The 144,179-nt window shown below is 46.9% G+C and overlaps 2 protein-coding genes across 8 annotated transcripts in view; one reads left to right on the top strand and one right to left on the bottom strand.

Moving 5' to 3' along the window:
* Window positions 1-13,475, top strand: part of LOC119951341 (cation channel sperm-associated protein subunit beta-like) — a 200,709-nt gene extending 187,234 nt beyond the window's left edge. Inside the window, exons 13-15 of the mRNA XM_038774468.1 lie at window positions 3,412-3,506; window positions 5,409-5,483; window positions 12,800-13,475. Of these exons, the coding sequence (XP_038630396.1) occupies window positions 3,412-3,506; window positions 5,409-5,483; window positions 12,800-12,997 (368 nt within the window). The 3' untranslated portion in view covers window positions 12,998-13,475. The remainder of the gene's footprint in view (window positions 1-3,411; window positions 3,507-5,408; window positions 5,484-12,799) is intronic.
* Window positions 13,476-43,502: 30,027 nt separating this feature from the next.
* Window positions 43,503-104,722, bottom strand: LOC119951352 (tandem C2 domains nuclear protein). 7 transcript variants are annotated; one of them, XM_038774519.1, is made up of 15 exons: window positions 104,269-104,722; window positions 101,917-102,059; window positions 94,930-94,985; window positions 84,540-84,650; window positions 79,381-79,518; window positions 77,684-77,875; window positions 76,828-77,001; window positions 71,406-71,479; window positions 67,758-67,833; window positions 66,145-66,230; window positions 61,445-61,561; window positions 57,131-57,322; window positions 53,140-53,254; window positions 50,864-51,072; window positions 45,132-45,339 (listed from the first exon to the last, which is right to left on the bottom strand). In XM_038774519.1, the coding sequence occupies exons 4-15, from the start codon at window positions 84,571-84,573 to the stop codon at window positions 45,232-45,234; spliced, it is 1,515 nt and encodes a 504-aa protein (XP_038630447.1). In that variant the 5' UTR covers window positions 84,574-84,650; window positions 94,930-94,985; window positions 101,917-102,059; window positions 104,269-104,722; the 3' UTR covers window positions 45,132-45,231. The 7 variants fall into 7 exon arrangements, with proteins under 7 accessions (XP_038630457.1, XP_038630447.1, XP_038630428.1 ...); XM_038774500.1 differs by having other exon boundaries at window positions 94,913-94,985; XM_038774529.1 differs by lacking the exon at window positions 101,917-102,059 and having other exon boundaries at window positions 43,503-45,339; window positions 94,913-94,985.
* Between the last annotated feature and the right edge of the window lie 39,457 nt (window positions 104,723-144,179).

Here is a 144,179-nt window from a genome sequence, read left to right on the forward strand (position 1 = left end):
TGCTACTATGCTGGCTTTGTCCAACATTAGATTCACTCTGAGTGTGGGTTAGGTACACTCTTGCATCACTGTGTGGACAGTACTATACTCAGTCCCACATTAATCCTATATGTGCCAAATCTTTATACTGCAGTGAGCATATGGTTCTACAGGCACAATCTGTTCTGTGCCTTTCTCTCTTGGAGCCTCTTGGACATTTGACCCCAAATGTCATGCTAACATCAATAAAAATCAATGAAAAAGAATGCAACAAACTGACATTGTCTCCAATTTTCTTCTGTTTTGCACACTGGGGAAAGGTGAAAGCACCAGCATGAGAAAATGAAGCAAATAAACACAGAAAATAGGAGCAGGAGAAGGTCATTTAGCCCTTTGAGCCTGCTCCATCCTTCATTATGACCATGGGTGATCATCCAACTCAGTAACCTGTTCCCACTTTCCTCAATATCCTTTGGTCCCTTTAATCCCAAGAGCTAAAGCTAACCCCTTTTTGAAAACAACAATGTTTTGGCCTCAACTACGCTCTGTGGCTCATCACTCTCTGGGTGAAGACATTTTTTCTAATCTCAATCCTAAATGGTTTAACCCGTAATCTTAGACTCTGACCCCTAGTTCTGGACTCTTCCACCATCAGGAAGATCCTTTCTGCATCTACCCTCTCTCATCTTGTTTGAATTTTATAGGTTTCTATGAGACCCCCTCATTCTTCTAAACTCCAGCAAATAACTAACTCAATATCTCCTTATACGTCAGTCCCATCATCCCAGGAATCAGTCTGGTAAACCTTTGCTGCACCCCCTCTATAGCAAGAACATCCTTCCTCAGATAAGGCGACCAAAACTGCTCAAAATATTTCAGATGTGGCCTCACCAAGTCCCTGTATAATTGCAGCAAGACATCCCTGCTCTTGTACTTGAATCCTCTCGCTCTGACAGCCAACACACCATTTGCTTTCTTTATCGCCTGCTGCACCTGCATGCTTACTTTCAGTGACTAGGGTGCAAGGACAACCAGGTCTCATTGCACATTCCCCTCTCTCAATCTATAGCCATTCAGATAATAATATGCCTTCCTGCTTTTGATATCAAAGTGGATAACCTCACACTTATCCACATTATACTGCATCTGCCATACATTTGTTCACTCACTAAATTTGTCCAAATCACAGTGAAGCATCTCTGCTTCCACCTCACAGCTCACCCTCCCAGCTAGCTTTGTGTCATTTGCAAATTTGGGGATATTACAATTAGTTCCCTCATCTAAATTATTAATATATATTGTGAATAGCTGGGACCCAGCATGGATCCCTGCAATACCCTACTAGTCATTGCCTGTCATTTGGTCAAAAAAGATCCATTTATTCCTATTTTTTGTTTCCTGTCTGCCAACAAGTTTTTTTTAATCCAACTCAATACTCTCTCCCTAATCCCATGTGCTTTAATTTTACAGTCTAATCTCTTCTGTGGGACTTTGTCAAAACCTTCTGAAAGTCGAAAGAAACCACATCCACTGGCTCTACTTGTCAACGCTACTAATTACATCCTCGAAGGATTCCAGTAAATTTGTCAGACATGATTTCACTTTCGGAAATCCACATTGACTCTGCCCAATCCTACCACTGTTTTCCAAGTGCTCTTGTTTTAAAACTTTTATAATGAACTCTGGCATTCTCCTCACTGTCGACATCAGGCTGATTGGTCTATAGTTCCCGTTTTCTCTCTACCTCTATGTTTAAATAGTGGGGTTAACACTAACTACCCTCCAACAAGTGAGAACTGTTCCAGAATCTTGGATGGTGACCACTATTGCATCCAATATTTCTTGGACCACTTCCTGAAGTACTGTGGGATGTAGATTATCAGGTCCTGGGGATTTATTGACCTTCAATCCCATCAATTTCCCCAACACAATTTCCTTACTAATACTTATTTCCTTCAGTTTCCCTCTCACTAAATCCTGTGTTCCCCAACATTTCTGGCACGTTATTTGTGTCCTTCTTTGTGAAGACAGACCCAAAGTATATAATTGGTTGCTCAGCCATTTCTTTGTTCTCCAACCGGTTTCTGATTGTAAGGGACATTTGTCAATCTTTTTCTCTTCCTATGTATGCTTTTACAGTTTTTTTTACATTTCCGCAAGCTTACTCTCGTACTCTATTTTCACCTTCTTAATCAATCCCCTTGTCCTCCTTTGCTGAATTATAAACTGCTCCCAATCCTCAGGTCTGCTGTTTTTTGTGGCCAATTTGTATGTCTCTTCCTTGAATCTAATGGCACTTTCACCTTCTATGAAGAACTTCATAGCTGTATCATTCACTGCTGCTCTGGTGACAAGAGAAGTATTCAATACTTGAAACATGAATGAATCAGGTAATAGAAATGTAGAACAATTAGGATTGCACCATCGTCAACAATGGAATAAACCTGTGGACCTGGTTCTAAATCAAGTTCCTGTTTAATACTATAGAAACTAGAAGTTATGAAGTTTGGGCCTCTGCTTTTTTGCTTCAAGAAGATTTGAGTGCACCCATGACTTCCCGATAAGGTCCAAGTATGAGCTGCAGCTTATATTCATACAAGTTAAAAAACGTTGAACTTCCTCCAGGTCAAACATCATGGGCCAATAGCTTTTCAACAGTCAAGGCAGGATCTGAGCACAAGGACTTGGTGATCATCATAATAGGTCATCACTGCTTTATTCCTCAGCTTTGTGTCCAGAAAATAGGTGCAGACAGGAAGCAGAGATCACACAGATCTTGTGCGATCTAACCATTTTTAGTTGAACCAGTAGATAGATATCTGCCTCAAAATGGGTGCATGGTTTCTGCTGTGGAAGGAAAACAACACGTTTGAAAATATCTGAAGAAGCTACCAACTTTGTTGTAGGAAAGCGAACATTTCCAAATGAATCAATCTTGAGCAAGTGGGAGGTCCAGAAAGTTCAGAAAGTCCAACATTATGGAACTCACTAAAACTAGAAGGGTTATTTCCAGAGTGTCCCACAGCAGAAAGTAAACATGGAACACTGAAAGTGTAATATCTCTCTTGACAGACCCTGCTGACTGCATCCAAACAGGATGAGCCTCAACCAAAGAGAAGATCAGGAACTTGACTTCCCACCTCTATTAAAAGGAGCAAATGTGAAATTTAAGGAGAAGATAAGATTATTGGTTATATCCATTTATGCATGTGTTGATTCTAGAATCCTAATCTCAGAACTAGCACAGTCCTGCAGCCGATAAATAATGCAGGCAGTTGAAGAGAGTTACTGCATCCTGAATGATTATTTTTCAATTTTATAAACATTGAGAAAATGATTGTAATGGCTAAGTAAAAGAGTGTAGTTGATGTTTAAAAGTCTGATATTGTGAATTAAATCAGATTTTGATGATGCCATTTGTATTTTGTCTAGGTACAAAAATTAACCCAAGTTTTGACAAACTAAGAAAATATTTTGTAATGTCTACAGATATGCACAATCCAGATGGACTATCCATCAGCCTATTTGTAAGTAATAATTTTGGCTTGAAACCTTAATCAAACATTGAATTAAAGAAAGAGTGAGTTTATTAGTTATCAAACACAAGGAATACAATAAAAAAAATACGTGCACAAACATTCACACTGATTAGAAATGAGGGACAGGATTCTCTGGCCTCCCCTTGACGTGTTTCTCGGAGGCAGGAGGTAAACCGCCATTGACCAGTGGCGGGATATTCTAGTCCCGCTGCTATCAGTGGAATCTCTCATTGATTCCACCTCACAGCTGCGGGAAGCCCGCTGCGGAGTGCGCCATGAGCGGGACCATAAAATCCCGCCAGCGTGAAGAGCCGGAAGATCTCACCCAAGAAGTCCAAAAATAAGTGTTTTTTAAAAATATACGAATCAGTCATTAACTTGTCCGTGAGGAGTAGGTGGTGAAACATTGCAGTAGTTTGAAATTCGTGATTTTAGTAAATCTGACTTCAACAGTTGAATAGTGAATTTTGAGATTCCAGGGTCCTCAGTTTAACTGAGAGGGGCTGGCCTACTTCCTTTTCAGTAGTGGCTTTGCTGATTTGGCTGCTTCCAGGAATCAGAGGGGGAGGTTGTTATCTGATACTCTTGCTTCTGTGTCACACATTCTGACATACCCAGCTCTATTCCTTCTTGACCTGGTTTGTAGCTGGCTTTTTATCCCAGTGTCTTGTGTACTCCTGGGAAGGTGAAAACCCATAAACTGGGACATCGCTTACACAATATGATTCCTGCTGAGAAGATAATCAGCTTCCATTATCTCCACAGGAGATTACATTCAAATGCTTTGTGCTTTTAATATGTCCCTGTCTAGAAAAATGGGGTGATATTCCATTGTCACTCAGGACTCAGTATCACCCACACTGGAAATTTTCAGTCGCTGAATTTACATTCTCAGAATTTATATCCTCAGCCATCTTTGCCTTAAATGTCCATTTAAAAAAATATACATGGCGGGATTCTCCATCCTGCCAGTTTTCTGGCGCAGCGTGTCCCCACCGACAATGGGATTCTCCATTCCCACAGCCAACAATGGGGCTTCCCATTGTGACAACCCCACGCCATCGGGAAACCCGCAGGCATGGGTGCACTGCCAGCGAGTCGGAGGATGCCGCCGAATCCCACCTCACATGTCTTGTTTAAAAGTTCAATATGTCCATATGTAATTGGGGCGTTTTCTCCATCATCATGACAGTAGGTTCGGGGGAGAGGAGAAATTTATATAGAAAATGTTTATTTTCACCATCTGCGTCGTGTTATTCTGAAAAGATTGAGCAATGAGGGAGAAGTGTGATTAGAGAAGGAACATTCAGAATGTGGAGGCCCTCAACTCTAAATGCATCAGCTCCGCCAGTGACCATGGCTTCAACCGTGGGACCTCCCATTATGGCAAGAACTGTCTTTTCTACCAGTATTAAAATATATAGGCATGACTCTTCCTCCCTCTGTGGTTAATTCCTGCTGTCTCCTTTTATGCCCAACTTTCTCCTGCAAGAGAAATGTGTCAGTGACAGTGTGCACTTTAGGTCAAGCAATGTTGTTCAACAATCCTCCCACTGATGACTTAAAAACTCACTCCTGAATGCACCAGCCCTAACTTTTGCAGCAATCATTAGATGGTAACTGGTGGGAAAATATCTCAAATTCATGCCATTGCATTGATTTTGGTGCAGAATCCCTTGGTGTGGGCTGTTACAGAGCATCATATAGATGAATGGAGTATCTCTGACTGAGAGTAGCTTCTGGACTTCTGTGTTTAACTTTGTAGACACCAGGGAAGTTTCCATCTAATTTGCTCTGTTTTAATATAAGCATTATCACCCTCATCATTGTTCTTGTCACAAAATCATATTCAATCTGTTTTACCTCACAGTTGATTTTTCTGAAATGCAGGGTTCAGAACTGTATCATTTCCGAATAACAGTAATTTCCGGAGTATCCTTCTGTAACTTGGTTGAGGAATTTCAGGTAATGCCAGTTCTGTTTAGATATTTTAAAGTGAGTTTGCCAAAGAAAAAGGAAGAATGAGAGGGAAGGACTTTCAATTCCAAGTAGTTACTCATTTTATAGAAGCATTAAAGTAAGAAGAATTTTGACTGATGTTAACTTAAGAACATTAACCTTTCATTAAATGTGATATGATGTCATTAGAAAAGCAGGATTTTATCTAAATGGAGAGAGATTGCAGAACTCTGAGGAATAGAGTGAAATGGGTTAATAAGCAGGTCCAGCAATTGGACAGGAAGGTGAGTGGGATGTTGTTGTTTATTGCGAGGGGAATGAAATATAAAAGTAATGTTCTATAGGGCATTGATTTTTTTTAAAATAATTTTTATTCAAATTTTTCAACTACAAATTTTCTCCCAACAATAAAATAAACAGAGTATAAAAATAAACAGAAAGAACCCCCCCCCCATACAAAGCAATAAATTAATAACAATACAAAAAAACAAGAAAGTAGCAAAGTCGCAAAAACAAACCCCCTTAACAGATCCCTAACTCACCCCCCCGCCCCCCTTACCCGCCACCTGCCGCTTAACAAACGCCCTAATCTGCATATATCTAAAATTGTTCCCAGGAGGGAGACCCCACTTCCCCTCCAACTCCTCTAAAGTCACAAACTTCCCATCGAGGAAAAGTTCCCCCATCCGCCTAATGCCTGCCCTATGCCAACTCAAAAACCCACCATCAATTCTCTCTGGTGCAAACCGGTGATTGCCCCATATCAGGGCCCACACTGAGGCCTTCACTTCCTCCCTGTGCCGCCTCCGCTGTCCCCAAATTTTGAGGGAAGCCACCACAACTGGACTTGTAGAATACCTTGCTGGGGGGAGTGGGAGCGGGGCCGTCTCCAGCGCCTCCAAAGTCGTGCCCACACAGGACGCCGCCTCCATCCTCTTCCATGCAGCACCCTCCCCCTCCATCACCCACCTACGGCTCATTGCCACATTTGCAGCCCAGTAGTATCCACACAAGTTGTTGAACGCCAACCCACCTACCTCCCTGCCTCGTTCCAGGAATACTCTCCTCACCTTCGGGGTCTTGCGCGCATACACAAACCCCAGAATACTCCTGTTAACCCTCCTAAAAAAAGCCTTCGGGATCAATAAGGGGAGGCACTGGAAGAGAAACAAGAACCTCGGGAGCACCGTCATCTTAACTGACTGGACTCTACCCGCCAAAGAGAGTGGCAAAGCGTCCCACCTCCTGAGCTCCTCCTCCATCTGTTCCACCAACCTCGAAACATTTAGCCTATGCAGGGCCCCCGCAGCTCCTAGCTATCTGGACCCCAAGATATCTAAAGCTCCTCACCGCCCTCTTCAACGGGGGCCCTCCTATCTCCCTCTCCTGGTCCCCCGGGTGCAGCACAAACAGCTCACTCTTCCCCACGTTGAGCTTATAGCCCGAAAAATCCCCAAACTCCCCAAGTATCTTCAGCACCTCTGGAATCCCCCCCTCCAGATCCACAATGTACAGCAGTAAATCATCCGCGTACTGCGACAATTGGTGCTCCTCCCCCACCCCGCACAATCCCCCTCCAGTTCTTCGAGTCCCTCAGTGCCATGGCCAAGGGCTCAATCGCTAACGTGAAGAGCAGGGGAGACAATGGGCACCCCTGCCTTGTCCCCCGGGACAGCCGAAAGTCTTCCGACCTCCTCCCATTCGTCACCACGCTCGCTACCGGGGCACTATACAGCAGCCTCACCCAGCTAATAAATCCCTCACCAAACCCAAATCTTCTCAACACTTCCCACAGGTAGCTTCACTCCACTCTATCGAAAGCTTTCTCCGCATCCATCGATGCTACTATTTCCGCCTCCCCATCCGCCAACGCCATCATCATAACATTGAGCAGCCCCCGCACATTGACATTCAGCTGTCTCCCCTTCACAAATCCCGTTTGATCCTCATGTATAACCATCGGGACCACATCTTCCACCCTCCTGGACAATATCTTGGCCAACAACTTTGCATCCACGTTGAGGAGTGAGATCGGCCTATAAGACCCACATTGGAGGGGGTCCTTATCCCACTTCAGGATTAGTGAGATTATTGCTCTAGACATCGTCGGGGGCAAAGACCCCCCTCCCTCACCTCATTCAGGGTCCTCACAAGCAGCGGGCCCAAGAAATCTGAGAATTTCTTGTAAAACTCCACCGGGAACCCATCAGGCCCCAGTGCTTTCCCGGTCTGCATGCTCCCCAGCGCCTCTATCAGCTCCTCCAACTCGATTGGGGCCCCCAGACCCTCCACCCGCTCATCCTCCACTCTTGGGAACTCCAGCTTATCCAGAAAGCGGTCCATCCCGCCCACCTCCCTAGGGGGCACCGACCGGTACAGCCCCTATAAAAGGATCTGAACACCCCATTAATGTCCCTACCACTCCGCACCAGGTTCCCTCCTGCATCTGTGGCTCCCTCTATCTCTCTCGCTGCCTCCCGCTTCCGGAGCTGGTGGGTCAGCATCCGGCTTGCCTTCTCCCCGTACTCATATACCGCCCCCTGCGCCCTCCTCCATTGCTCCTCCGCCTTCCGGGTGGTCAGTATATCGAACTCTGCTTGGAGACTGCGACGCTTCCTGAAAAGCCCCTCTTCCGGTACATCCGCATACCTCCTGTCCACCCTTACCATTTCTTCCACCAACCTCTCCCTCTCAACCCTCTCCGCCCTCTCCCTGTGCGCCCGAATAGATATCAGCTCCCCTCTAACCACCGCCTTCAGCGCTTCCCAGACCACCCTATCTTGCACCTCCCCGTTGTCATTGGCTTCCAAATACCCATCTATGCTCATACAGACCCACCCACATACTTCCTCCTCTGCCAGCAGCCCCACACCTAACCTCCACAGCAGGCGCTGATCCTTCCCCTCCCCCATCTCCAGGTCCACCGAGTGCGGGGCATGGTCAGATATAGCTATCGCCGAATACTCCACCCCCCCACTCTCGGTATTAGCGCCCTGCTGAGGACAAAAAAGTCAATCCGCGAATAGGCCTTGTGGACATGGGAGAAAAAGGAAAACTCCCTACCTCCCAGCCTCAAAAACCTCCAAGGATCTACCCCTCACATCTGATCCATGAACCCCCTCAGCACAGAGGCCGCCGCCGGCCTCTTACCCGTCCTTCACCTCGAACGATCCAGGGCTGGGTCTAACACAGTGTTAAAATCTCCTCCCAAAATCAAGCCCCCCATCTCCAGGTCCGAGAACGGCTCAACATTCGCCGCATGAAGCCCGCATCGTCCCAGTTGGGGGCGTACACATTAACCAGAACCACCCGTTCCCCTTGAAGCCTACCACTCACCATTACGTATCTACCTGCGCTGTCCACCACCACACTCGACGCCACAAACGAAAAGATCTTGCCAACTAAAATCGCCACCCCTTGATTCTTCGCATCTAGCCCCGAGTGAAATACCTGTCCAACCCAGCCTCGTCTGAGCCTCACCTGATCCACCACCTTCAGGTGCATTTCCTGGAGCATAGCCACGTCCGCACCCAGCCTCTTCAGATGCGCCAAGACCCGGGACCGCTTCACCGGTCCATTCAGCCCCCTCACATTCCATGTGACCAGCCAAATCTGGAGGGTCTTCCCCCTCCCTCTGTGCCGGTCAGCCATAGCTCTCCCTCGGCTCACCACGTGCCCGCAGAACCCCCCAGGCCCATTCCCCACGGTGGCAGACCCCCCCTCCCAACCCCCCCATCACTAGCAGTTCCCCTTCGGCCCCTGCAGCAGCAACCCGGTACCCCCCCTATTCCCCCCCCCCCCAAGCTAGGGTCCCCCTAGCTGCATAACCCCTTCCATTGTACTTCCGTAAGTCAGCCGACTCCTGCTGACCCCAGCTGCTCCCGCCATCCCAACGATCCCCCCCCCCCCCCCCCCCGATACAACACAACCACCATTCTCCCCCACCCAGTGCCTGCCCCGCCCACTGCTCCTCCAGCACGGGAGGAAAGCCCGCGCTTCCATCCCAAACCCCGCCCCCGACCCAACATGCGGGAAAAGACAGGCACATGACCCAACAGGACCATGAACCGCTCCCCAACCCTCCACCAGTGAAAAAAAAACGAAAAAGCACCCAAGTAAACAAATAACAGTCCCAAAAAGCAGAACAGCAAAAAGGCATCATCAAATACAACCAATAAAAGCGAAAGGATACCAAGGAGGACAAAGCCTCTGGACTGTGTACATCATTCCCCAGCCCCCAGTCTCAGTTCGAGTCCAGCTTCTCTGCCTGGACAAAAGCCTAGGCCTCCTCTAGAGAGTCGAAGTAGAGATGGCGGTCTTTATACGTGACCCAGAGGCGTGCCGGCTGTAACAGGCCAAACTTCACACCCTTCTTGTGAAGCACTGCCTTCGTTTGTGTGGTGATAACCACTGTAGATATGCATACTTGCAGTAGGGGGATGTATGGCTGTACCTGTAATACAGGTTCCTCCGGTAAGCCCCTGCCGGCTAGCTCCGCCCACAGGGAGCTCGTGTATAAATATGCGTGTGAGTCACTCAGACTCTAGTCTTCAGTTGCAGCCGGAGGAATAGCATCACACAGCAATAAAGCCTCGATTGAACTTGTCTCTCGTCTTTGACTGTAATTGTTAGCGCCACAGTCCAATTAAAACCAGCCCTTCTCTTTGCCACCTCCGCACTCCAGTCCTGATAGATCCTGATCTCCGCATGCTCCCACTTACTACTCCTCTCCTTCTTCGCCCATCTCAGCACACACTCACGGTCGACAAAGCGGTGGAAACGGACCAGCACCGCCCGAGGCGGCTCGTTTGGCGTGGGTTTCCTCAACAGCACTCGATGGGCACCCTCCAGCTCCAAGGGTCCCTGGAACGTCCCCACGCCCATTAGCGAGTTCAGCATCATAGCAACATAGGCCCCCAAATCCGAACCTTGCAGCCCCTCCGGGAGGCCCAGATTCCGCAGGTTTTTCCGACGGGAGCGGTTCTCCATCTCTTCCATCCTCGCTAACCACTTCTTGTGGAGCGCCTCGTCTGACTCCACCTTCACTGCCAGGCCCAGGAGTTCGTCCTCGCTCTCCGAGGCCTTTTGCCGAAGCTCTCGGATCTCCGCACCCTGAGCCGTCTGAGTCGCCGTGAGCTTGTCCAAAGAGGCCTTAAACGGTTCCAGGATCTCGGCCTTCAGCTCTCTGAAACAGCGCTGAAGCAGCTCCTGCTGCTCCCGCGCCCACTGCTGCCACGCTGCTGGTTCCCCGCCCGCCGCCATCTTGCTTTTCCTGCCTCGCACCTTTCTCTGCTCCAAAGCCGATTTTTTTGACCGCTCCGCTCCAGGTCCAGTCCATCCACCAGCAGATAATCTTAGTGGAAGTGTTCCTACACGGGGAAAAGTCCAATCAGCACCGCTACGGACCCTTAAAAGAGCCCAAAAGACCAAAAATAGCGGGAGCTACCGAACGTGCGCTTAGCTCCGCATCACCGCAACCGGAAATCCCTACAGGGCATTAATGAAAGTACATCTGGCGTGTGGTGTACAAATTTGGTCTCCTTATTTAAGAAAGGACACAATTGCATTTGAATCAGTTCAAAGAACTTGACCTTTTTCTGGGATGAGTGAGTTATCATGAGAAAAGGTTGGACAGGTTCTAGGGGCAGAGGTTCAAATCCCACCATAGCAGCTGCTGGAAATTGAATTCAGTTAATAAATCTGGATTATAAATTTGTACCCATTGGAGTTTAGAAGAATGAGAGGTGATCTGATGGACGGCACGGTAGCAAAGTGGTGTTAGCACTGTTGCTTCACAGCGCCAGGGTCCCAGGTTCGATTCCCGGCTTGGGTCACTGTCTGTGCAGAGTCTGCACATTCTCACCTTGTCTGCGTGTGTTTCCTCCGGGTGCTCTTGTTTCCTCCCTCAAGTCCCGAAAGACGAGCTGTTAGGTAATTTGGACATTCTGAATTCTCCCTCAGCGTACCCAAAAAGGTGCCGGAGTGTGGCGACTGGAGGAATTCCGCAGTAAATCCATTGCAGTGTTAATATAAGCCGACTTGTGACAATAATAAAAGATTACTGGAACATAGGATCCTTATGGGGCTTAACAGGATGGATCCTGAAAGGATTGTTCCCCTTGTGGAACTAGGAGACACAGTTTAAGAATAAACTATCTCACATTTAAGATGGAGCTGAGCAGATTTTATTTTTCTCTCAGACAGCTGTGAGTCTTTAGTACTCTCTTCCTCAGAGAGTGGTAAAGGCAGGGGGCGCGATTCTCCGCACTCCCGACGGTGCGGAGAATAGCGTGGCTCGTAAAATTTTACGGCCACGCTGTTCCGACGCCCTCCCGCTATTCTCCCCCCCCCACGCCCGACTCCCGATACGAATCGCTGCCGCTGTTTTTTTACGGCCGGCAGCGATTCTCAGCTGTTCGATGGGCCGAGTTCCCAGCCCTTTACGGCTGTTTTTACGAACGGCAAACACACCTGGTCTGGCCGTTCGTAAAAACGGCCGTAAACTCTCGATCTTTAAAACCATGGCACCGATTGGCACGGCCGTACCACGGCCGTGCCAAGGGTGCCATGGGCCCGCGATCGGTGGGCACCGATCGCGGGCAGCGGGCCCGATGCCCGCGCACTCTTTGTCCCTCCGTCGCCCCGCAGTATCACTTCGCGGGGCGGCTGAGGGGCATCCCGATCCGCGCATGCGCGGGTTTCGCGCAAATGCGCGATGACGTCATCCGCGTATGCGCGGGTTGGAGTCTTCCAATCCGCGCATGCGCGGCTGACGTCATATGACGCGTCAGCCGGCGCTAATTCTGGCAAGCGGGCTTAACGAAATTCGTTAAGCCCGCGATGCCGGAGTTTACGGCGTCGGCATGCTAGCCCCGACCGGGGACCAGAATCGGTTCCCGGTCGGGAAGGGGGGGGCTGGCGTCAAACCCGCCCGGATTTGACGCCAGCCTTACGATTTCTCCCCATATGGGAGAATTGCGCCCAGGGTATTTTAATGTAGAGATAGATAGATTTTTGACTAAAAATGGAGTCAAGGGGTGTGTGTGTATGTGGGGGTGGAGGGGACAGTAATGTTAAAGCCATAATCATATAAAGCACAATCTTATGGAAAGTCACCCCAGATGCTGTTGAAGCTTTCTTCTTGCATCATCAAATAAAAAAATAAAAGTAGATTGTCTCCTTTATCTGTTTAGAAAGTTTGTAATTACAGTTCAGGGAGATATTATTCCAAACGGATGGTGCAAACTGTGTCAATAATGGTTGTAGTTTAACATAATGCTGTGTTTGATTTTTCACTCGTGAGGGTTTCATTTTTCTTCCAGATTTATGTTGATGACCCACCAATGGCATATCCATTCCACTATTTGGTCAGCATGATAACTGCCATCGGTCTAGGAGCATTTATTATGTTTTATTTCATTTTGCAACATTATTGGAGTAAATTCAACATTAAAAGCCCATGTTGGAAGTTGAAAATACATCCATTACCAGGGAGCAAGCTGATTAAATTCAATAAATAAATCTAAAATAAAGACTATGCAAATTTCTGCATTTTATTTTCCAGTATTAACTGGTCTAGCATAAATTGAGCTAATTGATATGAATATTTGGAAGAAAACAGTGTCAACGGGTTTGAGCACCACCCTCATCTTGAAGATGAGATTTAAATCAAGCTCAGATAAAAAGGGGCTAAATTGGACCATACCCTATGCACTAATGCTCAATTAATCCACACCCATTGAATTGCAATGCTGGAAGCATACCAATTTCATGTTGCCTGCTCTTTTCCATGATCTCTGCATTTAGCCAATGCCAACACTAGGATTCAGTAGGGGGGGTCAACATTGTGAGTGGCTTGAACTAGAAGGATACTGACTAAATTTTAAAGAGGTCTTCATTTAAGTCAGATTTGTATAGCATATGCATGTAGTATGCTTCAGTCAATGTTTTGGAATGTTTTTGACAGCTGTAAGTGCTACTCAGTTGCATTAAATTGCATACACAACAAACATGTTCACTTTAAAAATAAAATTTGATTGTCTCGTTTTCTGTTTAAATGGTTTGTATTTACTGTTTCAGTGGATTTTATTTCAGATTGACAATGCAAACTGTCAGTAATTCAACATGCTCGGGGCTTGAAAATGTTGCAAATACCTGCGACCATAAAATAGAAACTTTACATAGTGCCTTTCATCATTTCCATAAGACATCACAAAGCATTTCACAATTAACAAGGTACTTTTGAAGTGTTCAATTCAGGACTTGGGTGACTGTTTCTGTGGAGTTTGCACTTTCTCTCTGTGTCTTTGTCCCGCAGTCCAAGGATGTGCAGGCTAGGTGGATTGACCACACTAAATCACCCCTTTGTGTCCAAAGACAGGTGGGGTCACGGGGATAGGGTGGAGGAGTGGGCCTAGGTAGGGTGCTCTTTCAGAGGTTCAGTCCAGACTCAGTGGGCAGAATGGCCTCCTTCTGCACTTTAGGAATTCTATGGTTCTAATTTGTGCACAGCAAGTTCCCACAAACAGCATGGCAATTGTGACCTGTTTCCCTGCTTTTATGATGTTGATAGAAAGATCAATATTAATATGGTCACTGAGGATAACTCCCATTCTTTCCATGGGAATTATAAGATCCACCTAGGAAGGTAAACAGGGAACCTATTTAACATGTAATCTGAAAAACAGCCCCTCAGTACTGCACCAGAGTATCAACCAAGAGTGTTGTGTTCAAGCCCTTGTGTGGATCTTTAACCCATTGGAAAATGGGTTAAACCGTTGGGTTAAATCGGCGGGTGCCGATTTGACACCAAATCGCAATTGTCTGTCAGCTCAACAGTGATGTCATTGCGTTCCGGAACCCATGTTCAGTAAACATCGTTTGCATATCATTAGCGGGTCCAACCCAGTATTCTCTAGGGCCTTTGCTATTCTCCTCCGATGGGCCGAGTTCCCAATGGCATGGGTCACTTGTGCTTTTAAAAAATCTTGAAACCGGTAACCTGGAAGATGAAGGAGAGAGAGAGGAGGTAGGACGCAGAGAGGAGCGACTGCAGGCTGCCAGGCAGGACACTGGCGGGGCCCTGACAGGGCCGGGGTGAGGGGGAGGTGGTGACGGGAGGAACAGGACGAGTCGCTGACTGACCCCCTATGGGACTGGACGGTGTTCAGGCACGAATCTCCATTACCGTGGCCTGCAAGGTATCCATCCTGCTGCGCACCCCACTAACCACCTACCAGTCCCTGGTTCTGCAGAGTGACATCAACCATATGGACCCCCCCCCCCCCCCCCCCCCCCACACCTGCACCCCATCCCCTGCCACATTCCACCCCACCCCGGCCGCCACCCGTCGACGACCCACCCAGGGCAACACCCACAATAGCCCCGATGGGGGCCACGGTGCCTACCTCTGGCTGGGGCAGTGCCAGCCAATGGTAGCCCTGGCATCAGGGATTGCCGCCAGGGCCAGAGGCCCCCACAGTGCCGGCCACCAACAGGGCCAGGGCTGCGGGAATGGGGGTGGGGGAGGGATATTTGAGGGCAGAGCCTTGGTTGGGCACAAGGGGTACACACCATGTTAACATGTTGGCCTTTGGCCCCCTGTAGGCAATGGATATTGGAATTCAACCAGCAACGGTGTCCTTCCTGCTAGTCGCCTCAGCCGTGCGACTGTACGAGCTGGCACTGCTCGAGGAGCAGGAGGAAGCTGCAGCAGCAGAGTGGGCAGCAGCGGAGCAGGTGGCATCTGCCCAGGTTGGAGAGCTGGCTGCCCAACAGGCCGAGGAGGAGGAGGTGCCAAGGAGGTGTCGCATAGGGAGGCCTCATGTGCACCAGCACCGCCTGTCATTTGAGGACCTGCCGGATTTGGCATGCCGTCAAAGGCTGAGCAGGGAGACAGTGCGACATATCTGTCAGATGATGGCACTCCTGTCACCGCGGGGGTATGGGGGAGGACACCCGCTCATGATGGCCGCCAATGTAACGGTTGCCTTGAACTTTTACATAACGGGGTCCTTCCAGGCGCCAGTGGGGACCTGTCCGGGATCTCACAGACCTCGTTGCACAGATGCATCCACGCCATCACAGAGGCCCTTTATGCCCAGGCAGAGTAATACATACATTTCAATGTGAACCAAGCCCACCAGGATGTCCGGGCAGCAGGGTTCACCTGTCAATCCCTGACAACTTAGAGATGTCTCCCCAGCTGAGGGGTTGGCTCCTGGGTGACAGGTTATCCACTGCAGCCATGGCTGATGACACTTATCCGGAGGCCACTGATCGATGCGAAGATTCGCTATGACGTCCATACAGCTACCAGGAGTGTGATCGAGGGGTGCTTCGCCTCAACACCAGCCTCCCAGACGGTCTCGATCCATTGCAGTTCACCTATCACCGTAGCCGGTCGACAGTAGATGCTATCTTCCTGGCTCTACAATGAACACTCGAACACCTCGACAACAAGGACACCTATGTGAGACTGCTGTTCATTGACTACAGCTCCGCCTTCAACACCATTATCCTGACAAGACTTATAACCAAACTTTGCAATCTTGGACTTGACCCCACCCTGTGCGGCTAGATCCTTGACTTCCTCACTAACAGACCCCAATATGTCAGGATAGGCAACAGTACCTCCTCCACAATAGTCCTCAACACCGGGTCCCTGCAAGGATATGTGCTCAGACCTCTACTGCACTCCCTATACACATACGACTGTGTGGCAAGATTTAACTCCAACTCAATCTATATGTTTGCGGATGGTTATGACTGTGATGGGTTGTATCTCAAACAACGATGAATCAGACTACAGAAGGGAGATAATTCATTTAGTTGCCTGGTTTACTGAAAACAACCTCTCTCTGAATGTTGCAAAGAGCAAGAAACTGATCATCGACTTCAGGACGCATAGCACGACACACCACCATTTGCATCAATGGCTCCGAAGTGGAGTTGGTTGACAGCTTTATGTTCCTGGGAGTCACCATCACCAACAGTCTTTCCTGGTCAACTCAGGTTGACCAACAGTCAAAAAAGCCCAATAACATCTCTACTTCCTACGGAAGCTGAAGAAATTCGGCATGTCAGCATCGACTCACAAACGTCTCCAGATGTGACGTGGAGAGCATCGTATCCAGCTGCATCACAGCTTGGTATGGCAACTGCTCGGGCCAAGGTCGCAAGAAACTGCAGTGTGGTGAATTCAGCCCAATGCATCACATAAGCTTGCCACCCGCACATTGATTCTGTCTACACCTTGTAGGAGCATTTTCAAGGCCCGAGTATTAGACCAGTCTTAATGAGGGGCAGCACAGTGGCGCAGTTGGTTAGCCCTGCAGCCTCACGGCGCCGAGGCCCCAGGTTCGATCCCGGCTCTGGGTCACTGTCCGTGTGGAGTTTGCACACTCTCCCCGTGTTTGCGTGGGTTTTGCCCCCACAACCCAAAGATGTGCAGGCTAGGTGGATTGGCCACATTAAATTGCCCCTTAATTGGAAAAAAAATGAATTGGGTACTCTAAATTTAGAAAATACAACAGCCTTAATGTGGCGTTCATCCCTTATTGTTAGGCCTTAGCTTAATAAACAGAGCAGACACAACAATCTTGGATAAGGCAGCTATTTATTATCTCAAGCTTGGTTTTGTGTACATGGAGATCGACCTGGATAATGCCAAGATCGATCTACTAAACACTCATAAAAACACATCAATTATACAATTTCCAAATTCAATAGCACACCCCAGTTGGACTCGATCCAATCCCTGAAGCTGTCATGTCCAAACCTACCCAATAAAATTGCGATTAACCATGATTGAGCCTCGTCCTGTCACCTGTTGTTTACCAAAAGCTTTATGTCATTCTTAAGTTGTTTTCCCCATCCCAGCATCCTGCCATGGATTGTTTCTGGGAGCCAGGATATCAGGGGTGACATTCTCCGACCCCACGCAGGGTCGGAGAATCGCCCGGGGCCGCCGAAAGTCCCGCCCCCGCCGTGGCAGAAATTCTCCGCCACCTGGGAATTGGCGGGGGCGGGAATTGCGGCGCACCGAGCGGCGAGCCCCCTGCTGCGATTCTCCGGCCCGCGATGGGCCGAAGTCCTGCCACTGGGAGGCCTCTCCCGCCGCTGAGGTTTGAACCGAGGGATCGGCGGCGAGAGCGGGTCCCCGGGGTCCTGGGGGGGGGCGCGGGGCGATCGGACCCCGGGGGGTTCACCCACGTTGGCCAGGCCCGCAATCGGGGCCCACCGATCGGCGGGCGGGCCTGTGCCGTGGGGGCACTCTTTTTCTTCCACCGCCACCACTGCCTCCACCATGGCGGAGGCGGAAGAGAATCCCCCAGCGCGCATGCGCCGGTGGTGACAGGTGTCAAAGGCCGCTGGTGCCGGTTTTGGCACCAGTCGGCGTGGTGCCAACTGCTCCGGCGCAGGCCTAGCCTCCAAAGGTGCGGAGAATTCAGCACCTTTGGGGAGGCCTGACGCCGGTGTGGTTGGCGCCACTCCCCTACGCCGGGACCCCCCGCCCCGCCGGGTAGGGGAGAATCCTGCCCCCTAAGTGGCTTCCTTTTCACTTCATAGATTGTTCCAGAGGATACTGGAGGCCACTGATAAAACGTGCTTAATATTTAATCTGCTAACCACACATCTCGTGTGTCTCAAAAATATGGATAAGTTAGCTATCCTAAATCCATCATGCATTGTGGTCACTGCTTGTAGCCAGAGTTTACATGATTATCACTGCTCTGTCCCAAAATACAGGTTTAATGGTTAATAATGATTACCCAGTACACTTTCTATAATTAATCTCAATCCTTAATAAACTAACTTCTGTAAAACTACGCTAGTGGCACCCTAGCTATTCAGTTTTAAGAGATCTCATCGCTGGACACCCCCTTCACACCTCCCACTGCCTCAGGAAGGCAGACAGCATTATCAGAGACCCCTCCCATCCAGGCTTTGCCTTCTTCCAGACCCTTCCATCAGGCAGAAGATACAGAAGTCTGAAGAACCGCACATCCTGACATAGGAACAGCTTATTCCCCACAGCTACTGGACTCCTCAATGACTCTCCCTCGGACTGATCTGTTCCCTCTAAGGACACTATTTACAATGTCCTATGCTGCTCTTGCTCATGTATTTCCTTTGTTTGGCCCCTTGTTCCGCACTGTAACCAATTACTGTTTGTCGCTGTACCATTTGTCTGTGTACTCTGTTGATTATTTTTTTTGTCGACTATGTACGTACTGTGTATGTTCCCTTGGCCACAGAAAAATATTTTTCACTGTACTTCAGTACATGTGACAAAAAGTCAAATCAAATGAAAGCTCCATCTGGTGGTAGAAGAGCAGAATTGTACTGACCTGAGCATCCTGTGTACAGCATCATCTGGTGGTTGATGATTGGAATTGCAATGACCTGAACATCTTGTCCCTAGCTCCATCCGGTGGTAGAAAGATGGAACTGTGCTGACCTGAATTCCCTGAGAAAATCTATTCCCAGAGACCACAACCACAGCAGTGAAGTTTCACCTCAAAATGTTCCATTTATTCCCCATTTTCTTTTAATCCTTTCCTACCCTTACCATGTATCTCTCTTGTATGAGTCTAGATGAAGGATGGGACAAGATGGGGGGATTAGGTCGAACAGTTGTCTGAGGAGTTGTGAATTTAATTAACACGGTGCAGTCATCAGTGAGCATCTCCACTCTGGCCTGATGATCAAGGAAAGTTATATTTGGAGAAGTTGAAGATGTTTGGGCCCAGGACAGTATCCTGAGTAACTCCTACTGAAATGATTGGCCTCCTACACAACCATGGGGCCATAAATGGCCGAATTGGATTTGTCTTGCTTTTTGTGGACAGGATGTGTCATAATTGGGGGATGGATTCTCCATTTGGGAGACTAAGTCCCCATACCGGTGTGCAAACGGCCACCAATTCCCTGCTCTGGGGTGGGAGGGGGGGGTGGGGGGGGGGGGGGGGGTGGGCTAGTAGCCAGGCAGCGTAGAGCTCCGAAACGGCCTGGAGCATTGCTGGGTCCGTGGCTGCACATTTGCATGACGGCTGCCTGCAGCAGTGGCCGCGCCATGCTTCATGACGCAGCCCGCAGACCCGGCCCGCAAAAATAGTCCCCCCTTCGGCTGGCACGCGCATCCCGGATCGCCGCCCGCCCACCCCCCCCCCCCCCCCCCCCCCCCCCCCACAGTGCCCCCAGCCCCAAATAATGCCACCATGAATCGGCCCTCCCCCGACTGTGGCGCCGCTGGACTGAGTCCGCAGCCTCCACGCTGAGTTCCCGATGGATGAGACCACACGTGTCCCACGCCGTAATGAACTCAGCCGGTCAGGGACGGAGCAGCGCGGGGCCGGCCTGAGGCCTTGAAAACGCTGCTTTTCAGGGGCGGAGCATTGCGAAAGCACTACCCCCCCCCCCCCCCCCCCCCCCCAATTTCTTGTTCATCGGGGATTCTCCACCCCGTCGCTGAACACGATTTTGGCATCGGGGATCCGGGAATCCAGCCCCAGGACTCTTTAGGCTGCTGTGGTGGTGGTTCATTAATGAAATCATGAGGCTTGTGTGCTTAAACACAAACACCATTGTTAGTAGGCTTCAACTAATAGCAGTTCCAAGTACGGTCATGCATGACGCTTCTCCCAGCATGCAAGGGAGTGTTCTTCTAGACTGTTCTCTAACCATGTGACTGCAGACATCACACTGAGGGCAGTAACACTCTCCATTCCCATGTTAACACTTACTCGGCCGAGCATCTTTACATTATAATGCATGCAGGACACACCCAGGCAAGTTTCCACACTGTCAGGTAAATGTCAGTGTTGTAGCTGTAGTGGGATGGCTTGGCTAGGGGAATGGCTAGTTCTCAAGCACAAATCTTTAGGCCCATAGCCTTTGCTGTATCCAACGCATTCAGATGTTTCTTGACATCATATAGAGTGAGCCGAATTGGGTGAAGATTAGCACCTATGATGGTGAGGGCCTCAGGAGGATCGATCATCCCATCAGCATTCGTGGCTGAAGAGTTGTAGTAGTTTGCAAATGCTCCAGCTTGTGCAATTCATTATCCTCTAGTAGTGCACAGGTATGCATTTTCTTTGCAGGATATTTAACTGTTGCCATCCTTCTGTTCATATGAAACTGAAAGCTCCAACATAAAATTGTGCATTAGTGTCATGTTCTGGCCAGTGCACTAGCTGAGAAAAGTTAACTTTTTTAGCATCAGTAATGTGGAACAGGAATGCACAATTGTTTTTTTTTTGTCTCATATCCATCTCAAACTCACTGAGACCAACCACAGCACACTCTATTACCACAGCACCACAACCCTTACTCAAATCAAGGTGAGCTAACTGGAGATCTGACACCTTGCTGTCTGCAGGGCTCAGTACCAGAAGATGGCACATTTGTCTGTTGTTTAGCGAGGGGCTGTTGTTGGGGGTGCTGTGATAAATATGTTCCCACATTTAGTACACTGCTCATTCTTTTTGGTGTGGGGAGACAATCACAAGATGCCTGATTTTGTTTACAGATTAATACATTCCGGAGCAGTGTAAGGTCAATAGCAGGCAATGGTGACACAATTTAAATCGATATTGATACTAGAAAGTTAAATACCATCAGAAAAACCGATTTAGCAACCTATTGATGTAAAAGAGGCAATAACTTTGCACAAAGTTGTTTCTCAATTATATTGAAAGCAACAGTGAATCCAGCTTTAATAGGAATGGAACAGATGATGTCAGGAGTGAACTTTCATACCTCACGGTTGCAACACAAAGTGCAGTTCCCTCCCTGTGAAAACAATCCAGTGTACCCTAGGAAAGATCTTTATTCGAGTGTTGCACAACATGTTAAATGCATAGAGCACCGAGTCAACTGGAGGCCACAATTCTGACTAGATTGGCTCTCCATTAAATAAAAGTCAGTTTAAGTAATGTGAACAAGAGTTCTGATCTTTTGTAAGACTCCACATAAAGCACTGTGTAATCCCGCAGACTGAATGTTCTCCAGCGTTTCTGGGAGTGAATAAAGTTATCCATTAATGTGAACAGCCCAATTTGACCCTTTGGCTCAGACTTCCCTCCTCGGTGCTCCCTCTCCCCTCCCCCCCCCCCCCCCCCCCCCATCATCACTGACAGAGGTTCCTCCTTCACAACCCTCTCTCTGAGATGTCCCTCATCTTCATTTTCAATTAGATGCCAGTGATTTGAACTTTAACCCTACGTCCCCTCTCCCCACACTCCAGCCCAGCCAATCTCACTTTCAGTTCCAACCCCCCCAGCTCTTGTTTTTTTTTTAAATTCCAATTAAGGGGCAGTTTTAGCATAGCCAATCCACCTACCCTGCACATCTTTTGGGTTGTGGGGGTGAGATTCCACACAGATAGTGACCCGGGACCGGGATTGAACCTGGATCCTTGGTGCGGTGAGGCAGCACTGCTAACCATTCCACCACCGTGCTGCCCCCTCCCAGCTATTCCACATCCATTTAACTCCATAGAATCGTAGAAAAGTTACAGCACAGAAGGAGGCCATTTGACCCATCTCATGCCAGCCCGAGGGCACTCTTTTCCCATTTCAATGACCACCCTCCCCCTCCCAACATTTGCTTCAAATCCACTTACATCGGCGTATAATTAATTTGCCACTAATGTTGACCACTTTGTTGAACAAAGTTTGGCTGGTTTAGCTCAGCGGGCTAGACATCTGGTTTGTGATCCAGAACAAGACCAGCATTGCGGGTTCAATTCTCGTACCAGCTTACCCGAACAAGTACTGGAATGTGGCGACTATGAGCTTTTCAGTCACTTCATACTTGTGACAACAAAAGTTTATTACTATTATTAATAGAGAAGTGGATTCTCTGTTTCTTATTCTGGCTTTAGAACCTTGATTCCTCTGACTGCGTAAAACCTCTACTGAAACAGTCATCACAGAGAATATAAATATTGATCTGATCAATATAGATTTTCACTTTCTATTTATTTTTCCGTTGTTAACGAGTTGCTGTAGCTTCAATGGTCAGAACCAATCACAAAGATTCCAAAGTTGCAGTTCCAGTCCCGTTGGTCAACAACAGATTGAAGGTTAATTAGGGCTTTTAAAAAAAAGCTGGTGCACAGCACAAAAAGTCACCTGATCTTGTTCACTTTAAAGAGGGAGAAAAGGCCTGACCTGCTGTTTGCTTTGGTTAATGACATCCTGGAAACCACAGCAGGGGTGGAATTAATTCACACACACAGTAAAAGTGTAGAAACTTTCAACAGCTGCTACACATGAAAGATACTGGGCCTTGGTGTAAAGCTGAGAGACACTGATGCTGCTTTTAAAAGATGGACAGCTGTCGCCAATAGCAACCGGACATCTCAGGAGCACAACATTCTTTCTCACAAAACCCCTAAACCGGTTACGGTTGGGGAGAGTTCCTCTGTTCCGCATTTGTGGGAAAATCATAAATCCGAGTACAAAGAAATCTGTATGCTTCATGACCTCTGGAAGTCCCAGTGAAGTACACTTAAAGAGTAGCCATTACTTGAATGTGGGAAAGCATCTGGCTAATTTGCAATGTGATAATGATCAAATCATCTGTTTGTTTTTGGGGTAATGTTGATTGGCCAGGACATGAGGAGAAGTCCCCTGCCCTTTTTCCAATAATGACCTGGAACCTGACATCCAGCCGAGTGTGCTGTCAGCTTCTGGCTTTGAAGTTTCATCTTATAAATGAGAGTATACTTCTCTATTTCTCTGGACAAAGGCAGGTTGACCCATGACTCCTCCGCAATCTTCACCATGGGTGCAACAAGGTGGCATGTCCCAAATCCAGCCAGAATGGGGAAGCAAACCTCCCCAAAGAATCCAGGTTGCCGCAGTTTTACATACACGTCGTAGCCTGCAGCTCTGGACAGTGATGGCTTCTTTCCATCACGTGGCTGACCTTCCCGACTCAGGCTGGGGGAGACTGAAACAGTGAAGCAGCTCAGGGGTCTCCAGCAGCCAAGTGCAAAACGAGCGGAGCAAAGGAAGACAGGAGTGTGTGTGTCTGTGTCGGGGTGGGGGTGGGGGGGGTGGTGTTAGTCAGGGACATGTCGGGTCGACGGGTGGGTGTTGGGTCAGGTCCGGACATAGGGGTGGAGTGGTGGTTGTTGGGGGCTGGTGTCGAGTTCATTGTGGACATGGATACTGGGGGTTGGGTTATCAGAAGTGTGCCAGTGGGGGGGGGGGGGGGGGGGGGGGGGGGTGTCGGGCTGGGTTGACAGGGGATCAGGTCAGATCCAGTCATTAGGTGGTGGTGGGGAGGGTTCAGGTCTGGACGTGGGGGTGGGGTAGCGGGTGTCAGGTAATGGGGACGGAACAGACGGGTGTGTTGGGCTGGTCCGCACATTAGGGGTGGGATGTGTAGGTTGAGGTGGGTTGCTTCCTTGAGAGGGAGTGGGGTGGTCCCCTGGGGTCTAGGATGGGGGCGGTGGGGGGTGTCCTTGGGGGGCGGGGAGGGTCGGGGATGTGGGGAGTGTCCTGTGCAAGACTGGGTCTTTTTTTAAAAATAGTTAGTGTAGAGTTAGAGGTGCTTTTTTCTCTTCTAATTCTTTCAGAGTGGCAGAACCATCTGAAGTTAGCGATTTAACTTGCTTTGTCAGATCATTCCCAGCTCAGCGCAATCGTCCAAGGGAAATTGGCTCTTCTGGGCAATTTCTAGATAAATTCCTACATGGGACCTTCCAAGAGGGATTCCCCAGTACATCATTTAAGTACCCCCCCCCCCCCCCCCCCCCCCCAATGTGACACTGGAGAGCAAGGAAGTTATGGCCCAGAATTTTAAATAAGTATTGCAGCATGTGCTAGCATTTTCAACACACTTAATGTCCATGAAGCCATCTCTGTCCATTAACATCCTCATTGTTTTCCTTCGTTTCCATTTTGTGTTTTCTCTTCATTGTTCAGTGCTGTGCTCTTGGTGGAAGCGTCTTGTGCAACAGCCATTAAACCAAGGCCGCATATGCCCTCTTAGTGGCTGAGAACGATCCTATAGCACTGCTTTGACGAAGAACAAGTGAGTTTTCTTCATTTGTCCCAGTCAATATTTATCTCTCAACAAAACCCTAAGAGTGGATCGTTGTTGTTTATGGGGGTCTCGCTGAGTTCAAATTGTATTTAACAGTTACGTCATTGTTTTTGGACATCCTGAAGTCATGGAAGATGCTATAAAAATGCAATTTCTCCTTTCCTTCCTTCATTATAAGTGGTGTAAAAATGATTCCAGTGCTGAATATACAATTCAGTTAGACTGTGAGTGGTATGCCCCCACTAGAGGGAGTCATTGTAATAATCTTTCTGTCCACTACTGTACAGCCACCTGTTGCTCTTTTATCTTTATTAATAATAACCACAAGACGCGAGTACGTTCCGTGTACTGGACAAATGACCACACAACCAGTATATTAGTCCAATTATTGCTAATTATTAAACATAGTGGGGGAGAGAGGGGGAGACAGCTAAACTTGAGAAAAGAAAGGCGAACCGTGAGGGGGGGTGGGGGTGGGGGGGGGGGGGGACAAGAGAGGAGAATCAGCGGGATGGGGCGGGGGGCAGGGAAACGGGAGCCGGAAGGAAGGCACGGGATGCCAAAACGTGCATGACATCTCCAGGAGCGGGGAACGAGGAAATTAAAGATGGAGGACGGGAGGGAGCAGCAGAAGCGGAGGCGAGCGGGGGACGGCAGCGAGAACCGTCCGGGAGAAGCAGGCGACAACAGCACACAACACAGCCAAGTATCGCACACTGTAATTATCTCCCCGGCACCCAAATGTATATTTCCCCCCCCCCCCCCCCCAATCCCCGCCACCCCTATCCCACCAACCCCCCCCCCCCCTCCCCCGCAAACAGTCGCATACTTACGTGGTGTAAATAATTCTGCCAGATGCACAGAGCTGCTGCTGTCGAGCTGGTGCACAATACCCCACCAGTTAGTCTATTTCATATTTTATTGTATTTTATGTTGGGGCGTGCCCTTCTCTTCTAAATATGTGTATATATATATATATATGTTTCTTATTCTGTGTACATAACGGTAATTATACCTTGTTCAAAAACCCAATAAAAACATTTATTAAAAAAAAGACAAGGCCTTTGTCTGAATCCCCACGTGTGGCGGCTGGAAATTGTCAGGTTCGTCTAGACGGTGGCTCGTCCTTCAGGTAGCGATCACGCGTGCTTGAACTTGGCTGGTCGATGTGCTGCAATTGGTGGGCCAGAGGCCGGTCCCAAAAGAGACAGAACGTTGGTCATGCAGTTCTTCTTATCCTCCGATCTTTTGCTGTCTTTTGGGGGGTCCCAACCCGGGATCCAATGGATCGATAGGATTTCGATCCCCCTAATCGATTCTGGCCAATTAGGGACGGGTACCTTGATAGCTGGGCGGGTCCTAGTTGTTGTTGTCCAAGGCACGTAGGCACTCCCAAATAAGGTAAATAGGCGCCCCTGAGTATGTTACTGCTGCTATGTTTCAGTCTGTGTCCTATTGTCCTGGAAAAATCGGTGATTGACCTTCAGCAGGTGCAAGTTTCTGTGTAGGTCTGGTTTCCTCTGCACAATACACAGGGGCTGTGTATCGTCTGCGTCCCAGCCTGACCACAATTCCCATTATCCTTTGCAGGTGGTTATTTTAGAAGGCCACATACCAAATTTTTAAAAAGCGCAGTCCATACAAAACTCAAAAAAAGAAATCAACATTACCTCACCTCACCCCTTATATTCGGTAGTTTCAGCATGGCGTCACACCGCCATGACAGAATTGTAGTCCTGTGGTGATTTACAGCCCTGTTTTGTGAGGCTCCAGACCAGGATCACAGGGTTACTGAATTTGCCTTTCTGCTTCCTCTGTCAGGAAGAGTACAGATAACAAATGCTGGGCCCTGGAGAAACCAGTGAGAAAAATGTAGGACGTCTAAAAGGCTAAATCTCTCACACTTCTCAATTAACATACATTTTTCATGGTGGGTAAGACAAGGAGATGTCGAGGACAGGTTTATAATGACAGAAGGTTAAAGTTCAAATCCCATCTTAAGCTGAAATCCACGGCAGATATTTTTCAGCCAGTGCTGTTGGATTGTCGCTAAAGGCCTTGATCAGTAATTAAGGGTTGAGGAGGGGGGGAAAAAAGCCAGAATTTTTGTGCATTGTGCTCAGAAAAGCACAGCAGTACAATTTCTCGTGACAATGTTAGAAAGCAAGTTTTTCCTGAAGGTCTTGCGTATGAAAGCGCTACGGAGTGTAGCACTGAGCCTCACAGGCAAGAAAATTTTAATTTGCCTCCCGTTTATTCTGCGACCCCCCTGCACTTCCTGTTTAAGTTTGTGTCAACCACCCTTGGGTTCAGTGCTATCTGCTACAGATGCTGAGTGTGTGATACAGCTGGGATATAAACTCAGCTGTTTCTCTGTGGATCGTTCTGCTTGCTCTTTTATCAGTTTATTGGCTTGAGCGTCACTTGGTATCACCAACTTCCTGGTTAAGGAGGGGAAATCCAGTGAACGGTCTTTGTCACACTTCACAGGGCAAGATTTGAGTGGAGAGTTCAAAGGCTGTGGTTGATTTCCAGTCACAGGAAAGTCCTGCTATTCCAGAACCAACTCCAGAATAGCCCATGAGAATTTCACAGAATCACAGAAAAATGCAGTGCAGAAAAGGCCATTCGGTCCATTGAATCTGCACCGCCACATAAAAGACACCGATCTTCCAATCCTAATCCCATTTGCCAGCGCTTGGCCCATAGCCTCGAATGTTAAGACGTGCCAAGTGGTACTTTTTAAAGGATGTGAGGCAACCCGCCTCTACCCCCCCGAGGGAGTGCATTCCAGACCGTCACCACCCACTAGGTAAAAAGGTCTTTCCTCAAATCCTTCCTGAACTTTCCACCTCTCACCTTGAACTTGTGTCCCCTTGTAACCGACCCTTCAACTAAGGGGAACAGCTGTTCCCTATCCGCCCTGTCCAGGCCCCTCATAATCTTGTATGCCTCAATCAGTCTTCTCTGCTCCAGCAAAAACAACCCAAGACTATCCAACTTCTTCATAATTTAAATGTTCCATCCCAGGCAACATCCTGGTGAAACGCCTCTGCACCCGATCCAGTACAATCACATCCTTCCTATAATGTGGTGACCATCTGGAGGGCTGGTTTAGCTTAGTGGGCTAGACAGCTGGGTTCAATTCCCGTATCAGTTTACCCAAACAAGTGCCGGAATGTGGTGACTAAGGGCTTTTCACAGTAACTTCATACTTGTGAGAATAAAACATTATTATCTTATTATTATTAGAACTGCACACAGTAATCTCTGGCTTTGTTTGGGCGGGCAAGACCCTGCGGGTAAGGAAGGTAATGCTTGAGCGGAGTCGGGGAGAGGGGAGAGGGCGGGCCGGAGCTGCCAAATTTTAGTAACTATTACTGGGCGGCGAATCTAGCCATGATCAGGAAGTGGGTGGTGGGGGAGGGGTCGGCATGGGAGTGTCTGGAGGCGGCTTCATGCAAGGGCACCAGTTTGGGGGCATTGGTAACTGCGCCTCTGCCCTTTCCGCCAGCACAGTACTCCACCAGCCCCGTGGTGGTGGCGGTCCTGAGAATCTGGGGACAGTGGAGGAGACATTTGGGAGCAGAGGGAGTATCCGTCTGGTCCCCAATCTGTAATAGTCATGGTTTGCCCCGGGAAGTATGGATGGGGGGTTCCGGATATGGCGGACAGCAGGGATTGAGAGGATGGGGGATATGTTTATAGAGGGGAGCTTTCCAAGTATGAGGCCGCTGGGGGAGAAGTTTGGGTTGGCGAGGGGAAACGGATTCAGGTATCTGCAGGTGCGGGACTTCCTACGTAAACAGGTGTCAACCTTCCCGCTCCTACCGCTAAGGGTGATTCAGGACAGGGTAGTTTCCAGAGAGTGGGTAGGAGAAGGGAGCGTCTCGGACATTTACAAGGAACTTATGGGGTCAGAGGAGACGCAGACGAAGGAGCTGAAGCGTAAGTGGGAGGAGGAGCAGGGAGGAGAGATAGAGGATGGTCTATGGGCGGACACGTTGAGTAGAGTCAAAGGGTCCGCAACATGTGCCAAGCTCAGCCTGATACAATTTAAGGTCATTCACCGGGCTCACATGACAGTGGACCGGATGAGCAGATTGTTTGGGGTGGAAGACAGGTGTGCAAAATGTACGGTAGGACCAGCGAACCATGTCCACATGTTCTGGGCATGTCTGAAGCTGAGGGGATTTTAGCAGGGGTTTGCGGATGTCATGTCCAGGGTGTTAAAAACAAGGGTGGTGCTGAGTCCAGAGGTGGCGATTTTCAGGGTGTCGGAAGACCCGTGAATCCAGGAGGAAACGGATACTATTAGCTTGGAGGGACTCAAAGCCCCCGAAGTCAGAGACCTGGCTATAGGATATGGCTAGCTTTCTCTGGAGAAAATGAAGTTCACCGTTAGGTTCGCCCGGAGGTGGCAACTGTTCGTCGACTTCTTTGCGGAAAATTAATCATCAGCAGAAGGTGGGGGTGTTAGTTTGCCTTAGAGTAGGGGGTTAATAAAGGTGGGACCGGACCTGTAAGGCAGGGAGAAGGCTTTTGCACTATGTTTATAGTTTCATGTACATTGTTTATTGTGTTGTATAAAACCAAAAAAAAACCTCAATAAAATGTTTATTAAAAAAAAAGAACTGCACACAGTACTCCAGCTGTGATCTCACCAAAGTTCTATATAATTCCAACATGGCTTCCTTGCTTTTGTAATCTATACCACGATAGATAAAGGCAAGTGCCTTTTTAACCACCCTATTAACCTGCCCTACTGCCTTCAGAGATCTATTTACAAACATGCGAAGATCTCTTTCTTCCTCAGAACTTCCCAGTGTTGTGCCAGTCATTGAACATTTCCTTGTCAAATTGCTCCTTCCAAAGTGCAACACGTTTCAGGATTAAATTCCATTTGCCACTTTTCTGCCAATTTATACATCCCGTCTATATCTTCCTGGAACCCAAGACTCTCAGTCTCACTGTCAATCACTCGGACTATCTTGTGACATCTGCAAACTTACTGACCCTACGCCCCACATCGTCATATTCCAGTATAGGTACAACATTGACATCTATCCGGCAATGTGGAAAATTTCCCAGGTGTGCCCTGTACAGGAAACAGGACAAATCTTACCCAGCCAATTACCGCCCTATCAGTCTACTCTCCATCATCAGCAAAGTGATGGAAGGAGACATCAACAGTGCTATCAAGGAGCACTTACTCGGCAATAACCCGCTCACCTGGTCACCCTTCCCCATTACCAAACCACTCATTCACCAATTCACTCACCCATTCATTCAGTTATTCACTCACCCATCATCCATCTATTCACTCATACATTCACTCATTTATTAATTCACTAACATTCAGGCTGGGCATTTAAACTTACCTTACAGCAGCTAGAGCTGTAAAAAGGGGACGTGTCTCGTCTTACCCTGATTCTATCATAATCCAATGAAGTTTTCTGAGGGATGCTGTGCTCTGCATTTCAGGAAGAAGTCTTACAACACCAGGTTAAAGTCCAACAGGTTTGTTTCGAATCACTAGCTTTCAGAGCACTGCTCCTTCCTCAGGTGAAGGAGCTATGCTCTGAAAGCTAGTGATTTGAAACAATGGACTTTAACCTGGTGTGCTCACCCCAGTCCAACGCTGGCACCTCCACATCATGACTGCATTTCAGGGATGGCATTCCCGTTAGAAATGTGGAGCATCAGGTCGGCCAAATACCTGGATTCAGCGGCACTCTGATGATGATTGCTGTTCCTCAGAAGATCTGAGCCCATACAAAAGAAAATAGAACCAACCCTTTGGTCTCTACACCCAAAAGGCATTAAACATTTCTCTTAATTGGGCATCTACATGATTTATTTGCAAATATATTTGTGAGTGAAGTCATCCAGGATCCCTCAAAAACATTATTTTTCAAAACTTTTTTCATGGGACCCACTTTTACCAACAGGCCGACCTCCATGACACACAATTTTTGCTTACCTTTAATTTGGGTGAGCCTGCTTGGTCCCACGGTCTCACTTGCTTTGTCATTCAATGTTACATTTATGCTAAGGACTTCAGTTAATGATATAAGTCAGGGGTGGGCAAACTACGGCCCACGGGCCGCATGCGGCCCGCCAAAAGTCTTTATGCGGCCCACAAAGTCATTAAAAAAAAAAAAAAAATTTAAATTTTTTTTTAAAAAAATTTTAATTATTTTTTTTTAAGGTTAATGGGGGGGGCTGTTGGGTTACTTACTGGTATAGGGTGGATACGTTGACTTGAGTAGGGTGATCATTGCTCGGCACAACGTCGAGGGCCGAAGGGCCTGTTCTGTGCTGTACTGTTCTATGTTCTATATGAGGCGCCCAGAATCATAACCGGGTGAAGTAATTATTTTACTTAATATACTATGTGGCCCTTTAAAATTGTGAATTTCTGAATGTGGCCCTTGCATGGAAAAGTTTGCCCACCCCTGATATAAGTTCTCGCTCCATTCTTCAAAAGTAATCAAGAGGTTTGTCCTCGAACCCGCCGTGCTTCAAATACTTTTGAAGTTTTGACGGCTTTAAGCTTTCATTTGCTAGTACTTCCCTATATATAACACACATGGGTTTTGCATCCTGATTTGCATGAGCACAACTATCAAAACCATACCTCCAGAAATCATCTTTAGATTTCCCGATTTCAGTATTTTGCCCTTCTGACTTCTATTTACAATCCCCTCTCTATGGCCATTCACATACATATTTCTGGCTGCTACTCAAGACCTGAGCCCATCAAATTCCATCACTCTTTATTTTCTTGGGTCATGTTGGGTCCTTTTCTTTCCCCCGATCTCAGGCTCTTTGCCCGCTCAATCTTTGATCCCAGTCCATCAATATTCTCTCCTTCCCCCACCCACCCACCCCACTAGGGCCATCTGTTTCCTGTTCCTAGTTGTCCTTTGACTCAGTGCTTACCCCTGTCCTGCCATTAACACATTCTGCTCTCTTAATGTGCCACTATCAGCACACTCCTTAGTCATTATCACCACCATTTACAATCCCTTTGTCTTTTACTCCACAGCATCTTTGTCAATCTGCACCTAACGCTGGCCCTCAATCCAGCCCCACTGCTCCACGTCCAGCCCACACACAACAGTAGAAATCCCATCCTATTTCCAATTCTCTCCATAATTGACAAAGAGTCAGCCGGACTCGAAACATTAGCTCCCTTCTCTCTCTGCAGATGCTGTCGGACCTGCTGAGATTGTCCAGTATTTTCTGTTTTTGCATCAATATTCCTTGATCTCTTAAACCAGCTGTCCGAGGCTCGAACTCCAGTTGAAGAAGCACGCCGGTCCTTCCTTCATAACCCCCCCCCCCAAATTAAGATTTATTGGTTTTGTTTTGGTTTTAACAAAGAACAAAGAAAAGTCCAGCACAGGAACAGGCCCTTCGGCCCTCCAAGCCTGCGCCGACCATGCTGCCCGTCTAAACTAAAATCTTCTACACTTCAAAGAACAAAGAAAAGTACAGCACAGGAACAGGAGTACAGCACAGGAACAGGAGTACTGCACAGGAACAGGAGTACTGCACAGGAACAGGTTTTGTTCCAACTCATTCATCAGCACTGAGAAGATGAAACAATTTTAAGTGACTGTATCTTGGCTCCTGTACATGTAAACATTTATTGCATCCACAACAATCCACAGTCAACGCTTTAACTTGATGCGTTTAATGATTTCTGTTGTATAAACACGGATAAGCATGGACTTTTCTTAGCCAGGAATCATGCAATTGCATAACAAGGATGTTAAACTAAAGCTCTCCTTTATCTTAGTAAATGCAGCAAAGAGTGACAGTTTGTAAAAAAATATCAGGGTCAATTGCAGGTGGGGTGGGGTGCAGTGGTTGGGAATAGGAATTTGGGCAAATTAGACAATGCTGCCAGGGACCCCAGTGTTAGTGCCTTGCATTAGGCTAATGCAGGGCTCAAGTACGGGAGTGAAGGCAGTAAATTTAGTCTCTAAGTCGGTTCCAGTGGTGGGGGGCAGGAGAAAACCAAGGACTCCTGCTTGCAGGAGTTCCCAATTCCCTAGGAATCTAAAAGCCTCCCTCCTGCACCATCTTTCCACATTCATCTGCACCATCCTCTTCTTCCTGTACTCTGCAGAAAGAACACCTTTAAGTGCTTACCTTAGCTTCTACTCCCATGAGTTTTGTCAAGTGTCCATAGCCTGAAACAATGCTGAAGATGAGGTCTGAGGGCAGATTTAGGAATAACCTTTGTGCCTTTCCACTCTAGAATATCTTGGCTGCACAGCATTAGATCATGCTTGATTTCAGGGACCAATTCATTTGCCCCCAATACCAAAGCACTCTACTGTTTAAGCAAAACCTCCTTCAATTTGCACCTCTGTTTTTCCAATAGTAGGGAGAATGTTACAATCCATCCTAAAGGATGTGATAACAGGGCAAATAATGGTGATATCAGACAGTGTCAACATGGATTTATGAAAGGGAAATTGCATTTTTGAGGATGTAACAAGCAGAATAGATGAGGGAGAAGTGAATGTAGAACATTTGGATTTTCAGGAGACTTTCAATAAGGTCCCACACAGGAGGTTAGTTAGCAGAATTAGAGCTCCTGGGAGTGAGTGAAATGTACTGCCACGGATTGAGGATTGGTTAAAACAAAGAGTGGGGATAAATGGATCATTCACAGGATGGCAAGCTATGGCTAGCGGGATACCACGAGGATCTTGAGCCCCAGGTATTCACAATCTACATCAATAAATCTAATAGGGGGAGCAAATGTAATGGTCTGAATTCTCCAATTTGAAGACTAAGTGCTGTCACTGGCGTGGGAACAATAGCGTTTTACACCAGAAAAAACGGCACAAAAGCTGCAGCAATCCTCTGTCTGATGGGGGGCTACCAGCCATGCAGCATAAAGCCCCCGGCTTTACCTGTGGATACGGCCAGAGAATTGCCGGGTCTGTGGCCACGCACGCACACAATGGCGGCCTGCAGCAGCTGCGGGATATGGGGATAGTGTGGGAAGATCAGGTTGATGTTTAAGGTCAATCATGATATAAGATTAGAGAAGGATCAAGTGATGAAATGGCCCACTTCTGCTCTTATGGTCCTCTGTTCCTAAGTACAGTTAAGTATTTTGCCTGCTTTACAGGTTTGGCCTTTGTTGGGCAGAATGTTTCCGTGGGCTTTGAGACCCTGCATTGCAGCCAAATGAAGATCCCAAGTCTGCTCTTGGCAGCAAATGATTTTTGTCCTAAATATATCCTGTTTAATTTAAGTGCAGAATCTTGATTGAGAGTTCAATAAATCTTTAAACTGAACTTGTAAATTTCCAGCAACACCCTGCACTTCACAGGAACATTATAAAGTAACATTTGACACCGAGTCACAGAAGGAGATAATAGGTCAACGTGATAGGGATTGTGGGCGTCACTGGTTGGGCCAGTATTTAGTGTCCATCCCTAATTGACCTTGAACTGAGTGGCTTGCTAGGCCATTTTAAGAGTCAACCATTGCTGTGGATCTGGAGTCACATGCAGGCCAGACCAGGTAAGGATGGCAGATTTCCTTCCCAAGAGGACAACAGTGACGGGTTTTTATGACAACGGTTTCATGTTCATCATTAGACTTTTCGTTCCAGAATTTTATTAAATTCAAATTTCACCATCTGCAGTGGTGGGGTTTGCACTCGAGTCCCGGGAACATCGCCCTGGTCCAGTGACAATACAACTACACCATTGCCTTCCACTTATCTGAAAGGAAGAACGAGAGGCAGATGTATGCCAAAGATTGAGCCGCAACAGCTGAAGGCACAGTTGTCAATGGCGGGCGCATTAAAATCTGAGATCATCACGGGATATTAGAATTGGAGGAGGCAGATATCCCGTAGGGTTGTAGGGCTTAAGGAGATTATAGAGAGGGGTGAGGGATGATACTGCACAGGGATCTGAAAGCAAGGATGAGAATTTTAAAATCAGGAACTCGTGTAGTCTGGGTTGTGTTGAATGGCACCTGACAATAGGGCTCTCAGATTTCTGAAGAGTACAATGTCTAACTTGGGCCAGGTATTCAAGTCTAGAGGTAACAAAGACATGGATAAGAGTTCCAAAAGGAAATGAGCTAAGGGGCGAAGTCGAGTGATGTTAGAGGTGGAAATAGCTGGTCTTAGTGATGGTGCAGACATATGGTTGGAGGTTTATCTTGATGTCAAGTGTGATTGGAAGGTTAATTTAGTCTGTTGGCCCTGATACAGTTGCCAGGGAGATTGATAAAGTCGGTGGCTCGGTAACAAGGTTTGTAATATGGGCTTGAAACAGATCTTCCCGACATTGAATCGGAAGAAACCTCTACACTACAGGGTGCCGACAAGCAGTCCGACTATTTTAAATGAAGTGAAGGTAGAGCTGGGTGTTGTTGGTGTACATGTGAAAACTGATGCTGTGTTTCCAAATGAGGTCGTCCAAGGGGCAGAAGGGAACCAAGACTAGATCCAGCCCGATAACATCAAATTCCCCAAATCATGAGATACAACCTGCGTATCATTTGGCAGACTGGAATCGCTTCTTGGGCCAAGCGTGTTTCAACATCAAATTTAATTAAATGTGTTTTAATACTTGGTGCAATAAAGTGCTGTGGATTCAGTTTCAGACCTTTCAACTTGGCATAGAGGTGGGTCTCTGTTGCATAATACAGGTTGGATTTCAGAGGGTCACTCGCCAGAGCCAAATGTAATGTGAGATTCCCGATACACAGTTTACACTCGTGGTATTGCAAGTTTCATTAGCCCTTTGAAAAGTGAGCAGTACATTGCCAGAAGTGACCGACAGTGACAGATGAATCAAGAGAAGCCCTCAGAGAAGCAAAGCCTGCCTCCACTCATCATAGGAGCTTGGTGCAGTCTTGTGCTTCCCGTCAGATGAAGTGTTGCTTTACTTTTTTTTTGATACTTATGCTCAAAGGAATAAGTCAATTCAAGGAAGCTGAAATTCCCTCTCCACCCCCCCCCCCCCAACTCAATTGCAGACTCTGTCATTACTTTTTATAGTGATCTAATAGAATGGTGTAGCTTAGGGATTAAATGGCCTTGTCCTGTTCCTGTGGATGAGAGCTGAGTTGGACATGCATCGCAGGAGTTTAGTTACCGGTGGATTAAGGAATTCAAGACACACCTGCCTGGTATTGCAAAGTGATTCATTTAGCTAATAATGACCAGCAGATATGTGTGTTCAGAAAAACTGTAAGGAACAGAGAGTCCTTACAAGGTTTTACATCTCTGGAACGGAGACGAGCTATTATGTGAAGATCAGATATGAAAAGAATGATATTGTTTAATAATTATGGTGAGAGAGACACAAACAATTGAATGAATTCCTTTGAATGTTACAAAAATGTCAAAAAAAGGTGACGCAATTGTCAGTAAACATTTTAAAAGAATTCATGTTCGACCCTTATCAACATTATAAATTTTGAACGGGGGTTTAGTGCAGTAAGTACATATTCTTAAATGTTATCTTAATAATCATATTTATAAAATGAGTTTTTTTCAGTTCAGACCTAAATGTGGAACAGAGTTTCCTGCTTTAAATCTGTCCCTTATTAACAAAGTCCGGGAGGCACTTGTGTTTCGCCCATATTTGGCACACAGAATGAGGCAGCCACAGATTATCGTTGCTTCTCCAGCTGCATGAACAGGGACTCAGATCATGAATGAACACAGTTATAGATTTATTTGCCTTTAAATACAAAGTGGTACATGATGCAATATTACAATTCGCAGTCACCGAGTTTTAATCATTGGTGACCTTAATCAAGTTCAACTGAAATCCAACAGCCTCCCTCTTTGGATATTTCAAACCAAAAGCGCCAAGTATTTAATCCTAAATAATTACCTAATCTATTGATACAGCTTCCACCGAATGTCCTTCCACATTGCCCAAATACAATAGGCCACTCCCTAATTTGTGCTAGGAGTGCATTCGGAAAACAAACATTCTAAGTCATTATTATACAGTTGTTTATGGGATCTTGCTTTGCGTAAATTGATTGTTGTGCATCCCATGTAACAGCATTAACGACAGTTACAGAGTTAACGTTTCAAGTTCATGTGACCTCCTCAGAGCCAGATAGGGGGAGAAATGCAATTTCCCCCCTCGCTTTAGCTCTGACGAGTCATGTGGAGGGGGGGGGTGGAGGGAGGATTGAATTTTACGTCCATCCTCACCAGCAGGATTGTCCAATCCTGTCAACTACGAACCCCAGCCGCAGGTTTACTTAATCTGAAACATGAATTTGAAATATTAACTCTGTTTCTCTCTCCACAGATGCTGCCGGACCTGCCGAGTTCTTTTGCGGATTTTGTTTTTATTTCAGATTTCCAGCATCTGCAGTATTTTGTTTATTTTAGTGACTATATTTATTTTCCTCATCTGCCCAGGAAGTGGTGAAAGCGGGATCACTGAACGTTTTCAAGGCAAAGGTAGATAGAATCTTGTTAGGCAAGGGAATCAAAGGTCTTGGGGTAGATGGGAATGTGAAACTCGAAAGACAAACAGATTGGCCATGATCCTTATTGAATGGCAGAACAGGCAAGAGGGGCTGAATGGCCTACTCTGATCTTATTTTGCATCTATTCTCGTAAATCGCTTTGGGAAAGACGTTATAGAAATCGGAGTCCGTTCTATAAACCCGAGGTAGCAATGGCGAAGTACCACCAGGGGGCAGTACACACTGCGGAATTCAGGATCCGGTGGAGAATCGAGTGGCGGGCTAAAACTACTTCGGCCCCCCCATTGGTGGCGGCAGTGAGCTACATGCCCTGCTCCAACAGGACGATGCAAATGGGTCATTTGCATCCACCTGTATACGATTAACAGGCTCAAAGCTCAATTTTCCAGGCCTCTGTCATCCTTCAGGCCTCTCAGCCAGGGTTCACGTGGGTGTGGATTGGTGCAGGCATTTTTAAGCGTGGCCTTGACACAGTAGGTCAAGGGGCTAAATATGTACGGTAGCAGTCACCAAAGTCCATCGGTGGGCCCCACCCCCCACAGCTCAAATTCTGTCTCCGCGACCGACTGATCGCCCATGAGAAGCTCCCAACCCAACATCAGAGACCACCCAACCCCACAAACAGACCCCCATCAGACCCCTCATCCCCCCCCAATTAGACCCCCCTGTCAACCATCGGAAACCACCCCCTTGTCAGAGAGCCTTGCCTGAAATTGCAGACAGTGGGCTGAAAAGAAACATTTCATTTTCACTTACACTTCCCAAACACCTGCTGCCTCTGACAAAAGCGTTCAATGCAGCAGCTGTTACAAGTGTCAGAGGCTTCCTTGAAAGCCCAGTCCATTTAAAAAGGCCTAACATCACTTGCTAGCCATTGAAATGCAGTTCTTCCATTCAATTTCGCATAGTAATACATTGCATTAGCCAGTGATAGACTGTTTTATTACTCCAACTGCTTGGTGATTCTTATTCCTTCACGTTTGAATGCATCTCCGTTGCTTTGAGGCTAACTACAATGTTTATGAACACTCTTGCTATGATTGGCAGATCCTCACCTCATCAAAAACAGCTAAGTGCTTTCTGCTGTGAAAAATAGGAAGTCAAAGCACTCATCTGCTTTTGATGTGGTGAGGACCTGTGAATCATAGCAAGAGTGTCTGATGGCAGCCAGCCAGGGGTGCCAGGTGGAAGAGGGTCAGATGGGAGGGCGGGAGGGTCACCGTTTGAGGGGTCTCTTGGGGGTGGCAGGATTTACATTGTAGGGGGATGGAGGGGGCCAGCTGCCGGATCTCAGTTTCGGGCCACCCACTCAAAATGGCCATCATTTTGAGCTGGATGCCTGATACTGGGATTCCGTGCTCCCATCCATGCATAAATGTGCACAGAAGAGAGAATCACTGCTGGGTGATGCTCCTAGCACAGCGGAGGCCAGGAGTGATTCTACTCCAGAGGGAGCACTTAGTCTCCAGAATGGAGAATCCAGCCCCGCATGTCAGAACATCATTGGGGTTTTTCAGTCATTAGCATTGACAGGATGGAAATAGTGAAGTTGTTTTTTTTGATGGGTTAAACCTAGATAGTGGAATTGGGGCCGTGGAGTCTTCTACCAATTTTATATATAAATAATTCTTTACTAATGTGGACCTTATATTACATGAATGAATCTCACAGGTAGAACAGAGAAGACATGCAAACAAATCACCCTCACACATCTCCCAGAACCTGACTTATGTAAATTCTTGACAAGATTCTGGGAGTGGTTCATAAGTTGCTCACCCGATTGGTAATAATGATTGAGAATCGGCGGGGAGGGGGCGGTGAGGTGGCGCGGAATGGCTCAGCTAATTAGCAGAACAGCACAGGATTGTCAGCCATTTCACACTTAGAGCATATCCAGCCTAAAAGCCAGGGTAGGCCCATTCTACAGCCAAAGTATATTCACCCCAGAGCCAGAGTACACCTATCCTTTTTTTAAATAAATTTAGAGCTCCCAATTCATTTTTTACAATTAAGGGGCAATTTAGCATGGCCAATCCACCTACCCTGCACATCTTTGGGTTGTGGGGGCGAAACCCACGCAAACATGAGGAGAATGTGCAAACTCCACATGGACAGTGACCCAGAGCCGGGATCGAACCTGGGACCTCGGCGCCGTGAGGCAGCAATGCTAACCACTGCGCCTCCGTGCTGCCCAAGAGTACACCTATCCTGAATCAGGGGAGCACTCAGTGTACTGGACTGCAAATTAAAAAATCAGATACTGCATGTGCAGACAAGATATTAGATTGATAAGGACAAATAAATCAAGCATTTCTCCCCTTAGGTTTGATGGGATAGACATGGTTTGTAGGCAGCAAATGGAAAGAGAAATCAATTCACATTGGTTGATTCCAACCAGCAATGCCTGGAAATTCAAAAACACAACAATGTATAACACACAGATCGCACTGGCAAGTCTCCATCAATATTCAGTCCAAAATTAGTCAACAATTCAGACTCATGAAATAGTCCCAATATGTGTTGATCTCGAAGAGCGATGGCACATTATATGGAACAATTCCCTACCATTTTCCATTGGATGGGCACAAGTGGGGTTTAATAAGGACAGGATATACTTAGAGAAGCAGCAACTAAAGTGAGCACAATAAACAGACCCAATTTGGATTTTCTTTTTGATCCATTAATAATAATAATCTTTATTGTCACAAGTAGGCTTACTTTAACACTGCAATGAAGTTACTGTGAAATGCCCCTAGTCGCCATACTCTGGCGCTGTTCGGGTACATAGAGGGAGAATTCAGAATGTCCAAATTACATAACAGCACGTCTTTCGGGACTTGTGGGAGGAAACCGGAGCTCCCAAAGGAAACACGCAGACACGGGGAGAACGTGCAGACTCTGCACAGACAGTGACCCGAGCCGGGAGTCGAGCCTGGGACCCTGGAGCTGTGAAGCAACTGTGCTAACCACTGTGCTACCCTGCTGGAAAAGGAAGGAGAGCAGAGTGTGATTATTGAAAAACTCCAGGTGACGTGAAGCTGGAACCTCATTCTGGCGTCGCTTTAGCCTGCAGACTATGCAGTAAATATGTTTTGCGAGTCCAAAACTACAACCTACAGAGGATAATGACAAATAGAGACTCCCTCGAGGTGCCAAGGTAATGAATGAGTTTTTACAGAAAGGAAAGAAAAAAATTTAAGGAACGGACATGATCCAAGTCCTTAAGAGTGACAAACGTTTGAAAAACAGGTACCGGTTCTGTCAGGGGCTGCGTGTGTTTGCAGCTGCGTGTGTTTGCAGAATAAAAAGCGGGTATGTAACATTAACCGTTCTGAATAGCCACCCCTCAAAGGCCATTAACACTTTAATCAATTAAGTCCTTTAAAACAGAGGTAACTAAGCATTTATGAGAAAAGGACTCAAGACAGAATTGGGATGAAAATAAAAGCTTTGAAAACATAACTTAAGAGTACATGTGTGAAATGGAGGAGGTCATTGCTGAGCAATGTAGAGGCTGCAATAGTAAATCAGCATCCTAGAGATGTGCATGATTAGATTGATTAGTTACAGAAAACTTTTACCCTGGTGTTTGTTTTATTCGTAATTAGTCGCTACTCTCAGAAGAGGTCCCTACCTGCCAAACGGGACCTGCTTGGTGGGAGGAGCAACTCATGTGTCTCATGCTGTAAAAAGCCATCGAGTACTTGGAGCATCTTTTACACAACACATTTCGGTGCATTTTTATTGTAAACAAATTACATTTGCTAACAAAATGAATTTACGGGCGCGATTCTCCAGAAAGATTTCTAAGTGTGGTAGCGAGCGGAAACTGCCGCGAGCTTCCCGGCGCTCAGCCCAGCAAGGCCAGCGACACTATTCAATGTTAATTGGCCCGGTTAACGAGGCCTCACGGGCTTCACCCGCAAATGAAGGCTCGCCAGCCAATTCGCTGTGACAGTGCTTGCTTGCCCCCTGCACTAACAAGGCCGAGCAGCACTTAAAAAGCCCTTGCACATCGCAACACTGGACGAACTGACAGAGAAATTTCAGCTAGCTGGGGGGAATGAGCTACGGTACCTGCAGCTCAAAAACTTCCTACGAAAGGAGACAAGGACGTACCCACAACCGCCACGACAGACACTACTGGAAGACCTACTGGACGCAAGTATCCTAGAGAAAGGGAACTGTAGTGACATGTATGACCGACTGGTAGATAGGGACGACACCGTACTGGACGCAACAAGGAGGAAATGGGAGGACGACCTGGGGATGGAGATCGGGTGGGGACTCTGGAGCGAAGCACTGCATAGGGTCAACTCCACCTCCACGTGCGCAAGGCTCAGCCTGACGCAACTAAAAGTGGTACATAGAGCCCACTTAACAAGAACCCGTATGAGTAGGTTCTTCCCGGAGGTGGAAGACAGATGTGAACGGTGCCAAAGAGGCCCGGCCAACCACGCCCACATGTTCTGGTCCTGCCCCAGACTCGTGGAGTACTGGACAGCCTTCTTCGAGGTAATGTCCAAAGTGGTGGGAGTGAGGGTGGAGCCATGCCCGATAGTGGCGGTCTTCGGGGTTTCAGAACAGCCAGATCTATTCCTGGGGAGGAGGGCGGATGCCCTTGCCTTTGCCTCCCTGATCGCCCGCCGTAGAATCCTGTTTGGCTGGCGGTCAGCAGCACCGCCCAGAGCTGCGGACTGGCTGTCCGACCTCTCGGAATCTCTCCAAATGGAGAAAATCAAATTTGCCATCCGAGGGTCGGACGACGGCTTCCACAGAACGTGGGAGCCATTCATGCAACTGTTCCGGGACCTATTTGTGGCCAATGTACAAGAGGAAGAATAGTCGGGGGAAGGTAGCGGGAGGGGGGGGGGGCTACAGGTTCGTTACGGGGGTTCGATGGCTAGCTAAGGCCCAAAACCAAGCTAAATAAACATGTTGAGGGGGGGAGGGGGGGGGGGGGGGGGGCGCAGTTACTACTACGAAGATGCTTACCTGTAAATATGTATGTTAATTTTTGCGTGTTTGTTTTTGTTTGTTTTTTTTTTTTCTCTCTCCTAACAATTTGTAATTTGTTCAATATAAAATACGAAAACTGAATAAAAACATTTATAAAAAAAAAAAAAAAAGCCCTTGCACAACCAACTCCACTCAGTTCGCAGCTGAGTGTGCATTGGGGGGTGGGGGGTGGGGGGGGGGGGGGGAGAAGAGGGGGCATTGTCGGAATACTGAGGCAGTGGTGTCCATTTACACGAGTAACATTAAAAGACCCTCTGGCTCTTTGTTCTGCAAGCGGGCCAACCACTAATCCAATGCCCCATCCCCCCCAGACATGCCCCTTCCCCGCCCACCACACTACACACCCTGCCACAGCTATGTGCCCGGGGCTCGGGCCCATTCCTTGGTGATCGAAGGTTGGCCGCTGCGTCTGTGGTGTTGCCTCCCGCGATATTCAAGCACAGTGTCCATGTATCAACATGTGATTGAGGTGCTAGGCAATAAGCCCCACATGCTACATGGCCCGCCCACTCACGGGGATTCACTTGGGACGTGTGAAGTGCTTACTTAACCACAATTGTCAATTCCCTATTAGCAATAGCCTTCAGCCACAAGGCCAGAGGCCTCCGTGGTCAGTGGGAGTCATGGGTGATTGGTGCAGCAGACAGGCAGAGGTTAGGGTTGCCCCTGGTACGGGAGCACACGGTACAGGGGTTGGCATGGCGGACCCGTGCACGTCTCTCTCTCCACCCCCCCCCCCCCCCAACCGAGTGCAGGGACCCCTCCCCAGCCCCGATTCCTCTGGTCCCCCATGGCGGCCCACCCCCATCTGGGGTTGCACCCCCCCCCCTCCGATTGCCTCCCCAGTCCCCAAGCACAGGGGCAGCAAGCCCAGTGCCCCCATGTTCATGCCTGTGTGCGAAGATGGCCGCTCACCTCCTCGGCTCCCTGCAGCAATCCATCCGGCAGGTTCATATTTTTAAAAGGAGTACTAATCAGCGCCAGCGTGACCACTTGCTAGGGAGGCTGTTGGATATGGGGTGGCTCCTGTTAATTGCATGGAAATAGGGCTCAAGTGGTGACAATTGGTTTCTCACCACGCAATGGAGAGATCCCGATTTCGCCTACAGGAACGTCCAGTTGCATTGCAAACTGTTTGGCGCCTGGCATGGTTCTCCTTTTCCGGCTCTTCCGCTATTGACCGGCCTCGTTTCACCCGAGCAAGAGCACAAGGAGGCCGGGGAATCACGCTCTACGTTTCTTCATGTCGTAGTCACGCCGATTGGAAAAATGCAAATCGCACGTGGCTAGTCAGCAACCTTTGGTGAGTTATGAGAGGAATTCATATAAAACATAATTCACATATTTACCACATTCCACACACCACCCGATTTCCAGGAAGGAGAGAAGGACGGAGTTCCACCTCAATAACAGAATAAAACCACTTCAAACTTCTTGAAAACACACCCCAAACGTTTAATTGGCTTTAAATGTTCATTTTGAACTGGGTAGGTCTCAGAAATGGAATCTGCTGCATGGAGATGAACAACAACAATAACTTGTATTTACTTTGAGCACTTTTAATGTAACCAAACTTCCCAAGACTCTTCACAGGAGCATTATCAAATCTGACACTGGAGCATTGAGGAAATACTGGGAGGGGTGGAAAAGTTTGGTCAAAGAGGTAGGTTTTAGGCAGTGTCTTACGAGAAGTGAGGAGGTTTAGGGACAGAGTTCCAAAGCTAAGAACCCTAGGCAGCTGAATGAAAGCAGGGCCATCAGTGGTGGAGTGATTAACATTGTGATTACACAAGACGCCAGATTTGGAGGAGCACAGGTATGAGGGCTGGAGTAAGCTACAGAAATAGTGAGTGGGCAAAGCTGGGGAGAGATTTGAAAACAAGAAGGACAATTTTAAAACTGAGACTTTGGTAGACGGGGAGCCAGTGTCGGTCAGAGGGCACAGTGGTGACGGGTGAACAGGACATTGTGCGCGTTAGGAGATGGGCAGCATTGCCCCTCTCCCAGCATATCTGAAAACCATCGAGAACGCATATCATGCAGGGGTTATATTGGCATACATCAGGGGGAAAACACCTGGATGGAAAATAGTGTGTATTTATGTGCCCAAGGTACCATTCTGTCCATTTACCTTGTCCAAAAGATAGGGAAGTAAAGTATCAAATTGAGTGCGGAACTTAAAACATACAGATACAAAGCAGATACAGTTAAAAACCCAGAAACAAAGATCATACATTTTCACATTGGCTTCAAAAATCACCAATTGCTTCAGGTAGACACATTCCAACGTCCGGAGGGTATTTAACAGGCAAAAACAGCTTGCACAAAACATGCTACATCCCTAGCAAGGCTACCCCCTGTGTTTTTCAGAGAAATTGCCCAACTTTGTCTTACTGGCTGAATAATGATTAATATACACGAGTTCAAACGTAGAATGGGGAGCACGGAGTGTTGCTGAGATTAAATACTTCATTTTCTACTTTGTCTAGATATCCTACCACATAAGCTAAGATCACAGAGTAAAACTAGCTGACCCCAACACGGGAATCTTTTTATTCTTCATGACAAAAAAAAAACCACTTCAAGGTTTTGGCCTCCAAAATACCTGGATCTTGCAATTGATGTTCAAGTGGTGCTTGAAGTTAAAAGACAAAAATTGAGGGCCTCCATTTAACTTACTTGAAAGTGCAGTTTTTCAAAACTATTATTTATAATATATGATAGACAAAATCATAAGAGGCTCTGAAAAGTTCCTGTTATATACACTGAGGTGAATCCAAATATTAAGGTTGTCTGCGGCTATTGGCTCAATGAATGGAAAACTTACGACTGGTCATTGCCTAAGCTACAAAAAGTGAAGACAATAGTATTAGGTCTTGTATGTCATACAGTCTGCGGCACAAGTTAAGACAATAAGGCACTTCCACAGGCTGAGGAAATCACTCGGCTATTTAGAATCCTGTGATGCCTTCCAACAAGTTTTTTTTTTGTCTTTTGTATTCCATAGTCCACAAGGTCCAAGGCTTGATAATCAAGAATGCCACATTATACTAATATTCCCTGAAAATCTATTTATAAGTCACATGATACTAAGGCACGGTTCATCTTTTAGTCCCAGTTCTTTGCGATTCGAGTCTGATTGGGACGAAATACCGTGACCTCAGGTGAGATTCAGGTTGTGCCACTTGATGACAACTTTCTCTGGATTTGCACTCATATCTTGCCACTGTTCGAAAGCCTCTCCACTGCTGTCCCATCCAATCACCATCTAAAAATAAAAAGCACTTGGGTCACAGTCAAACATGGGCAACACACATGGTTAAACTGGTCCTTCTGCCTCTGCTAAACTGGAATGCCATCACCAAAATGCATCCGTTCTTATTACACTATTCCTGGATTTGCCGGCTGTAGTTCCCCCGCACATGTTTTTATTTTGAGAAAAGAAAAAGCATTTGAAATTTTTTTTTTTGAATGGATCAGATGGACTCAGTGTTAAGGATTGACTGAAGTCAATGTGGGGAGATGGGGTATTGCTTTTGGTAATCCAGACATTCAAAATAATTCTCTTGGGACACGTGTTCAACTCACAACATGGCAGTTGGTGGAATTCAGATGCAATTAATTAATAATTTAACTCATTGATTATAAAAAATATCAGGCAGTATTTGGCCAATTGTCACTTTTGGCACAAAAACAGTTGCGAATCCCGCTTGGCCTGGCGGTGCGATACAGACCGCAATTTTTAGGTTTTTTTGAAAGGCGCAAAGAATGTGATTCACCTGCCCCGAGGGTGAGTTCAGGAAAGGGGGCTGCATTTAAACAGCCAGGAGGACGGCAGCGAAGAAGCCTGCTCCTCACTTCACAGAGGGGCCCTCACCCATTTTATTGATGCTGTAGAGGAGAGAAAGGGAACAGGCTACCTTCAGGCTGGCAGGAGATCCTCCAGCAAGAGCTGCCTGCTGGACGGTGGCAGCGCTAGTCAGTGCCCGCACCCTCCACAAGAGGACAGGGGTGCAATGCTCCAAAATAATGAATGACCTACCCCGTTCTGCCAAGGTAAATGCTACCTGCATCTTCTCTGCACTGCACCTTGTCGTCACCCTTCAGAATGTAACCTCAACCCCACATGTTCGTGCACTTCAATGAGATGAACCGTGTTGCGTTATTAGTGAGGGCCTGGGAAGTTCGTAATTTAAAGTTCGAACTCACCTCCTAGGGAGTGAGAGAATCATCCACCCATCTTCCCACCTGTTACATAGATGGGCTTTGAGGCATATCTGTGATGTTTCAGATAATACCTCCCCCCCCCCCCCCCCCCCCCCCCCCCCCCCCACATCCCACACCAACCGCCCCACTATAACCTGTTTTTTGTGGTTAAAATTCCCTCCCACATTTTAATTGTCTCTCCAGGTCTGATCTGAAGGCAGATCCAAGTCCCTCATTCTTTCCACCCCCATTGTATAAGTCCCTCTCCTGTACGTGCAGATCTGTTCCAAAGGCGACAATGTGATTGATGCACACATGGCTTAGCCGTTTCCCTCCAGAGCTGGCTAGAGGGCCTAAAGTAATATTCTCCCACCCCCCTCGTCTCCAAATCTTCCGAGTCCTCCAAAATTATGCAAGAGTGAGGGGAGAAGATTGACAACTCCAGACACCTCCTCCAGATGATAACCACCACCCACCCCGCCCACACACCTCCCAGCCTCACATCCCCTATCTCCCCAAATGTCCCTTTTCATGGACTTTCCAATTGCCATTCCAACACCAAAGTGAGAGGCTAACACATCAGGACCATCTTGCTCACTCCAGTCCTTACAAACATCAATAGATCCCCCTCCACACGTTGCATCCCTCACATCCAAACCTGTTAATAATAAACTGCTCTTAAATCAGCCCTTCCCAGCCCTGACATCTTGGGCTGGATTCTCCGTTTGGGAAACTAAGTGCCGGTGCCAGCGGAGCATGTGTGGTCTTTCACCGCCGAAAAATTGGCGTGAAACCCTCACCGATTCCAGCACCGGTTAGGTGCCAGCACCCACACCGACTGAAACCCCTGCCTCCCACGCCGAAAACGGCTGGAGAATGGCCGGGTCCCAGGCCGCGTATGCGCAAGGCTGACGACCTGCACCGGTCATGCCATACAACGTGGCGCCGGCGATGCATCACCCCCAACCTGCCAGCCGCGAGCCCACACCCTGCCCCCCCCCCAGATCCAGGCCGAGTATGGCGCTGCTGGATACAGTTTGCAGCCATCACGCCGGGTTCCCGCAGGGTTGGGACCACACGTGGCCCATACTGTCGGAAACTTGGCCCACCGGGCGGTGCATCATGGGTGGGCTGGCCGATGACGCGCCGCCGTTAAAACAACGCGCGCTGCGCGTCACGGTGACCACTGTTTGGAGGGGACGCCGCCGGCCCCGATTTCGGCACAGAAATCCATTCTCCACCCTATCGGCGAACACAATTTTGGCAGCGGCTACAGAGAATCCCGCCCCTCACCTCTCAATTCTTTGAGCAAAGCAAACAAGCAGGAGAGTTTTCAAGATTTCTTACAATTGCTGGTTTAATTTACTTCTGCCTGCAGCACTCTTTTTTTTTAATCAGTTACCTGTCAGTATTCTGATGGCTGCCAAAAGGACACATTCCTTGAGTAACAAAGGCTTTACTGGTAATCATTCTATAATCAAGTGCCTGAAATGTACCATGAAGTGAGCACTCCCCAGACAGAAAAATAATCAAACAAGCCTGACCAAGGAGCATGCAAACTTCAGAAATGTTCAATCTTACCAGTGACAACTGGTAAATTAGTCAGTTAGCAATCAGTACTGAGAGGAGAATGGGGAACTCTCAGAGGGTATTGAGCTTTTGGAGCTGAAAAGACGGTCGAAGCAAAAGTCTTTGAATATTTTTAAGGTAGAGGCGGATAAATTGTTGGTAAAAAAATGGGTGATGGGTTATCGGGGTTAGGAGGGATGCAGATTAGAGGCTACTGTCAGAGCACGCTTGATCTTATTAAACAGCGGTGCAGGCTTGAGGGGCTGAATGGCCTACTCCCGCTCCTTCTTTGTATGTTCATATCTTCAATACAATACACTTGACCACGGACACTCCACTCACTGAAAGTTGCAGTAATTAGGAATCTGAAAACTCGACAGACAATCTGGGACCTGGGTAAACAGGACAGGCAACAGTACATTCCTTTACCAGAGTGAAGAATCCTTATGGCAGAATGTGAACCAGGAAGTTAGAAAATTTAATTCAATGCCAAATCTTGTAGCAAACACAAAAGAGGGATTTTTTTTTAATGGGATTAACAGGAAGAGATATAAAAGAGAGAGAAAGAAAGAAGTTAAGCAAATTACTTCATAAATTAAAAAAAAGTCTCCCAACAATAATTGAAATCTGCCAGAAAGAGTTGTAACAGTTAATTTCTGGTGCCAGAGAGGTAGTTTGGCAGTAATTAAGGCTTTGCACGCTGATAAAATGCACTGAGGCTAGAATGGACAAGCTCTGATCTTTCCTGGTGTGTTTAGTGGGAATCTACCAGGCCAAGTATCATTTACACTATTCTGTGGATCTCAATGTAGAGTCTCTCAGTGAGGTACTGGTGTAGTGAAGATTTTGGAGAAGCAGGTCCCCTGGTTTCTGCATTTGACTTGTTTGTGCGTGTTCATCCATTTATAAGGCACTGACAACCTCAATGTTATTTCTGTTGCAAAATCCTTGTCCCATCTCCTTGTATGGTGGCTGTGAAGGATCTTGGGACATTTTACCATGCTTATTTATTTTTGCATTCATTTCTTCATGGATGTGGGTGTCATTGGCTGAGCCAGCATGTTTTGTCCATCCCTAATTGACCTTGAACTGAGTGACTTGCTAGGCCATATTAGGGGACAGTTAAGAGTCAGCCACATTGCTGTGGGTCTGAAGTCACATGTAGGCCAGACCAGGTAAGGACGGCAGATTCCTTCCCTTAAGGGTGAATCAGACAGGTCTTTATGACAATCGACAACAGTTGTCATGGTCACCACTACTGAGACTAGCCCTATCTCCCAGATTTTGTGAACTGAATTCAAATTCCACCAACTGCCGTGGAAAGGGAAGGAAAAATATCTTAAATTCAGCCAGCAAAAATGATATGGTTGACATTTGGAATCTTCCACTGAATCAGAAGTTTACCTAGAGGGCAGTAATGGATAGTCAGCTATATAGTCAAGAACTACCTAGTTAACTGAAGCTGCAATAAAAGGCAGCTTTGTTGTTAAATAAATAACCAGAGAGAAACCTAAAACATCAAGCATCAAGATGTCATCAGTGCCTAAAGGGTATAAATCTTGGGCAGTGCAATATAAAGCAAACATTTAGGACACTTGTCGAATTTGAACTGATTCCAAAGAGGTCAAGGTGACTCACCAATAGTGATTTCCCCATTCTTTACAATTAATTCTGACAGCCTAACCTGTCTTCAATGGAAGATGTAATTAAAGATTTAAATCAGATACTACCAGCCAAAGATCGTAAGATCCAAATTAAAGGAGTTCCTTTCTCGTTGTCTATTGAGGGATTGATCTGTTTGTGTGCAGGAAACAAGGGTGGGGTTCTGCGTTTTGCCAACATGCTAACCTTAATTCAAACCCTGCAGGGGAAAAATAATAGCAACGAATGACGACAGTTTGGAACAAATCTTTAGGTTCTACATATAGTAGGAGAGTCATTGAGATGTTTTCTTCTGGAAAGAACTCTTTGGTTTGGAGAACGTCTGCAAAAATACTCACCTGAGTTTAGTTGTACATGATGGACTGACATGGGGCAGGTTGATAAGACAATGGAGCGTTGTTCAGACATTTTAAAATAGAAAATGGCTTCCGCGGCCCGCCCAGCATCGTTGGTGAGGATGGAACCCCTCCAGCGAGAAGATTGCGACTATAGCTGTAACCAGCTAGGGCCTCAGAGACTGCCTGGAATGCTGGGCCCAAGGTCTGTCACTGGGATACTGCTGCTTCCAGGCGGGAAAATTCCAGTTGACCTCAACCAAAAATAAACCCTTAATTAATTGAACGATAGCTGAAAAGAACTGAAAACGTTACCCTTTACTTCCAGAAGGCCCCAGCTCTTGGCATTCTGATGAAACTAACTGTACCCATAGGTTGCAAATCTAGCATATCGCAACGGTACACCAACTGCAGCTGGACTCTGAGGAACTGATTCAGTTCAGTATTTCTGGGCAATGTCTGACAAAAATGGATGCCAGCCAGCTCATATCATACACATCACGGCAGCACGGTGGCGCAGTGGGTAGCACAGCAGCCTCACGGCACCGAGGTCCCAGGTTCCATCCTGGCTCTGGGTCACTGTGTGGAGTTTGCATATTCTCCCCGTGTTTGTGTGGGTTCCGCCCCCATAATCCAAAAGATAGATGCAGGGTAGATGGATTGGCCACACTAAATTGCCCCTTAATTGGAAAAATGAATTGGATACTCTAAATTTATTTTCAAAAAATACTACACATTACAACATTCATAGCAATTGACCGTCCGTTCTTACCCATTCCTTACATTCATATTATCCTCATTTTAGTTGGAAATGTGGGTTGACAGGAATATCTATCTCCTCCTTCAGGACCCCAAACAATAAACAAAGGCGTGGTTTGGTTAAAATGTCAGTAAGGCCCCAGTTAAAGCGTGTGTTGCTGACTCGCTATCCGAAAACAAGTTTGTAACAGAGGCTGAAAATGTTTATCACATTTTCCACTTCATAAATATCCCCAAATGTACTGAATGAGCCAACGTTACCTGCCCCAGGAGGTGTTTCCGTCTTACTGAGCTCCTGCTGTAGAGTTTCACGTTGAAGCTGATTCTCTGGAGATGGAGACGATTTTGAACAACCGGGAACAGAAACGTCTCTCCCCATTTCACCTGACCATTCACAGCTTTCAGAAGACGAGTCTTCTTCTTGTCAAACAGCCCATCGGTACTTTCCATCATTATCTTCACATAGAAATCTAAATAGTGGTGGTGGTGGAAAAACGCACACTTTAGACGTGCAACAGAAAGAATTTAGCCAGTCCGAGCTCCTTGTATTTGTCACAATTCCCAGGAAACATTTTGAGTGTACTCCCAGAACATCCCAAATGCAGGAAGAACTCAATTGCACATGAAAATAGACTCTTGTGGAAAAATTGCTGTCTCCCTAGTCCAGAGGTAAATCCCGCCCAATAATTTGGTTCCACACGTCCCTTGAATTCCATCCTGTAAATCTACGTGTTTCATCAATACTCTTGCCTATTGAAGATCAGTGTTGGGAATCCGAAGATCAAATTACCTGCAAACATCAAAATGGGGCAGATTCCTGGGACACCCTTGGGTGAGTTATGAACAAATCTGTTTGAAACAGTTACTAGGCCCCAACAAAGCATTTCATTCCTAGTCATATGATGGCTGCCAACTTGGTTAGTCCACACTCATGTGTCATGTGTCATGTGCTGTTCTTGTCAGTATATCACAAAAAAGGTATTGATGCATTGGAGAGGTTGCAGAGAAGATTTACGTGGATGATATTAGAAATCCAGGGGTTTTTTTTTTAAAGAAAGGATTGACATGTTGGGCCGACCCCTCCCATCTGGGACCACGTCCTGTGGTGTGAGCGTAGAGGCTGGCAGCAAACTACGCTGTATCTTCCGGCCCCGACCTCATTAATGATGCCCCCGGGGCTGAGCACCGTATTCCGTGGGGGGTGAGCATGGGTCCTGCCAGCATATCAGGGTGCCAAATTGATGCCCAACATCATTGACCCACCGTTGAGGAAAGAAGAGGGACCTCCTGAAAAAGAAGATGGATCCCCAGGAACACTCTGAGGCTGGAAGATGGATCTCTTTGATGACATAGAATCTGGAAGATCCACCTGTAGCTGCTCCCCCCCACCCACTGCATGTAGTGGTCCAGGGTCCAGATTGTCTGGCGGCCTCCATCCCGAACTCCGGAGGCAGACCCGGGCATTGCTCAGGTGAGTTCCGACTCCCGCACACCACGTTGTCCCAGATGTTTTCTGGACTGTGTGTGTCTTTCTGCTGGCATCGCAGAGAATCGGGCGTGGGTGGAAGATTCTTGTTGGGCATTCATCTGCATCCCATTAGTGGGACGCAAACTAGTTTCCTGCCCACCGCCAGCGGGTTTCCTGATCCGCCATAGCAGGCATCAGCGGAAGATCCCGCAGGAAATGCAGGCCGGCGTAAAACTGATTGTTGGACCCCCATCGAATTCTCCCCATCCTGACCACCATTGAACCTGTTTGTGGGGCCATGGGAGAATTCCGCCATTGTCTCGACTGAGGGGCGACCTAACAGAGCTTTTTTTAAATTATGACAGGTTTTAACAGTGGATACGGAGGTAATGGGCCGGAATTTCTTGGACGAGTGGCAAGTTCGAGTCAGGAAACATTCACTATTGGCAGGCTTCAGGGGCCGTGTTTTTAAAATGGAGATTGGGGGGGGGGGGGGGGGGGGGGGAGAAAAACTTCTAACAAATGACTTGAGCTCTTACTCAAAACTCACTTGATACAGAAAAAAAAACCTCCCACTTACCTGAGGGCCACTACAACCTTAGTGGCAGCCCACTCTTCGTTAAGTCTTATGTGTCATGCTGCCATAATGTAAATGTAGGCCCAATAGAATAGAATAGAATAGAATAATCGCTTATTTTCACAAGTAGGCTTCAATGAAGTTACTGTGAAAAGCCCCTAGTCGCCACATTCTGGCGCCTGTTCGGGGGAGGCTGGTACGGGAATTGAACCGCGCTGCTGGCATTGTTCTGCATTACAAGTCAGCTATTTAGCCCACTGTGCTAAACCATCCCTTAATATCAGGTTTCACTTGGGCCTCAGCGAGTCACAGGGATTGTGACCTGTCCTCCATCACAGGATCAAAGACGTCCAAATTTCCACACCATCTCCCTCATCCCACCAAACCCCCCCCCCCCCGGTGCATTTTAACCTTAATTGCTCGGAAAGTTTACAATATCAGCATTGAACAGTTTCATGACTTGAGCAAACAAATGTCGACATTAACACCTACTTAATGCCAGAGGTGTGAAGGAATTTGGCACGTTCTGTACTTCCAGGATTTGTAGCTGGATCCGATTGCTGACAGCTTGAAAACACGTTCCTAATCGTAGAATCGCATGACAGCTCTGGGTGAAAGAAAATATTACACTTCGGCAGTCAATCCGGGAAGATTGTGAAAACAAATAAAGGAAACAAAAACCAACGTTACAATTCAGTTCCCGCTCTCTATTTTACACAAGGGTCTTGAAAAGATTCACAAAGTGGGTTTTGAAAAATCAGAAACTTAAAAGATTAAACCGACTTTTCCAACATGCTTCTATGACCCACAACAAAGTCAAGATTGAACTGATGCCGTCAGATAATTGTTTTAAAACATTATCAATCTGGACAGCACGGTAGCACAATGGTTAGCACAATTGCTTCACAGCTCCAGTGTCCCAGGTTCAATTCCCGGCTTGGGTCACTGTGTGGAGTCTGCATGTTCTCCCCGTGTCTGCGTGGGTTTCCTCCGGGTGCTCCGGTTTCCTCCCACAGTCCAAAGATGTGTAGGTTAGGTGGATTGGCCATGAAAAATTGCCTTTAGTGTCCAAAAAAAGTTTAGGTGGGGTTACTGGGTTACGGGTGTGGGCTTAAGTGAGGTGGTAATTCCAAGTGCCGGTGCAGACTTGATGGGCCGAATGGCCTCCTTCTGCACTGTAAATTCTATGATTGATTGGAGCACCTCCATTGTGCTTCAAGTGTGAATTTTAAGTGACTCGTTCAGGCTTTGTATTGGGACAGAGAAATAGTGACTGTGTTGCGCCCAGTGGGACTCCGGGCACAACTGGTGGATCACGTGACAGCATCAAATCAGACTCCCTGCTGGGTGCAAAACCTCGCATGAGTCACCCAACTCACTCCACCCAGCCCTTGCTGAGCATGATCCAGATCAACAGATTTAAATGAGCCATTAAGGCTCTTTTAAATACCTGGATGCCACATTCACCAGGCGCCTGGGAGTCAACGGCCCCGCCTGCGAGATCTCGCCAGGACGCCATTTAATACTGGTTTCACAAATATGGACCAGGCCGAACGACACCTCGGCAAGCTGCAATGGATTAAAGTGTGGGCTCGGCGGGGAGGAAAACCCCGAGGTCCAAAAAAATCGGTAAGGTGCCAGCGAATATGCGGGGTGAATCTCGGTGCTACGGCCACCGAGAGACAACCCGCCAAATACGCCCAAAAGCGGACTTTAATCTTTTCCCGCTGAATCTGCGCCCACAGTGTTTTGACCTCAGCTGCTTCCTGTGGTGGCAAATTCCACAGGCCGCCCACTCCTGGCGGCTTGTACAAATGAAAATAGCAGCACAACTTTAATTTACTCGCCGGAAACCAAGCCCTGCATGCTCCAAGGCAAAGTGCATTAATTGTTCATCTGCTTTTTTAAAATGAGCTTCCTGGGAGCACTTGAGAATTGGGTTGACACGTCAGCAGCAGAAAATGAAACGCTTCTAAACAGCAGTAAGTTCAAGAGCAGGCTCACAAATGCCAGTTTAAAAGGCAAATATAAAAATACCTTCTCACTGGGCCAACCGGTTTTTTAGGTATGAAGCCCAAATGCTAGAACACTAAAAATACCAAAGTAAAGGAGCTCACCTACTGCAATACTGGGAACATGATTGCGGAAGCAAATATTACAATATTACACACAAAAAATGAATTCAGACACTTGACTGGTTTTCGCTGTTCCTCTATCTTCTCCTTTCCATAGGATCACTACAGGGCAGAAGGAGGCCATTCGGCCTATCGGGTCTGCACCGACCCTCTGAAAGAGCTCTCATGGAATCATAGAATTTACAGCGCAGAAGGAGGCCATTCGGCCCATCGAGTCTGCACCGACCCTCCGAAAGAGCACCCCACTTAAGCTCACACTTCCAACCTATCCTCGTAACCCAGTAACCTGGACACTAAGGGCAATTTATCATGGCCAATCCACCTAAATCTTTGGACTAGATATGTAATATCCTATATTACATCTTCCCTAAACTATGCTCCCGATTTATCGTAATCTCATTCTCTGTCCTTTGTGGTAACATTAAGCCCCCCCCCCCCCCCCCCTCCCGCCAAAGAGCGGGGCCACTGTTGCGAGATTCAACAGGCCAGCAACAAATCCACTGACCGGGCAATCCTGATGGAGGGTGGGACAAATCCCGCCCACAGTGGGGTTTTCCACCTGTCTAATCAAGTGACAAATACTTGAAGAAGAGCAAAAACTTTATAATGTGCTTTAAAGAGCTCCCAATGGGAAAATAAACCGATTCAGAAGGAAGAATGTGTGGTGCACACTGGAGTAAGAACTCGGAGACTTGGCTGAAACAGGACGGAGACGGTTTGGAATAAAAACAGGAAATGCTGGAATTACTCGGCAGCTCTGGCAGCATCTGTGATATGAGAAATAGGGTTAATGTTCGGATGGAAGGTTGTTAACTCTGCCAGACCTGCTGATATTTCTGGCATTTTCCCTTTTTATTTTAGTATTTCTCTTTCAGAGACTATTTGGTCCTGGCTTTGAACACCATGGGTGCGATTCTCCGGCCTCGTTGCACTCTCGCTCAAGCCTCAAGCCATGAACCTGACAGAAGGGCATCTGCGGGAGCTGAGGAGGTGAGTAGCCATCCTTGCTCACAGGCAGTGAGCCTGGGGGCACTGGGGTGGCCATCCCAGTGGTCGGTGAGGGGTGAGGAACCCCAGCTGGGGTTGTGGGACCGTCCACTGGGGTGGGCCGCCATGGGAGGCTGCGGGGAAAGTGCTAGGGGGAAGGTGTTTGAGGGCAACCGGGGGGAATCCGCTCACGGCACCACTGCACCAACCCCTGGATCGTGTGTACCCTACACGTCTGCCCCACTGACTACCCGTAATCCCCAATGACTGCCGAGGCCTCTGGCTGCGCAGCTGTAGGCTATTCTTAATAGGGAATTGGCAATTGTGGCTAGGTGAGCACTTCACACAACCCAAGTGGATTCCCATGGGTGGGCGGACCATGTGGCATGTGGGGGTCATTGCCTAGCATCCCAGTGACACCCTGATGGCTGGACACTGTGCCTGAACACTGTGCGAGGCAACACCAGGTACAGAACATCCAAACACCCAGGACATGGGACACAGCTCCGGGGACATGTCCACGACGGAGGACGGGGGAGCCTCACTGGTGGGGGGGGGGGGGGGGGGGGGGGGGGGGGGGTGACTGGAGAGATGAACAAAGGGTCCAGGGTCCGGAGGTCAGCCGCATTGTGGAAGAAAGTGACAGAGGCGTCATAATAATAGTGCAAAAAAGTGTTTGATGTGTTGTACAATACCCCACTCCCGATGGTGCTGCACCCCCCTCACTCCCACTCCCCACCCTATACCTACCCCCACCCCTCCCCCAGTGCCCTCAGTGATCCTCAACGTGATTGGCCCTCCTAACTCTACATCTTGGTGTTTCCCCAGGATGCACAGCTCCCTACCTCGTCCCACGTCCTTCGATGTCCCTGACGGGCATCCTCTGGGGACTCTGGAACTGGAAGGCGCCGGCTCCTTTGTCGGCGGCACATGTACAGCCGTACCGCACTGTGCCGTGACACGGCCTCATCAGAGGGGTGGAACTCGGGGGAGGTGGTGCCCACCATTGCCACTCATTGGGACGAGTCTGGGTTGGCAGTCTGCACCCCCTCCTCCTGGACGGTGCCCATAGGACCCTGGGTTCACCTTGGGATAGAGGGGCAGCTGGGCGAGGATGATAGTTGTGTCGCGACTATAATGGTGGCAGCCACGGAGCTCTCCTCCAAGGTGTTCTCCTCGGAGGCAGGGGATGGGGGGGCCGCCCAGGATGGGCCGGCACCTTCAGCTGGAGGACCTGCGGGAAAATGGACACATCCCAACGTTCATAAGATCACCATTACGGGAGACACACCAGGTAAAACCCCGATACATGATCAGCACAAAGCCAGCAGATCCAGAAGTAGCAGCAACAATGTCCTCACCTGGGACTTTGAGGGTGAAGTAATATCAAGCCAGACGTTGGATTCCACATCGCTTAACTCTCTAAGTGACATTGAACATTCACCAATAACTCTCTTCCGTGGACTCTGAGTCACAATGTTGATAACAAGGCCATGCGTTTGGAGAATAGGCAGTTTGATGTTAAACACATAAGTCTCCAAGAACACCAAATTCTAGGGAAAAAAAGAGAGAAAACAGGGAGTCAATCTTCTGGCCAACAGACTGTGAAAGCTGCTAATCAAGTATTGTGGGATTGGTAACATTGCCATACACAGACAAGGGGCGGGATTCTCCCCTACCCGGCTGGGCGGGGGGTCCCGGCGTAGTGGAGTGGCACCAACCACTCCGGCGTCAGGCCTCCCCAAAGGTGCGGAATTCTCCGCATCTTCAGGGGCCAAGCCCTCACATTGAGGGGCTAGGCCTGCGCCGGAGCGGTTGGCACCACGCCGACTGGCGCCCAAACCGGCTCCAGCGGCCTTTGCCACCCGCCGCCCAGCGTTGGGGCTGGCCGAAAGGCCTTCGCTGGTTCGCGCATGCGCCGGTGCGGCAGCTGCCGCTGATGTCACCACCGGCGTATGCGCGCTGGGGGATTCTCTTCCGCCTCCGCCATGGTGGAGGCCGTGGAAGAAAAAGAGTGCCCCCACGGCACTGGCCCGCCCGCCGATGGGTGGGCACCGATCGTGGGCCTGGCCACCGTGGGGGCACCCCCCAGGGTCCGATCGCCCCGCGCGCTCCCCCCAGGACCCCGGGGGCCCGCTCGCGCCGCCGATCCCACCGCCACCAGAGGTGGTTCAAACCACGGCAGCGGGAGAGGCCTCCCAGCGGCGGGACTTCGGCCCATCGCGGGCCGGAGAATCGCCGCAGGGGGCACGCCGATCGGCGCGGCGTGATTCCCGCCGCCACTTCCCGGATGGCAGAGAATTTCTGCCACGGTGGGGACGGGATTATTGGAGGCCCCGGGTGATTCTCCGACCCTGCGGGGGTCGGAGAATTTCGCCCCTGGTCAGTCCTTGATATTAACTACACCGCTCTAGCTACTGTACTGAATTCTTTCCCAACCATGATGGCTTCTCCTCCCTTCTCTGCCATGATGGCTTATCTCACAACCACTCCCCTCCACCCCCGCACACCATGCCTTTATCTCTTGCTGCCTCCCACCCTCTTTGCATCTTATTCCCCTCTTAAACTCGATCTCTCAGGTCTTCCCTTTCGTTCTGGCCTCCGCCCCCCAGTTGTTGATATTTTGCTCCCTCTCTATTCTCGGAATGTCGGTGGGCTGTCCGCAGGTATCCCTGGCCAAGGCCCCCTGCCTCTGATTTTCCTTCCTGGATGCCTGTCCTCGATTTGGCCAGGTTGCCAGGTGGGAAACAGCAGGAAGAAAATTATAATCAGTTGTTAAGTTCCTCTGCGTCCCTAACCCCACCCCACAAATCTTGGGGCTCACAAGAGTCTTATAAGGGGATGTGATTTTGAGAGTTAAATATTCAGAATGGGGCAGATTTTGAATTTCCCGAACAACTCAATGCTTTACCTGAGTGCTCAAATCTAAGTGACTATTATGGCCATCCCAGAAGGTGCATTATATTAATGATAAAAACACAAACAGAGCAACACTCGCGTTATAATCAGCACACTTGGTAGGGCCATGACTGGAACCTTGAGTCAAGTGAATCTTACTTCCTACAGAAGAACACATCCACATAATACAATGCATGGGACCTTACGGCCGTTCCCATGGCAGGTTCTTCCGATCCCGCTGATGGTAACCCCTCCCCCCCAGCCTCCTCCCCTGCCACAGGTTCGCTGGTGGCAGAGGGCGTGAACAATGGGAAACACTATTGACAGTGAAGGGACAGGAAGATCCCACCGTTGCAAACACACCGCAGGTATAGGTTGTGGAATATTTTTGGGTGTTCTGAGGGAATGATGAGAAACTATGAAAGTGAATGTTACAATTCAGCAAAAACTGTGCAGTAGTTCTTTATCAGGAATCCGAGTAAGGTCAACCGCTCTGGCAAGCTATTAGGGAGTAGGTCACGAAAACCCATGTAATTAAGGCACAAGTCATTTACTTTGAACAAATACCACTTGTTGAGATAATTGTCTGTACCAGCTTAACGATGGCTCAGTGCAGATTAATATTTTACTCTACATAAAGTACCCAGAATGTTGCCGCACAGACAGGGTGTAGATTGATCCCTCAATACCAACCATACAACAGCACTCTACCAAGCTCAAAACTCTACAAGCAAAGAGTGTTCATAATTGCACTAAGTTCAGTAAATCCCTCATGCGGCCTACCTAATTTCAGAATGCCCAGAGCAATCGAGGCAACTCAAAAGTTGGACTAAATTCAAGGCCGCAAATTGTAAGATGGACAGGTTCAGGTGTAGCCCTATTCCTTACATAGTTCGGGTCCTTAGTGAAGTACGTAACCGATGCTTAGATATATTGGATTATAAACAATTTGGCAATTTAAGAGTTAGAGTGTGTTTGACTGCAGCAGTCATGTTATTGAAATAATCTGGTTTTGCAAGACCAGAAAGCTTTTAACAGCCAGAAGTGAAATTGTCCAGAGTAAAAGGCCTCGGCTAGTGCACTGTTCTTTGACTAAGGGGGAGTCCCTGGGGAGTTAATGTGTTTTCAGCCGGGGGGTGTTCATTTGTTTTCAGCTTGGGGTGATGATGTCATTGCTGGGTGGAGCTAATGTATTCAGGCATTTTGAGAACGCTTTTGAGTTGAGTTCTGATCTTGCTCCCCTTTAGACCTCAAGTAAAGTCTTCATTGTTTAATTGGGAATAGAAATGGTAATTAAGAGTATTATATTTATTGTATCGTCCAAGGGGTAATTGTGAGCTTTTTTTGGGTGTGATGTTAAAGAGTTTAAGATTGTTTTAATAACGGAGTTCTGTGTTAAAATGCCAAATCTGTATTTCTTCATGTATCACTCCTGGAGTGAAGTATCCGTTTCTCACAGTCTGCCAAAATAAACTAAAATGATGGGTTTCAGTCTAGTAGCACAGCAACTGTTGGTGTCTGGTCTGGGATCGCAATAAAATGTTTGTAATTTTAGGGTAATTTATGTTGCAAATATTTTAAAATCCTGCTCTATTTGTTATCTATTTCTGTTGCTCTGTGATGGTTACATGTTTTCACCTTTCTGGTCTGATTACATACATCATATCTGAATCTTTTATGTTCCATTATAATTTGAACCATTTAATCTGCATTGGTCTCTTTTTCTATGAAAGGCCAACTGTTCTAATCCAATCCCCTCCGCATGCCCTCAATATTCCACTTTTTTAAACAGCCATCTAATTGGCTTTTAACGTAATCAATACTTGTCACAGGCAACTATTTCCTGTGAAAAGAAATGGTTGCACTCAGCAATCCGGATAGATTAGCGTTCGCTGATTCACACAGATTCCCGGTTAATCAGTGCCTCAAATTTTAAGTCCTCATCTTTTTCTCCCCCCCATGACCTCCTCCATCCCCAGCTCGAAAACCTCCTTCCGACCCTCAATCCTCTCAGATCTCGGTGTCCTCACCTCCTGAGCCTCCCTAATTTTAAATCGTTTTAACGTTGATGGCCTTGCCTTTCAGAAACCTGGGGCCTGCACTCTGGAATTTGTTCACTAAATCTCTTTGCCTCTCTTCCTCACTTCCTCCTTAAATACACTCCCTCAAACCCTCTTTGACAAATCAGTTGGGCACCTGAGCTAATATCTTCACACATAGTTCAGAGTGATATTTTGCTTTACAATGCTCCCGTGAATCACCTGGGTATAATATAAAAGGCACCCTATAAGTATGGAGGTCTTGTGATGTGGTGGGTGGCGTCCCTGCTTCTGAAGCAGAGGCTCTGGGTTTGAGTCTTACCCCAGGTCTTGATGGCCAAGGAAGGTGCGTTCATAACGCGGTCAAACAGTTTGAATGTCAACCTGCAAATCCTTCCAAGATGCAAATAGCTGGCGGTAAGAGCCGGGGAGACTCCCGGTCACACCTGCTTGATGTGGTGTGGCGCTACCTCAAGCTATAAGCCCCTGGTGACAGACTAATGACCTGCTCTGGGAATTACTAGCTGTGTTCACTAGAGGCTCCCTTAGTGAACCACTTGGTGTGGGAAGGGAATTGTAATATCAACAAAAGTTGTAGATTTATGGTCAGTTTAGGTGCTGATGTAACTGAGGTTCTAATCCGGGAACAGGATGGGAAAGGGTAAGAAAAACAGTTATTCGGAGTTAGTTATATAATTGACGTCATTAACAGGCATGGCCTTTCTAAAGAATACTTACATTGGCATCTTCCTTCACAGCAGATTTGAAGTGCACGGGCTTTGGTAATGTTATTGTTCCTTTAAGATAAACACGGATTTTCTCTGTAGATTTGTGCCGCAAATATAAATCTTTAATCTGTAAAAGGATGAGAATATAATTATTAACGAATTGTTCATTAACCTAATGGCAACATAATCATACACACATTATGGGTGGTCTCGGACGCCAGTCACTGCTAGCAGAGTTCCCGATGCGGTGGAGAATCCCAAGTTGAACAGACAACGGAGGGCGGGATTCTCTGATCCTGAGGCTAAGTGTTGACGCCGTTTTAAATGCCGTCGCGTTTTACGACGGCGTCAATAGGCCCCTAGGAGCATGCGCGCTACGACCACCGCAAACTCGCGCATGCGCGCTAGTTTCCTTCTCCACGGCGGCCCCGAGGCAACATGGCAAAGAGCAAATTGGCCCAGCGTGGAGGAACATAGGCCCCCACCAGGAGAAGCAGGCCTGCCGATTGGTAGGCCCCAATCGCGGGCCAAGCCACGGTGGAGACCCCCCCCCCCCCGGGGTTTGGATCCCCCCTCCCGCCCACCAGGCCGCCCCCCGCAGGATGAACACTGAGGTCCCGCCAGGTAGGACCACACGTGAACAGTGCCAACGGGACTCAGCCTATCTCGGTGGCCACTCGGCCCATCGTGCGCGGAGAATCGGCGGGGGGGGGCGCGTAGAGCGGCCTCCGACCAGCACCAACCATGCTGGCACCGATTATCCGGTCACCGGTCACCCTGGCCCGGTGTCGGAGAATCCTGCCCGGGATTTCTGCTCCGGTTATCCAGGGAGGTACACACCCCACGCTGGTGGGAGGATGCAAATGGGTCATTTGAATTAAGGACACCGGATTCTCCACACCTCGGGGATGCTGTGGCCCTCTGGGCCAGGATTAACATGGACCTGGATTGGTGCAAGCATTTCCCAGCATAACCCTAATGCGGTGGACATCGCAGAGGGCCAAGGGGGTAAGTATTTATCATTGGTGCACCAAAGTCCAAAGCCCTGCTCTACCCCACAGTCCTTCCCACCTGACCCCCCATCAGACCCTTCCATCAGATACCTCCCCATATCAGTTACCCCCATATCAGAGACTCCCCCATATCAGTTACCCCCATATCAGAGACTCCCCCATATCAGAAACCCCCATATCAGAGATTCCCGAAAGTCAGAGCCCCCCCCCATATCAGAAAACGACACCCCCCGGCAAATATCAGAGACGCTCTCCATCCGTCAGCTCTGCTTGGAAGTTAAAGAGCAGTCCAGGCAGAAACAGTGAAAAATCACTGTTTTCTCACTTACCTGTCCCTTACACCTGCTGCCTCAGATGCTAGTGTAGAAAGCAGTAGCTGTTATTTCATAGATAGCCAAAACACATCACAAGGCTTTAGAAATCCTAAGATCATTTTATCTGTAAAGCTTCTATTCACTTCAAGGAGAAATAGCTTTCAGGAGGCTGTAATTGACAGGGCAACAGCTTCCAGGCAGCCAAAGTCTGGATTGTTTTTTTCATCTTCCTTCACACTTGAATGCATCTCAAGTACCCTGCTAACCAAAATGTTTATAAACATTTAGGGAATAAGTGCTTTCACTTCTTTTTTTCTAAGCAGAAAGCACTAAACTGCTTTTGATGTGGTGACAACCTGTCAATCATAGCTAGCTTCCAGGCAGGAGTGAGTGATGGGATTGGGGGGAGGGGGGGTGGTCTCTGATATGGTGGGGTCTCTGAAATGGGGGAGTCTTTGATTTTATGGGGCCTCTGATGAGGATTTCTTATAGGGAATGGTGGGGGGTTGTGGGGGTGGGGCAGGTCACCCTCACGCCTGTGTGCTGTGTGGGGCTGACCTAGCAATTCCCATGGGTGGAGGAGGGAGGGGAGGATATTCTTTGTGCCGGGGGTGCGGAGGGGGGGGGGGGGGGGGGTGGAGGGGGGGGGTGCAGGATTTGCACTGTGGAGGGGAGGGGGGCTGGCCGTCAGACCTCAGTATTGGGCCACCAGCTTAAAATGCCGAACTGATTGTGGATTCGGAACAGAATCCCAGGAACTCCACACCATGCACAAATTGCATGGCCAGGGAGAGTGAATCACTCCCGGGCACTGCTCCTAGTTCCTGTGCAGATCAGGACCAATTCTACTTCGGCTAGAGAACATAGAGCCAGATTCCCCGATTCTGAGACTAAGTGCGAAGGCTCTGTGGGAAAAAAAAGTGGTGCCGCCCTTTCACCGATGCTGCGATCGATGAGGGGCTAGCTGCCACACCACGTAAAACCCCCGGCCTCACGAGGTAAATGGCTGGAGAACGGCCGGGCCATGGCCGCGCATGCGCACGGCGACAATCTGCAGTGGTCGTGCCGTAAAACATGGCACGACCGTGCGCGAGCCGACCTGCAGATAGTGCCCCACTGGACACCCCCTCACCACCCTCACCAGTCCCCCCCAGCATGCCCCCCCCCCCCCCCCCGGCCAACAGCATGCAGCATGACTCCTGCCCGACAGTCCGCAGCCGCCACGCCCGGTTCCCGCACGGCTGAGACCAGACGTGAACTGTGCCGTCGTGAACTCGGCCCATCTGGGACAGAGCATCGGGGGAGGACTTTCAGGTGACGTGCTGCGGCCGTCCCAACGCCGTGCAGCGCACACTGTGATTACGCCATTTTGTAGGGGGCGGATCATGCGGACATGCATCAAACAGGCCTGTTTCAGCGCCAAAATGGATTCTCCGCCTGATCGTTGATTACGAAATCGGCATCGGGGAACGGAGATTCTCGCCCACAGTCTACCAAACGGAGAATCCTGCCCTGTAACTCATTTTAATTCAAATTATGTAATCTTCTCCTTCTTTCATATGGCTCGGTATAGAACAAGAACTTTAATACTATGTCAAGGAGAATCTAATAAAGATGTTTTTAGCACTTTGCAGTTATAATAATATTGCTCAATTCAAAATGTTGCAGGATTTTTGTGAAAAATAAATTGAGTTATTAAGGAGGGAGTTTATTTTTGTTGCATAATTAGAAAATTGTGCAGCTAATACTTTTCAGAAACAGAAGCATTTAGATCCCCATCGCCTCTTCAGGAATTGCCTTCAGAACAAGGTGTAGGAAAGCTTCATTTGAACATGATCTCGGCTAATCGGTCACTGTTATTACTTAGCTGCTGGTATGGTCTATTTCTATATCAAATATCTATTTCAAATCCTCATTAGTATCCATATATTTAGTCATGTAATAGCCTGACATACTAGGCTTACACTTGAGGTACACAGCACCAGCCCATGTTCCAACTCTAGTCCACAAAGTTACCTGACAAGCAGTTTTCTACATTGCAATGCCCATAAGTTGCCCAAATGTATGGTCGTTAAAATTGCTGATGAAAAATAGAGAGGGCGTCATGATAACACAGTGGTTAGCACTGCTGCTTCACAGCACCAAGGTCCAGGGTCCAATTCCAGCCTTGGGACTCTGTCTGTGTGGAGTTTGTAGATTCTCCCCATGTCTGTGTGGGTTTCCTCCAGGTGCTCCGGTTTCCTTCCACAGTCCAAAGATGTACAGGTCAGGTGATTGACCCTGATAAATTGCCCCTTAACGTCAAAAAGGTTAGGTGGGATTACTGGGTTATGAGGATAGTTATGAGGGTATGGGCGTGCGTCGAGATAGGGTGCTCTTTCAGTGGTCGTGCAGACTGGATGGATCAAATATCCTCCTTCTGCACTCTAGGAATTCTTTGACTTTATGAAGTTAAGTTTTGAAGAGGACATAGGTGTCTGCAAAGGGACATAGACAGGTTAAGTGAATGGGCAGAAATTTGGCCAATGGAGTATATTGTGGGAAAAGGTGAACTTGTTCACTTTGGCAGGAAGACATTTTTTTAAAGTATATTATTTGAATGGAGAGAGATTGCAGAGCTCTTGAGGCACAGGAGGATCTGGGTGTACTGGTACAGGAATCACAAGGAAAGGTATTCAGTAAGTGATTAGGAAGGCCAAAGGGGAATGGAATATAGAAGTAGGGATGGGTTGTGACAGATATTTAGGGCATTGGTGAGGCCACATCTGGAGTAGTGTGTGCAGTTTTGGGAAGAAAGGATAAATGTGCCTTATAAGCAGTTCAGAGAAGGTTAATTCAACTGATACCTGGGAAGGGTTATTTTATGAGGAAAGGTTGGTCAGGTTGGTCCTTTGTTCGTTGGAGTTTTGAAGAATGCAAGGTGATCTTACTGAAGGGTATAAAATCCTGAGGGGACTTAACACTGTAGATGCTGGAAGGATGTTTCTCCTTGTGGGAGAAACTCAAACTAGGGGACACAGTTTAACAACAAGTTGTCTCCCATTTAAGAATTTTAATCTCTCAAAGTCAGTTGTCTGTGAAACTCCCTTCCCCAGGGAATAATGGAGGTAGGGTCATTGAATATTTTTAAGGCAGAGTTAGATAAGATTCTCGACTAACAAGGGAGTCAAAGGTTATCAGGGATATTCATGAGGTACCAAGGTAATGGAACACCAGATTGGTCTCCCTTTGTGACACTTGCAAAGTAATTTTACAAGAGCAATAGAAACATCAGCAGACCAGCTTCCATCAAGAAGATGGGTTCAAAAGCAATGGGGAAATAAAACAATAGCAATACTGCAAATAATTTCCAGTTTTTTTCCAGGCACATAGTTAGGCCTCACCTGTACCACAGTGATCCAGATTTGTTCGACATCTGGTCTGTAACTCAGTTTCAGATTGAGTTTTCCTAAGTCATCGAAGACTGTATCTGGGGGAGATCATACACTTCTAAATATCGATATCTATAAATCAGTGTACGTTGTAACCAAACAGTTTTCACAGACAAGAAGCTGGTGCATTCATTTTTCCCTCTGTGTGGTCTGGTTTCAATGTGCAATAATGGTATTGACCACCCAAAAATAACCACAGGCCCCACATTCTGCCAGATTCATTATGGCAGCAGCTGAACACCTATTCTTAAATTTGAGGATGGCAGTGAGATGATTGGTCATTTCTTCAGCTTGGTTGGCCAAGCATTTGTCCTGCTGAAATGATGTGGGAATCGCTGGCAAGGGCAGCACTGGTTGCCCATCCCAATTGCCCTTAAAACTGATGGCTCGCCTAGCCATTTCATAGGGCAGTTGAGAGTCATTACTGTGGATCTGGAGTCACTTGTGGACCAGGGGCGGGTTTGTCCATTTTGCCAGCACCCGGGGGTTTCCTGACGGCATGGGGCTGCCCCACAATGGGAAACTCCATTGACCGGCTGGCGTAACGGAGAATCCCGCCCCAGATTATCCTTCCCTAAAGGACATGAGTTTCATGGCCACCATCACCGAGGTGAGCTTTCAATTTCAGATTTATTTTATTAATTGAATTAATTAAAGTTCCATCAATTGCCGTGGGATTTGAACCCATGTCCCCAGAGCATTGGTCTTGGTCTCTAACGACAACACCACTAAGCCATCCTCTCCCCATCTCCCAATTGGCGTCAATGGAGCTCCTAAATCAAACGTCCAAGTGAAACAGTCACAATTGTATAAAAACTGTGCCACGATTATCATCCTAGATTTCTTAATCATGGGTCGCAATATGTAGCAGACCACAAGATAAGTCTTCATGAATTATTTTAATGATCAAGAGGGAACAGTATTTACGATGCTTGGATCAGTTCCATTATGGAGATCCAAGCGGAGATATTTTAATTTGTAATAATAATGCTTTGAGCAGACATGACACACACAGTCACAACCACATGGTTCAAACAAACATGTTTTGGGCCCAAAAACAGAAAATACTGGACAATCTCAGTAGGTCTGACAGCATCTGTGGAGAGGTAAGGGAGTTAACGTTTAGAATCTGGGTGACTCTTTGCCCATCCAGCTTAGGAAAATTAAGAGCATGTTTCAGTTACTCAGAGTACAGCCAATGGGCACAAGGGCACAAAACAGCTACCAGCGGAGCTCTAGCTGGAAAAATAAGTGCTGTGGCTGGAGCTCGGCATTTGTTTGCACAGATAAGGGGTGGTATGTGCGCGTGTGTGTCTGTGTGCACACAGGGAACCACGAGGGAAACTGGTGTCTGAAGTGCAATGGAAAATGTTGGAGAAGGAGGGAGAGAGACAGAGAGAGATGCTAACTAATTCAATGCAAGCCCCCACTAGGCACCCCAGCAAATCCCAAAGCAGAAAGTGAAAGGGTCGCATTCCTCAAAACCCGGAGTTAGGCTAAACAGCCGTCGACGTTTATTAGAAATACTCTCTGAAATAGAGAGCGTTTTCAAGGTCGGTACTCACCTATACTGCGTGAGCTTCCGAAGGAATCCATCAAAGAGGATACTGTACTGTTTATACTCGATGCTGAACTAAACCTCTGTGTGCAGGGACAGAAAAAAGACAGGCACAGTTTTAAACCGGGAACAGGAAAAAGGCTTCAGCTTCTCGATCCTGGAGTACACAACAATGATTACAGCCTTGCCTTCATCGTATGAACTAATGCTTCATGTTTTAATAAACCTTTAGTCAATTACTTTCAACATTATTGCTGAAAAAAAAAACAGATGCTCCTGTGTAAATATTGGACAGCAGGAGGCATTGAAGATCAGAGAAGCAAGATGGGTAGGGGTGACGAAGGGACGTACAATGCATCAAGCGACCCATGTCAGGGCATTAAACCCTGGACTGCAGTCACCAGAGCCTCTCGACTAATCCAACTGAACCTCTTAACTAATTCATCTGATGCCCCTCATAATTTCCTCTCCTCGAGTTGCTCGTAGTATTGCCCAGGAGATTAATGCTCTATTTTCAAGAAACATCAGGGTGACTCAGGAATGTTGGCAAGCCTAAATGAGGGGGGTCACTAATTTGACTAAATTTCTCTTGGTTTCAAACTAAAAGGAGAAACCCGGTCATTGTTATTCTGGACAGTCTCTGCTCTTTTTGTGGTGATGTAACTCCTGAATGACATGAGGCAGATTGCTGAATCATCGTACAGATTGCTGAATCATTATACAGAAACAAGGAAAGGACTCCTCCCTTCCCTTAGATCTTTCCACAAGGCACTGCTGTCTGTCGAAACCTCCTCAAATCATTGCATTTGAAAACATGTTGACAAACATTGGGAACAAATTAACTAAAGCCTCAGCGAAGGAAGAGTGATAGGGGACCACTGTCACATACGGAGGGGAGTGACCTTCTCCTGTTCCGAAAAGTCTTCTATTAGCTTCGGAAAAGTTCACCAAATATTGAAGAGGCTGAAATTCCTGCTGTGTGTTGTGGTTACTGTCCTTTGACTTAACAACGCCGAGGTCAATTCTCTGTGGCAAGTTGTGAAACTCAAATAAATGTGGTAATTGAGGGCCAGAAAAATAACCAATGGGGTTTTCCAAATTGTTCCAAAACCGAGAGGAGGAAGCTGCCACCTTTCCCTATGTTACATCACTCCGGTGCCATAATGTCTATCTGTGGTTAACTCTTCACCCGCACTGTAGCAAGCCATTCCGTTGCAAGTGTAATAACCACTCTACCTAACATCATTGTGGCAGCACCCAAACCGAAACCATAGTGCTTCAAACAGAAGGACAGCACCTCTAACAGAACTAGTCCCACTACACAAACCACCACCTCTCCGCACCCCGCCCCCCACCCCCTGCTCCAGTAGCCCTGCTAGACTCGAACTGGGAACATAAATATGCCTGTGCAGCTCCAAGAGTGCAGATTTCCCAACAGATTGCTGCGGTTTGAAAGTTAAAGACATTCATTAACTACAGGAGTGCAGCCAACTGCATGCCCAAGCACATAATGATTAGCCCCACTGTGTTCAATCCAGTGGTGTAGGTCAGTCAGAGTACAGCGAAGACAATAGCATCAGACCCACACAGTGGTGGATCACAGAACATGCTGTCCTGTCAGGTTAATGAAAGTTAATGCAGAAAGTCTGATCCTCTGGGCTGGATTCTCCAAAAATGGGGCTACGTCCCCATGCTGGCATAAAAACGTTGGCGTTTCACTCTAGAGTTTCCTATAAAAAAGAACAGCCGATTCATTCACCTGCAGGGGGCTGGCAGGGACCCAGAGTGATTCATGCAGCTTTAGCTGCAGATACGGGCCCCCGCACTTTCAATTTTGAGTCCAACATGTGCAGGGCGGCGACCTCCAGCGGTCGCGCCAAGCACCATGGCGGACTCGAACCACGGAGGCAGATGAAGAATGTAGGCCTCCACCCCCACCGATCGGCCGCGCATCTGAAGATCTGACCACCCTGATCTATCCCCCGGCCGCCCATAAGACGCCGCCCAGTGTCCGATCCCCTCCGACCCCACCGGGGAGTCCACAGCCACCACGTGAGCTTCCCGAACGGCAATAGGTGGTTAGAACCACGCTGTTGAGAACTCGGCCGGTTGGGAGCGGAGGATCGCTGGGCTGGCCTTTGGCAGTGGCCCCCCAGCCGCGCGGAGTACTCCTCAAACACGCCGACTCTTGGGTCCTGGAGAATTGCCGGACCGGCGCCGGGCCGATTTCGGTGTGAAATTGGATTCTCCACCCCCCGCACCAAACGCGATTTTGGCGCGGGGCTGCGGAGAATCCAGCCCTCTGTGGGAGCAGCCACTTTTGGATGGTTGATCATAGAATTTACAGTGCAGAAAGAGGTCATTCAGGCCATCGAGTCTGCACCGGTCCTCGGAAAGGGCACCCTACCCAAGCCCATACCTCCACCCTATACTCATACCATCACCCTATCCCTGTAACCCCACTTAACTTTTGTTTTGGACACTACGGGCAATTTAGCATGTCCAATCCACCTAACCTGCACATCTTTGGACTGTGGGAGGAAACCGGAGTACCCAGAGGAAACCCACGCACACACGGGGAGAACGTGAGGACTCCCTCCGCACAGACAGTGACCCAAGCCGGAATCGAAACTTGGACCCTGAAGCTGTGAAGCAACTGTGCTAACCACTGTGCTGCGCAGATCATTTTCTGGATGACATTAGCTGGTGGGTTTTCAATGAACTAGGTCACAGGCAGAGTCCAGATGGAGTTTGTACCTGCAGTCAAATGCTGCCATGAGGACATGGCGAGAGCCAGGGATGCTGAAGTCCACCCAACTGTGTGACTCTGATGTTGTCCCACATTGTCCGACCTGCCATGTTCCACGAGATGGAAAAGATCGTGAACAGCACAGATCTTCCTGTACACAAGGGCTTGAAAACCTCACAAGGAAAGCATTTCAAATTGTATCAGCCATTCTGTGACACAGCAGCTGATATACATGCAGCTGTTATCAAACCACACAATACATACAGACTGAATCATGGGGCATAACAGAGAAAACCTCCTCACTGATCAGCGGCAGAGAGATCGCTGTCTTAGACTTCCCACGAAGACAATGGGCAGAGCTCAACTAAATCTGCACAGATAACAAATTATGTCACCTCCTCCTCCATAAGTGGAAGGTGAGGGACCACCCAAAGTGCGTTTGTGGGCACAAGTATCAAACCATGGAAAACATTGTCTCAAAGCTCCCTGGTAAGCGCCCGATTCTATCACTCAGCATTTCAGGAAGCCATCAAGTGGATTGCCATGCAAGATGTTCCATTTTAATCTTTTCCCACCATCCGGAACGTATAGTAGCTTTCCCTGACGTGGAGTTGTATAGGGTTGGGGGCAAGAACAGGATCAAAAAGTGTGCCAAATTTAAGACGATCTTATGAGCTATTCAAAATGACAAAATGATTTGCTAATTCCTAGAGGTGCGACTATTGTGTAGTAAGAGAAGATAGGTAACTGTTTTAAATTTACAAGATACTGTCTTTACACAAAATAAGTCTCTTATAATAAGACTGCAACTTGAGAAGATGCACGTTTATTCCAAAATTATCAACCTCAAGACTCCAATACGGTTGTCCGGGCTGGATACAGAACCCAAATTGATTAGAGACTTACATGTTGACTTGTCAGATCGAGCATGGAGCTGCTTAAGCCTGGACTACTCAATTTTGGGCTCCTCAAATCCCACACTGAAACACAAAGAACACAAAATAAAATAATTATTCCAAAACAAATGTAGACTTTGAAAGCCATGACCCTCGCCATGGGGCTGAAGTTTTACTTGCCTGTAATGCCAGAAAGAGCTGGATCAGAAAGTCACAGGGGCCCCAGAAGCCAGCACTACCCTGCATGCTGCAGATGTTTAACTCTGCAACATGTGCATAGTAGCACCCATTGGTTCTCTGCCCACTGACAGGATGGGGAAACAGGACAATAATGTCCATCAGGTTATCTACGCCTGTGCCACAGTTGCAGGAGGTGAGATTGTCATTCTGGGCAGCCCGGTGACGCAAGTGGTTAGCACAGTTGCCTCATGGTGCTGAGGTCCCAGGTTCGATCCCGGCTCTGGGTCACTGTCCGTGTGGAGTTTGCACATTCTCCCCGTGTTTGTGTGGGTTTCGCCCCCACAACCCAAAGATGTGCAGGGTAGGTGGATTGGCCACGCTAAATTGCCCCTTAATTGGAAAAAATGAATTGGATACACTGAATTTTAAAAAAAGATTGTCATTCTTGGGGTGGGGGCAGGGGGTGCGATATCGGGTGGACTGCTGATTAGCGGTCACATCGGAAAGGAGGAATCAGTGATTGTGGACGAGGATGTAGGACTACCCTGCCTGATTGCAGGGTTTTACAGGCAGGGATGTTGTATCCAGGAGATAGGTGTAAAGGTTGCTAACCTGGCTATTACTGCCAACATCAAAAATCAAAAAGTTGAATCAGAATGATGCTCGCAGACTAATTGTGATAATTAAATGTCCAACCCGCTTCTCGCAAGCAGACTGGTCACCTGTCCCTCATCCCGTTTCTTTCAAAAGTGGAAAGAGGCAAGTTCAAGGTGGTTAATTTCTTACGTTTTAAGCCCTGACCCGCCCACTTTGGGAGCTAAAATTCAGCCTGTTAGGTTTCCTGAAGCTGCACCATGATTTCCGAATGATCAAAACAAAGTGAAACTCTGTGCTACCTGACTAGCTTTACACCTGGTCATTCAACTGTTAATTCGCACAGATTACGTTTTTATGGCCCAGCAACATTGAATGATAAAGTAGTTGGATTATTCTATGAGCAGATTTAGGCCCCATCCTCGGTGCTATCTGCTCAAAGGTCCAAGTATTGGCCCAACAGACCGTTGTGTGATTGGTAATGAAATTGTTTCTCTACCTCCCTCCTCTCTTCCATTCGAAATAGACATTTACCCTCGGTAAATAGTATAAGGAAGTTGTCTGTGCTGCTGCCAACTTGTGACAACAATTATCAGCAAAATTAGTTATGGTTACACCCTCGCAAATGCAAGATTAAAAATAAAACTGCTGGTGAAGAAGTAGGTTGATCTCACAAACATTGGAATAATAATAATAATCTTTTATTGTCACAAGTAGGCTTACATTAACACTGCCATGATGTTACTGTGAAACGTTCCTAGTCGCCACATGAAATGAAATCGCTTATTGTCACGAGTAGGCTTCAATGAAGTTACTGTGAAAAGCCCCTAGTCACCACATTCCGGCGCCTGTCCGGGGAGGCTGCTATGGGAATCAAACCGTGCTGCTGGCCTGCTTGGTCTGCTTTAAAAGCCAGCGATTTAGCTGAGTGAGCTAAACCAGCCCCTATTCGGGCGCCTGTTCGGGTAAATGGAGGGAGAATTCAGAATGTCCAATTCACCTAACAAGCACGTCTTTCGGGACTTGTGGGAGGAATGCGGAGCACCCGGAGGAAACCCACGCAGACACGGGGAGAACGTGCAGACACCGCACAGACAGTGACCCAAGCTGGGAATTGAACCCGGGACCCTGGAGCTGTGAAGCAATAGTGCTAACCACTGTGCCCCATTCTGTGCTCCAACCTATTCCTCTTCTCTAATTGCTGTGTGCACTCGATGTTGTGTTCTGTGTTGATGGGATGGACCCTCTTTCGGTTCAGAATTTATTTCTAATAACTCAGAAGCTTAGCGACTTGTTAAGGCCACGGACGGGGGCGCAAAATACTACCAGGGCTGAGAAATAAAAGAGCAGAAATATGAAGTGGCCTTATAAGGTAAAGTTACCATAATCCCAGGTGGCAATAGGCTGTTTTCCCCTTTGAGGTGTCTGGTGGTGATTCAACCTGTGGATCACCACACCTCAGATGAGGAAGAACCTCAGCTGGTACGGGAATTGAGCCTACGCTGCTGGCCTTGCTCTACATCGCAAACCTGATGTCCAACCAAGTGAGCTAAACCAGCCTCCAAATATATGGCCTTATATTTGAGTTTGGGAAGGATGCAGGTAGAAGGAAAAATAAGTGAGGAAAACAAAGAGTTTTTTCAGGATATTAGCAAAAGACGAATTTGAGCACAAAATTATTTCCACTCAAAACACAAAAGAAACTAATGAGAAATAACACAACAGCAGGATAGGGGGGTGAGAATTTAGAAGAAAGAAGAAAGCAAAAAGGAGAAAATATAAAAAGAGAAAAGAAAGAAAAGGGTCGGGATTCTCCCCTATCCGGCAGGGGGGTCCCGGCGGGATGGAGTGGCGTGAACCACTCCGGCGTCGGGCCGCCCCAAAAGGTGCGGATTCCTCCGCACCTTTAGGGGCCAAGCCCGCGCCGGAGTGGTTGGTGCACCGCCGGCCGGCGGGAAAAGGCTGGCGCCATGCCAGCCGGGGCCGAAGGGACTCCGCCGGCCGGTGGAAGTCTGCGCATGCGCGGGAGCGTCAGCAGCTGCTGACGTCATCCCCACGCATGCGCCGGGGGGTGGTCTCCTACGCGTTGGCCATCGCGGAGGCTGATGGCTGACACGGAGGGGAAAGAGTGCTCCCACGGCACAGGTCCACCCACGGATCGGTGGGCCCAGATCGCGGGCCAGGTCACCGTGGGGGCACCCCCCGGGGCCAGATCACCCCACGCCCCCCCCCCCCCCCAGGACCCCGGAGCCCGCACGCGCCACATGGTCCCCTCCGGTAAGGGACGTGGTGAGGCCGGCATTACAGCACCGGGACTTCGGCCCATTGGAAAATCGTCGGGGGGGGGGGGGGGGGGGGGGGCGGAGAATCCCGCCCACGATACGTTTAAGATACGTTTAAGAAGAAAGACTTGCTTTAATATCGCCCTTTCTCAACTTCAAGACATCCCAAAATACTTGATGGTCAAGAGGACTATTGAAGTGTAATCACTACTGACTGCAGTGTAGGCAAATGCAGCAGCCAACTGGTGCACAGCAAGATCCCACAAACAGCAGCATGATAAATGATGAGTTCATTTGTTTCAGGCACAATAGTTGGGGAATGAATATTGGTCAGGACACCAACGATAACCACCCTGCTCTCCTTCAACTTGTGTCATGGACCTCTTACATCCACTCGAGGGGACAAATGTTGGTTTAAATGCCTTCTCCTTGGAAAGAAGGCAAAGAAAAGAATAAACAAGGCTGGAAGGGTACTCTGGAGGTGAATGAATGGGTAAGGGTTGTGGCATTGGACATCAGAATCAGCAGTCAAAGAACCAGAGGCACTAACTGGAATGGAGCGACATGGGATGGGATTTTCCAGTTCCCCGGCTGCGTGTTTCTCAGAAGCCCGCCATTCGCTGGTGGCGGGTTTCTGTACTCCCGCTGGTCAATGAGATTTCCCACTGAAGCCTCCTCACTCTGCCAGGAAACCCGCGGGCCGGGGTGCCCTCCCAACGGGAACAGAGAATCCCAACGGCCGGTGAATTCCGGCCAAGATCTCTTAGCTTTGATGGAAACCTGGCTACAGTTTGACTGGGACTTTGAAATTAAATATCCCTGAGTGTAACATTCTTGAGAGAGATACAGAAAGAATCATAGCATGGTACAGCACTGAGGAAGGCCAATCACCCATTGTGCTCTTGCCAGAGGAGTGGCCTTGTAGATTAAAGGTACATTTACAACCATTGAAAGGAAAGTTTGTATCAAAACAAACGACAAACGATTGATAGTGCAGCACTCTGTCAGTGTCGCATTAGAGTATCAGTTAACATTGTGAGCTTGAATCTCTTGGTAGTAGTGCCATGAGCCAATGTGACAGCACGGTAGCACAGTGGTTAGCACAGTTACTTCACAGCTCCAGGGTCCCAGGTTCGATTACCCGCTGGGTCTCTGTCTGTGCGGAGTCTGCACGTTCTCCCTGTGTCTGCGTGGGCTTCCTCCGGGTGCTCAGGTTTCCTCCCACAGTCCAAAGATGTGCAGGTTAGGTGGATTGGCCATGCTAAATTGCCCTTAGTGTCCACAAAGGTTGGGTGGGGTTACTGGGTTACCGGGAAGTGTGGGCTTAAGTGGGGTGCTCGTTCCAAGGGCCGCTGCAGACCCGAGGGGCCCAATGGCCTCCTTCTGCCTGTAAATTTTATGAAATTAGAAATCTATGAAATTACGTTTGTACAGTTTTTTGAAATATATAAGTTGGCCAACACGTCTGAAATCTAATTGTGTGAAATGTTTCTCTGGGTGACGACTGGTTTCGGTCAACGGAATGTTGCCTGCAGCAAATGAGTTCCTCATCACACCAGTAACGTGATGAATAATAAGCCTGGTATTCATCCATATGCCAATTATCTATGACATTCATTTGTTCTTGTGTCAGATGCACTGGGCTTAGCTCCTTAATGGTTAGTTGGCCTGTCTAAAGCTTTCACATCACAGGGTTGTGTTGATGTAACAGTGTTGTACTTATTTATTTGTACTTTTCGAACCTACCGTAGGAAATCTCCATAGTTACACCTCTTTCCAGCACTGCAAACCTTTTTTTTCGCTGCCTACCGATCTCATCTTCTATTTCAACTTTTCCAATAATTTAAAATGTACTCCCATGAACTGATTCCTTATCATTTATTATCTCCACCCAGACTTACTCTTCTGAACACCAGCATTGATATAAACTTTCCTTTCAATTATTTTAATTGTGCCTTAAATCTACAAGGGTTCCCCTCTGGCACCAGCACGATGTTGAATGACCTTCTTTTGTGCTGTGCCAGGCTACAATTCTTTCTGTATCTCTCCTGAAATTGCTGTATTCAGGGGTATTTCATCTCAAAATCCTGGTCAAACCATGGTCAAGTTCCCATCAAGGGTAAGAATTCATATCCCGCCCACCATTCCAAGTACCTCGAGTTCCTTGGCTACTAATTCCAATGAGTTTCCATTCATTAATAAACCCTACATCATTGACCCTTTTCATTCTTCCGGTTCGTTTTAATCTTTCCCTTCTTATCCATTTGTAATCTCCATTATCTGCCCTCAAGGTATGACTTTCCATGCCCCACGTTTTTCAAACTGATTTTATTCCCCACCCTTATTCACTATCGTCATTCTTAAGTCATTTCTTACCTGACCCAGACGGACTGTCTGGCTTCCCCAGAGGTAGTGAATGTCTCGCCTGACCTGGGGAAATGTGCTGCAACAACATGTAATTAGGGTTGTAGATTTCATCGATATCTTGCATGTGTTGCCGTGGATTGGATAGCTCCAGCTTCCTTTCCACATAATGAGCTCTTGAGAAACCTGCAGTTAAAAGTTGATATCAAGCTATTGAAAAAAAGTCAGCAGGTTGAACCGAGTCATTACTTAAAGCATCCACTTGCTTTTGAAATCCTATCCATGTCAAATCCTACTTGGTGATTATCCTCTCCTCACTGACTTATATCAATTCCTAATTCTCCAGGACCTCATATTAAAAACAGTTTGATCCTTGTTTTTCAATGCCTTTCCATGTTGATCCACCTTCCTCCCACCCCACTCCAAACTCACCATTTCTCTCTCTGACCTCACCCCAGCCACTAATGGCATGGCTTTTAGGTGCCTGGTCATCATACTGTGAAACTCCACCCATAAACCTCTACCACGTCTTCTCAATGCTTGACCTCCGAAGGAGTCATACATTCGCGGAACGTGTACTCTGTTTCTCTCTCCACAGATGCTGCCAGGCCTGCTGAGTTTTTTTCCAGCATTATCTGTTTTTATTCTAAGTTTCTCCTTGGGCTTGGCATTCTCCCTCCCCTCCTTACACCCACAGCAGAGCCTTGGGTCATTGTTCCATCTTATTCTATACAAATGCAAATTTTTCCTCTTCTGGTCATGGTTATATTGAGTGGAAAGATTACAGTCAGAAAGTTAAACTGCAATACACTCAACATTTCAACGAACACCACCAATAATTCGAACAAAGCCCAGGACACTGGCATACCTGGCACGGTGTCTTCATAGTTCCAGTTAATGCTGGGTTGTACATAGGTTCGTTTTAATTTTGGTACCACAAAGGGCACCTCCCTGCCATCAGGAGGCAATTTGGACAGTAAAATATCCTCAGCAAATCGGATCTTCTTCTGGCCAGAACTGGACTCTGGTTGGGAATCTGGACTCACAAGTTCCCTGTCAACTGAGAAGATTTGGTTTTATTATTTATTCATGTTCATTTTCGACCGACTGAACTTTAGCCACGACTGCCAAAGCCGCCAAAAGGCTTGACCGACCGCTCTAACTGGCAATTCAATTCTTCACTAATCAACAGGTGACCTTAAAGAAAGCAGTCTAGCAGTCCACAATGGGACGCACAGGAGATTTTAACCGCGAGGTCGCATTTCCCGTCAGCCTCCTCTCAGCCCCGCGGTGAGGTGCAGTGGGGAGGTGTGGCTGATGGGTGCGGACTGATGGTGAGGTACCTGCTTGGTTGGCAGGAGCAAGATTTTGGGTAGCAGGAGCGATGCAATGGAATGGCCTACCAGCAGTCTTACAAATGTTTAGGAAGTGGCCGGAAGGGCACAGTGGTCAGGAAGGGAGTGGGGGACCCAGGGAAGATGAAGTTCAAGCTTTCCTTATTGGGCATAGAGGAGCAACACTTTTTCTCTTAGCCCACCTGTCAGTATATTTTTTTTTTAAAAGAAATGCTCAACTTTCCTGGGCCCCACTCCCATTCGTTGTCAGGTAGGCCTGAAAGGGAGACCCCAGGTTAAAATTGTAGCCTGGTCCCAGTGACATCATCAGGCCCAAATTGCACAGTTAAAACAGGCTCCTCAAATCCCACACTGAAACACAAACACAGGACTCCACTGTCTTTTGGGTATTCACTGAGTTGCAATGGCATCCTGATGGAAAACACTGCGGCAATTTTAAGGGCGGGATTCTCCGGCCATGTTCGCCCATCGACCGGAGAATCCCGCCCGGGGTCAATGGATGTTTCCATTCTACATGGCTCGCACGTGGCATAGTTGAGGTGGGCGGGCCAGGAGAATCCAGCCCTAACTCTCCACAGGTCTGGATCTGGTTGGCTAGGTGGGATTAAAATTGAATCTTTTAACTCTATAACATTTTGTGATTTTATATATCAAGTATGTATCTTTTACAAGCTTACAAGTTTCTCCAAAGGACTATGGAATCCTGGAGCCAAGACATGTTGAAAGACAATTGTCCAAATGTCAAATAGTACAGATTCATTATGACATTCAACACCAAACATGGCCACACTGGGCATCCAGATGTTATGGAATAGTGCCCAATTTAAAAAAACACATTGTATTTATGGAGCATTTAGTAGGAAGAAATTCTGAGGTTTTCAAAGCGTTACCCATTAAGCAATGCTGTAAAATTCCCTCCTTGGTGATTAAGTGTAAAAATTCCATAATCGGCCGTCTTTCAAAGTTGAATTTTAAGCAGAGTAGAGTAACATGGGGACAAATTGCACTCTATTACTTGGCCAAAAAAATTCTTGACTTATAATACTTGCTGGAAGTAATGAGGTAGATTTTCAGCCTGAAATTGGATCTACCTCACAAATGACTGCCGATCCACCAGTTGTACACACAAGTGCAGATTGCAAATCTACCCCAATTTCATGGTATTGTTACCACAAAATGAAACTTCACAGGAACCGAACAAGAAACCTACTTTTACTTTGGCTGTCCTTTTTCTCCTTCTTGTCTGAAAACGTCTTCTTGCAGCAGTCCTTCAGAAAGTCTGCGGTGAGCCCCAGGACAACGCTAAGCAATAATCCAAAGCAAACTGGGATAAGCAACCAAAGTGATGCTGAAAGAGATGGGAATTATGAGGTTTATTAGGAATATCAGTTCAATTTCAAAATAGCATTAGCTCACTGCGGGCTTCCAAACTTTGAGAATACAAGGAAAAATTTGCAAGGCTTTGGAGGAAGTGAAATGGGAAAAGAGCCGGAGGGAGGAGCCATTGGATTGCTCTTTCCAAGAGATGGCGCAGACATGAAAGATTAATTTCCTCCTTCTCTGCTTTGTGACTCTGTACTTGATTGTAATTTCTACAGTGTTGCCATCTTTCGAGCTTTTTAACATGCCCACCTCACTCAAGGGTGAAGGTACAGGGTGGCCACCAGTACATTAGAAGTATCAACTGTAATTTATGTTCCGTTTATCTGTTTCTGCTTTCAGTTTGAACTAACCATCTGCTCTCAGTCTAGTGTTCTCTTCCTTGTTGGTGGTGGGGGTTGGGTTGGGGGGGGGGGGGGGGGGGGGGGGGGGGGGGGAGGGGGGGTGGCGTTGGTATAAGCAAACACTAGTTAGTCTAATATCTGTACTGGGGTAAGGATATATCTGGCCACACTTTAGAGTATGCTATCACTTGTTGTTAAGTGTGAAAATATTAAATGGCAGAGCATTTGAAGATCAGCCACGATCGCCTTTGAATGGTGGAGTGGGTTTGAGGGGTTAAATTGCCTACACCTACTCCTAGCGCTTATGAATTTGGAAATGATATGGCATGCCTCACAAATCTGTTGGAATTTTTTGAGGATGGATCCTTGCATGGGTTTTCAAAATGCATATTAGAATGTTTAATTTCCATGGAATTATTGGCAAATTAGCTTACTGGACAGTAATCTGGTTCAGCATGAACCATAGAAACACAGAATTCCTTCAGTGAAGAAGGAGGCCATTCAGCCCATTGAGTCTGCACCAACCCTCTGAAATAGCACCCTATCCAGGTCCTCCTCTCTTCTGCCGCCCTATCCCCATATCCTCACTGAACTTGCACACCTTTGAACACTACGGGGCAATTTATCATGGGCAATCCACCTAATAAATGCAAATTACTGCGGATGCTGGAATCTGAAAAGAAAGGGAAAATGCTGGAAAATCTCAGCAAGTCTGGCAGCATCTGTAGGGAGGGAAAAGAGCTAACATTTCAAGTCCGATGACTCTTTGTCAAAGCAGCTAACCTGCACGTCCTTGGACTGTGGGAGGAAACCGGAGCATCCGGAAGAAACCCACGCACACACGGGGATGATGTGCAGACTCCAAACAGTCACACTAGGACAGAATTGAACCCAGGTCACTGGCGTTTGAGGCAACAGTGCTTACAACTGTGACAGAAAGAGCATGCATTTATATTATGCCTGCCACATGGCCCACATGTTTCACCAATGGATTACTTCCGACGTGCAATCACTGTTGTGAAGTGTGGCTATTTGACTGCTGATTCATGCCCAGAAAGTGAAGCAAACAAAGGGTTGATACAGTAGAAACATTACTACATAGTAATGTAGTGGGGCATAGTGGGTATGGATCGGTTCAACATCACCTGTTTTTCATGAGCCTTCATAATTTTCTGAAGATACTTTGGGCTGGATTCTCCAATTCGGCGGCTATGTCCGCAGGATCCTTCTGGTCTTGCAACCAAAATGTCAGCGTCGCCCCCCTCACCGAAGCTCCGCCCAGTGGGGGCTAGCAGCCGCGCGACATTTACCTGTCGATATGGAGGCAGAATGGCCGGGTCCATGGCCACGCATGAGCACGGCGGGGCTGCGCCATACAACATGGTGCCGGCCACGTGCGTAACCGGTCTGCCAAAAACTGTCCCCCATAACCCTCCCTTGTGACCCCCGGACCACCCCCCACCTGACCCCTCATACCATGCCAGCGGAACGGCTCGCCCCCCCCCCCCTTCCCCCCACCCACCCCCGCAACTGCGGTGGCATTGGAAAAAGTCCGCAGTCGCCACGCCAGGTTCACAAAAGTTGAGAGGGCACGTGTCCCGCACCTTCGGGAAATCGGTCCATCATGGACGGAGCCTCGGGGAAGGGTCTCAGGTGATGTCCTGGGGCCGTCCGAGTGGCGTGTGGCATACTCCTCCAGTACGCCGTTTTTGAGGGGGCGGAGCACGAGAAAAAATGGCACCATCCCCGATTTCAGCGGAAAATGGATTCTCCGGCCAATCGCCAAATAACTTCTGCGTCGGCGATTGGAGAATCCCGCCCAAAGCCTTTTGGTAAGGTGATACATTTCAAGAACACTATCCGCATTCAAATATAACTTTCAACTTCAGTGTCAGTCGAAAGGAAATTTAACAATATGTACAAAATTATCAATCTGACTTCATTCATTTTGGACACTGCTGAAATTGAAAGTTTTGCAGCATTATAGATAAGCTCAACAATGTCCAATGGGCATTTTTATCTGGGTATGTACCAAGGCTCTGCATAGCAGGCCAGCTAACATAAGAAATGTATGCCAAGAAAATGATACTTTACAGTTTCCCATTACCAAAAGAATCAGGAATCTAAGATTTTGTTGTGGTTGTTGAATTGTGCGGCAAAACCTTTAGCCAATGTGAGGTGGTCATCAGTAAGGCAAATCTAATACTAAGACACCGGAATGGTATTTAATTGAAAATCAATCCAAGCTCTATAGATCTCATATTGATCATTCGTAAATCTGCACTTGCAATTTAGTGGAAGGATGCTGGCACATAGTTCTGAGTGTCAGGAGTGAGTGAGAAATGGGGAGAGGAGCGATAGGGAGAAACCAGCTCCCTGGAGATTAAATTTGTACAGTTCAGGTTAGGGCAATGATCTGGAGGAAGAACAGATGATGGGGTGATTTCAATTTTCATTATTTTACTTCAATACATTTGCTGTAAAGGTCATTTATATGTAGACCATTCCATTCTAGTTCAAAAGGTTTTTTTTTGGGTGCAGCAAAATACCAGAAGACCAGAGTTCTCACATCAACTGTCCTATTATTAGTATAACAGAAAGGGTCACTGAACCAGGCAAGCAATAAAGATAGTGATCACCAGTTTCCTAAAATGCAAAGGGACACAGGATCAACAAATGGTAGGTTCTACTTTCTGGATGGAATCTTACCAAAAAACAGCAAAGTATCAGTTCCGGTGAGAAAAATGGTGCAAATCCCGCCGATGGGAATTTTGAATTCTTTGCCAAAAAAAAGCGAGTGGGTGTGGTTTGAGCTGTCACTCTGGCAGGGCATGGCCTCTTAGAGCCAGGAACAGGCTCCAAACAGATCAGCATTGTTGTCTAATGGCCCCCTGCCCACTTCACGAAGGTCTCAGGGTTCTCCCCTCCCACCACACACCAAACGTCTATCGCTGGCACTGCCCCCTCCCCTCCCATGCCCTGACATTCATCGCCAGCATTCCACCCCCTCAATGTCCAGTCTCACCCCTGCCCATCACACATATGCGCACCAACACCCTCCACCCCCACGGGGCTCACACAAGGAACTCATATGGGCACTGTCCCTGGAACAGGTTAGCACTGCCATATTGCCAACCTGGCTGTATCTACTTCTTACACCCCCGGAGATATCCCCTCGACTGCCTCACACCTGGCAAAACCTGTTGCAAATGACCCCAGCATGGTGGCACAGCGGTTAGCACTGCCTCATGGCGCCAAGGACCCGGGTTCGACCCCGGCCCCGGGTCATTGTCCGTGTGGAGTTTGCACATTCTCCCCGTGTCTGCGTGGGTCTCATGCACCCCCACAACCCAAAGATGTGCAGGCTAGGTGGATTAGCCAGGCTAAATTGCCCCTTAAGGGGCAGCATGGTGGCGGAGTGAGTTAGCACTGCTGCCTCACAGCACCGAGGTCCCAGGTTCGATCCCGGCTCCGGGTCACAGTCCGTTTGGAGTTTGCACATTCTCCCCGTGTTTGCGTGGGTTTCGCCCCCACAACCCAAAGATGTGCAGGATAGGTGGATTGGCGACGCTAAATTGCCCCTGAATAGGATAAAAAAAGGAATTGGGTATTCTAAATTTAATTTTAAAAAACGTGTAATTCCAAACGTGTTTTTCGATTCTCTCCAGATTTTGAGCTTGCGCCGAGTTTCTAACAGAGTGTATGGGCTCAAAATTACTCCCTCCAATTCACTGCAGAAAGATTGACATTCAATCTTTCCTATTCTAGCAGAGCTGCCAGGTCGTTGAGGAGAGGGCGCAACTAATCTGAAGGGGCTTTCAGATTGAGGCCACTTGAAGGCCTCTTAACTGGGACATGGACGGATTTCCCGTCTGAGGCCTTGTCCACCCCACGCGTGAAATTGAGTCTGGGTTGGGTTGGTGTGGGATCCCAGAGGAATCCTGTCCATGCATTTTCATGCCCCCCCCCCCCCCCCGCACAATGGCCTTGCAACCCACCCAGGGTGGGGAGGGTGGCGGGGGGGGAACCGTGGACATAACATTCCGGCCTAGGGCTTTTATCAAGTCACGTGTGCAACACAGACACCGGCCGGTTATAGATTTAAAAGACTTCATACGAATGATCGTACAATAATTCTGCATGCATATAGCCACATCCCCAGCTATATAGTTTATAATTATTAGCAAACACAAAAATATTACCCTGAACACTACAAGTACTCAACGGGAGAATAATAGTCTACTAAAAGACTATTTCTGATGGCTTCTAACCAGTTAGTCCCATTTGTAATAATAACATTCTACCTGAATAATTGATATCAAATTAAATGCAAGCAATGCTGCATCAAATAATGGGGCGATGTGCAGTTAACATCTGATCCATATTTAAATGAAGTTTAATTTAATGCCTCGAGAATGAAATTAATACAAGTTCTGATTTTTGTAACTGTAATTAATTTAGGCGTGAATATAAGATACGTCAGAATGTATGATTAGTCGCAAAGCTTTAACACCAAGTAAATGGGGTGGCCTCTGGCCTGCCTTACCCTTATAGGTTATTCTAGAGCAGTGAAGAGAGCCAGAAATGGAACGATGAACAAAGGATGCCTCTAAGACTCCGGCTATGATATCAGAGACCCACTTACCTGGTGAGGGTGTATCTAACTGCAGGCCTGTCATTCTCTCAGTTACTCAGGCTTCAGGACTTTTAGGATTTATTTTTAAAGATCTGAGTGATCTCCACATGTCACAAGAACCTGCAAAAATAAAAAGAACAATGGGTCATTATATAAAAAATGTTATGAAGTAGTTTTCAGGCACATTAAAATTGCATTAGAAAAATAGAAAATATTGCAATCCAATAGTTAGCTAATATTGCAAAATAATAAAAAGCACATTGGTTTGAACTTAGTCAGATACTATAGGGACCACCAGGAAAGGTTACTGTCCGGTTTTCTCAAAACGTGTTCTTACATAATTCATCTCAAATCAAATTCAATAGAAATGAGTGATACTTATTTTTAAGTTAAAAATTACAAGTCAAGCGTAAGTATATTTTAGAGATATGCACTGGAAAAGGAAATGCTCTCCTCAGTCTAATGGTGTCGGTTTGTCAGTAATGGTATCAGGGCGGCACAGTCATACAATGGTCCCAGGTCGATTCTGACCTCGGGTGACTGTCTGTGTGGAGTTTGCACATTCTCCGTGTCTGCGTGGGTTTCCTCCGGGTGCTCCGGTTTCCTCCCACAGTTAGGTGAGGTTATGGGGCTAGGAGTGGGAGATTGGGCCTAGGTAGGGTGCTCTATCGGAGCAAGAGCCGGTGTAGGCCCGATGGGCCGAATGGCCTCCTTCTGCATTGTAGGGATTCTGTGACTCAATTAATAGCCAACTTTTTTGTGACACAAGATTTAAATCGCTTGCCACGGCTGGAGTCATCGTCTAGACTGGCACTCCAATGTAATTCATGAAAGGTGCTGCCCACTGGGTCAGCTTTTGAACTGGTGAGATCGGGCCCCAGTTTAAGTGGCTGTCAAAATTCCAAGGCACTACTCAAATAGAAACAACACCACCAAAACAAAAGATTAAATAGCGACTCATCCAATCTTCTTGCAATTCTGCCTGGCATTAAGTGACTGCTAAATTTGGCTTACACTACATTTATTACGTCTCAAAGCATAACTGTGTGGGGAAAGAAAAGGCGTCAGACATTGATTTACATCTTCACTGTCTGGCGGTGGGGCCATCCCATTGTCATTTCCTGATGGAGCAGATTTCAATGCAAAGCAGTTTGGCAGCTTCCACAAAAGGTGATCAACTCGTTCTGCCAAATTAGCACGAAGGTAAAACTCTGCCCCTAACCTGTTTCTGTGGAGGGCAGGAGGGAATGGCAATGTGTATGCAACCCCCTTCTTTATTTTATATAAATTTAAGAGTACCCAATTATTTTCTTTTCCAATTCAGGGCAATTTAGCGTGGTCAATCCACCTAATGTACACATCTTTGGGTTGTGGGGGTGAAACCCACGCAGACACGGGGAGAATGTGCACACTCCCCACGGACAGTGACCCAGGGATGGGATTCGAACCCGGGTCCTCAGCGCCGTAGGCTGCAGTGCTAACCACTAGGCCACGTGCCGTCCCGCAACAGCCTTCTTAATTTTGCGACAGGTTAAGGCTCCTTTTTCCTCATGCTTCATAGCCCGATACTGACTCTGATGTTACCTCCCTCAAGCCTCTACATACAACTGCAGCTCTGTAACAACATGAGAATTGGTACAGTAGTCCCCCATTATAACGCGGGTGTTGGGGTCCAAGACAGCCACTCGCGTTGCATCCGAGCCGCGGATATCCACGATGGGGGTTTTAAATTTATTTTAAAATCTATGCTAGCGCTTCCCATTGAGAGTCTACGGGGGGCGGGGGGAGAGGTCAGACCCCCGTAGACTCACAATGGGAAGCGCTAGCATAGATTTTTAAATAAATTTAAAACCCCCATCGTGGATCTAATTAAAACAGTGTAAATTTCAGCGGCCGGCTCACTTTGATCCGGAGAGGGAAGCTGCTCTCTCACTGAAACAATCAGCCGGCCGCTGAAATTGACACTGCCGGCTGCTCTCTCTCTCCAATCCAACTTTTAAGTTTTAATGTTTCTGATTGGAGGGAGAGAGCAGCCGGCAGTGTCAATTTCAGCGGCCGGCTGATTGTTTCAGTGAGAGAGCAGCTTCCCTCTCCGGATCAAAGTGAGCCGGCCGCTGAAATTGACACTGCCGGCTGATTGGAGGGAGAGAGCAGAGAACACAGGAGGAGGTCATACGGGCCTCTGCAAGACCAGCATGGTCTCACATCGCCCCTCCCCTCTGTAGCTGGGGTTCAGGCTGTGGCTGCTGGGGTACAGGCTGTGGCTCCTGGGGTACAGGCCGTGGCTGCTGGGCTTCAGGCTGTGGCTGCTGGGGTACTGTGGCTGCTGGGGTTCAGGCTGTGGCTGCTGAGGTACAGGCTGTGGCTGCTGGGGTTCTGATTGGAGGGAGAGAGTAGCCGGCAGTGTCAATTTCAGCGGCCGGCTGATTGCTTCAGTGAGAGAGCAGCTTCCCTCTCCGGATCAAAGTGAGCCGGCCGCTGAAATTGACACTGCCGGCTGCTCTCTCCCTCCAATCAGAAACATTAAAACTTAAAAGTTGGATTGGAGGGAGAGAGCAGCGGGCAGTGTCAATTTCAGCGGCCGGCTGATTGTTTCAGTGAGAGAGCAGCTTCCCTCTCCGGATCAAAGTGAGCCGGCCACTGAAATTGACACAATTGACAGTTGGGGTCCATAAGCCCCCCCGCGGTATATCGCGAACCGCGGTATTGCGGAGCGCGGTATAACGGGGGACTACTGTATTTATTTTGTGCCTTTTGTTTTAATTTTTCTAATTAAGGGGCAATTTAGCACGGTGAATTTGCCTACCCTCCACATCTTTGGGTTGTGGGGGTGAGAATCTACGCAGACACAGGGAGAATGTGCAAACTCCACACGGACAGTGACCCGGGGCTGGGATTGAACCCGGGTGCTCGGCGTCGTGAGGCAGCAGTGCTCACCACTACACCACCCTGCCGCCTGTTCTAGTGTGCTTTTAACACAGCAAACATCCAGAAGCATAATTTTAAAATGGACCGGCTTGTACGTAATCAAAAAATACTTATCTGCATGCGGAGCGCTGTGATGTTGTAGAGAAAAAAGTATAATTCTTCCACTAAACTGAATAACCAGTGATACGTAGATAGAGCAACTTTTCCATTCCGTGAGAAACTGGAAGAGCCACTGTATTACAAATCCACTGTGTACAGTTTGTAGGCTTCATGCATAATGACACACAGATTCCAAGCGACACCAGGGGCAAAAATAAGTTAATGTTTCCCCTCTATCTCTATTACCATTAGCACGGCTTTAGAATGATTGCAGATATAAAGTTTTATATGACTTCAATTAGATTAACAACTGGATATCATCCACAGCTGTTGCTTACACATTACTTGTACTCATTCTTTATGGATCTTTTAATGGTCATAGTCATAAACCTAAGATGTTAACTTCTAAAAAAACGAGGAAGCAAAATTGTTCCTGTATCCTTGTTTGATGTAAGCACAGTAACCTCTCTTCCCACACTCAAATTCCGCATTTCAATCATTGACCCAGTAGCCGTAAATTGGTGTTGAACTCAAATGTGGCCTTTTGATCAAAGATAGATTTTTCTGCTGCTTCGCTCTGTTAATGTTTTAACAGAGCTATCCGAAACTGGAAAACGCTGAAGCTTACAGGGAAACATTTTTTAAAAAAGAACAAATTCAAAGGACCGTGGTCCTCCAGCTTCAACTAAATACACTTCCCCCCCACCCCTGCGGCATGCTTCACAGAGGTGGCCCGCCATTGGCTGGTGGCGCTGTCAATGGGGTTTCTTGTTGTTAGCACCCTCCACCACCAGGGTATCCGCAGGGGGGGCACCATTGGCGGGACCGGAATATCCCGCCAGCGGGAACAGATGGAAAATCTTGTCCGATAGATACAAAAAGAGCTTAAACAGATACAAAATGGCTTAACAGTTCCTCAATAAAATGACAATCTTGCCTTTGAGCTTAATTTACATTTTAAACTTCCGCAATGCCTGGGTTTTAAATAAAAATTAACTTTTTTAAAATTACAGCCACTTTTCTGCAATAGTAGAAACGATAATTTTGTTTAGAATATCTTTAGATCAAGAACATTTGGAGGTGATTTACAATTGTAAGTGTACATAGCTGGGAGCTTCCTTAGGAAGATCACTGGCCTGAAACATTAACTCTATTACAAGACCAGCTTCGTATTTCTAGCATTTTCTGTTTGGATTTCAGATTTCAGGCATTGGCCGTGCTTCGTTTTTCGAGCCGAGAGCTCGTTGTTTTGGCCCTATCCACTTCCTGGCAAAACCTGTTGGAGTTCAAGACGCAACAGCAGTAATTTACATTTCAGCTTCTGCTCATTGGTTAGGGCTGTGTTATAACCTTCCTGAGACTAAAGAGGACGGACCAATTAGCTTCCCCGTAAACCGAGTAGAACACCAGCTTCCTGCTGAGGGGCAGAGGTCTATCAGCAGAGGAAGTGGCCCAGATGGGAGCTGAATATATGTAGTCCCGGCTCGGACCTGAAGTGTACTGTGTATAGCTAACTTTTGTAATAGGTTTCTTTACGCCTGTCCTTTTGGACTCCTCTGTGGCCACTAAACACTGTCACCTTTCAGTTAGACGGCGCTGGTTTCAAGCCCCAATCCAAAGATTTGAGAATATAATCTAAACCAAAACTCCGGGACAGTCCTGAAGGAATGCAGCGCTGGCAGAGGTGCCAATAAACAGCAAACCAGGCCTCTTCCTCCCACTCAGGTAAAGGTGAAAACCCTCCTGGCGCTTTTTGAAGAGAAGCAGGGGAGTTCTCTCCAGTGTCCAGTGCAATATCTATCCCTTAATCGGTGACACCAAAATAGAATATATGTGACCACATTGAGAATGTTTGTGTGATTTGGTTTGTGCAAATTGTCACGTTTCCTGCATCTTAACAGTGACCCCACTCACAAATATTTCATTGACTAAAGAGAACTTGGGGCATCTGGAGACCATGAAAGGTTCGCTCTGAATTCCAACACATTCTTCGTGAAAGTGTCAGTGGTTTCATTGTCTAATTGCTCAGTCTGCCTTTGTCTGGTGTGGAGAAACTATTAGACAATAGAACATTACAGCGCAGTACAGGCCCTTCAGCCCTCGATGTTGTGCCGACCTGTGAAACCAATCCAAAGCCCATCTACACTATTCCTTTATCATCCATGTTTATCCCATGACCATTTAAATGCCCTTAGCGTTGGTGAGTCCACGACTGTTGCAGGCAGGGCATTCCATGCCCTTACTACTCTCTGAGTAAAGAACCGACCTCTGACATCTGTCCTATATCTATCTCCCCTCAATTTAAAGCTATGTCCCCTCGTGCTGGTCATCACCATCCAAGGAAAAAGGCTCTCACATCCACCCTACCTAATCCTCTGATCATCTTGCATGCCTCTATTAGGTCACCTCTTAACCTTCTTCTCTCTAACAAAAACAGCCTCAAGTCCCTCAGCCTTTCCTCATAAGATCTTCCCTCCATACCAGGCAACATCCTGGTAAATCTCCTCTGCACCCTTTCCAATGCTTCCACATCCTTCCTATAATGCGGACCACTCACCACCATCTCACCTCCACATGCAGAAAACCTTCAGTTTTCACTATCTGTAGTCTTTCCCACCACTGATCTAAAATCATTTATATTTACCCATCAGGAATGTAATTATGATGAAGTTAAAGCATGTTTATGGTGGCTACCCCTCATTCCGTACATTTCTCCAATTATATAGTTTAGGAGTCTAGTGAACGCAATAAATAGATAAAACATAATGTGATAGCTGCAATCGCTACCAGTCCAGAGTAGAAATGAAAGATGCTGAAAATAAACAGCATGCAGTCAGCATCAGGAACAGAGCTAAGACATGGTAAGGCTTCTGGTGCATATGTTAAAGGATAAACACCCAGAGTGCGAATACCATTCTTTCCTTTTATAGAGTTTGGTGGCTCGCTGTAAATTGCAAGCTTTTTACTAGTTTGTTACATTATCTCACTTTCCCAAAGTGAAAAGCTGCATCCTGGCTGATTTCCGGGATGGTGAATGGGAGAGATCCGGGAATAGTATTTGCAGGCCAGGCAATGACCCACAGTAATGTCAGGAGCATCTCTGACTTAAGCACGGTTTTTGAAGAGACACAAAGTCGTCGCTAACGTGTGAAATTCATTCATTGGCGACGGGTTGGCGACTGAATTGTTTAATTCTGCGGAGAGCACAAGTTAAGATAAAATGCTTAAGCTGCAGTCCGAGAATGTCAACGGCTCTCCAAAATTTCCCACCCCACCTGCAATGATACCCATACGGTGTCAGGGCTGGAAAACCCCGCCTGGGGTTTTCACTTACCAAACAGAGGCAGACCCTCATTAATGACATGGGATATACAACACAGAGACAGAGCATTTGTTCCAACTGCTCTATGCTGCTGTTTATGCACAAGTCTCTTCCAATGCCGCTTCCTCTCACCCTATCAACATATTACTATTTCTTTCCCCCTGATGTGGTTATCCAACATTTCCCTTTCCTCTCCAAAGTCTTTGAACATCTCGGGGATGATTCTCCAAGCCCCGTGCCGGGCCGGAGAATCTCCGCAATCACGCCACGACGCCCCAACATCGGCACGCGATTCTCCAAGATGCGGAGAATCGGCGCCATTTGCGCCGGTGCGTTTGAGCGGCGCCAGCTGCGGGCCGCTGGAAGCGGCGGAGCCGCCAATTCTCCGGCTCGGACAGGCCAAGCGGCCGCGCGGATACGACAGAGTCCCGCCGGCGCCGTTTACCCTTGGTCACTGCCGGCGGGAACTCTGCGCAAAGGGTCGGGTGTTGCCTATGGGGGGGGGGGGGCACTCAGTCCCCGGGGGCTGCCTCCGATGGCGTCTGGCCCGCGATCGGGGCCCACCGATCGGCGGGCCGGCCTCCCCCCCCCCAGGGCTACGTTCCTCCACGGCCGGCCCCTGAACATCAACACCATGTTGAGTCGGGGCCGGCGCATTGAAGAAGTCCCCCGCGCATGCGCAGGTTGGCGCGGCCCAACTGCACATGCGCAGGTTGGCGCGGCACCCATTTGGTGCCGGGAAGGGAGGCTGGAGGGGCGTGAACCACTCCAGCGCCATTCTAGCCCCCTGTGGGGGACAGAATCGGTCTTCCCCGTGCCAGTTTCCCACCGTCGTGAAACGCGACGGCGTTCACGACGGCGCAAACACTTCGTCTCCATTTTGGAAAATCGCCCCCCCTCATATCCGTGTCTATCTTTCCAGGAACTCCATGTTGGAATCCCTCCAATGACATTTCCACCACTGTCACAGTACTCAACAAATCTACTCATCAGAAAAGAAAATGGAAGCCGAAAGGTTGCTGTAAAATTGCAACTAATTCACTTGATGGCCTCTGCGAAGGGAACCTTACATCCTAATCGGGCCTGGCCTATATGTCCCAGTACTGGTCCATTCTAAAAGGGAAACTAGGAGAAGGTGTAATTTAATAGCCAGTATTTCCCTTTTCCCAAAAACATTTATCACAGAATCACACAGTGCAGAAGAGGCTCTTTGGCTCATCGAATCTGCACTGATACATGGGAAACATCTGACCTGCCTACCTAATCTAATTTACCAGCACTTGGCCCATAGCCTTGAATGTGGTGATGTGCCAAGTGCTCCTCCAGGTACACAGGGCCGGGATTCGAACCGGGTCCTCAGCGCCGCAGTCGCTAACCACTGCACCAAGTGCAGCCCTCTCCAAGTAATTTTTAAAGGATGTGAGGCAACCCGCCTTTACCACCCTCCCAGTCAGTGAATTCCAGACCGTCACCACCCTCTGGGTAGAAAGGCTTTTCCTCACATCCCCACTAAACCTCCTGTCCCTTAACATGAATTTGTGTCCCCTCGTGACTGACCCTTCAACGAAGGAGAATAGCTGTTCCTTATCCACCCTGTCCATGCCCCTCACCGTCTTGCACACCTCGATCACGTCGCCCTTTCGGCTCCAGCGAAAGGAACCCAAGACTACCCAAGCACTCTTCATCACTTAAATGTTCCATCCCAGGCAACATCCTGGTGAACCTCCTCTGCACCCTCTCCAGTACAATCACATCCTTCCTATAGTGAGGCAACCAGAATTACACACAGTACTTTGACCTGACAAAAGTTCTACACAACTCCAACGTGATCACCCTGCTTTTGTAATCTATGCCTCGACTGATAAAGGCACGTGTACCATATGCCTTTTACATTACCCTATTAACCTTCCCTCTCACCTTCAGAGATCTGTGGACAAACACGCCATTATGAAATGCATCAACTGTGATCCAGTGACCAATCTGAACCTCGTATGGACGGTAATGGGATGAGCAAGCTTTGCCGAACATACATTGGAAATATATCATTCCTTTTCTTGCCAACAACTTGTGGCCCTTTGAAATAATGTCCCTTCAGTAAAGAACAGGACAGCAAAGAAAAAAAAACCTGCTGCCGTGAGACAACACCGATTTAAAGAACTCACTGGTGCAAAGCGTGAGAACAGTTTGTGTGGACGAAGTGTCTGCAGTTTTTCTTGTTCATTGGACAGTCAGAGACTCAGCAAGTGGTAGTCCAGCACACTGGCTGCAAGGACACATAATAATAATATTCGCTTATTGTCACAAGTAGGCTTCAATGAAGCTACTGTGAAAAGCCCCTAGTCGCCACATTCCGGCGCCAGTTCAGGGTGGCTGGTACGGGAATTGAACCCGCGCGGCTGGCCTTGTTCTGCATTACAAGTCAGCTGTTTAGCCCACTGTGCTAAACCAGCCCCTTCGGGACATGCAGCCCGACTCAATTATTCACAATGCTTAAAGGTTTGCACTGGAACTTTATTCCATTTACAGCGTGAAAGAACAATCTATTAGAAGATTTTAATGAAAGCTAAGCTAATGGAATTAATGACAGACTTGCTTCACAATAGAAAGTAAGTGGTTAATGAGTGATAACTTTGTGGTTGGGTAGCAGTCACTAGGCGATTCACTTCTGGATTCTATTGCTATTCATGTTATTTAGAAATGACCTGGAGTTAAGTATTCATTGCTGAAGGTAGTATGGCCAGATGACAAGTGACCTAGTATTCTAAGTTATTTGACACAGTTACAGTCTGTGCTGAGGACTGGCAGAGTGCATAACATTACATTTTTATCAACAACCTCCATAACTATTAATGTAAGAAAGTTTCAACAAAGGAACAATGAGACAAAATTAACACAAAAAAAGTTATTATGAGGAGTGACTGAAAACCTGATCAAGTGGGTGGGTTCATGTCTTGAGGTTGGGGGGGGGGGGGGTGTTTACAGATGGAATTCCAAAGCTTTGGGCCTAGGCAACTGAAAACGCTCTTAAAAATGATGTATTATTTGATCGGAGCAAAGGTTCCAGGAAAGTCAAAGGCCAGTGGTTATTTTTAAAATGTAGAATGGGTCGAGTTTGTAAAAGGTCTTGCTTTGCTATCTTCTGGAGATTAAGGAGAGAAATTCTACAGAATGGGAAATATATGGGTCGAGTCCACCAGGTGATGATCCATTATCCACTTCTCGCTGACCTGATAAAATGACCAAGTGACCAGCATCGTGTGGGACATTTTGGCCAGACATGGTAAGATCAGGCACTTTCCTTCACAGAGGACACCAGCAGACTAGTTGGGATTACACAACAGTTCAGCAGCTTCCATTGTCCTCTTCCAAAACCAGATTTACTGAAGTCAATTTCACAATTTACCACAACAGGATTTGAACTCACAGCGTTTATATTCCTACCATTAGCGCAAGGTTACACCAAGGCCTTAGATCTTGATCCCCAATACTTTCAATGCACTCTGTGCACAGAAACAAAATGATCTGGAGTACACCTTCTACTTCCTCTGATACAGCCACATACCGATAAGCTCCAGACTGGTTTGCATAGGTGTAATGTTCCTGAAAAGCAAAACCTTTCCTTTTGTTCTTCCCACCTCCATCCCCCCCCCCCCCCCACCCCGCCCTGTCAACCTGTCAATCCACTTGCTCAAAACCCATTACGCCCGCGATTCAACCAAAACATTTCTATGTCCGGTTTCAGGCTCAACGAGGCTGAATCACGGCCTACGTTTCTAACTTTCTCGGGTTCTTATGAAAGGTCACAGACCTAAAACGTTAACTCAATTTCACTCTTCACAGATGCTGCCAAACCTGCCAAGTTTTCCCAGCATTTTCCATATTTTAGTTCCAATTTCCAGCATTTAAAGTACTTTGCTTTTGCACCATCTACCTCCCTAGGTTTAACTATTGCACCGGTGTATCATGTACTTGATGTAACCACATATCGATAAATTCGAGACCGGTTAAATCAATGTATTTAAAAGTACTCAGCTTGGATGGTTTACACACTTCTCTTCAGTCCCTCGCACTGCAGTCTCTTCTTGCTTCCATGTTTTGGTTAAATACTAAAAATTAAAGACATCTAAATCAGTCACTCGGTCAAGTTTTCAGCTCAATCTACAGATACATTTCTACACAAGGTTGCCACAGTAGAAAAATGGCTTAAAACTGGAGAGGCTAAAATGTTGCAGTCTAGAGCTTTCTCCTGAATAATCTCTGGAGAAAAAACATACAAGGACACCCTTTGTCTTCAGTAGGTCACCCCTTGAATTTGACGCCAAAGAGTAAAACTTCCAGTGAACTTTCAACCTGGATATTTTGTGAAAACTTACCCAAATATTTAAATGCATTGAGAGTGCGGATTAAGAGTGATCGAAGTGAGGTGTGCAGTTAAAGGATAGAGAGATGGGGCAGCTTGGGATAATGGCCCAATAGTGAAGCCGGGAGTTGCCAGGTTAGGTAAGTGGTTGAGTCAGGCAGAGAGACGATATGAGGGATCAAAACAAAATCAACAACACAAAAAGATGTGGAAACCCAACATGTCACAATGAATTGAGGGGAAGGATAGGAAGGAGAAAAGTAACACTTACAGGTGAAGAGCTGGCTGGTAAAGGAAGGAAAATAAAAGGGGAATATCAAAAGGAAACATACTAAAGCTATAAATACATGTTAAAAAAAAAGGCTCGTGTGTGTGTGGTCCATACTAAGGCATCAATCATCATTCACTGATAAAGTTTTAATACAAACATATGTAAAATAGTAATCAGTCTCGAGTGGTTTCTATTCACTTTATTGATTCCATGCTCATATAATGGATTGCTGGAGTAATTAGAGCTATAACCTTATCAGGAAACGCAACTGACGTCAAAGCACACAAGCAATGCCACAGCAATTCACAATAGTTATCTGAATCATGAGACGAGATTACAGTTTAGAATTTATTTTTGATTCCATCATGGAATGTTTATTAACTCTTTTTATAGTATCTCTCCTCCTGCTGATGGCAGAGCAGCCAAATATGAGCAGGGCTTTTCGTCTTAATCATTCGCGGGATGTCAGCGTCAGCAATTATTCCTCATTCTTAATTGCCCTTGAGAAGGTGCTGGCCCGTCACCTCCTTGGACCTGTGAGGCTGGTGAGGAAGGTAGCTGTCTGCAGCAGTCTTTTGCTACAACTGAGTGGCTTATTCGACCATTTTAGAGGAAAGTTGTGGAGTCAGTCATATTGCTGTGGGTCTGGAGTCACATACAGGTCAGATCAGCTAATGAAGACAAGTTTCCTTCCTCAAAAGACATTAGTGAACCAGTTGTGATTTTATGACAATTATTGATACTAATTTTATATTCCTGATTCATTTAACCATCTGAATTGAAATTCTGCCAATTGTGTTGGGGGTGGGGGGGGGGGGGGGGGGGGGGGGGGGGGGGGGGGGGGGGCATTAGGGGTTTGAATTTAGGCCTGCCAGATTATTGGTCCAGGCCTCCAGATTAGTAACCAGGCAGCATAATGACTATGTTACTGTACACAGGGGGGGGTTGTTGGTGGTGTAAGGCAAGTGAGAGTCGGCAAAACAAGAAAGATATTCGCTGGAATCAAGTAACATCTTTTATGACCTCAGCAGTTCTCAAAGTATTTTAAAGTCAGTGATGTTCTCTAGGTGGCTGGTCACCAATAAATCTCGACCAGGACATTGGGAGAACTCCTACATTCTTTGAATAGTGTCATGGAACCCTTCCCCAAAGAACACATGAGGCTTTGTTTGAATGCCCCCTAAAACTTGAGTGTATGAATGATGAGGTTGAGAGTAGTTGCGGTACTAGCTTAGTAAATGCCACAGTTTTGAGTTCACACTCCACTGTGGTAAACTGTGAAACTGGAGTCAATAAATCTAGTTACTTGTTGCATGTCTTGTGTCTGTGGCCCCAGCTTTGGCAATTCCCTTCAGATAGCTTATTTCACGTGTCACAATGATTTTTTAAAATTTAGAGTACCCAATTCATTTTTGCTATTAAAGGGGCAATTTAGCATGGTCAATACACCTAACCTGCCCGTCTCTGGGTTGTGGGGGTGAAACCCACGCAGACATGGGGAGAATGTGCAAACTCCACCCAGACAGTGACCCAGAGCCGGGATCGAATCTGAGACTTCGACGTTGTGATGCAGCAACGCTAACCACTGCGCCACTGTGCTGCCTGTGTCACAATGATGAGGTCTTGTGACAGAGTTATATCTACCTACAACTTCACCAGCTAACCAAAAACTTACCAAATACAAGAAGACACTGACCAAGAATGGCTGCCACTAGTCACCTGATACCTAAAATTGTAAATGGACCTCTTCTGAATAGTTACTATACGGATTGCACTGCAGACATGCCCGGATATGTTGTTCATGAGAACCTGGGTGTGTCAAGGTCCACTTAAAAAGATAATTGAAAGAAAGATATTGAAAATGCTTATGCTGGGCTTTAATCAACTTTAATCCTATCAAAATGATAGGGGACTGCTTGTCATCCTGGATACAGAACCAACAGACACCCATGGATGATGTTCGAACCCGGTCTCCTGTTGGTTTTCACTATCTTGAAATGTGTCAAAAGTTTCTAAGGTGAAACATCAAAAGGTGATTACTTATTTTACAACAATGACTACCACAGATGTGCCATTAAATTCCTTTAGAATATACAGCAAGCAAGTATTTAAGAACTGGGTTTGCTGAGCAGAGGCAAAAGAATCTGGAAAAGCTGCTGATGGAGCAGTAAATATTCTTTCTCTCTCTTAAGTAAAGCCCCATCTATATACACAGTCTAAATATGCAGCAGACGGAATAGTGAATGTCCATTGGAAAGAACCTCAGGAGAAACTCAGCTTACAGATTTAAAAAAGAAAATTGTCTCCAGCAAATGCAGTTCCATGAACTTCAAGTCAGCCTTGTGATGTTAAAGGAAGCACTAACTTAAAATGGTTGCAACGTTCAATAATCTGGCCTCAAGGACAAGCGAAGGAGTTAACCGTATATTCCTTAGCTTTTTATTTAGCCTCTAACTTTCCTTACTTCTGATGGCTGTGTGTGTGAGATGTTGCGTTTTTCATTAGTTTTTCCCTCAAGTTTAGTCGCTCATAAACTTGCTCTTCCTTTAAGTCCAGCAAACCTTATGATTGGCTCCTTGTTGCTTCATAGATGGTAAAAATATATTTGGATTTGGAAAAAGGCACCCGTGGAAAAATAAAATTTTTAAAACCGATGTGGTGGCCAAGCATGGATGCTGAATGGAGGGTAGCCAGTTCACTCCTTCTCACCTGGTCATAACATGTAGGAATACCGACTGGGAAATGGGATGACAGCAAGTGTATAGTACAACGAAACCTGTGGAAAAAGGGAAGGGGGCATGACTGAAGGGCAGCTTTCTCATCTCCGCCAAGAGCTCTACGGTCAGGGCCTCCGAGTATCGCCGGTCTACTTCCAGTATGGAGTTGACTAACTGTTGCCTAGCCACCCTCTCTTCCCTATCTCGCCGTGCCTTGTAGGTTATAATTTGACCCCTGATCACAGCCTTCAGCGCCTCCCACGACGTGGAGGGTGAGACCTCCCCATTCTGGTTATTAGTAATATACTCAACTGTGGCCTGTGCTGTTTTCTCGCAGAAAGCCTTGTTGTCGGCCAGGAGGGCCGTGTCCAACCTCCATGGGGGGCGCTGGACACGGACCGCCTCCAACCTCACATCCAGATAATGTGGAGTGTGGTCAGAAATTACGACTGCAGAATATTCCGCTCTTACTAGCCCTGGAAGCACCAATTTTCCCACAACAAAGAAGTCGATTCGTAAGGTCAGCATGGTGGTGCAGAGGTTAGCACTGCTGCCTCACGGCATCGAGGTCCCAGGTTCACTCCCGGCTCTGGGTCACTGTCAGTGTGGAGTTGGCATATTCTCCCCATGTTTGCGTGGGTTTCGCACCCACAACCCAAAGATGTGCAGGGTAGGTGGATTGGCCACGCTAAATTGTCCCTTAATTGGAAAAAATGAATTGGGTACTCTAAATTTAAAAAAACCATCTTCCAGCCCTACTCCATTCCTCGGATTCTGATGCCTTCTTCAATCCCTCTTCTTTGCCTCATCGAAGGTTGTGCCTGCAGTCACCTGGATTTCACACTCTGAAATCTCTCCCTCTAAGCAGCTCCCTCAAACCCTGACCAACTTGATCCTCGTCCTGTCCTAATCCTAATCCCTGTTGCTTTACTGTATCTTCAATCATCCTCACCACTTTTACAGAACCTCAGCATTATTTTCTGCTGCTGATAAAATGTAAGATAAAATAACAGAAAATGCTGGTAATCAGGGACTAACAACAAAATTCCCTCCACCTGAAACATTGACTGTGGGCTAGATTCTACGATTTTGAGGCTATGTCCGGAGCATGTGTCTAGTACTATAACCAAAAGGGCAGCATGGTGGCACAGTGGTTAGCACTGCTACTTCGTGCCGCTGAGGCCCCAGGTTCAATCCCAGCTCTGGGTCACTGTCCGTGTGGAGTTTGCATGTTTTCCCCGTGTTTGCGTGGGTTTCGCCCCCACAACCCAAAGATGTGCAGGGCAGGTGGATTGGCCATGCTAAAATTGCCCCTTAATTGGAAAAAAATGAAATTTATTTTTTAAAAAGAAGTCGATCCGTGAATAGACATTATGTACTTGGGAGAAGAAGGAGAACTCCTTCTCCCCTGGTTGGGTGAATCACCATGGGTCCACCGGCCCCATCTGCTCCATAAATATGTTGAGTTCCTTCAGCATATTTTAAGTCTTTCCCGTTTTGGAGTTTGACTTGTTCGTACGTCGGTCCTGCACACAGTTAAAGTCCTCCCATGATAAGACGGTGTGTATCTGTGTCGGGGATTTCCACCATGGGCGTTTCACAAATTCCGTGTCGTCCCAGTTGGGACACTTTTTAAACACTGTTCCATAAGAGTCTCATTCTGCTGCCTCTTCATCGCTGCCCCTGCTGCCACTTTTCCAGTTCGTTCTCTGTAACGAACGTGTCAGCATCGACAGGCACCATGAAAAAGTGCTCCTTGCCTTGATACATGACCCAGAGCTTGGCTGGATACAGCATTCTCAATCTTACGCCGTTTCTGTACATGGCAGCCTTCACTGTTAAATTCAGCTTGGCGTTTGGTCAGGTCAGCCCCAATGACCTGATAGATCTGAATCTTGTGACCTTCCCAGCTGTAGTTTTCAGACTGCCTGGCCCAATGCAGGATTCTCTCCCATCCGGTCCTGGTACTGGTGCATCTTTGAAATTATCGCCCTCGGCTGTTCCCCGATTTTGGGCTTTGGTCGGAGCAACCATTGCGCTCTGTTGATTTCTGGTGGGTTGAGGAAGCTGCCCTTTCCCACGGATTACCCAGCATTTGGGCCACATAGTCTGTGGGTTCCTACTTTTGATCCCCTCCGGTGGGCCCTCGTAGGTTTTACCGCATCGACCGGTTCTCCTGGTCCTCGACCTTTCCTCTCAGGTTGCCTTGTGTTGTGACCAGCCTTGCCACCTCCCTTTCCTGGGCAACGATCCGGTCACTCTGGTCCGTTGCAGCCCTCTCCAGATGTTTCATTGTTGCCTCCTGGGCCTCCAGTCATTTTTGTGCTTTGTCCAGGGCCACCTGCATGGTCGCCAGAGCTTCGGCCACCGCACCCTTCACCGCAGCTCGTATGTCCGATTTTGTTTCCTCTTAGTGTTCCTTCAATCCCTTGAGAGGAACATCCTCCACCCATCCCCTGGTGAGGGGGGAGCTAGCTTCTCGTGCTGCGGGTCGGACCCTCTCGCTCTGGCGAAGTCGGAGTTCAGTTATTTGCTGTTTGTCCAGGCTTTTTCCACTCTGGTCTCCACTCGTCTTCTGAACTGGCTGTTGTTTGGCATCCGTACCTCCTTTTGTGTTTTGTTAATGGTGTGGGGATGATTTGTGTTGTTTGCAGGCATTTTACAGGCAAAAAGTTCCTATTTTTCAGATTTGTGGGAGGAGAGCCACCTGATGTGCAACTTTTCAGCACATCCCCATCACCGGAAGTCAAGGAATTTTTAATTCAACAAACCCCCAGGATGAATTTAGTACTTGTAAGAATGAGACATCACTGTACCAGATCAGGAATACTATTGAGGAACATAAATCTCATCATTAAAAGAGCCTTTACATATTTAGATAACAGCCTTAACTTTCTGCACCTGTGTCTTAATCTGTTTGAACATCACAAATGAGATAATGAGGCAATTCATGGGGAAGGCGAGGGTGTTTACAAAACTAATGGTACAAATCATCCAGCAATTTGTGTCACTACCTAACTCTTTCTTGCCATAACGTCTTTAAAGAAAATGCCCTACCAATGGAATGTTCATTTAACTCTTCCAAGTCACGGGCAGCACGGTGGCACAGTGGTTAGCATTGCTGCCTACGGCGCTGAGGACCCGGGTTCGAATCCCGGCCCTGGGTCACTGTCCGTGTGGAGTTTGCACGTTCTCCCCGTGTCTGCGTGGGTTTCACCCCCACAACCCAAAGATGTGCAGGTTAGGTGGATTGGCCATGCTAAATTGCCCCTTAATTGGAAAAAATAATTGGCTACTCTAAATTTTAAAAAAACTCTTCCAAGTCCTATACATATTGTAAATGGGTTAAAACCATCACTTAACTAGTAGAGAGAGGGGTTTCAGACAGTCAGGTCAAGCTTTTCTGCATCAGACTCCTGCTTTTGAAGAATATACTGGCAATGCACAAACACGTGCTCCGTTACGTTAGCAACGGTCATAACTTTTACACGCACTGCTAAAGTGATAACATGTTCCCTGACAACAATTAAACCAAAATACTAATCAAAAATGAAACCAGAAAATGCTGGAAATACTATGCAGGTCAGACAGTATCTGTGGGAAGAAAAAGTTAACGTTTCAAGTCCATTGTGTTCTGTTGAAAGGCCATCAGCAGATATGTTAACTCGGTCTCTCTTCACAGATAGTACCTGGCGTGCTGGGTTTTTCCTGTATTTTCTGATTGTGTATGCTCTGTTACCTCCACAGTGCCATCAAGCCACTAGTCCTGTATGGTCACTGGAGAAATTGTTGTATTTGCCTGGCACAAACCCCTTCTTTATTCAGCGATGTACTTTGGGAGAGAAGGAAGGTAGTTCAATTATTATGCAGATTCTCTTGAATTGCACTTTCCTGTTCACCCATAATTAAAACTGCTGTAGTAAATAATAGGATGACATGGCAGCACAGTGGTTATCACTGCTGCCTCATAGCACCAGGTTCAATTCCGGCCTTGGGTGACTGTGCAGACTCTCCCCGTGTCTGCGTGGGTTTCCGCCGGGTGCTCCGGTTTCCTCCCGCAGTCCAAATATGTGTAGGTTAGGTGGACTGGCCATGCTAAAAATTACCCTGCAGTTTCTAAAGATGTGCAGGTTAGATGGGGTTAGGGAGACTGCTCTTTCAGAGGATCGGTGCAGACTCTATGGGCTGAATGGCCTCTTTCTGCAGTAGGGTTTCTATTCTATGGTGCAATATTATTTATCCACACAATCGTCACCGACACACACGCACGCACGCGCGCGCGCACACACACACGCACACACACACCCTGCATCTCTCCCCTCTACTTCACCACTTAATTCTGACCATATCTCCTGGTAAACCTGCTGTTCAGTGCCCAACTTCTCCCTCCATCTTCAGCCCCACCAAGTATTGTGCCATACCCACGTCTGAAAGTAAATGTGCACGCTGGAGAGGCCATGCAAATCTAGAGGGAGTCTCTGCCTTGTCCAACTCGAGAGAATGAAACTTGAACAGTCAAGCCAGTTAACAAAAACAGGGATCTCCATTATAAAAATCCCTCAGCTCTTACATGACAGGAGGCATAGCTGGGCTGCTAATTTAAAAAAAAACCACCAACGCATGTATTAGAAATAAAAACATGTACTGACGACACACTGACAGGACTGGGAGAGAGGCGACAGGGGCAACTTACCAGAGAGGCACTCAATGTATTGACTGGTCCAGGGGTCCATTCACATCAAGAGTGTGTGACAGGAACTCGTTTTCAAACCATCGGCGTGACATGGTTAAAATACTCTCAAAAGGTATACTTTAAGCTGAAGCAACATATCTAGCTGTGTCTGTGTTCCTTTACACTTAACCTACCAGACAGATATACCCACACCCGGGAGTTATGACGGTGGCAATTAACAGGTGGAAGAACTTGTTCCACATCACTCTGCTTAACCCAATACTATATGATAGAGGAATGAGAGGAACAACACCCAATATAATAAAAATAGTTCAATTTAAATAGGAAACTGCAGAGCCCCAGGTGGAAGTTAAAGTTGATGGTCCCCAATGGGCTGACAAGTGGCAAGTAATATTCATACCACACAGGTGCCATGTAATGATCATCTCCAATTAGAGAGAATCAAACCATCGCCCCTTGATATTACCACCATTGAATCCCCTACAATCAACATCCTGGGGATTACCATTAATTAGAAACTGAACAGGATTAGCTTTATTAATACTGCGGCTACAAGAGCAGGTCAGAGGCTAGGAATCCTACAGGAAATAACTCATCTGACTCCTCAAAGCCTGACAATCATCTACAAAGGTACATGTCAACAGTGTGATGGAATGCATCTTGTCTGGATGAGTGCAGCTCCAACAACACTCAAGAAGCTGAAGACCATCCAGGGCAAAGCAGTCCGCTTGATTGGCACCCCTTCCACCACCATCACTCACTCCCTCCACCGCCGATGCACACTGGCAGCAATGTGTACCATCTATAAGATGCACTGCAGGAACTCACCAAAGTTCCATAGACAGCACCTTCCAAACCCACGACCACTACCATCTAGACGGACAAGAGCAGCAGATACCTGGGAACCCCACCAACTGGAGGTTCCGCTCCAAGTCACTCGCCATCCTGAATTGGAAATATATCCCCGTTCCTTCAATGTCACGGAGTCAAAATCCTGGAACTCCTCCATAACAGCACAGTCGGTGTACCTACAGCTACACCAGGCACGTAGCGGTTCAAGAAAGCAACTCACCAACCACTTTCGCAAGGGCAATTCGGGATGGGGCAATAAATACTGGACAAGCCAGCTAAACCCACATCCCAGAAAAATGTTTTTTTTTAAATGTACCTTTTTAATCTTCAGATGACCCATCCCCTCTCTGGCAAAAATAAATTAGTTCATTCTGCAGCATATTTTAGAAGGCTGGCTCACAAACACCAAATTCCGGTGGTTACAAAGCTCTAAGAAACACATTAGTCCGAGAGAGAGCGAGAGAGGTGTGTGGGGTCCACACTTGAAGTGACCTACCTGTGATCACACCAGGGTTGTATCAAGGAGTTCAGTCCCTTGTGCTCAGTGTTGGAGGTTTCAGAAGAAGTCGAAGTGGGTCAGCTCCGCACACATCTGGCTGGCACAGTTAGTGGCACAAGTGTAGGACATCTGGAGGCAAGTCGGTAAACTCTGCTGACATCTCGGAATGCAATCACTAAAGACCAAAAAATCGCAAGATTTTTGGAAGTAGGAAGTTAAAATCGGGCTTGATTTTTTTTAAAGCGAAGCACCAACTTCCTTAGATCAACCTCAGTCCCCAGTGAAAGTTCAGATTTACAAGTGGGCTGTACGAAGTTAGGAGGAAAACTTTTCTCCAGGTCGGTTGTTCACTGCGGCCACCCCCTTTGTCCCCGTCCCGAACACTAACCCCATTTCCTCCTCTCCCAACCTCAGCAACCTCCACTCAATTCTCCCATCCTCATTTCACCTACTGCAATATAAAATGTGTCCGCCGGGTCCTAGATAATGTCGCAATGCACAATCACTGCTCTGTTAACCCTTCCGGTGCCGCTGGCACTTTGGCAGCCCCATAGAAGAGCAATAATCGATCATAGCTGCAGGCTTTCCAATATCGTGTGGATAACAACCCATCCTGTGGATAGATTCCCATTTGAAACAATAGGAAACAAACACAGGACCTGCCTTTCAAATTGCCCAACAATTTGACCTTGCCATTGTAAATTTTAAATATGTTTTCATGAAACCAGGTCCAAATTACCATGAATCCTGAATTCAGCTGGAATTGTACAAACAGCTTTTCATTAAGATTTGGGAGAGGTTAAAATAAATAGCTGTTTTGGGGCCACACTGGGGGGGGGGGGGGCGGTGGGCACGGTTAGCACTGTTGCTTCACTGCCCCAGGGACTCGGGTTTGATTCCAGGTCTGTCTGTGCGGAATCTGCACGTCCACCCCGTGTCCTTTTGCTCCGGGTGTTCCGGTTCCTTCCACAAGTCCCAAAAGACGTGCTTGTTCGATGAATTGGACATTCTGAATTTTCCCTCCGTGTACCCTAACAGACGCCAGAGTGTGGCGACTAGGGGCTTTTCACAGTAACTTCATCCAGTGTTAATGTAAGCCTACTTGTGACAATAATAAAGATTATTATTATTACAGTTGAGGTAGATCAGCCAAAGGGGGACCACGACCACAGAGGGAGGGGAGACAAGTACTCTTGCTTTTTCTCTTTTGTCATTTTATTTTTTCTTGGTTGCTTTTATTTTGCACTATGCGCATTAGGCAACTTGTAATTGAACTCACAAACTGAAATGTGGAACATAAAATGTGAACATCAATAAAACCATTTTTCAAAAAATAAATCACAGCCGTTTTCAATTTCTCTTGCTAAACATTTAATTGTTGCATATTAAAAATGTTGTCGAATTGATTAAATGAGTCATTCCTTTTTTTCGCAAAAATATATTTTATTCATAAAATATCTAAAAGACCATGGGCGGGATTCTCCGGTTGCCGACGCTATAATCGCATTCGGCCTTCGGCCGGAGAATTCATGTTCATGACCACATCGGGGACGGCGCTGCCTTCATGGTGCTCTGCAGTAGCGTACTCGGAGTGTGCCGCGTGCCGTATCGACAGCCTGAGGCCTGAGGCCCATCCCCGATGCTCCGCCCCTGAACAGCCGAGTTCCCGATGGTGTCGGTCACGTGTGGTCTCATCCGTTGGGAACTCGGCTTAGCGCCTGCGGACTCAGACCAGCGCCACCACAGCCAGGGGAGGGCCAATTCGCATGCAGGGGGGACTTTGCTAGGGGCTGGGGGCGCTGTTGGGGGGTGGTCCGGGGGGCACGAGCCGCCAAAGTGGGGACACTATTTCGCAGGTCGGGCCCGCGAGCGGCCGGCGCCATGTTGCACGGCACAGCCGCTGAAGGCGGCCGCCGTGCACATGCGCAGCCATGGATCTGGCAATTCTCCGAGCCGTATCGGCAGCTAGAGCGAGTGCTCTACGCTGCCTTGATGCTAGCCCACAGCCAAACGGAGGATCGGTGGCCGTTTTACACCATTTTTCCCGTCGCAAAACGTTCCCACGCTGGCATGCAGACATAGCCTCAAAATCAGAGAATCCAGCCTCATTTCTGAACATCTCAAAATGATCCTTACCGAAAGTGCAAATGTTGTTCAGATTTTCTGCAAAGACCATGCTACACCCTGAACTGCTTCAATGCAGTTGTGATCAATGCAATGTTTCTTGTTAACATTCAACGCGAGTCACACAACCCAGCCTCTCTGGCCTCAAAAGTTTAATAATTTCAGCTATTTTAGAAGCCAATTGGGGCAGCACGGTGGCCTAGTGGTTAGCACAACCGCCTCACGGCGCTGAGGTCCCAGGTTCAAACCCGGCTCTGGGTCACTGTCCGTGTGGAGTTTGCACATTCTCCCCGTGTCTGCGTGGGTTTCGCCCCCACAACCCAAAAATGTGCAGAGTAGGTGGATTGACCACGCTAAATTGCCCCTTATTTAGAAAAAAATAATTGGGTAATCTAAATTTATTTTTATTTTTTTTAATTTAGAAGCCAATTGGTCATTTAACCTATTTGCTATGTAACCTCGCTGAGCACAAATTTGCTGTTTTGTTTATCCAATACACAGGAATGCATTTCAAAAGTGGAATGCACTTCACAAGTAATTCATTAATCGGCCCTAAGCAATGGTTAAGGGCCATCATAGTCCATTTTTAACGCCTTCAGAAAGGCAGGTAAATTTTGGGCAAGGGCAGAAAAGTTGTTATTTTGAACCTCGTCAAAACTCAAGAAAGCCAGGGACTTTAAAAAATGTCCAGTCAAGCTAAATGACAAAACACAGCTATTTACAGAGTTCATAGATACAACTTTTAATGTTTATAACTGTCGCACTATCCACATATCTGCAATGGTGGTGAGATATTACAAATGTTCGGAGATTGTGCACTGGAGAAAACATTTGCAACCTCGTGTTCAGTTTAAAACATTATAAGTGTCGAAGTCAACGTTTAATTGTTTCTTCAGGGATTATGAGTAAACTCTAACTCTATAATCAGATGGGCATAGAAAATATTATTTCTGTGGTATAAAGAGCTACACAGAATGGACAGAACAGAAATAGACCATTCAGTCCGACAGATGTGTTAAGCTCCACATAATCCTCCTCCCATTATTTCCAAGTTCTCCTTCATCTATCTTATCTATCTTCCCCGTTAGTACATTTATGCTATTCACCTCAACTGGTCCATGTGTCAGTGAGTTTACATTCTCATCGCCCTCTGAGTAATTAGGCTTCTCCTGAATTCCTCATTTGATTCATACCGATTATGTTCCTGAGTTTTGGATTCCCCCCACAAATGGAAACTTTTTTTCTATGTCTACCCCATTGAATCCCTGAATAATTTTTAAGACCTCTATCAGGTTCCTGCTCTACTTTCCCTTTCAGAGAGGAAAGAGTCCCAATGTGTTCAGAATGCTGCCTTAATTCAAGATCATACAAAAAGGATTTATGTTCCACGGATCAGTACCTAAAATTCAGAAGCCTTAAAAACCAAATCCAAATTTCTATTTATTTTCCTGCAGAATATTAGTGACTTCAGCATTTCATTTGCACTGGGCATGGGGGCAATCCATTATGCAAACGTGGAACAATGGGGGTTGGGGGAGGGTTGTTCTCAAATTTTGGCAAATTTTTCTGAATGATTCCATTCAAGTTAAAGGACTTTGAAATGGTCAGCTGTGAAACTAACAGCACTTAACTCTGTTTGAAGTGGTTCAGGAGCTATCAATCAGAGCTTGATGTTTATGAACATTGGCTAGTTTCACAGCTGACCACTTCAAAGTTACTCAACTGTGAAAAGAGATAAATGGAGCAATGCTGGCCGCATTGAGTTTGTGGAAGTTGTCAATCACAGCCCAGTAAAATCAATATCAAAGAGAAATAGCTTGCAGATTAAAGATTTGAGGCCGTTTAAACCTGATTTTTCCTTGCCAGGAATTGACAGGTGCTGCCTCCTGTGTCTGAGTCAGCAGGTCTATTGCCCAGGTGAGTATTAAAGCAGTGATTGTTTTCTCTGTCTCTCTCTGGACTGCTCTCTAGCTTCCAGCCAGGTGTCTCTTTTCTGGGGTCATCCTGCCAGGAGTCTCTCTTTTCTGGGGGGAGGGGGGGTGGGGGGTCTGTGGGGTTGTTTCTTTATTTAGGGGATCTCTGTGGGGGGTCTTGTTGCTCTGTTTATCTGGCTCTAAATATGGTTGCCTTCCTTAATCCTAATTATGTTTGCTCTAGAGTCACCAGGTATCTTTCGATACCACCACAAGGTTCAAACCCGAATACTGATCAAAGTACAAATGCACCAGTTAGTTAGTGCAAAGTCAATACTATTTATTAACACACACAGTAATATCTACTCATGCACAAAATACCATAAACTAAACTATCTCTGACGCTAACGCCTATACTTAACTTCGGGAGCCCACTCAGTTAGAGGAACAATGGTCGTTGTTCAGATCTGAGGTTGTTGGCTTCGAAGAGGTACAGGAGAACAGCTAAGGTCGTCCGTCTGATGGCGAGCGTTGACCTTGGACTTACCTGCTTCTGGTGCAGCTGGTGGACGGGTCTCTCCGCTTCGAGAGCCGAGTCCAAGAGAGCGATTCTCTCTCGGTGGCTTCTTATACCCAAAGGGGCTTGGCGCGCTTTTGGGCGGGCCTTGGACTTGGTCCCAATTAATTGGACCACATCTTGATCATCGGTATCAATCTCGACCAATAAAGGGGTGAGTGCCCTGATGGCTGGGCATGTCTTAGGTGGCCATTGGCCTTGCTTTGTTTGTGTCTTGCTGGCGCCGGGGTGTCTGCCTTAGCATCAGTTACTTGAATGTTATTCCTTTGTTCCCAGAGATGGGCCATCAGTAGGCTAATTGACCTACAGTTTCAGTCTCGTCTGGGAGTTGCCTTCTCAATACACATCCAGGCTCTGTGCCTGCCTGTTTTCTTAGCACTGTCCATGTTTCCCTGTAGTCTTTGGTGGGGGACAGTGGGGGGGGGGGGGTCTATTGTGGGTGGGGTGGGCAGGTCTTGCATTGTGGGGGGAGAATGGACCTCTTATGGACTTTGTGGGCAACTCCCTTAAAGAATTATCTCCTTGGCCCGCTACAAGGTCCAGTGCATCAAATACACACTTGTCAGGACCAGCACCAATTCTCGCCCACGTGATTCTCAGCCCAGTGGACTGGAGAATCTGGTCCCTAGCCCATTAGTAGGATGCGAGTACGTCTTACTGGCCCATTTGCATCCTGCCACTGGTGCGGGATGCAAACCTTGATCCTGACACTTGCAGGGGGCCGGAGCATCGGAAACAGATCACGGGCTGGATTCTCCGTTTCAGCGGCTAAGTGTCGGCTGAAACGGAGAATTTGTGGTAGGTTCATGACCACAAAATCGGCGCTGAACACTCATTGATTCTGGGACCGTTGAGGGGTAGCAGCGGTGCCAGGTGAAACTCCTGGTTCCCGTGCCAAAAGCAGCCGGAAAATGGGCAGATCCCTGGCTGCGGTCGCGCCGTGTAACATGGCACCGGCCGTGCGCGGACACGACACGACAAATACAACCCCACAGACCAACCCTTGGCCACCCGCCACCCATCCCCCCAGCCCTCGCGGATCCCCCCCCCCCCCCCAACCAGCAGCGCATACCCCCCTGGATGCAGTCCACAGCCACCACGCAGGGTTCCCAACCACACAGACCATAGATCAACCGCGCGGTCGGGAACTCGGCCCATCGGGTGTGGAGCATCGGGGGAGGGCCTTCCGATGACGCGCCAACAGCGTTTCAACAGCATGCGGTGTGCGACGCAATAACGCCATTTCAGAGGGGGCTGGGACTCAAACCGGCGTCGGAAGGGATTCTCAGCCCAATCGCCGATTACAATCTCGTTGTCGGGGATCGGAGAATCCCGCCCCTCATTTCTTTCCCGATGTTGGATTCTCCACTGCATCGGGAACTGCACAACCGGTCTTGCGTGGCGGAGGATCCAGCCCCAGATGAGAGAGAATACTACTGTCAGAGGGAACAATAATGGTGCAGTCTAAAAGCCAGTCAGATGACAGCAGCCACCTTTACTGTCAAGTCTAAAAAAGGCTGCGCAAGCTGCCAAAGTCGGACAGTCTGAGCAAGTCTGCAAATAGACAAGTAACATCATCTCTCTCCCTGCTTCTCTCAAGTTCAGCACCCTATCGCTGTTACACTACACAGATAGAGACATTTAATCAAAAGGAACTCCATCTGCTTATATCAGACTGGGGACAGCAGACTGAGAAGTTTGATGGACTATTCAAACACCCAAGTTCAGCATTTCCGGGGGGGGGGGGGGGGGGGGGAGAGAGAGAGAGAGAGAGAGAGAGAGAGAGAGAGAGAGAGAGAGAGAGAAAGGTTACAGGACCATCAGTTTAAAAAAAACTGCTTCAGCCATGAACAACAGTGAAAGAATCATAGACAATGAACTCTTTATTTTTTGTCTTTTATTATCAAATCTTACCTTGGCCAAAAGTTAAGTTCTTCTACTGTACAGCTTTTGATTTTGCATGCTTGTGTGCGTTGCAAAGTATACACATGTTGGAGGTTGTTGATTAAGAGAACTGTTTGAAACAGAGTAAGCTAACAGAGTAAGAGAGCATGGTACAATGCCAGTTCGGGATTGTTCAGGAAAAGACCAGCACAGACACTTTTGGAGCAAATGGCTCCATTCTGAGCTGCAAACGCTGCTGGCTTTCCAGTCACGACCCATCACATAGTCTGAAAATGGGTAAACTATTCAATAGTTAATTAACAAAGTCAGCATGTGCCTCAAAACAATAAATCTGATGCCAAAAACCTGGCTAAAACCTTTCATTCTTGTAACTCAGTCAAACCTCATTACGTTGAGATGAAATCTAATGACCTTTGTCCCTGTTTTAATCCCTGTGCGAGTCAATATTGTAACTAGCTTCAGAGATAAACTGGGCCAAATTTTAAACCAAAAGATTAGGGTGGGTTTGGGTCAACTGAATGAGGAGTAAGGGGGGAGGGGAAGTTAAAGCCAGAAAAAAAACTGTGGCACAACCCAAGCGTGCATCCAACCCACCCGTTGTTTTTTAAAAAATAAATTTAGAATACCCAATTATTTTTCCAATTAAGGGGCGTGACCAATCCACCTAACCTGCACATCTTTGGGTTGTGGGGGTGTAACCCACGCAAACACGGGGAGAATGTGCAAACTCCACACGGACAGTGAACCCACCCATTGTTGGCTAGAACTGTAGTCAGGAGGTTGGTTGGTGACTAAGAAATCGCTCAGAGGAGGGTTGCAAATTTAATATGATAATGAGGTTGTGAACGTTGCTCATTTTGTCGGAGCAGGTTTTTACACCTGGCCTGACTTCGCTCCAATGCTTTGCATTTGCAGGTTTGTTTTCTCTGGTTCTCCAACTGGCTTTTTACTGTGTTTCAGCATTTTCCACAGAAACAGAATTACATTGAATTCACAACACAGAAACAGTCCATTCCACCCAACACCTCTATACCCCGGTTTCTGCTCCATAAGCACAAATAAGATGGGCACAATATAAAAATCAGGAATCCACGACAGATAAGAGAAGTCGTTTTCATTCACAGAAAACCAACAGTGCAGAAGGAGGCCATTTTGCCCATCGAGTCTGCACCCACCGACCCTCCGAAAGAGCACCCCATCCAGGCGCACACCACTGCTCTCCGGAACACCATGACACTAAGGGGCAATTGATCATGGCCATCAACCTAGCCTGCACATCTTTGGACTGAGGGAGCACCCGGAGGAAACCCACGCAGATACAGGGAGAATGTGCAAACTTCACACAGTCACCCAAGGCTGGAATTGAACCTGGACCCTGGCGCTCTGAGGCAGCAGTGCTAACCACTGTGCCACCATTGGACCGAAGGGTTAAGGAATGAATGAGGGAGCAGGTTCACTGAAGTGAATAGCATGGATAATGAAATCCAAGACCATGGATTTGGGTACGGTTTCACTGATTGGTAAGAAGGCATTAGGTGGGATTGATTTATATAAAGGGACGAGATCGCTGGCCCTGATAAAAAAAATCCCATTCAGAAAAATTCAGTTGTTCCAACAACAGTTGAAACAAACAGGGAAAGGCACAAATTCCAACATTGCAGCAGAGCCCTCTTAATATTGCCCCATTCTGTCAATATCAACTTGGCCCGCACTCTCAATAGCCTTTGGCACATATCCAGGGTAGACCTCAGCAAAAGAGACAACAAAACAAAACAGAACAAAAAGGAAAGGCTACACTCTGCAATTTGAGAATCGATAATATACCCTCGGTGTCTGGGTTCCTTAGTCCCACTCGTGCGGATACCACAGAAGCTCCAAATTCGGAAATCGGTACGTGCTGTGCGTCTGAACTTTCTGATGTGGCCCATGTAACATCCAATACTGGGAAGGGCATCAGTGTTGGGCATGCTGAGCAAGCTCTTGAGGCTGATACGGTTTTGGAAGTTGGACAGCTCAGGATGATTGCACGCCTGTCCTGTGCTAATCACTCTCAGCGAAACATGCGTTCAGCTGCGCCAGGAAACCCCCATTTGGACTATTTTAAGGGCCAGCGATTGAACATTAGTTGAGGTGCTTTTGACTTATTAGTCCAGTTGGCACATTTGTGGAACTGGGATGGAATATTTTTGGAGGTGTTGTGGTGAGTTGCTGCATATGGTGGGATGCTACTGGATCTTCACAGGCAGGAAAGAGGCTTTACTAAGATGTCCACTCACATCCTGGATGTGGCTATGGGGGCTGCAGTTTCCCTGCCTCTGCATCTGCAACGTGACAGGTAGATGGAGGCGAGCCTGTACAGAGGGGATCGCGGCAGAAGGCCATGTCCAACACAAGATTTCAGGGAGCACTTCTACTACTGCCTTCTCAGCCAGGAACAATACCCGAGGCACCTCAGATTCAACAAGTAAGTGGGCACAGAACTGTGCCATTTCATCAGGACTTATAGCCTCTCAGCAGGGTGAGAATGGCTAATAGGTAATTTTAGAAAAATGAGAGGGGATCTCACAGAAACATATAAAATCCTGATGGGACTGGACAGGCTAGATGCGGAAAGAATGTTCCCGATGTTGGGGACGTCCAGACCTAGGGGTCACAGCCTAAGAATAAGGGGTTATCCATTCAGGACTGGGAAGAGGAAGAACTTCTTCTCTCAGAAAGTTGTGGACTTGTGGAATTCTCTCCCACAGAAAGTTGTTTGGCCAGTTAGTTGGATATATTCAAGAGGGAGCTGGACATGACCTTTGCGGCTAAAGGGATCAAGGGGTATGGAGAGAAAGCGGGAGTGGGATACCGAATTTGCATGATCAGCCATGATCATATTGACTGGTGGTGCAGGTTCAAAGGGCCGAATGGCCTACTCTTGCAAATATTTTCTATGTTTCTATGTTTTTTTATCAAGGTCACCATCAGTCTCAACTTGCAAACAATCCTACAGGCAGGAGTGGGCAACATAATAAACTTATCCCCATGTTCCATCCTTCTCTACATCCTGGAGATGACAGAGGCACTGTACAGGGGGGGAGAGGCGAGTTCATTTATTTCTCTTTAACCAGAGAGCGGGTGCGTGAGCAGGTTTCCCATTGGTGCAGGGAGCTATCGACTGCACACACATGGCTTTCCATGTTAAAGAGGAGAAGTACAGGCACTGCAACGTTCCACTCCACTAGTGTGCAGTTGTTGTGCAACCATGTCCAGACCATCATGTCAACCAATGACTGTTATCCTGGCAGCAGGCATGATTCCTTCATTCTGAGGCAGTCTCCAGTTCCCATCACCTTTGGCCATCACCAAGGACTAGAAACTGGCTCCTTGGAAACAAATAACCCTTACCGTATATGTGGCTGATGAACCCTTCCCATTAACCCACCTGTGGTGAATGAGATTCACACGGTATTATAATCTGTATATACATGTATCAATATTGTAAGTGCAGTTGCACTACCTGACCACCAGGGGGAGTAGCTCTGGGAGTACTCGAGAGTTTGTACTGGGCTCCCCCCTTGGCTCCGCCCAGGACTCCTCCCCCTGGAGCTGCTGTATAAAGATCCGTGCCACAGGGTCAGCCAGCCAGTTCACCGAAGGTTCAGCGGCCAACAGGCTGGCTCTGTTGTAAGTATATTAAAACCGCTATTCTAATCCTACAAGCACGTGTCCGTAGAATTGTTGGTTCCAACACCACCACAAAAGGACAATGGAAACACAATGACACCCATGGTGCCACGGTGCAGACTATTCAAAACTTTTAGATATATCATTCTCTTAAGAGAAGTTAGATTGTTAGCAGATAACAAAGGACTGTTAACAGTTTTATATTTTTAACAGATAACTGAGGACTGTTAATGAATTTATATTTCTAACTCTACAATTCTGTATGTATCAATTGAGAGTATTTATAATAAAATTACTTTATTAAAAATTAAACTGTGTAGACTTACTCTCAAAGTTTAAAATCCTAGACACTCATTTAGGAAATCTTAAATGACGAGGACCTACGACCGACAGAGGTAACGATTTAATTATGAGTGACGCATCTGAATTTTCCCCATGCGAAAGTAACTGAAATCCTGTTTAACTGTTTGAGACCCGGAAAGGCATCTTCCCATCGTGAGAGCTATTCTGGAGAGAAAAAGTGGCTTAACCTAAATCATAGGTTAGTAAGAAAGTATTATCAGGTCCGGAATTACCTAAATCCGTCACACCCTGATATAAAATTCACTTACCGTAACATTTTTATCTAATAAACATAAACTAAAGAGAACTAATCACCCTTGTGCTTCCCCTTAGTGCCTGTCTTGGGTTGTCTTTGCCTGGCTGACGCAGTGGATGCAGCATGGCTGACTCACTTTCACTGGTGAGAGTGCAGGTGGCTTCGCAGGTCACCCTTGAACAGCTCTGTGCCTTGGGATCCAGTTCTGGAATGTCCCATCTTGGCATAGGCAGAAGGTGCGCGGGCTGGCAAGCAAGTACATGGTGGCAGAACACAATGCTGACATCCTGAGCTGTTTCACGGAGCCACTGGCACTGTCCAGCGGCAGTGCCTCGGCAGGCTGGGTATTCTGCCCAGATGACAGATTGATGCACTGCTGTGGGCACCTGCATCCCTCTTTGAACATTGAGATGTGCTGCCATGGTGGCAGCGGCCTGAACCTGTGTGGCAGCAGGCATGGATCTTGTGGTCTCCACTTGAGCTTCCAGTGCAGCACTGAGATGTTGGGTAGTTTCCGCAGTGGACTTTGCGACAGTGACCACCAAGTGCTTCAGCACAACTGGGTCAAAAGCTGACTACAGCATTGGAAAGAATAGGCTCCAAGCTCAATGCAATGCTCGCTGCCACTTTGGTGCAATACTCTTACTTCTTCTTTGGTGATTACTCACTCACAAGTATAATTGTCCACCTACGAAACTCTATGTCACTGGTGATGGGTCCTGAGGGTTCTTGCATGGCTAATGAGCCTGATCATAAAGCCACAGCTCCGGCTGCACACTCAGCAGGCGTTTCTGAGAGACAGGATTGGCCCTTGGCTCCAGATCCCTGGCATTCCTTTCTCACGCTCCTTTTCAGGACCTCTTCTTGCCATCAGGTGGTTCTCGAAGAATTGTGTCCCTTTAATCAGGAGATTCCTCCTGTTCTGAGAAAGGGTATCCTAGGTGTCGATGTCTATGTTGCATTTCTTAAGGTAAACCTTCAGGCTGTCTTTGAATCGCTTCCTTTGTCCTCCTGTTGTTTGACAGCCTTCCTTGAGGTGGACGAAGAAGGTTTCTTTTGACAGGCATCCTAAGCACATGGTAAGCCCAACGAAGTTGGTTTCAGATGATTATGGCCTCGATGCTGGTGCTCTTGGCTCATTCAATGACGTAGATGTTAGTATGCCTATCCTACCTGTTGATGATGAAAATCCATCTCAAGCAGCATTGAAGCTACCTCTCCAGGGCCTTGAGGTGGTGTCTGTACGTAGTCCAGGTTTCTGAGTCACAAAGAAGAGTTGGGAGGATGACTGCCCTGTGCATGAGGATCTTGGTGTCAACATGGATGTCATGGTCTTCGAAGACTCCCATCCTTGGGCGTCCGTAGGCAGTCCTCGTGGGTTGGATATGATGTTGGGTCTGTGCATCAATGACAGCATTAGATGACAGGTGGCTCCTCAGGTAAGGCAAATGTTCCACAGTTGGGAGAGTTTCTCTGTTGATTTTGATGGAGGGAGAAAGCGCATCTCGCTCTAAGCGGGTTGATCAAGGACTTGAGGGTGAGGCTGTGGTCGCTTGAGACACTGAGGTTTCCAGTAACAAAGGAGGTTTATTAACAGTTGACAACAGCAACTATTTGCAGCCACAGGACAACACTGGTTATGTCTAAACTCTCCAGCTCAGGGGTCAACACTGCCCGGGCCCCTGCTCCCAGGGCCCCACTCTTTATCTCTATTGGATGGGATTTGTGCGCTCTTGCACAATTGGTCCTGAGCTGGTCACGTGGGCCGCAATTCCGCTCCCTTAAAGGGGCCATGCCACCACATCCCTCCCCCCTAAAGTCCCTCATTACTTTTTCCAAAGTAAGTTATATACAAGTGCTGTAAACAAGGCCAAGAGACATAAGAGAAAAGAGTTCATCACGGAGTCAGTCTGACCAGGGACCTTTGAATCCTCATAAGTTCATAAGATAAAGGAGCAGAATTAAGCCATTTGATCAAGTCTGGTCTGCCATTTAATCATGGCTGATCTCATCCTGGCCTTTACTCCATTGTCCTGCACGTTCTCCATAACCCTTCAACCCATTATCAATTAAAAATCTGTCCATCTCCTCCTTAAATTTACCCACTGTCCCACCATCCGCCCCACCCTTGGGTAGCGAATTCCACAAATTCACAACTCTTTGGGAGAAGTAGTTTCTCCTCAATTCCATTTTAAATTTGCTACCTCTTATTCTAAGACAATGACCTCTCGTTCTGCAATTCCCCAGAAGAGGAAGCATCCTCTCCACGTCTACTTTAACCATACTTTTTAGCATCTTGAATACCTCAATTTGATCTCCCTTCATTCTTCTGAACACTATAGATTACAGGCCTAAACTATTCAATCTCTCTTCATATACCAAACCCCTGGAATCAACCCAGTGATCCTCCTCTGAACTGCCTCCAATGCCACTACATCGTTCCTCAAATAAGGGGAGCAAAACTGTGCACAGTACTCCAGGTGTGGTCTCACCAATACAGTTGCAACAACACTTCCTTACCTTTATACTCTATTCCTTTAGCTATAAATACCAACAATCCATTTGCTTCCTTTACTCATAAATGGCTCTTAAATGCCCTCTGAAATGGTGTAACAAGCCATTCTGTCAATAAGGGATGGACAATAAATGCTGGCCAACCAGCCTGTCCAGCCATGAACAAGTGAAAAAGATTGTGGAGCCAGTCATAGTCCAAATTTCTGTCATGGACCACTTCAGACCCAAGCTGGCTCCACTGCCTTCAAGGTAGTCTTGTTATCTGCAGAGGATGATGTTTCTGGTGACTCCGCCTCTTCTGTAGGGCAGCTCGCCAGCTCCCGCTTTGGACTGCTGGCGGGTTTGCGGCACTCGGTGAATCCATCTGTTCTGGAATGGTGATTACCGTCCCCCGGCTCCTGACATGGTCGACATGCTTCTGCACAGTCCTGCCGTTGATATTTACCATGTACAATATGGGTCCATATTGGGACATGATACAACCGGTTAACCAGAGTGGGCCCATTGTGAAATGTTGAACTCGAACCAGGTCACTCACCTGGGATGATCTGCCACCCTTTTGTGAAGTATTTTGATTTTTCTGGGAAGCCTGACGTGCCTCCACCCTTCCCACCAAATTTGGAAATATCAAGTCCAAACTTCTGAAGCAACGGCCCATAAGCAATTCAACCGATGTGACCCCGTGGTGGCATGTTGGGGGTTGTGTTGTAGGACATGTAGGAGGCAGTGAATGTTGATGAACTTCTGGATAGACACATGAACAGACGGGGTATAGAAGGATATTGGCGGTTGATCTAGATAGGACACGTGATCAGCGCAGGCTGGACGGCTGAAGGGCCTGTTCCTGTGCTGTAGTGTTCTTTGTTCTTTGTTCTCTGGACAGCCAGCCTTTGACAGGGTCTTCCATTGCGCTGAGTGCATGATTGACTGTCAAAAGACTTAATCAGATCGATGAAGGACATGTAGACTGCTGATGTTGTTCCTGGCATGTCTCTTGAAGTTGTCATGCAGTGAAAGCCATGTCTGCTGTTCCACGGTTTGTTCGGATGCCAGACTATCTTTCCGGAAGAATTTCTTCAGAGACTGGGAGAAGGCGGTTCACAAGGATTAGGGTGATGACCTTCCCAGCGATGGAGAGGGGTGAGATACCTCCACAGTCCCTTTTGATTCCTTCCTTGAAGATGGTGGCGATGACGGCACTCCTGAGGTTGGCAGGAATTTCTTGGCTATCCCAGATTTTCAGGAACAGCTGATGGAGATGATGGGTGATCTCTCTTCCTGCAAGTTTGAAAATCTCCACTGAAATCCCATCCATACCTGCAGCATTTCCATTCGTCATGATTCTAATGGCGGCTTCTACTTCATCCATGCTTGGTGGGGGTGCAAGTTCACCATTGATGAGTTAGGGGAATTCCTGAAATACGACTTCATCTATGATTGTATCATAGTTGAGAGGTTCTTTGAAAGTTTTTCCATCACTGGCTCTCAAAAAGGGTTCCGTCCTTACTCTGCATCGGTTTGAGGCCTGGGGTATTGGATCCATATATTGCCTTGGTGGCACTGAGGACGCCCTGGGTGTCATGTTTGTCAGTGAGGAATTGCAGCTCCTTAGCTTTCTCAGTCCACCATTGTTTTTTGATTTTCCTAGTACTTCTCTGTACCTCCACCTTGGCCAATCGATGAGCTCTCCTCTTTGCCTTCCTGGTTTGGTCATTCTGCCAGGTGCAGAGGGCTTACTTCTTCTTGTTGATGAGGTCTTGGATGATGTGATGATTCTTGTCGGACCAGCCTTTGTATTTCCTGGTATTCCAGCCGATAGTTTTGTCACAGCTTGAGATCATCAAGCTCGTTCCAGTTTTCCTCCTTAATTGGAATTTTTAAAAAAACATGTCCATCATCCATCTTATCTGTGGCTTCATCAAAATTCTCATCTCAGTCCCCTGTAGCAGAACTCGGCTGTGACCTCACCCTCCATTAACTGGCACAGGAACCCTCCTTTGCCCATGGCCTTGCTGCAGCCCATTTGTGTGCTGTGACTCCGCACACACAGACTCAATTCTAGCCTCCAAAGTTTCTACAGTGTCGGTGATTGTGCTGCCCTGTGATTAGGTGTCTGCCATTGCTGAATTGCTGGAAGTGTGATGATGGTGCGAGGGGTGCGTGTGAGGCTGGCAGGATTGGAAGGTGTGTGAGGATGAGATGTCAGGACTGAGTTGTGACTGCTAAGGACTGATGGTCAGTGTGTGATGAGAATTGTGAGGTTGATGGTGTGGTTGGTATGAGATGATGCGAAGATGCCTGAACTGACTTTGACGACCTATTCTTGCGAAACAGATGACAAGTCTTTGGGGACGCGCCCCACCACCACCCCTCTCCCCCCCGGGCCTCCTACTCCCGTTCACTTCGAAAGAAGCTCCAAGAATACTTCCTGGATTTTCTCCACCACTCCCACTCTCTCTGGAGGTAATGCCTCTATCCTTCTACTGCCCTGCATTGCTAGGGCCTCCTTTATAAATCATGGAGGCCTCTCTCTTCCCTGGTGCTCCATTTGTTCATCTTCTATTTTTGTAGCCAATTGCTGCACACGGACTCAGCAGCAACTTCCTTTTATTGTGTGCAGCTCCCCTTTAAGAGGGACGGGTTGTCTTTAAGAGGAGCAGGCTAGATGGAACATAGCTAGCTCACTTTTGGACCCCCTGCTGAGCGTTCGGCCAGCCAGAAGCACTGGTCACACTTGGTTGAATGCTGCTATCATTCAAATAAGGAGACAGCACAAAGTTTGCAAGCTACCGGTTTCAACAGGTCTGGGCATGTGCACATCACAAAACCCTTGTTCCTGAAAATGGGAGGAAGGTTCATTCAGTTTGTTTCTATCATTCGACCAACCCAACATTCAACTGCTATCAGATTTCTTTGCCTTTGGCTCCAATTTTCTGGTAAATTATTCCAAAACAAATAAAGATTCGGAAAACAAATGATCTAAGATCTATTTAATTTACTTTTTACCAATCTAAACTATGTGCTTGTTCAATCCTCTGACCTGACATACCATGATGTATTTTGCTGTGTTCACTTTATCAAAATAAATTACTCGTGCAATCTTTAAAGTGCGGAAGGAGGCCATTCGGCCCCTCAAGTCTGCACTGACTCTCTGAAAGAGCATTCTACCTAGTCCCAGTCCCCTGTCATATCCCCGTGACCTTGCCCATTCTTCCTTTTATGAGAGCAATCCAATTCTCTTTTGAATACCTCGATCGAACCTGCTTGCACCACCCTCTCAGGGAGTTAACTGCAGAGTCCAATCACCTGGGTGAAAATAAATTCTCATCACATCACTTTTACTCTTTCAATGATTTCGAATGTGTGCCTTCTAGTTCTTGATGTTCTCTTGGGAGCGAAGTTTCTCACTATTTACCCTGTCCATACCCCCAGGATATTGGATACCTCTATCTAGTCTCCTCAGTCTTAATACTTTACATTCTGCCAATATGGAAAATTGCTCATATATGCCCTGTCCGCAAAAAGCAGCAGAAATTCAGGAGATAAGGTTACACCGACAGTGTTATCAAAACAATTTACTCAGCAACAACCTGCTCCCGATCCCCATTTTGGGTTCTACCAGGGTTGGAGTCATACCTAGCAAAAGGGAAGATGGTAGCGGAATTTTGAGGTCAATCATCTCACTCCCACATCACCACTGCAGGAGTTCCTCAGGGTAGTGAGGAACTCCCAACCATCTTCAGCTACTTCATCAATGACTTTCCCTCCGTCAAGTCAGAAGTGGGGGATGTTGGCTCATGATTTTACAATGTTCAGTACCATACACAATCTCTCAGATACTGAATCAGTCCATGCTCACATGCAGCAAGACCTGGATATTCAAGTCTGGGCTAATAAATAGCAAGTAACAAAAACTAGATAATGGCCATCTCCAACATGAAAGAATTTAATCATCTCCCCTTGACATTTAATGCCATTACCATCACTGAATCCCCCAACATCAACATCTTGGAGGTTGACATTGACCAGAGACTAATGGGACCAGCCATCTAAATGCTGTGGCTGCAAGAGCAGGTCAGAGCCAGGGAAATCTGTAGCAAGTAACTCACCTCCTGATTTCCCAAAGCCTCCCCAGAGAAGAGTGAGATTGAATATTCTCCACGTGTCTGAATGACTGCTTACCAAACAACATTTAGGAAATTCAATACTATTTATACAAAAACAGTCATCTTGATTGACGCCCCTTCCGCTACCTTAAGCATTCACCTCGTTCACCACCAGTGTGCAGTTGCTGAAGTGCGTAATATGTACAAGATTCATTGTCGCAACTCACCCAGGGTTCTTAAACAGCACCTTACAAACCCGTGACCACTATTACCTTGAAGGGCCAGGTTCCCCTCCAAGCCACATACCATCCTGACTCGGAAATATATCGCCGTTCCTTCACTGTCACTGGATCACAAACTTGCAAGCTACCTTCCTAACAGCACTCTGGGTGTATCTACACCGCATGGACCACAGAGCGGTTCATAGAAGTTGGCTCAGCGCTACCTTCTCAAGGGAAATTAGGGATGGGCAATAAATGTTGGTCTTGCCAGTGATGCTCACCTCCCATAATCACAAGCAAAACATTACCCTTCTCTGTGTTCAAACACATTGGGCTGGATTCTCTGTTTCAGCGGCTAAGTCCCGGCTGAAAGAGAGAATTTGCAGACGTTTTACGACGGCAAAAGCGGTGCCGAACCCTCACCTATTCCGGGACCGGTGAGGGGCTAGCAGTGGCGCTGGTCCCCGGGTCCCCACCAAAAACCTGTTACCCTGTGGCTCGGGTGCTTTGTACAGAGCTAACACTAGCACTGCCCTGTTCTCTCCTGAGAAACTCCAGCAGATTCAGCTGTGATATCCTGGCCAGTAGGTACTCTGCCTATTTGTGTCTTTGCCCATCACTTTCTTGTGACAAAATGATCCAACTTCATAGTCCTTTTGCCGTGCTTGTCAGCAGCTAGATAATGGAAGAGGCTCTCTGAAATTTGGCGCCAAATGCACATACATACAGAGTGCTTGATGTCAAGTGTATGTACAGGGCATATGACCTGCTCACTTCTGCCACTTATGGCCGGAAGACTACACACCGCCTCCTCATTTAAAAGGCAGCAGCAGCCGGCATTCTCAATAAAAATGCCGGTAGCGGCCATTGGGTACTTCTCCTGTGATCCAGGCCACCGGGGGAAACGTCGCGACCAATCACTCAGCAACCATCCCGACACCCGCTGTGACACTCACTTTGAAAAACCCTGATATTTATAACCTACCCTGGGGATTGTTGCCATCATTCTCTTCAACTTATTAAATGCACTCACTCCCTGGTTCAAAATCCTCTAGGTTACTCATTATATTGCAATAATCAAAACTGAATTTACAACAGGTACTTTCCCCTCCTCCGTGAAAATTGTTAGAAAATAATGATTATGAAACTGGACAGATTCTCCATCATCTTCAATACGCCATTATTTTTATTTAATAATAAACCACACTTACTATTTAATAGTCTGTTATTTAATCTGGTTGCACTTTTTGCATTCCTTGACCTGAATCTTATTTCAGTCTCTATTCTATTTATGTGGAAGATGTTTTGGATTATCCACTCGGAATTAAATCTCTTCTGTCCTAGCCATAATTGAACTCATTACGGAGTGTTTTCGCCATTTACGCCAATTTGTTTATGTTGACCGGGAAGTGTTTGATATTCCTTCATACCGGTTACCAAATTTGAAAACATGTTGGGGGGGATTCGGAGAAACGCGGGGGGGGGGGGATCACGCGACGCCGCTCTGCCGATTCTCCGGTCGCTGGCGAATCGGCGCCGGCACGGTCAGCGTGGCGCCGGTCAGGGGCCGCTCACCACGACCGCCCCCCCCCCCACACCAATTCTCCACGCTTGATGGGCCGAGTGCCCGCTGAGTTTGGCCGAGTCCCGCCTGCGCCATTCGCGTGTGGTACTATCCGGCGGAACCTCGGTGTTCATGTTGCGGGGGTCGCCCTGGTGTGGGGGTTGGGGGATCCGACTCTGGGAGGGGCCTCCACAGTGGCCTGCCCCGCGATTGGGGCCTACCGATCAGCGGACGGACTTATCCCGGGGGGGGGGGGGGGGGGGGGGGGGGGGCTATGTTCCTCCGCGTCGAGCCCCTGTAGGTCTCCGCCATGTTGCCCGGGGGCCGGCGTGGAGAAGGCAACCCGTGCTTGTGCCTGTATCAGAGCTAGAGCAGCGTGAGGCTCTCCAGTGCCGTGCTGGCCCCGTGTGCGGCGCAGGATCGCCGATCCTAGGGGCCAGATGACACCGTCGTAAAACGCTCCAGCGTTTATGATGGCGCAACACTTAGCCCCAGGAGAATCCAGCCCGTTGTTTTTTTCTCTCTATTTACCTCAGTAAGGATGACCCCATTCTCCATCAGCCAAATACGTGCTTGCTTATCTGATGACAGTCTGAAGTATGCATAACTAGTCAACGAATTGAGACTCAGCTTTACAAATGAACAGGAGTGGTATTCATGCCGATAATGATTAAAGAACTGAGCTTGTTCGCAAACACAAGTTTGCTTGATCACAAGTTGAAACTGAGCTGAAAATTGACCACAAATGCCACTTTGCAGAAGAATGGGTTGCAAGTGAGTGCAATACTGAGGGAATCTTACCTCAATAAAGATAATGCCAGCGTGCATTGCACAGAAGGCAAATGCGCATATGGCATTGTGACAGACAGCCAAAGTCCACAACATTGTATAACAGCATTTTTATGGAGGGACATTTCCTTTGTGCTGATACAAAGGGAATGTTCTAATCTCATTAAGGAAAGTGTGGTTTACTATTGATGACTGTGGTGATTTTAGAAATGTAATCAAATAAGAGGACAGGATATGCCAAATAATACTGTCTCAGAAATGCGTCAACTCTTTTTTTTAACAATCCTATATCAAATAGCACAAAGGCAAACTACTGAGCTTTTGAAAGGGAAGAAAAGGTATCCAATCCAGTGACACAGAAGTGTTGGATTTAGCAAGTATCAAATTCTCTCCCTTTCAGCCCACTTTGCAGTGGTCGACATGTTGCATGCTGCTACTCCAGTCCCACATGCAAGCAAAAGTGTCATAGTTTAAATACCTTGTCATCTAATTTCCTCTGGTAGCTCAGATTCGAATGCTACTTTCAGACATTTGTTAGCCCGTTTAAATGGGTTTTGTTACATCAGTGGAGATCTAAAATGTTTCCAGAATTTTCAGGGACATCTGACGGCAATCAATGGCTTACATTTGTTATTTCGCTTTTCTGCAGGACAAAATTGTTTCATTGATTCCCCAGACGATATTTGCAGGTCTATCGCTAACACGCAGCCAAAAATGAATAGCTAGCAGAAATATCCTGTTAAGGGAGCGGCTTTATCAAAAATTGAAACACAAAGTGATTCTTTTGATTGCTTATACATAGTTTGCCTATTTGAACAATATACTCCAGTTACCCTGGAACTCTGTACCTTAGTAACCACCCTTATGTCCATCTAATCTCAGCTAAAGGACGCTGAAATATAACATTGTGGTGTTCTTTGTGTTGCTTATTTCAAGACGGTTGGCGTAGTGTTCACAAAGGCCATAAAATAGCTTTAACTTAAACAAAGCTATACATTTATTAAATCTACTAATTTGGATTCAACACGTACTCCTAAAGAATACACAGTTGATTACTAACATCTAAACTACACTCATATACTGCTAATCTCACTACTGGTTTAAACTATGATCTGCACTCACTTACACCATCTGCTCTTCTGACTCTCACTAGCTAACTCCTGCACTCACTCTTCCCCCAAGGCTTAGTACCACTGTCTTATATAGTTGTACCTGTGGCTCCCTCTAGTGGCTACTCTTAACACTTCATTAACCCTTGCAGTGCTGACAGTTATGATAATATCACAAGCATGTGGAAGGTCATTCGGCCCATCCAAAAGATATATACCACAATTTTGATATGCTTCCTTATGATGGTCTCAGAAAAGGGTTTAAAGCTTCACTGGCACTCAAGTATTACTTTGCTATTTAATTTGCTGATCAATCTGTTGCATTTTAATGCTGCAAGAAGAGGGTACAGAAGACCTTTACCAAAATGGATCCGGGGATGCAGGATTGCAATAATATATATGAACTGCGGAATAATGGGATGGTTTTCCTTAGCGAAGGCTGTTAGATTTCATTTTTTAAAAATGTAAACATTAAAAGCACTGAAACTCATGAAGGATTTACGTAGAGTAAAAAAATCGGAGAATACGCACCAATAGATTCAAAAAAAGCTCTTCCCTGCTGTTACCAGACTCCTGAATGGCCCTCTTATGGATTGAACTGGACTCTCTCTATGAATCTTCTCTACTGTTTCAGCACTACATTCCGTATGCATCACCCAATGTCTAGGGCTATACATTGTGTATTTATTGTATGTTCTGTGTTTTCATGGAAGGATCAATCTGTCTGGACTCACTGTACTTCGGCACTTGTGACAATTAATCTAAATCTAAGTGTCGAGGAAGTGTTCGATAAGAAAAGAGCACACGGTTAAGGTGATTTGTAAAAGAATGCAGCCCAAATCTGTGATCCTACTGCCGAAAAGACCAAGGGTAGCAGGTGCAGGGGAATAACATCACCTCCGAGTCACATACCGTTCTGTTTTGGGAATATATCGTCGTTCCTTCTTCGTTACTGGGTCAAATTCTGGAATTCTTTACCTATTGTGAGTGCACTGACCCTGCACATTGCAATGGTTCAAGAAGGCTTGTCACTGCCTTCTCAAGGGCACATAGGAATAGCAACGAATCACAGAATCACACAATCACAGAAAAATAGAGTGCAGAAAAGGCCATTCGGCCCATCCAGTCTGCCCTGCTGCATAAAAGGCGCGTGATCTGCCAATCCTAATCCAATTTACCAGCACTTGGCCCATAGCCTCGAATGTTAAGACGTGCCAAGTGCTCATCCAGATACCTTTTAAAGGATATGGGACAACCCACCTCTACCACCCCCAGTTCCAGAACGTCACCACCCTCTGGGTAAAAAAGTTTGTCATCAAATCCCTCCTGAACTTCCCGCCTGTCACCTTGAACTTGTGCCCCCTCGTAACCAACCCTGCAATTAAGTGGAAAAGCTGTTCCGTATCCACCCTGCCCATTCCCCTCATAATCTTGTACGCCTCGATCTGGTCGCCCCTCAGTCTTCTTTACTCCAAGCCTATCCAACCTCTCTTTATAACTTATCCTGAATATCTCTGGTCATCCAAATGCTGCTTTTGTCAGAAGTCCCACATCCTGTGAATGAATAGAAATAAAGCAACATAACAAAAATCTTTTTTTACACAGTGCGTGGTTAGGATTTGGAATGCACCACCTGATAGGAAGGTGGAACCAGGTTCACTTGTCACCTTCAAAAGGGTAAACACTTGAAGGAGAAAAAGCATATGGGGGAAAGCGTGTAAATTATGACTAATTGATCTTTGAAAGAGATGAAAAGCCACATTTTATGCTATACTGTTCTATTTTTGTAGAATTCTATGAAGTAATTCGTTGAAGTAATTCAAGGAATTCTTTTTGGTAAAGTCCTTCTTTTTGCAGATTAGTTCCAATTGAACAAGAACAATATGAGTGCTAATTAACCCATTAGAACGTGATATGGACTTTTAAATATTCCCTTCAAAGGAAACTTGACTTTGTATTTTGGGTACGATGATATGCGTTTTAGACACCAAACACAAACACTATTTTGTGGAAGAAAACTTTTCAAGCGGAGCAGATCTACAAAGCTGATCCCGGTGTCAAAGTTTGAGCCACAGAAAGATTGGGACTCACTTTCACTGAAAGGCGATGTTTGAGCGGGGATTATGAGAGGACAAATTGCAAAAAGAACAGAAAGTTGTCAAGCCAAATAATAGAACAATGGCCGTAGACAAAGAGCAATGAAAGGGAGCAAAAAACAATATTCAATCATTGTAATGCAATCTTTTGGGTTGATTATTGGATGCAAAAACCTTACACACAGTTCGATTGTATGGTGGGAGGCTTGTAACGCTTTTTGTTCTGGTTGGTGAGTTGAGATAAGCCCAATCAATATATTTGTTTATAATGATCCTGTGATTTTGAGCAGTTTAATGTAAATTAGCGTAAGTGAACCGAATTTTATTATCTTGACTCTGGATAACGTTAGCAGGGAAATGTTTATTGCCTTTCCCAATGTATCCTGACAGGATCAATCGGCACTGCTTCAGAGTCACGTATGTACTGCAGGACAGGAGTCACGTGTGCTGGTACTCGGTAGAGGTTGCCATTTTCTGGTGCGAACCATAGATTACCAGTCTTGTCAGAGATCAATTTACCTGCACGGTTAGGGCAGTGATGTGATGGGGTTCTACAACAAGTGAGTGACCCACCCTGCCACTTTACTCCAACCCACCCCGCGTCCCCACACACTACCCACCACCACACAATGAAGGTCGGAGCTACCCCCACTGAGTTCAATTTCGCAACTTGCCGTGAATACGGCAGTTTAATATTAGCTTCAAACCCAAACCAATTGAAATGGCTGTCAGGCTTCCTTTGTTTAAAAGGTGATGACATTTTTTTTTTATCTGACCCTGTGAGACAGCCAACAGTGCATAACCAGTTTAAACAATAGGCTGTATCGAAAAAAGATTGCGAAATAGCAATTTGCAACAGAACTGTAGACGTGGTGCAGATTTAATGCACTGTTCATGCAAATAAACATTGACGGTAAGAACAATTTTTTAGAAGAATGTCCCTTCCTTATTCCCAACCTGCTGGCGCCCAAGCTGCCTCTGTCAATTATATCTCCACGTTCACAGGCAAGCAGCATTCTTATGATACCAAGTCATCACATATTTCAAATTCGCTACCTGATTGCCTGACAGGTTAATTTGTGACTCAGTGTGTAAATTTAATCACAAACATGATGAGGTTTTTTTTTATTTTTTTGGAATGTCAAGTTCTACTCCTCATTTCTGATCTGGCAGTTGGTCACAAAGACCACAATGTTGTCCTTTTACACTTTAGGGGCCTGCTTCCACAAAGCTCCTGGTGGGGGAGTGATGTCCCAGATCCGAATATCAGAATTCTACAACCACATGCTTACGAGGCTATGGTTCTGCTGCAAGGTACAGCAACAGCTTTTAGTGGCATATCCTGACACAGAGATGGCTGAGTCAGAAAATGTGGCCTCACGCCCACTGCAGGAATTAAGCACATAATCGAGGTTGACCTTTAAGTGTCACGCTGAGGGAACCCCTCATTATTCCTGCCGCTGTCTTTCAGGGTCAATGTTAAAATAGATAAGCAAAATACTGTGGACGCTGGAGATCTGAAATAAAAACAGGAAGTGTTGGAAAATCTGTCCAGAGAGAGAACAACGGAGTTAACATTTCGCATAAGAGTCATACTGGACTCCACAGATGCTGCCAGGCCGGTTGAGATTTTCCGACGATTCTGTTTTTAATTTAAATGTTAAACCTTTCTGCTTGCTTGGGTGGAGTAGAAGAAACTTCATGGCACTATTGAAAGACGGCCATGAGAGTCTTTCCACTGTCCAGGCCAACAGCATCTTCACCCACTAAATCAGCAATGGGCAACCTACAGCCAGGGGACCACATGCAGCCCACCTGGGTTCTGAGTGCGGCCCAGGAGACATTTTGTTGACCGTTGCACACGTGCAGGATTACAATTTCCACTGATTTACATTGGGTAGTTTCTTTCTACCGGTATGACTGAGGAGGTTCACACATAAAGTGAGGGTGTGCTGATTGAGGGCCTGCTGATTGCTCACAACATTGACTGTGAGAGCCATGCCCTCCCTCTGTGCCCAAAGTGCAAATATTTATTTAGTTTTCTCCATTTGAAGTTGATGACACTTCTATTATATAAATGATTAAGCATTTTCTATAACCTGTTGTGAAATATTCAGCGTGTATTAAATGTATTTGATCTTATTCATGGGGTCTTGGTTAGTGAACAAGGCTGATTTCAATCTGAAATGAAGGAGGACCACTCATGCGGCACACTCAGAAGCTTAGGTTACCCATCACTGCCCGAAAGAGATTAGCTAATAATCCATTCTGTATTCCTGTTTGAGCTGTGTTTGCCTTGTAACCATGGTGACTGTATTTTAGGAACAATGAGGAGTAGAAGTGGACAATTCAGCCCTTCAAGCCTGTACCGCCATTCAATCAGATCATGGTTGCTCAAATCCCCTCAGCCCTTTAACCCTTTTAAAATCAGCAATATATCTATCTCCTTCTTGAAACCAGACTCCACCGCACTATGGGGCAGCGACTTCCACTAATTCACCACTCTCTGCGAGAAGTAGTTCTTCCTCACCTCAGTTCTAAGTCTAACGCCTATCTAACGCCTATATCTGTGATTTTTGAGTGTAATTAATTTGTTGTGAAGTGTTTTGTGACATCTTAAGCCTGTGAAAGGTGTATCCAGGTGCCAGCTCGTTCTTTAGTTATTTAGGCCTGGACAGCAGGTCTCATGGTGCGTGGTGTTAATGGCAGCTGGGTATAATAAAACCCAGCATGGTAGTGAAGGGAGGCTCCCGGATGGCCAAGGTAAAAGAAAAGAAAGATCTACACTTACATAGCACTTTTCTTGACCAGTGACCATCCGAAAGTGTTTTACAACTACTGAAGTACTTTTTGAAGTGTCATTACTCTTGCGATGTAGGAAACACAGCAGCCAATTAGTGCACAGCAAGCTCCCACAAACACCAATATGTCAATGATCAGATCATCTGTTTTGTGTGATGTTGATTGAAGGTAAATATTAGCTGGGACAGTCGGGATAGCTTCACTGTCCTTTCCAATGCCAAGCAGTAGCTCACCATATTTTTTCAAAGTGTTGGCTCCGATGAGAAAACCGGGAAGAATTATTCAATAGCGATGGCGGGCAACCTCACCGAACCTTCAGCCTCTTCAACAATTTTTTCCATGTGTTTCATGCTGGCGGCTTGCCTCTGATATCCTCGCTCCGAGAAAACTTCATCTCTGGAATCAGAGGGTGCTCCTTTTAAACGCCACCCCAGCACTTGCGGCAAGTCCAGTCAGGGGGGGGTGGCTGCCAGGAAGGCAGCTCCACGATTTACAGAGGGGCCCTCACCAAATTCCTTGATCTTGTGGAGAAGAGTGACAGCCTTTGCCTGCGATCGTGCAGTCATCCATCAAGCAAGATCACCATCCCTACCTGGGAGCAGTAGCTGCGATAGTGAGTTCAAGCTTACTACATAACCGGATGGGGCTACAGTGTCGAAGAAGGTGAACGATGTGGCATGGTAACGCAGTGGTTAGCACTGCTGCCTCACAGTGCCAGGGACCCGGATTCGATTCCGGACTTGGGTGACTGTATGTGTGGAGTTTGCACTTTCTCCCCGTGTCTGCATGGGTTTCCTCCGGGTGCTCCGGTTTCCTCCCACAATAGAAAGAATTACAGATTTGGTGGGGTGGCCATGATCAATGCACGAGGTCATGGAGATAGGGTGAGGGAATAAGCCTAGGTAGAGTGGTCTTTTGGAGGGTCGGTGCAGACCCGATCGACCAAATAGCCTCCTTCTGCTCTGTCGGGATTCTATAGATTTTATGGACCCTCCGTGTAGCTAGGGTAAGTCTGTCTCTACTGCACTCCTTCACACACCTATCACACCTCTACAGTGATCTCTCACCCAACCACGTCACAGGTCCCCAACACTTGTCATGCGTGTGTGTGTGTGTGTGTGTGTGTGTCCTGCCAATGATTCTCCATGATTCCCCCAGTAGCTAAACTGCTCCTCACATTCCCAGTCACATCCCAGGCATGCCGCTTTCATCACTATCTGACCTGGCAGGACTCATGCCCAGCACTCCCCCCCCCCCACCCCGACCACCAATCTGACTCATCGCAGGACAAATCTGAGGACAACGGGTGTGAGTGGGCACAGCCTATCGGAGTGATGCCCGAGCTGAGAACCCGAACCCCTTTTGAGAAGAGGGCCCATGAGCCAGCCGGTAAGGAGCAGGACCACACCTGGGCTGAGGGTGAGAAGAGAGCAGCAGACAATAGTGAGAACCCTCTGTGGTGTTCTTTAAGTTGCTGAATTCAGGATGGTTGACGTAGTGTTCACAAAGACCACAAACATAGATTTAACTTGAACAAAGCTAAAATTTATTAACACTGCTAATTTGGGTTCGGCACATACTCCTAAATAATGCACAGTTGATAATTAACATATCATCTACACTCATCTACAACTAATCTCTACACTAATATAAACTATGATCTGCTCTCACTCACGCTGTCTCTCCTTCAGTCTATACTCTAACGATCTCCTTCACTTCTCTCCCCCACAAGGCTCAGCATCAATGGCTTATATATTTTTATTTGAACATTACATGAACATTAATCATGAACTTGTTATTACTTTTTACCTTCAGTTGCAAATACTGTTTATTCACATTGTTGATGATAAATGAATAATTATTACTGTCATTACAAATTTAACCTGTTTGTGGTCTCCTCGTTCTAGTTGATCTTCTCAGTGGTTTGTTCAAAGTATGCAATTGATTTTCCATTTTGTCTTGCTGTATTGGTGACAAGGAAGCAGTAGGAAAATCAATGTCCTTGAAGATGTTGGCCGGGATTCTCCCGTACCCGACAGGGCGGGAGGGTCCCGGCGTGTCGGAGTGACGTGAACCACACCGGCGTCGTGCCACCCCAAATGTGCGGAAGTCTCCGCACCAATAGGGGCCAAGCCCTCACATTGAGGGGCTAGGCCCACGCCGGAGTGGTTGACGCTCCGCCAGCTGGCGTGGACAGCCTTTGGCGCCATGCCAGCCGGGGCCGAAAGGACTTCGCCGGTCGGCATAAGTCCGCGCATGCACCGCCGACGGGCGCGGCACGATTCCCACCCCCGTCGAATCTCTGGTGGCAGAGAATTCGGGACACGGCGGGGGGGGGGGGGGGGGGTGATTGACGCCGGCCCCCGGCGATTCTCCGACCCGGCAGGGGGTCGGAGAATCCCACCTGTTATCCTGATCAATAACATATTGAGGTTGAGACAGAACATGATGTTTTATCCGTAACAGTGCTCTTCTATTTTGTCTGAACTTGGGACCTTGTTCAGTCTGAACTAAATACGATCTGGGTACGAGTTGTCTAAGAACTTTACTATGTGTTTCCATCCACCATCAGGACTTTGTGTACATACGTAGTCTCCTTCTTTCAATTTTGATAGAGGTTTGTTTGCTTGTCATAGTTCTCTTTTTGTTTCTGTTTTCTTAATCTGTATCTCTTGATGATCCATATCTGGAATACTTATCTCAAGTAACGTGATGCAAATTTTTCTACCCATTCACATCTGAGCTGGCAATAATCCAGATGACAGTGGTGTTGCTCTGTACATCAGCAGTACCAAAGAATAATCTTTGTTGTCATTAATTGCTTTATGGAACAATTTCTTGATTATTCCTGTTTGTCCTTCTGTTCTTTGCCATTTGAGTGTGGATACAGTGGGCTTGGTGTGATGTGATTAACGCTGTACTTTTCCTCAAACTGTGTGTGGTGATATGATTTGCATAGCTGTCTGCCATTGGTGCAGAACACCGGCTTACCATTGGCCCTGGTCGGTCATGTGCCTCCCGACCGATTGGTTGAGACCAGTCATGTGACTGCTCTCCGATTGGTCGAGAGGCTGAGTTAACCACGCCTCCTTACCGAAGTATAAATAGTCGAAGCGCCCGGCAGTCGTCCATTTTATTGTAGACAACCGCAGGGCTAAGTTTTAGCTTATTAAAGCCTAACTTTTGTATAGCAACTCGTCTCTCGTGCAATTAATGGCTCATCACTGTGTCCACACCCAGGTGAAGCAAGAGCGTCAGACACAACTTGTAATGGTATCCCATGGCGTGCAAAAATGGATTCAGCTGCACGTATGACAGATCTTGTCGTTGAATCATTCTGCGTCATCACCCAAGATAGTTGGAATAATAGTCGATGATGACTAGATGATCACGACTTTTAAAGTAGAACAAATCCATCCCAACTTTGATCGGTAATGAGTTAATTTTCTTCCATACTTTTTGTGCACTGCACAGGTTGATGCAGTTGGCAGATTGTGCAATCCTGTACATGATTGTCAACATCCGTGTTGATTCCAGTCCAGTACACAGATTGTGTTGCTCATCTACAATATTGTTCTATACCCTGGTAATCCTCGTGAATCTGTTGCAGAATTCCTTGTTGGAGGCATGCAGGAATAACTATCCTATCTCCTTTGAGTAGGAACCCATCTATTACTGTGAGGTCATCTTTTTAAAAATAAATTTAGAGTACCTAATTAATTTTTTCCAATTAAGGGGCGGTTTAGTGTGGCCAATCCACCTAACCTGCACATCTTTGGCTTGTAGGGGCGAAACCCACGCAAACATGGGGAGAATGTGCAAACTCCACACGGACAGTGACCCAGAGCCGGGATCGAACCTGGGACCTCGGTGCCGGGAGGCTGCCCTTTGCGAGGTCATCTTTGATACTGCGAAAGGCAGAGCAAAATCCATTGGGACATCCTTCTTTGAGGGATTTGAGTGTCAAGTCCTTTTCTGTTTCTTCTTTGATGATTCGTAGTTCTCGGTCAGACACTAGTATCATCTCGGCAATGAATGAAGCTTGTGCATCGACTATGTGTGCTATATCTGTATCTGATGTGTCAGTATCAGTGGTAGCTCTGGATAAGGTATCAGCAACAGCTAAGTTTTTCCTTGGCTCTTTGTGCTGGTCAGTCAAAGTCTTGGTTATGTGAATCCTAACAACTAGGTTTAACTTTTGGCAAGCATCCACCCCAATTAACGCTAACTTATCATCTTCCACTATCTCAAAGTCGATTGGCAATTCGATGTCGCCATTTAAAACAAAGGAACTCTGCAGGGTCTTCTTGTGGCTATGGTGTTACCATTGTAATTGGTCAGCCAACAAGTAGATTTCAGTATTAGGGATGCACTATACACCTGTCTTAAATTCTCTTCTGTGATAAGATTTGCACGTGCTCCTGTATCAATTTTAAATGGTATATCTGTGCCATTGTTTTCTAATAATCCAATCCAGTCTTTAATTATCTTTGAGAGCTGTTGTACTTGTTTGTCATTACAATCCAGCGTATTAATCCTAGTGACTGCTTCAATCATGAAAGTATCCTTCAGCGTGTATGGTGAAAAATCCTCATTATCAGTTAAGATATTTGATTTTTTTTATCTTCACTCTGAACGTTTTGGATCCTTCTGTAGTCATAGTAGGATTTTAAAAATTTGGACTGGAGAAGCTGTGAGAAACGACACTGTGCTTCAAAGCGGCTAAACGCGCAACGATTGAAACATTGTTTGCCTTTTGCCGGACAATTTTTTTTACTGTGGGCTTGACCACAGCGTGTGCATGTCATCACGTTTGTGATGTCACTCTCAACATGGTGGCCAGCCATTGTACGCAGTTTTCTGTGCTGCGACACAGCACTAATGGCGTCAGCCAAGTTTCCCGATTTCTTGCCTTTTTCGTTTGCCCTGAACTCCGCATAATCAGAGGATACTTGTTCACTGGCTTTGCACATATTAATCGTGCCTACTAGCGGTAAAATCGGTCGGCTTAGCACCTTTTCACGCAAATATTCGTCATTTTCCCTAATTCAACTTGAACAAAGCATTCAATTGGCAGCAGAGGAAAAGTTATGCGACTGTGTTCTTAACTTTAAAGCTGTAATGAAAGAATCTTCTGATTCCCCCTTTAGCTGCAGTGTTTTTCTGAACATGTATCGCACATGGGTCTCATTCATCTGCTTTTTGCAGTGTGCATTGTAGCCACCTGGGTTGGCCAATTCCTCACACAAAATGGAAGAACGCAAAGATTACAGGGGAAAATGGACATTGGCAAAGAAACAAGCAGTTTGTAGAATCCCCTGTATTCTAGCTGCCACAGAAACCAGACAGAATTGTAGCTAACAAGCTGCGCATATTAAGTGAGCGATTCACGGTGATTCCCAGGCACAATGGACACAACAATTAACTGCAATTGAAACATTCTATGGAAGGTCAGACATCCCGGCGCCAGTGGAGTCTAAGACAAAGGACACCAATAAGGTGTAAGGAACCGCCCGGTGATCGAGGAACGGCCCCGTTATTGGGGAAATTCAAATCAATCGATTGGGAAGAGACCCAATCGATTGCAGGTTTATAGAGGGTCTGCCCAGAAGGGCGTGAAGCCCCTGGGACCTATAAATGTCAGGTCCCAGGACTGATTCGCTCTCCTTGACCAGCCTCCCAGCGCTCTTCTTGACCAGCCGGCACTCCCAGCGAAACACCTTTGCAGTAGAAGAACCTTGAGAAGGAGAGGCCTGGTCAGCAGCCGCCATCAAGTAAGTGTCATACAACGCACGCTACGAGAGTAGACACTCCTGACCCCTTTAGTCCACACCAACTGGAAGCCTGCGGATCCAGGACAAAGCAAGAGGCTATTGTACCCTGATCCAGCAGTTCCCTTATTCTAGATAAGTATTGGCCTGTTAGTGGTAGAATTAGCCTAGTCTTGTAGTTTTATATGCATAATTAGTAGATAACTGTATTATAATAAACGTGTCTTGTTTGAACTTACTAACTGGTGTATTGAGTTACTGGTCTGAGCTTGAACTTGAATCTTGTGGCGGTATCTTAACGATACCTGGCGACTCTAAAGCTAAGGAATAAAACAGAGCCAAATTGAGTGTAAAGCACACTCACCCAGAACGAGCAGCAGCATTGAACTTCTGTTGCACTATGGTATATTTTATTTTATTCTTATCAGCAGTATATTCAAAGGAGTTATAAAGCTCTAATGCTTGCGTTCCAGCCAAATTTAGAAGAAGTGCTATTTTTCTCTGATTGGAAGCATTTTCTCGCATTGAGGAAGATAGGAAAACTTCAAACTACTGTTTAAAGAATACCCAGTTTTGACCTAGTTTACTGTTTGTCCTGGAGTAGTCAGGATTATTGAGACTCTCCATCTTACGATTTGTATTCTGTGTAGATTTTCTGATCCATGTTGCGGCGTGATTGTTTTCTTCAATCTTCATAAAGCTAACTTGTCAAAGCTAACTGCTTCTTACTTGTAGAAATAAACTCCTAGTACCATGTGGTGTTCTTTGTGTTGCTAAATTCAGGATAGTTGGCATAGTGTTCACAATGACCACAAAAATAGCTTGACCTTGAACAAAGCTGTACATTTATGAACACTATTAATTTGGATTCGACACATACTCCTAAATAATGCACAGTTGATAATGAACATACTATCTACACTCATCTACAACTAATCTCTACTCCATTATAAACTATGATCTGCTCTCACTCACAATATCTTGCCTTTGGTCTGTACTCTAGCTATCTCCTTCACTTCTCTCCCCGACAAGACTTAGCATCAATGTCTTATATACTCGTAACTCTAGCTCCTCTAGTGGCTTATCTAAACATTTCATTAATCCTTGCAGTCCTTAGATTTATGATAATAATTGACACATGCAGCCATGGTGCAGGCCTCACTTGAGTTAGCTTTCTCCCATCAGTCATCCCCTGTGATGCACTAATTCCATCACACTTCCCTTGCAGGTCAATCAGTTGATCAGCCCAGACCATCCTCACACCCTCTGGAACCACAAACCAGAGCAGCTCTGAGGAGACATCTCAGAGGCAAGCATCAAGGAGGCGGCACAGCTGTCACCGGCACACTCCACCAGTGAAGATAGTCACACCTCGTTGAGATTAGGATTAACTAGTAGGCAGGCTTCTGAGTCACTCAGTGGTGAGCACCTCACAGCTGATCCACAGCTGGCGGAGGAAGGAACACCCAGGTATCCGGCACTCAGAGGGATTCTGGCCTCGGAGGAGAGAGTAGCAGCTGAGTTCTGTTATCCAGTATCTCTGGACTTCATGATAAGCTTGATCATTAGCGGAGTGTGTTCAGCTCTCTGTCAGGCAGGAGTCAAACATTTTGCAAGGTTGGAGGAACATCTCTCTTTCCTCACAGCAATTCATCATCATTCTCCTGCAACATCAGGCCAATTGCTTGAGAGCCTTTTCCATCAATGTAGCCACCATCACGATGACCTCCCGCATTCACCTCAGTAGTGAGCAGATGTCAGACCCCATGATGGAAGAGGTCTTCAGAACCGAGTCCTGGACTTCGCCAAATCGAACGTCAATAAGTGAAGCCCCAGCACTGCGACCCATGAGGGGCCTGCCCACCCCCCCCGAAGTCCTCCCTCTTCCTCCATAGGTTGCTCCACGCCACCCCCCTCAATGTCCTCCTCATTTGAGGAGATGCAGCGCTCCTCCATGTCCACCTGCTTTCCCCATTGCAGTACCAGGTTGTACAGAGCGCAACTCATCATATGTTGCAGGACACCCTTTCGGGGCTGTATTAGAGGGCTCCCCTGATCCCCCCTGAATTCTCTGATAATGTGGCTATGTCCCCCCCGCCCGCGAGAAAACGGGCGCGAATCTCTCTGGACTTTTCTGGAGAATGTCCAGAGTGATTCTCCTATCGGAAGGGGGCTATCTGGGCCCCGGGGTACTCCTTGCAGCTCTGGCTACCGATACGAGGCCCTGCACTTCTGGCCGGGGGTCCGCGCATGCGTGTGCCCCACGAGACATGACCAACTCACAGCGCGGATCGGCCCCGACATTATATTCCCCCCCCCCCGCCCCCGAGATCACACGCGCCCGCCAATCGGTGGCCCCCGATCATGAGCCTGGCCGTCCTGGAGGCCCCCCCACACCGGTGATGGATCCCCCCCCCACCCCCACCCCAACCAGGGCGGCCGTGGGCTGTCCGCAGCTGCCACTCTGGCCGTGTGGAACCATAAGTGAACCACGTCGGCGGGAACGCGGCTTGTTGCCGGTGGAGATTCGCTGCGGGAGCCTCTTTCAATGGTCCCCGACCAGCGCCGCGTAGACCATGCGCACGCGATTGCCAGCAATTCCCCGGAGAATTGCAGGGGCGGCGTTGGACCCGATCGCGGGTCTGACACCCATTCTCCGCCCCCCGTGCCGAGCGTGATTGCGGCACGAAGGCTCGGAGATTCCAGCCCATTAACTTTGAAATTTTGGGGGAGAATCTGGCCCCAGAATCATTCTCTCAGGACCCGGGTTTGAATCCGGCCATGGCCGTTGGTGAAATTTGAATTCAATAAAATAAAAATCTGGAATTAAAGGTCTAAAGATGACCATGAAACCGTTGTCGATTGTCATAAAACTCCATCTGGTTCCCTAATGTCCTGTAGGGAAGGAAATCTGTCGTCCTTACCAGGTCTGGCCGATGTGTGACTTCAGACCCACAGCAATGTGTTTGACTCTTAAATGCGCTCAGGGATGCACAATAAACGCTGGCCCAGCCAGAGATCCCACATTCGATAAACACATTTTAAAAAATTTAAATCTAAAAATGTACCTATCTCTTTCTTGAATACATTCAGTAACTCGGCCTCCACAGCCTTCTGTGGTGAGAATTCCACAGGTTCACTACCCTTTGAGCGAAGCCATTTTTCCTCATCTCAGTCCCAAATGTTCGACCCTGTATGCTGAGACTGTCTCCATGGGTTCTGGATTCCCCAAACAGGGAAAATATCCTTCCAGCATCTGGTCTGTCTCTCTAGCCCTATTAAAATTTTATACGTTTCAATCAGATCTCCTCTCATCCTTCTAAATTCCAGTGAAGACAGGCCCAGTTGAATCAATCTTTCCTCATAGGACAAGCGGCCCAAGTGAACCTCCGCTGCAAGTATGGCAAGTATATACTTTCTTAGAACAAAACTGCACACGATACTCCAGGTGTGGCCTCACCAAGATCCTGTACAACTGCAGTAAGACATCTATACTTCTCAACTCAAACCCTCTTGCAATGAAGGCTAAAGGCCTTCTTAATTGTTTGCTGCACCTGCCTCTCCGTTTTCACTGACTGTGGACAAGGAACAACCCAGATCCCTTTGTACACCCCCACTACCAAATATATCACCATTTAAATAATACTCTTCCTGTCCGTTTTTGACACCAAAGTATAGAAATTCATCTGTGCTCCCATAACTTTGTCATTACGGCAGCACAGATTCCAAGGATGTCCAAATGAGAATAAATAACATGCATTAGGGCGAACAGGCAAGCCCCAACAAAGAGATATCATTTTTTACCCCAATTGTTCGTGGAAGCCCCCGTCTTGTTCAATGAGTTTGAAGTCAAACTTCAGGTGCAAGGTTCTTTGGCAAAGACCGTACATATATCTGAAGACCGTGTGTTGTTGCCCATAAACATAACATTGAGACTGACGAGGGTGGAGATTCCAGGGAGTGTGCTGCGACGTCATAGCAGATTGTGCTTCCACTTACCTGATTGGCCAGAGAAGAAGAAAGATGTGCCTTTCTGTAGCGTCTGTCACAGCCTTAGGTTTCCCAAGCACTCAGCAGTATTAGATACTCTTTGGAAGTTTGTTCACTGTCGAAATGTGCACAAATTTGTGCACAGCTAAAACCCACGAACAGCAATGAACAAATAATCTTATTGACATTGACGGAGGGGGAATTATCGAGCAGGACACTTGGAAAACTCCTCTGCTCATCCTTGAAAATAGTGCAATGAAAGATGAATGGCTTTTTAATTGATGGTGAAACTCGCAATAGCCACCATAAAACCATATCTGGAGGACTTGCTTTCAAAGAACCTGGATACCCTCCTGATGACTTGTTCATCAGCGTGTTATACAATGTTACTGAAAGTGCTGCTGTAACAAAATGTTAATTGTACAATTGCCAGCTGCCATCATACTGTGCTGACAGTGGTATGTGGTTCTATGGGGTTCTCTCACTCCCTCTTTTAAAGTATTTCTCCTTACCTTGCTACACCTTTTAGAAATACACATTCACATACATATTTCACAAGTGTGTACGTGCGCCCCTGTATTTTGCAAAGCCATTAAAGCAGGGGTGGGCAAACGTATCCGTGCAAGGGCCACATTCAGAAATTCACAATTCACAAAGGGCCGCATAGTATATTAAGTAAAATAATTACTTCACCCGGTTATGATTCTGGGCGCCTCATATAGAACATAGAACAGTACAGCACAGAACAGGCCCTTCGGCCCTCGACGTTGTGCCGAGCAATGATCACCCTACTTAAGTCAACGTATCCACCCTATACCAGTAAGTAACCCAACAGCCCCCCCCCCCATTAACCTTTAAAAAAATTTAAAAAAAAAAAATTTAAAAAAAAATTTTTTTTTTTTTTTTTAATGACTTGGTGGGCCGCAGAAATACCTTTGGCGGGCCGCATGCGGCCCGCAGGCCGTAGTTTGCCCACCCCTGCATTAAAGTGTTCCCTCAGTGCTTGAAGAAGGATTGTATTGATCCATCTAACATGACAATTCTTGCCCTGTGTCTCTTTTCATAACTGTGTCTCGGGTGATGTGTATCCTCAGGAAATTTTACCTGGTAAATATATTTTTAAAATCCCTGTGACGGAAGGCAATGAGTTCAGAACTTTTCATTCTTGGCTTAGAAACCCAATAGTCTCGAGGGGGAGTTCTCAAATTGGTCCTGTTCTGGTTATTTTTAAATGAAGTTTTACCTCGCTGGGGTAATTTTTCTTAGGCTTTGGAGAGTTGGGAGTGCCACAAATGCTGACCTCTTCATTCAATCAGTGTTTCTATTGGTGTGGAGATGCCGGCGTTGGACTGGGGTGGGCACAGTAGTGAGAAGTCTTACAACACCAAGTTAAAGTCCAACAGGTTTGTCTCAAATCACTAGCTATCGGAGCGCACCTGATAGAACATAGGAAGAGGAGAAGGCCAGTCAGCCCATCGAGCCTGGCCCGCCCTTAATTGAGATCATTGCCGATCTGTGTCATAATTCCATTCACTTGTCTTGTCTTGTCTTTAATATCTTGGGTTTCCTCCGGGTGCCCCGGTTTCCTCCTACAAGTCCCAAAAGACGTGCTGTTTGGTGAATTGGACATTTTGAATTCTCCCTCCGTGTACCCGAACAGATGCCGGAATGTGGCGGCTCGGGGATTTTCAAAGTAACTTCATTGCAGTGTTTGTTTTTGGGTTTTTTTATAAGTTTAGAGTACCCAATTATTTTTTCCAATTAAGGGGCAATTTAGCATGGCCAATTCACCTAACCTGCACATCTTTGGGTTGTGGGGGTGAAACCCATGCAGACACAGGGAGAATGTGCAAACTCCACACAGACAGTGACCCAGGGTCGGGATTCGAACCTGGGACCTCGGCGCCGTAGGCAGCAATGCTAACCACTGTGCCACCGTGCTGCCCTCACTGCAGTGTTACAATGTCACAAGCCTACTTGTGACAATAATAAAGATTTTTAAAAAAAGATTAAGTGCTGTTTCCAAAGACTAAAAATCAAATGGACAAGAGATAGTGAAGGTCCATCGAGACACCATCAGAGAGATTTTGGAAAAAGACTTCAGCAGAGAAACAGGCTGAAGAAATAGCTCTCCTTCTCTGTCTCCCTGGGAATAAGCACAGCATTCAGGCTCGAGAAATCAACATACACAAAACCTACCAATGAACCAAGATCTGGTAAGAATGGCAACAACATCAACCTGCTCCAAGGAAGCATATGACTTCAATCGGCCGCAACATTGAATAATCTACCCCTCAAAGATAAGCAAAGGGCTTCTAACTTTCCTTACTCCTATTACCGGTGTATGTGTGGCATTGCATCTTTTATTATTTTGTCTTGGGTTTGGTGGCCAATAAACTTGCTTTTTCTTTGACTGGAGAAGACCTCTTTGAATGGGGAAGATAAATTTCAGCATCTTTGTTGCGACCAAACGAGAGGAGTAGCCAGTTAACTCCTCACCTGGTAGTAACACTCTTTATTTCCTTACCTGCTATAACTAGTTATTTGAATATTCGCTTCACCTGAAATATCTAGATCACTATTTCTGATCCCTTTTCTCATCTATTCCTGACAGGAATGTTGATCAGATCCTAGGATGGTTGGCGTAGTCACAAAGACCACAACTAGCTTTTATACGAAACACAACTGAAGATTTATTTACACTGCTTAATTGAATTCGACTCTTACTTCTATATGATTAACAATTGACAATAAATATACAATCTACACTCATCCACCACTAATCTCTCCACTAATACAATAACTGTGATCTGCTCTCACTCACTACCTTTCCTACAGTCTGTCCTCTAGCCTTCTCCTCAACTTGGTCCCAGAAGGCTTTATCCAGTTCTGCATCTAGCTCCCTCTAGTGGTTGATTCAGATATAACATTAACCCTTACAGTTCTGTACATTTCTCATAATGTTAAAAAGGAACACCCCTCTCACTAAAATCTGGACATTCTAGGGTGATGAGAGGTATGAGGAAATCATGTGACTCCAAATCTATGCAGCTGCTGAATAATAAAATTGGATTGGATTGCTGCCAATGGCTGTTGGGAAATAAACATCCTTCACAATATTTGCGGTGCCATTTATCATCAGGAAGTCACACAAAAATTGAAAGGTAAATTCCAATTTGTAAAGAAATGCATGTCTGCAATGCAGTTTCCTAGTGATTGCCAAATACACCAGCATGGAATTAGATATAGCAATCTGAGCAGTAAGGTAGGCATTTTATACACTGTCAATGGTGATCTGGAATGCGCAGATTCAGCAGAAATGTTCTGAAATTTATAAACATGAAATTTATAGGGATATGGGGAAGGAGTAAGTGAACGGGGCTAATTTTATACCTCTGTCAAAGAGCTGGAACAGGCATCGACAGGCTGAATGGCCTCCTTCGGCATTGGGACATTCTTTAACTCTACGGAGGCTCCAATACACAGTTAACATCCAATAAGAATGGAGGAATAAGGCAGAAATGTCCTCAATGGATGGTTGACCCAAGTGGTTTCCATAAAATTGGCAGGAACCTGACTTACAGGTTTTTGTAGGGATTCCCACTGAGTTGATGCTGAGGTTATGCTGGGCGATCAGGAGAACAGTAGTGGAAATCCCAGCCAATGTGCTGAGCGAGATTGGGGAAAGATTTGTGACTACCATTGGAGTGTCCCTTTAAGAAAGGTTTAGTCTCATATTATGTGTCTTGTAGCACATTGGGCTGTGGCTGTGAGGCGAGGGGGGGGTTTCAGTTTCAGTTTGACTGCAAAAGGAGAAAGAAGTATTTTCCCTATTTTTCTCTGTTTTCATTTTAAAAGCAGTAAAAAGTAAAGGGTAACTTGAGTTGCTTTCCGGAAAGAGGTTGAATCTGCTGTTTGGAACTGGGTCCGAATCACAGGGACAGGACCAGTCCCAGTCAAATGAGAATACAGTGTGCTGGGCCACGCTCTTGAAAAGCGGTTTTGGTTCAATTGGATTTTGTTATTAAATTGGAACAGCTAAGGGGGAATTCATTAAGTGTTATCATAGAATTTACAGTGCAGAAGGAGGCCATTCGGCCCATCAAGTCTGCACCGGCCACACTTTGTTGCTCGTTCTGGGTGAGTGTGCTTTAAACTCA

Source organism: Scyliorhinus canicula, chromosome 2, assembly GCF_902713615.1.
Source record: "Scyliorhinus canicula chromosome 2, sScyCan1.1, whole genome shotgun sequence".
NCBI lineage: Eukaryota > Metazoa > Chordata > Chondrichthyes > Carcharhiniformes > Scyliorhinidae > Scyliorhinus > Scyliorhinus canicula.

Coding starts and splice junctions, on each gene's coding strand:
- LOC119951352 (XM_038774529.1), bottom strand. CDS start 84,573: ATGACAGGCCTGCAGTTAGATACACCCTCACCAG. Junction 51,073..53,139: donor CTTCACACCTCTGGCATTAA/GTAGGTGTTAAT, acceptor ACCACTATTTAG/ATTTCTATGTGAAGATAATG. Junction 45,340..50,863: donor GGAAACACCTCCTGGGGCAG/GTAACGTTGGCT, acceptor TTTTATTTTTAG/ATGGTGATTGGATGGGACAG.